This window comes from Lepidochelys olivacea (genome assembly GCF_965140295.1).
Source record: "Lepidochelys olivacea isolate rLepOli2 genome assembly, chromosome: 2".
Classification (NCBI taxonomy): Eukaryota; Metazoa; Chordata; order Testudines; family Cheloniidae; genus Lepidochelys; species Lepidochelys olivacea.
Genome location: NC_140412.1, coordinates 89933405 through 90035209, shown reverse-complemented (window position 1 = coordinate 90035209; position 101805 = coordinate 89933405). Strand labels below are relative to the sequence as shown.

The 101805-nt window shown below is 42.9% G+C and overlaps 1 protein-coding gene across 2 annotated transcripts; it reads right to left on the bottom strand.

The window, feature by feature from the left end:
- Positions 1–862: 862 nt before the first annotated feature.
- On the bottom strand, positions 863–100251 carry RAB31 (RAB31, member RAS oncogene family). Of its 2 annotated transcripts, none has more exons than XM_084618803.1 (7): positions 99917–100251; positions 48009–48088; positions 43605–43686; positions 19757–19828; positions 18378–18484; positions 14029–14138; positions 863–5040 (listed from the first exon to the last, which is right to left on the bottom strand). In XM_084618803.1, the coding sequence occupies exons 1-7, from the start codon at positions 99953–99955 to the stop codon at positions 4943–4945; spliced, it is 588 nt and encodes a 195-aa protein (XP_084474929.1). In that variant the 5' UTR covers positions 99956–100251; the 3' UTR covers positions 863–4942. The 2 variants fall into 2 exon arrangements, with proteins under 2 accessions (XP_084474929.1, XP_084474930.1); XM_084618804.1 differs by lacking the exon at positions 99917–100251 and adding an exon at positions 43995–44152.
- Between the last annotated feature and the right edge of the window lie 1554 nt (positions 100252–101805).

Sequence of the window (101805 nt, the reverse complement as noted above, 5' to 3'; positions counted from 1 at the left end):
GATCTTAGTAATGATCAAGAACACTGCTATGCACAAATATATCTATTATTAAAACTGAATCCTTAAGAACTCACCGTCATTAATTATTAGAGGCATTTATACAACTACTTTTAGCCATTTTACCCTTCCACTCATATTTTAATGCTTTTAAGAAGATTACATAGTCAAGGAGAAAACAATGCCTGATGCTGAGCTTAAGGTTTGCCTTTCAGGGGTATGCACATTTCACAACCTGGTAATAGCCTCAACACTTTAACAGATAAGAATGAGGGGGTGGAGGTCGGAAGTAAACACAAAGTATTTCATCAGACTTTTTGTCCTGATCTCTTACAAGGTCACAGCTATGAGCAGAATGACACTCCTTGCAAAAGGAGATTGAAGTTGGAGTACTTTTGAAGTATGAAATGTCAACAATTTGCTTCAAACACAGGGAATAAAATCTGTCGTGTTCATATGGAAATATGGGGTTTTTTTAAGTTAGTAAACTTCACAAACAAATGTAGGATCCCAGATCATAAAAAGTCCTAGAATACAGGACTGTAATAAAATGTAAAGGACTACTGATATATGCATCCAAACTGCCTAACTAGAATTAGCTAAAATATCCTGTCCAGAATGCAATGAGCCTTATGTAAAATCTATGATATATTTACGTATTGATTGATGGATGGATTGACTGTAGGGGTGTGCAGTGTTACTTCTGTTGCTCCAAAGTCCTGGTAAAGAACAGGGAGGGAGAGTTGAGCAGCGCATGGACTTTGTGATAGCCCTCTTCACAAATGCCACAAAAAGACATGAGAGCTTTATCATGTTGTTCTGGAGATCTGTGACTTTTTTGTTTGTTCTATTGAACCCAGAGATGTTTCAAAATCAGAAGTATTTAAAATATTTATTAGTATTAATCACTGTAGGTTAAATAAAAACAAAACTACATTTTAGGCAAAAATCTTATTAGATATTATACAATTAATGTGTAAACATAAGATAAAGTATTAACAGATTGCAGCATCCCATACATGCAGCGAGTGGGTCCAGCCCAGTCAAAGCCCTTACATAAACAAACAGAGTGATAGTACTTAGCACACAACTTTACACTGACATTTGGTCACTGGATCTGGTTTAAATAATTAAGGGTAGGATAGTAACATATATAATCAATGTAATCAAGGTCTGATAATGAATCAGAGTGCTTTCATGTACAAGCTATCTAGTCATGATAAATACCACGTACACTGAAGAGCAACATAAAATTGGGAAATAATGATAGGTAGTTTTTGTTATTAAATAATGTAGACGTATGTTACGATGCAGCACTTCAGACTGACCTGTTGTACCACAAATAAAAATAATCAGCTAATTAATCTCATTTTTGAGGGTATGACTTTTGCACCTACTGGTGCCAGCTAATGGATCATAATTGTTCTCCAGATTTCCTTGTCCTGCATGGCAAACTTATATTCAGTAATATGCCATTTAATGCTTTAAAATGGCAAGTCAACAATGTACCTACATATATCTCCCTCTTATTGCTACCTTCTATCTTCAACCTTAAATTCATAAAGGTGAAATGATCACTAATGATATACATAATTACAGAATACAATATGCCGTATATGTGAACCAGATATAGCAGTGAAAAAAGTACTGTGTGTCACTATAACAAAATATAAAACTATATTTATATATCTACACATACACACAGCATATATGGAAACTATTCCTTAATACAATTTTTCTAAAGTAACTTATTCATGACATACCAGAAAACATGCCACTTTGCAACTGGATGGTCACAGTCTTGAGCTATGGTGCATACAAAGACTCCATATAACATACTCAAATTGCAGCTTATGCTTTAGCCCCGCTACTGGCTGTCCTGCTGAAGCCAGTCTCTTGACAAGTCCAGTCTAGCTGGCTCACACAGAAGTGCTGCATTATTATTATTGAGGAGATTCGTTATAGATTCAGATCTTCTGTATAGTAGCTTTTTTAGTTTTTAAACTAGCCAGTTTTTTAAACTACGATCGGTTAGAATTATAGTTGCTGTTGAGACTTATGACTCTGAGTTAATTTTTGGTATTCTGTAATTTTTCCAAGTATTTAAAAAGAATGGCAACATTTCACAAACAAAAAGAGCAACCACAAAAAGCTAACATCATGATTTATCAAACATATACGCTCCTAAACCAAGCCATAACCTCATTCCAAAATACAGAATAAAACAACATTTCAAGACTGAAAAAACACTGGCTGTTAGGAATAACAGTTGGGGGCTACTCTTGCATCCAAAGAAAACCATAGGTACACTGTATATTACAGTGACCTGTTATTCTCTCATCTCTGCCTTCATACTGAAACTGACCACAGCCCAAATTCTGAAACAGTATTCAGCCAAAACTTGTATTGACTTAAGAGATCTGATTGAATAAAAACAGAATAAGGACTTCAGGATTTGGCCTCCTGAAATGTAAAAATATCTAATGTAAACCTGCTTTGGAAATGCTAGAATTTTGCAAGTCTGTATCAGCCAGAAAGTTCTCTCCACAATTTCTAACTTCAAACTATATAACATAAGAAGACTCAGATCTGTTTCTGATCCACATATAACTCAATGCTAGCTGTGAAAGCTGGTTATGCACTTTAATACAAAATCTATATCACACAGATTGCCATCATTTCCCAGTTCTTATTTAAATCTGAGATTACAAGGCAACTGTAGAATTGCCTGAAGAAGCTTACAGCCATCTCAAGCAGATTTTAATGGGTTTGAGATGTCATGTGAAAATGAAGTTGACCACATTTAGGTTTATGAAAACAAGTTAAAAATCAGTTTTATGCATGACTAATATAGCACAAAACCAATATACATTTTATTAAAAAATGAACACTTGTAAATAGCGTTGCCATCTTTCCCTAATACGTAGCTAGCTGTAGACTCTGCCTTTTTATGCTTAGTAAGCGGAGCTGCCTGTAGCAAGATGAACATTAGTCCCTTAAGTAACATTAATTTGTGTTGTTGATCAGTTCAGTATTTCTTTAGCCCAGTAAATAAGTTAGCACTACAATGACTACGGGCCTGATCCAAGTCCCACTGAAGTCAATGGAAAGATTCCCATGGACTTCAATCAGGTTTGGACCAAGCCCTAAATAATCAATACTATCTTACCACCACCTTCACTCAGTAGCAGAGCCAAGCTTTAAGGAGTGGTGGAGCTAGGGAGTCACTGGTGGTGCCACTTTCAATTATTCCCGTTGGCTTTAAAAGGTGGCACCCATACACCTATCAGCTACTACGGTGTAGCAGTCACCCTCCCTCCCCCAGACTACCTCTGCCACTGCATTGACTCACAACAAAACAATAAGAATCTGTTTTTCTTTATAAGTATGTAGTTCCAGCTACATCCTGCTGGTAAATGATATATATTCTCTCTCCTTAGTTGGACATAATTTTTCTCTTGTGTTTACTGTTCAATTAACTCCTCCACTGTTGTATAACAAATGTGCTAAAAGGTCAAATGTTTCTAACAAGCAAAAATGTATCATGTTGTACAATGAATTTGGCTTTTGATTCCATAATTTAAATTTCTTACTCTGCTTTAGCTCATCATTAAATTTAGTGGAGAAGAGAAAAAAATAATTTACTTACTCTATCAATCACAGAACCAAAACATTACAGATAGAACAGACCAACAGTTTTAGGTCACCTAGTCCATAACTCCAAATACTGGATTTTTCTCTGCACTGTGTTTTCTCGTGCTTTGTTCAATCTAGTTTTAAATGTCTCAAGCAAAGAGTGTTCCATACCACTTCCAAACCACCTGGGCAGACAATTCCACAATTGAACACACTGCACCTTTAGAAAAATCTACATAATTTCATCCCCATGAGATCAGACTATACCGTACTCTCTTATAACACTAACAGCAGGCGGCAGGATTAATCCATTGATGGAACCCTGGAGGGAAACAAGAATGGATTTCTGCTGACTCATTGTGGCAGGTGTGACTCCATCTTGGAGATGAAGGAGGTGGGATGCCTCTTTGGGCAGACGGCATGGTGGCCTAGGGGAGTGAAGTATCTGCAGGAAATCCTAGCAACAGACAGGCTTAGGTTGCTGTTTGCATTTTGTTGCAATTGTTATTAAAAAGACCTAAGCCCTGGAAAGTGAGTACATTTTGACTAAATGTAGTGGGTGGGGTGTAGATTATTTCTGGACCAGAACGGGAGCTCCATCTGCTTACAGCCATCCTAAACGATTCCTCTTCCTCCGTGGAAATTCCATCCTTCAGGTACATGCAGATTGCAGAAAGTGTGTCTCTCAGCTGACATTTTGCCAGGCTAGCCATCACCTGTTGGGCCAAATTCTGTCCTGATTCACAACCTGTAAAAACTGGGCTCTCTCTCATGTTGGATCCATTTTTCTAGTTCTCAACTTCAATCCATTTCTTGATGATGGTTGATCAAACCATCTGACAAAACTACAGCTCGAGAAAAGTCACAGAAAAGGAGCCTGGCTAAAAGCAAAGGCAGAGAAGTATGCAGCCCAAAGTTCAGGTTTTAAATCGTATACACTATATTCCTCTAAAGATGAATTTAAAACACATTGAGTCCACTCTCATGTAAGAGGAGAGATTTTACAGCAAATCTAACGTTTCTATGTAAAAAGCCATTTTATTTAAAAAAAATTAACAGTCATTGGTTTAAACAGAGAATTGGAGTAATTTGACTCAGGAATTTTGGCAGGATTCTAGGGAGGATTTTCCATTTTTGCAAAATCCTTTCTGCTTATGATCCTTGCATTTTTATTGGCACACAGTATTGAAACGATTGCTTTCAAGGCAAGGTGCCATGCTTCTGAGGTTGTGAAGCCCTTTGCTCAATGAATAAGCAAATGGCATTTTATTTTATTTTTTTCAAGTAAATCAAAACAAGCCATGTTGGGTCAGCAGCACCTTCTAGTTGTCTGTGTAGTCTGCTTTCCAAGTTTGATTGCTCCATTGTTGCCATTTTCATGAGAGTCCAAGGGTGGAATTTGTCGACCTAAAATATATAAAAAAAATACTGAATTAAATACTCTGCTGTAGAAAAACACACAGAGATATTAGTAAATAATTGCTTAGTTTGCAATTTAACTATTTAAGTCAGATTTGAATGTGAAACAACTGTTTTCCATGTAGTTTCTAGCTTATTTCTTTAGTTTATATCTTGATATGTAAAAGGAGGCTTTGTCCCATTTTAAAAAATATATACTGATTGTCAATTGGGGACATTTAGAACATAAGAACAGCCATACTGGGTCAGACCAAAGGTCCATCTAGCCCAGTATCTTGTCTTCTGACAGTGGCCAACGCCAGGTGCCCCTGAGGGAATGAAGAGAACAGGTAATCATCAAGTGAGCCATGCTGTCGCCCATTCCCAGCTTCTGGCAAACAGAGGCTAGGGACACCATCCCTACCCATCCTGGCTCATAGCCACTGATGGACCTATCCTCCATGAATTTATCTAGTTCTTATTTGAACCCTGTTATAGTCTTGGCCTTCGCAACATCCTCTGGCAACGAGTTCCACAGGTTGACTGTGGGTTGTGTGGAAAAAATACTTCCTTTTGTTTGTTTTAAACCTGCTGCCTATTAATTTCATTTGGTGGCCCCTAGTTCTTGTGTTATGAGGAGTAGTAAACAACACTTCCTTATTTACTTTCTCTACACCAGTCATGATTTCATAGACCTCTATCATATCCCCCCTTAGTCATCTCTTTTCCAAGCTGAAAAGTCCCAGTCTTTTAAATCTCTCCTCATATGACAGCCATTCCATACCCCTAATAATTTTTGTTGCCCTTTTCTGAACCTTTTCCAAGTCCAATATATCTTTTTTGAGATGGGGTGACTATATCTGCATGCAGTATTCAAGGTGTGGGCGTACCATGGATATATATAGAGGCAAGCACTTGTAACACTATAATTGTTACACATTTACTTCTATGAGGAAAGATATTTTATTAAGAACTTGTAAGACTATTAAAAGGCACAGGTTCTGTTATCTCTCCCACTTGAACAAAAATAGTTCTAGTTTAGCAAGAGTTTAAATCATCTACGTTTTCAATGCATACGTTTATTGTACCCCAGAGCTCTCCAAAGCACAAAAGCATTGTAAACAAGCAAACATGAACAATAAATGGAAAGGTGAAACAAAACCATTCTTTTAATAGAATCCCTCCCTCTGTTTCTTGGTCCCCTCAGCTCCCACAGCAGATGATTTTTCTTGTCTAATAAGCCCAGGTTCTTGATTCTTATTTAAACGTATTTGAATTTAACAACAACAACAAAAGTTTCAGTCCTAACTGGGGTTCTAATGCATGGCAAGGGCCTGCTGCTTTAAGTCTCTTCCTGTATGCCTCTTCAATTCTGCTGTGACTTCTGTTTCTCGGCGAGCTGCATACAGGTGACAGAATATGCCCATTAACTATGTTGCAACTAACAAGCCTGGTCATTCAATGCAGGCATATCAGGAGTGACTCGTGTGAAAACTAGGGTCTAGAATTAGGGAAAGTAAGAACCTGCTGGCTCTCATGGCAGCAGGTAAGAATGTTACATGAATGAGTTTGGCTAGTGTATGGTGGCACTGAGGATGGTATTCTAGGTGTTATAAAAAGAAGAGCTTAATATTTGAGAAAGGCTTCCCAAGAGGGCGATAATAACATTTTGGAAACATGGAGAAAAACAACTGCACTGAGCTCATGATGTTTCTAAAGTATTTGAACTTGGTTCCAGTTGACCCTGGAGCCCTGCCAGTTTTTCTGGGAGCCTAATACAGTTAAGAATGTTGGAATGTGTAAACTTAATTTCCATAATATACCATTAAGCAAATGTTTTCTCAAGGTTTGGATCTTTGAACAACAAGTTTGAAGAGGAGAGTGTAGAGGTGGAAGTTCATTTAGAGACAGTTTCAGAAATCCACTGTAAACACTTTACTATGTTGGTTCTATCTATTTTTCAGCCTGAGCTTCACAGTACTAGTGAGTTTAAACCTGTGAGTATCCTGAACTATCACACCCAATAAGAAGCCATTGGAGGAGAATGTTGCAGGCTGACCAAAGTTAGCAATTATTTTGTCCAGTTCAGAATAGGACACAATACTCCAAGCTGGAATTGCCTTTATTTTATTATTGGTTTTTCATATCAATATAAAATACAATAACAATTGGAAATAATACAAAAAATAAATACCTACACATGCTGCGATTGGTGCTGTCATAAATTAAAGTGCAACAAGTAGAGTAAGTTTATGGAGAATCTATGTTGTTGTTGTTGTTGTTGTTCTGTTAATTCAATAAAAGGCAACAAAGTTTCAAACTCCTTTTCAGTCTTGTGGTTTTGATATTTTTTTGGTATGCAAGTTTTCCCATCATCATTATTGCCAAGATTTTGTTAAATCCAGATGATACTGTGGAACTAAATATTTTTAATCTTATCAAGAAACTTGTCTCTGCTCAAGGGACTCCTAGGATCTGAGTGAGTTATCACGAGTAACAACGGTGAAGTCAATTGAGTTACACTAGTGTAAAATTCAATGTATTGAGATAGAATCAATCTCACAATGTGAGAAATAAACTGAGGTCAGTCTCTTCTAGTATTCAGAGTATGGAGCAAGGGTTAATCAGAGAAAACATCTCTCCATTACAAAGTAGATGAGCTGGAGAATATGATTAGAGCCTGAAATCTGTTTGGCAGACTTTAGAAAGAAAATAAGATACTTGGGCTCATAGCATTGTCTATTTCAGGACTCTTTAATTGGTAATCTCATAGCAGACGCAGTAACACATAATGAATGTTTTAGAGAGCTGACAAAAAGATCCAGATGATTAGTAGGGGAAAGATGAGCCCTAGCTGCAAATTCAAGTCAGTGGTGACCACAAGTTTTAACTATATGAAAGATATTTGGTGGTCTCCATTCATTTCTTAATAGACATAGTGTCCATATCACAAAACCCCAACTGGATCTAGTTTGGATACTAAGCAGGATCAGCAGAGAAATCAAGAACTGAATTGGTTTACAGAATAAATTACTCTCTTATCTGTTTAGGTTGCCCCTCCAGAACAGGGGTGAAGCACATTACATGTGTTGGGAAGCCTAAATTGATGCCATCTATGCTATAGATGTTCTGTAGATAATGTTAAGAGAGCTATATTCTGGACTAGCAATCTAGTAACACTAGTCTCATGGACAAATGCATTCACTGAAACAGTTTTTAAAAATGACTAATTACCATCAAACCAGAACTGCCCTGCTTGGTCATTTCTGTTCACAATATACCATCAGAAGAGATGGAACTGTTCTGTTCCTTAAACAGAAATATCAATCCAGACCACAGACCTCATCTCCTCTCCAAGTATTGTAGAGAAGAATATATATTACCATGATGTAACCAGTTGGCTGGACCAAATAGATATAATGCTTTAGAAGTCCAGATGAAACAAACAGGTTCACAGAGAAGAAGAAATATAAATGCATTTGTCCAAGAACTCTTGAATTGGAACTGGAGAAATCTGGAACTTTTGTATGCTTCTACTGGAGTGATCCAATCAACCTTAAGTTTTCTGTAGTTTGCATCACTGCTGTTTCTAAGTGCTCTGCTTTAAAAGTAGGTTTTGTCATTTTAATTACTGGAATATTTGATTAGCGTTTAGAGGATTTTTTATATGTGGAGAAGTAGTACACATAAAAAAGCCTTCAGACAAACAGCTTTATTTCATTTTTTATTTTATACACTCAGGCTGTTTTATAAACATGCACTTCTAGACACAGATGCCTGAGTCTTGAGATCCTCAAGTGGGCATGGCTTGGTGCATGAAAAACTGAGGCAACCAAAGATAGTTCAGGAGCAGGAATGTTAACATAGTTAAGCCTCTGTCATGTAACTCCTCAGTTTGGCAAAGGGGGAGCATCAAATCAACTCTATTCCGTTCTCAAGTGTGCTGGAATTGGGCTGGAGCTGCCCAGAATGACAGTCCAGGGTATACTCCAAAATCCGACAACATTCTGACTTCTACTCCTGAACTACAGACTAACAGGGTAAAGAGCCAGAATTCTGGGAGCTTAAGTTCAGAGGCTGTCAATGTGAGGGTGCAAGAGGCAAGAGATGGGGAAATTAGGGGCTGGGAGAGGGCAAAGTGAAATGGTGTAGAAAGGAAAGAAATACAGTAGAAGCTCAGAGTTATGAACACCTCGGGAATGGAGGTTGTTCGTAACTCCGAAATGTTCGTAACTCTGAACAAAATGTTATAGTAGTTATTTCAAAAGATTACATCAGAACACTGATGTAACACAGCTTTGAAACTGTACTATGCAGAAGAAAAATGCTGCTTTCTGTTTATTTTTGTAGTAGTTTACGTTTAACACAGTACCGTACTGTGTGTGCTTTTTTTTTTCGGCCTTTTTTTGTCTCTGCTGCTGCCTGATTGCGTACTTCCGCTTCCAAATGAGCTGTGCGGTTGACTGGCCTGTTCCTAACTCTGAGGTTCTAGTGTGTAGGGCAGGGAGCAAGAGGGAGAGAACAAGGACTGGGGGACAACAAAAGGGCCAGGAACACAGAGAAAGGGTCCCCTTTGGAGGGAGCAGCTGCATGAGTAAAATCAGTTCCCAAAGATGCCCTGTAGACCTAATAAAGCTCCCTTTTGAATCTGATACTCAGTTGTAAACAGTATTGCGCCAGTGTTACCAAAATAATAATACATGTACATTTTTAAAAATACTAAAACACAGAAATTTAAGAATGAGGCTGTCCAGAGAATTATCCAAGGTTCTGCTCTTGCAAAATAAGCCCAATAATTAGCTTCAAGTATAAACCCCTGGGTATTTGTAATAAGATTATAGATTGTAACATGGGACTGTGCAAGACTCTGTCTGTGGAAGGCTGAAAGTTCCTTACAGTTCAATTTAAGGAAAAAAAGTTTACATCCTTGCAAAGACACGAGTACAATAGCTATTACTTCACACAACCCATGTGTTAAACACAAGCCCTAAAATTATGGATTTTCATCACTGCCTTGGATATAAGCTGTTACAGTTCTTTTACATGGAACAAAATACTAAATATTTTTTTGTTCATACCTGTTTTAGTTCTTCTGTTGCGGTCTATTGAGTTTCCTGTTCCTACTGTATTTTTGGAAATTCATAGGGTTTGGGTTTTTATTACGTTACTGAGCATTCCTCACTCCTGATTTGTGCGGCCTCTACTCTAGTTTTGTGTCTTTGTACATAGCTGGTTTAATTAACATAAATGTGTGCATGTTTTTTTGTGGGAGTTTTTACAGCTCACCTCCCTTGTACCTTCTTTACAGAAACACTATGGTTTGAACGGTTTGTTCTGTTTAATAACGCTTTTTGGTGAGTAATTTCCCCAGCACATGGTGCAGGAAAATGGGTTGTGCACTGAAAATGTGCAGAGACAGACAGAATTATCCCAGCTAGGCTGCAGAATAGATATGAAACTGCTGTTGCAGGTTACGGCTACATGACTGCTGGGCAGGGCTCAAGTGGGGCCAGAATGCTTTGGAAGGCTGTTCCAGCACTTCTTAATGGCACTGCAATACTTCTGATTGCACTTCCAATACTTTCTGACACTCCTTCTTTTAGGACTGGAGCACGGGTGCTGTGGCCCACCTCAATGGGGAAGTTTAGAAATTGAACCTCTGCGGTAGCAGACATAATAACTAAAGTCATCACCTTAAATAGCAAGTCTGCACTGGAGCCAGGCACCAAGCACAGCTCCATGGGAGGGAGTAAGGACCCCATGCATAGGTTCATTGTATTCCCCCATTTAGCTGAAACACACAAGTTCAATAAGGACAACCATGGGAGGAAGAAATGGGCAAAAAGAGGGGTCATAAAACATGTGGGCAACGGCCAGGTTCTGGGGAGCCAGAACTAGTAGTCAGAGCCAGAGCCCACAGCCATGAGACAGGAATTGAAAAGGTAAGGATACCTAGAGGTCAGAGGCAGGAGACAAACTGGAGATCAGAACCACAAGTCTTGGAATAAAAGTCAGGGTAGGTTGGGATGCCAGACAGTCAGAGGCAGGAGCCACACTGGACACGAGGAACCACAAATCAGATGCCAGGAAATCAAGGCACAGGAGCAGGGTGGAGCCCGATTGTTCAAACAGCTTCCTGCTCCTGCTGCTGGCTTAAGTAGGGCCAGTGGACCAATCAGCCACTCTGGGCCACCACCAATTGGACCTCAGGGGCAGAACCTCACACTGGGGCTAGACTTCATGGGTCCCAGATAAGCCCTTAACAGCAGGCTGCCAGGTGGAGGGTTGGAGTGTAGTTGTTCCTATGAACCCTAGAGGCTGGGTTTGAGACCTGTACGCCATGACAATATTTGTTTTATCCAGCTGTTTTAGCATGTTATTTATGGCAATATACCATCTTTTGCTGTGTTCACATATATATGCGCTATCGATTCCACATTCATATACTAAACACCTACAAACTTTCTCCTTTCTCTCTTCTGAGTTCTGGTAAGGTCACAAGTATGCCCACTGAGACAATCTTTCCATGTATCCAAAAGATTATCTAGGATATTTAATGCATATGCTTGGAAACTAGTAGATGTTAATTTCAGTTTAACTGATTTTCTACATCAAATATAGCTGTTATTAGGGGGTTGTCATTGCTACCCATTGTAGCATTACCTATCAAAGGGATAAACTAATTATTAATGATTAAATTATGCAACAGGTGTGAGTTTTTGTATTAGCACATTCATACCTACTGATAACAGGTTATATTGGACATAGACAATCAAGCAAACTAAACTGGGTCAGGGACTGGTTCTCCAAACCAGATGAATTACAAACCTTCTGAAAGGTATAACAGGCAAAAATCATTGTACTGGGAATTTCAGTTCTCATCAGTTAACATTTTCAGACACATCCTGTTCAAGTGAAATAATTGGTCAATAGCTTCTCCAGCAATGTTTAGTGGATGGTGTGATTTGCGAGGAGCAAAGAAACATAGCACACATCTATTTATCCTATACTCAGATTGAGAGAAAAAAGGAAGCGGTCATAAGGCAACAGAGAGAGATGAGGTGGGGTGGAATATGTTTTATATCCTGTTTTTATTCAGGGGCTGATGACACTGGAATTCTTGGAATGAAAAATGAGTATGGGATGTTCTCCTTTCCTTTCTAGCAATATTAATTTCTTCCCCTTTAACAATCCTGGGGAGAAAACTTGTGCTGGATCCAATGAAAATGACTATTTCTATTTATCCTAGTCACCCAGAAATATGCCTCCACATAAAAACCCCAACAAAATGACAATTAGGTCTGGTCTAAACTGCGGGGGTAGGGATCAATCTAAGTTACACAACTTCAGCTACGTGAATAATGTAGCTGAAGTCGATGTACTCAGATGTACTCACCACGGTGTCTTCACTGCAGTGAGTCGATAGCTGACGCTCCCCCGTCGAGTCCACCTGTGCCTCTCACTCCGGTGGAGTACCGGAGTTGACCGGAGAGTGCTCGGCGGTCGATTTATCGCATCTAGCCTAGGTGTGATAAATTGACACCCCCCACTCCACCCGCTGGATCCATCGCTGCCTGTTGATCTAGCGGGTAACGTAGACAAGCCCTTAGATCAACAGTTACCTGCCCTACAGCAGTTTATGCATGGATACAGGTTAGGATTTAGATACACTGAAAGAGCTATGTGGGAGATGCTTATATAGCACCTACCCAAGTTATGTCCTATTCTAGTCTAGTCAAAGTTATTGTTAGTTGTGACACATGGCTAGAAAGGGCTAAACATCCTGCAGAATAAATTACTCAAATTCAACCCTTAAAGACATGTGGGGAGATAACGTTTGTGTTTTTGTGTATTTACATATATATGGGCAGTGGTCAACAATTTAATCAACAGTTCCTGTCTATGCTGTATTCTGATCATTCAAAGATCAAAAGAACATCCTAGCATTTAAATTAAGTGTAAGCATGGGATATTTCTGTATTCATCTCTCTTTGAAAAGGAAGCAAATCATCAGTGAATGGTGGAGGAACAGGCAATTGTCTTATGTTATTTCGTATAGCTACGTACTGGTGATAGACTGCCTGATGGATAAATTGCCTTATGTTAATCTTTGTGAATAACTAACAATGATGCTTAGGAAATAAGGGCCTATTTTTCCCCAAGGGACTCCAACTTGTCAAAGAAGACCAGAAATTGTATAGAAGATCCTTGGGTCCTGATCCTTTTAATCTCAGATCTGCTTAAGCTTCATCAGGGGAAGTTTGAGTCACAAGATGAGATTCCACTTAAGCTGGTACACCCTGGATATCATATTGGACATTGGACTATAACCTATGAACTAAATTCTAAAGGAACTCTTTGCAACTGCAAAGCTCACCATCTCTGCTATGTATCTAAACCTCAAGGACTGAACTCATGTCTGTATGTATATTGATCTTTTAACCATACTCTCTCCCTTTTCTTTTTTAATAAATGTTAGTTTACTTAATAAGAATTGGCTGTAGTCTGTATTTGGGTGGGATCTGGAATATTCATTAACCTGGGAGGTAATGTGTCTGATCCTTTGGGATTGGTAGAACCTTTTCTTTTATATGACGAAATAAATTTTTCAGAAATCATCATATTTGACTTGGGTACCTGAATGGAGGCCTGAGACTGGGTTACTTTAAGGGAACTGTGTTGTTGGTTTCTGGACAAACAGTGAGGTAATAAAGAAGCTGTTTTTATTCTGTCTTGATAAATTTAAGTATTGAAAACATCCACCATCTTTGGGGATTATCTGTGCCATTCTTTACAGTTCACCCTAACTAAGTGACTTCAGCTGGCCCCCACTGGGACCCCAGTCACATTAGTTCTATATTTTCATAAGCAGTGGACACACTACTGCCTCAGGTGTTTTCCTCTTCATGGAGAAAGACATTTTTGCATGAATATATGGACGATCATTTTCAAAAGGACTCCAAACAACATCAACAAGAAACTTGTAAATGTACTTACTGATGCCTTGAAAGAGTTCCTCAATGTTAATAGCATTCTTTGCACTGGTTTCAACAACAATTGCACCTATAGATTCTGCATATTCTTTGGCATCCTTCATAGGTACCTCCCTAAAAAAAGTTTTTGAAAGCAAACAAATTAGTGTCTATTTATTAAAAAAACAAACATAATTCTGAAAGACATCTTAATTCACATTGTTCCTAGTTTCAACTGCACAAGTTTGGATCTTCTCCTGGTGCTGACATTCCTTGCTTCTCAAATGATAAATATTTAAGAGTCTCAGTCCTGCTTCCACTGAAGTCCATGTGAATTTTGCCATGTAATTTAGTATAAGCAGATCCAAGATGTAAAAGCTCATTAAATCTTTTGCAAAATATTTCACAACATAGGGCTTGATTCCCTGAGATGTGGTGATGTAGTCTCAAAATCGTAATCCTTTGTTTCCTTCCACATTTTTGTATGAATTTTTGAATGCGACAGCATAACATTATTGATAGTCGTAACATTTATCACCTCCCTAGGCATGGCTACTGTCAGGGTTCCTCCCTCAGGACTGCGCAGCACACACCCTAATTCTTCTGTCTCTCAAAAAGCTACTTTTCTTATATTCAGGTGGGATTATGAGCCAGCTGCCTATGTCACAGAATAATCAATTTAACCTTTTCTCACCAAAACACTGCTAACAGGATGGGGGTGTTTCAGGCAAATAGTGCCAGCCTATTACAATAATATATATTGCAGAAATTTAAAACTTCTTCTCACAAAGCATAAAAAAAATCTTAAACACAGCCTAGATAGAAATGATTTAACATGTTTTGATTCTATAAAAAACATACTTTTGGTGGTGGTGGTGGTGGTTTCTATCTAGTTGTTCACATTCAAATATCAAGATATCAATCTGAATCGTTGATAAGGATTTTGGGGACTGGTGCCAAGACCAAGTTTTGAAGACTAATAGGCTTTAAGGTCAGAAGGGACCATCATGATCATCTAGTCTGACCTCCTGCACATGGCACGCCACCGAACCTCACCCACCCACAGAAAAGAAATGATCTTTAACTGCTGTCCATCTTTTTTTCCCTCCCAATTGACAAAAATGCATGAGAAGAGTTGCATAAAACATTAGAGAAAGCGCATCCAGCTCTGAAGATTCAGCCCACAAACAGGATTGTCCAAAGTGAACACACAAACAGGATGGTTTTTGGCTATTGTAAATGAAGTTGGATTGAAAGGATCACATGTTTAGCTGTTTATAAGTGGCAGCAGATTGTGGTTGATTTTAACAGAAGCATGCAAGCCACTTGTTTCCATACTGGAAACAAGAATCTTAGGGCCAGATTCTCCAGTCCACAAAGGTTAGTTTGTGCCACATAAATGGTGCAAAGAGGCTTTAAAATAGCTGGTGACAGCCAGTGGAGAATTCCCCTTGTGCAAGGAACTCTCCACTTGTGGAAAGCAGGTGGATACAGCTCTGCCTTCTCCTATGCCAGCTCCCCCAGCCATGGTGTAAGGGGAGAGGGCATGGAGGAGAGGATGCTCCACTATGCTTGATCCTACATCGACATAAGGTCTGTCAGTTGCTTCTTTCTACAATGATAATCTAGGTGTCAGTATTGCAATGACTTTACTTTGTCCAAAATATGAGAGTTTGTTCCTCAAGCAATTTATTCTAAGTGAAGAGGTGAGTAAACATAAACTAAGTGGGAGCAAGAGCCAAGAGATGAGCAGAGGATTAGAAGGGAGTTGAGAAGGTTTGGACTTAGGAGCCCTGGAGAGAGAATACCTGTTTTGAAAGATGTTGACTAAATTGTTTGCAGTTAAAAAAACCTCAGCATATACAGTTTAAAGCTTCTAAAAATATTTATTTAAATAGAAAATGTTTTCTATGGACAGCGTAAAGGGCCTGAATGTAAAGCTTGGGATTTCCTGACCTGGCATTTGGAGTACTCCAGAGAACCAAAATTTCAGAAGGTATCTCAATTTTTAGAGAGGAAAACCCAGTATCAGTGGAAGGTTATGGCATTTGGTATCTATATTACCCCAAAAATTTAACAGTGGTTTTGTCACTGGTGGGCAAAGTAGCTTATTTATTTAAATAACATTCTGATCTGAGCTCTTTCAACAGAGATTCTGTGATTGTGTCCAGGTTATTATCCATCAATCAGAGGGTAGAAATTCCAATATAAAATATTTTTAAAAAACAAATCCACTCTAAATTCTAAAGCCAATAACAAAATTGTAAAGATTTTAATAAAAATCTCCATTCTCAAAGACAATATTCCCTGGAAGTCAGAGGGAAGGAATTTATTTCAGCAAAGTGCCAAGAACTGTTGATGGCCACATAATAATAATACAAAGAATAACCACATGTCTTTTGGATGTCTTGATTCTAGGTTGGCAGCTAGCACCTATATATTAGAGATCTGTAAAAAAGAAATAAAACAAAACAAACCACCACCACAGAAGGGTAACGTGGTCATTGTTAGAAGTACCAGAGGAAACTATATTAGCCCTTTGCTAGTGGAAGTCAAATCTGTTCCTCTATTTTTCCCCAGTCATTTCTTCCCGTATTAGCGCCTGTGGTAATGGAGGCAGATGAATCAAGATGAGTGGAACTTTGTTCAGCCTGTCCTCTTTTGCCTCCATTCACATTTGCCATAACAATGGCTGATAGACTCTAGTGTCTGGCAGACCATTTCTGGCAAAGTAACTGGTAAAAATTCCATAAAGATAAACAGAGCTGCCAAAAGTCATGTAGAAATAGCAGGTTGCTCATGTGTGCCCTCATTAGTTACATTATATTTTTTAAATCCCCTTGCACACAAGTATTTGTATTTTCTATTCAGTGGAATTAATGCGATAGGTTGATACATATATTTTACCTTAAGCCATTTCTAATGAAGTAAACCTTAAGACTAAAACACGAAAGACTAAAACCCCACCCCCCACAGCATTTACCTAGAGCGGCTCCGGCCCGGCGCGCACCGGGGGCAGGGCAGGCTCCCTCCCTGCCCTGCCCCCACGCCGCACCAGGAAGCAGCTGGGACCTGGGGAGGGGAGGGGGGCACAGGGGTCTGTGTGTTGCCCTGGCTGCTCCTCTAGGTACCTCCCCCGAAGCTCCCATTGGCCGCAGTTCCCCATTCCCGGTCAATGGGAGCTTCAGGGGAGGTACCTGGAGGCGCGGCCAAGGCAACACACAGACCCCCGTGCCCCACCCCACCCCCAGGTCCCAGCTGCTTCCCGGAGCAGCGTGGGGGCAGGGCAGGCCCCCAAACTCCTCCTGCAGCTGAACCCCCTGCCCTGAGCCCCCTGCCGCACTCCACACCCCTCCTGCACCCCAAACCCCTTCCCTGAGCCCCCTGCCGCACCCCACACCCCTCCTGCACCCTGACCTCTGCCCTGAGCCCCCTGCTGCACCCGGCACCCTGACCCCCTGCCCTGTGCCCCCGGCTACACCCCACACCCCTCCTGCACCCCAACCCCCTGCCCTGAGTCCCCTGATGCACCCTGCACCCCTCCTACACCCCCTGGGGGCAGGGAGAGGGCAGAGTTGGGGTGGGGCCTCATGGAAGGGGTGGAGTTGGGGGCGAGGCAGCTGGTGGGGGGGTGGTCAGTGGTGTGGCCCTCGGGCCAATGTACTAGTCCTCACATGGCCCTCGTGGTCATTTGAGTTTGAGACCCCGCTCTAAGGAGAGTCCTTCTCCTCACACCTAGGACATAAGTCCGTTATTTGAGGATCGTAAGAGCCCTTATGTTCTTGCAAATGTATTTTCTGCAATAAGGCTATCATCCGGCACCTGGCACTAACCCTTCATTTGATTAAAACACAGAATTTCTCGCACTCCAGTGTTAATCAAGCACTTTTGAGCTATGCATGCGGTATACGCTGGAACTAGTTATAGTACAACAGAATGAAAAGTCCCGTATTGTATCCATCAGTGTAACGTGCCAGAGCCCGCGGCAGCCTGCACAGAAGCAACATCTGACATCCTGCAACTCTGGTCAAAGCAGCGGAAGTGCAGCAAAAAAGGGAGTTCAGAGTAAAATATTTTGGAGGATGTGATGCTGCTGTTCGTCGGGACCTGATCCTGAATAATTGAAATCAAAGATATTGATTTCAATGGGGGCCTCCACCATGAGTAGCAGTAGGGTTTTGGTTGGATGTATTCCTGGAGGTTTCATCACATGACATAATCTTTAATTAAAGATTAATCTCTTAATTCCTGGCGCCTCCAGGATAATCCTGGAGGGTTGGCAACCCTAACTACAGATGACGATACAAACATGGTTGATGAGGGAGGAAAGCAGTGCATACCAAACAGCATTCTAATACCAAATAGATACATTACCTGAGATCAGAAAGATCACATTTGTTTCCAGCGATGGCCATGACAATATTTTCAGGACCATGTTCTTTTAATTCTTTTACCCATTTCTTCAAAGTATGAAATGAATCCTAAACCGAATACATAAAGAAACATCTAGCAGGATCTCCTTGATTGACAGACACAGTCATTTTTTTGAAGTTACAGGAAGGGCACACAGAAAGCCCTCATGTGACAATGATTTCCAGGGCTCTCATTAAAAGGCATGATTGATGTTACTGAACCTCAGATTAGTTCTCAACTGCATTAATCCATCAAGCCAAATTTTCTCCTCAGAAATGCATGTGTAGCTTCTGCTGAAATCAATGGAAGTTGTGCATGAACCTCTGAGGGAAGAGTATGGCCTAGCATTTGGGAAATAAGGTACATCCCACAATACTATGCAATACTTGAATATTAACCTTACAGAGAATGAAAGTTGCTGCACATTCTGAATAAGGATGACTCAAGACTAAGTTCCACCTTCACAAGGTCTACAGACTTTCTGACCAACTATGAGTCATTTCAGTTAAAAATTACAACCTATGGTACTGCTATGCAGCCATGACCAGTGTCAGCTAGGGTTGCCAAATTTGGTTGGACATATTCCTGGAGGTCTTATCATATGACATAATCATTAATTAAAGATTAATCTTTAATTCCTGGAGACTCAAGGACAATCTTGGAGGGTTGGCAACCCTAATGCAGCAATGGGTCATTACACTAATGCACTGGTGAACAGAGCCAGGCCTTCAGTGCTGAAAGTAAATCATTCAATTGGCAGGAGAGAAGAAACAGATAAGTAAAATATTGCAACCATTCATCCACTAATGCTTATTCTATAACTCAGCTTCCATCACCTGGGATTTCTTTTAAAATCAAAATTTTATTCTTTGAATTTTAAGAGTAGCAATTTCTCATTAGGGCAGGGCAAGGATCTGCAGCTGGATGACATGTGAACAGGGCTACTTTATCAGCTGAAAATACACTTCCATTTCAATTAATAATGTTGAGCCAAAGATTATTTCATTGCTTTGTTTCAAAGTAAAGCAACCCTAGAAGAATTCAGCTCTCAGACTGCAAATGCAAGCTTGTAGCCACATTTTTAAAAGATTAATTTCCAGTTTATAAAATAGTTGATGTTTTTTAGTAGTAGAAATTAGATATGGGAAAAATCCAGTAGGTCATCTTGTCCATCTCAAAGAGGCAAATTCAGAATTTTCCCCTGCAGTATAATTTCCGGAGTTTTGTTTAGTCCATTTTTAAATGACTCAGGGAATGGCGCTTCCACCACAGCTTTGCCAATACATTAAGTCATTAACCAAACTATATATTATATAGGAATTGCAAACAGAAAGCTTTACCTGTTTTGTGATATCATATACTATAACAGCTGCTGCTGATCCTCGGTAGTACATTGGTGCCAAGGAATGAAACTGTTAAAAGACCAACAAAACATCATAAATCAATTAAAGTTTTGCATGGTGCCAGGTCACAAAGACATGCCATGATTGCATCATATTCTTTCATCAGAGAGAGAGTGAGCTTCTTGAACGTTTGCCCAGTTTTAGTTTCAATCAGACCTCTAAAAAGGGCTGTTCTTTATTCTGTTGGACTCATACAATTAGCACATTGAGTTCTACATATTTTTCTTGCCGTGTTTTGGGTTCTTTTGGTTTTTTTGTTTTTTGAAGCATAGTACATGATCGGTGTGAAAAAGGCTTTGGGGAGAAATTCAAGAACATAAGAACAGCCATACTGGGTCAGACCAATGGTCTGTCTAGTTCAGTATTCTCTCTTCCAACAGTGGCCAATGCCAGGTGCTCCAGAGAAAATGAACAGAACAGGCAATCATTGAGTGATCCATCCCTGTCGTCCACTTCCAGCCTCTGGCAATCAGAAGCTGGGGACACACAGAGCATGGGGTTGCATCCCTGACCATCTTAGCTAACAGCCACTGATGGACCTATTCTCCAGGAACTTATCTAGTCCTTTTTTAGACCCAGTTATACTTTTGGCCTTCTCAACATCCTCAGTAATGAGTTCTACAGGTTAATTGTTCATTGTGTGAAGTACTTCCTTTTGTTTGTTTTAAACCTGCTGCCTATTAATTTTATTTGGTGACCCTGGTTCTTGTGTTATGAGAAAGAGTAAACAAAACTCCCTTATTCACTTTCTCCACCCCATTCACAATTTCATAGACCTCTATCATATTACCTCGTAGTCATCTCTTTTCTAAAATGACAAATCCCAGTCTTTTTAATCTCTCCTCATATGGAAGCTATTCTATACCCCTAATCATTTTTGATGTCCTTCTCTGTACCTTTTCCAATTCCAATATATCTTTTTTGAGATGAGATGACCAGAACTGCAAGCAGTATTCCAGGTGTCAGTGTACCATTGTATTATGATATTTTCTGTCTTATTATCTATCCCTTTCCTAATGGTTCCTAACATTCTGTTAGATTTTTTGACTCTTGCTACACATACAGCAGATGTTTTCAGAGAACTGTTCACAACGACTCCAAGATCTTTCTTGTGTGGCGACTGCTAATTTAGATCCCATTATTTAGTATGTATAGTTGGGATTATGTTTTCCACTGTGCATTTATCAACATTTAATTTCATCTGCCATTTTGTTGGCCACTCACCCAGTTTTGTGAGACCCCTTTGTAACTCTTCGCAGTCTGCTTTGGACTTAACTATCTTGAGTAATTTTGTATTGTCTGCAAACTTTGCCACCTCACTCTTTACCCCCTTTTCCAAATCATTTATGAGTATGTTGAACAGCACTGGTCCCAGTACAGATACTGGGGGGACACCACTATTTGCCTCTCTCCATTGTGAAAACTGACCATTTCTTCCTACCCTTTGTTTTCTTTCTTTTAACCAGTTACTGATCCATGAGAGGATCTTCTCTCTTATCCCATGACTGTTTACTTTGTTTAAGAGCCTTTGGTGAGGGACTTTGTCAAAGACTTTCTGAAAGTCCAAGTATTCTATATCCACTGGATCACCCTTTTCCACAAGTTTGTTGACCCCCTCAAAGGGATGATTTCCCTTTACAAAAGCCATATTGACTCTTCCCACAACAAATTGTGTTCATTTATGTGTCATGATTACTCTGTTCTTTACCACAGTTTCAACCAATTTGCCTGGTGTTGAAGTTAGGCTTACAAGCCTGTAATTGCCAGGATCACCTTTGGAGCCTTTTTTTTTTTTAAATGGTGTCACATTAGCTATTATTCTCTAGTCATCTGGTACAGAAGCTGATTTAAATAATTGGTTACATACCACACTTAGTAGTTCTGCAAATTCATATTTGAGTTCCTTCAGAACTCTTGGGTGAATACCATCTGGTCTTGATGACTTATTACTGTTTAATTTACCAATTTATTCCAAAACTTCCTCTTGATACCTTAATCTGGGAAAGTTCCTGAGATTTGTCACCTAAAAAGAATGGTACAGGTGTGGAAATCTCCCTCAATCCTCTACAGCGAAGACTGAGGCAAATAATTCATTTAGCTTCTCTGCAATGGCCTTATCTTTGAGTGCTCCATTAGCACCTCGATCATCCAGTGGCCCCAGTGATTGTTTGGCAGGCTTCCTGCTTCTGCTGTACTTAAAACATTTGTGGCTTTGAACCTTTGTCTAATTACTTTTCAAATTCTTTTTTGGCCTTCCTAATTATACTTTTACACTTGACTAGTTTATGCTCCTTTCTATTTTCCTCAGTAGGATTTAACTTCCAATTTGTAAAGGACCTTTTTGCCTCTAACCCATCTTTTTTTGGTCCTCTTACTCTGTTTGTTAATTTGGGGCATACATTTAATTTGAGCCTCTATTGTAAATAGCTGACATACAGTCATCTTGCACTGCATCTATATTTAGAAGATACAAGTTCTTTTAAATTTAATTTCTTTTCACTACAGCTTTAATTTCAAGGAACAGCTTTTTTAAAAGAAAGGATAAAAATGATTACTATAAAATGGCTGTACAAAAACAGCTACACTTTTATTTGGTTACAAGAGTAAACACAACATAGCTGGTTTAGAATTTAAACTTATGCTAGTACAGAGAAAGGAAGCCTTTTTGCTTATTCACCTAAGACTGATTCTTATATATAACTAAAATAATCTTCCTTGAAAAATTTGTTCAGTCTTTTTAATCTCATTGTAGCCACAAAATAATGTATTATTTATTTATCCAGCATCATCTTGCAGATTACTGCTTGTTCACTCTCCCAGGTGAGTAATTTTTTTGACATACAAGTAAGACGCATCTTTATGATCAACATGCATCATGGTCAAGGGCAGACAAGCCAATTTTGTGCCTTGACTGGAAAATTTGCAAGGTTAATATAATACAAAGGTGTTGTTACGGGGCAAGACCAGATGGCTATAGAAAAGTAGTGGGAGATTGATATATTAGCTCCAAGCTAAACAAATCCCTGGTACGAGGATAAGTTAAATGGCAGCTGCTCCAGGTCAATTAAGACACCTGGGGCCAATTAAGCACTTTCCAGAAGGCAGGGAGAATGCTAGGGGACACCTGAAGCCAATCAGGTACTGTCTGAAACTAGTTAAAAGCCTCCCAGCCAGTCAGGTGGGGGTGGATGTTAGGAGCTGTGGGAGGAAGCTGTGCTGTTGGAGAGACTGAGCAGTACACACCATATCAGGCACAAGGAATGAGGCCCTGAGGTAAGGGTGAAGTGGAACTTGAGGAAGTAGGGGCTGCTGTGGGGAAGTAGCCCAGGGAATAGTACGTGTCATATTTCTAAAAGGTCAGAGCTACCATAGCTGATACTATTAGGGTCCCTGGGCTGGAGCCTGGAGTAGAGGGTGGGCCCAAGCTTCCCCCATTGCCCCCCAACCCGACTAATCACTGAGACTGGGAGACAACAGAGACTGTGCAAGGGAGGATAGCTTCTCCTCCACCTCCCTTGCGGGCTTATGATGAAAATGGCTCAGTAGACTGTGACCCTTGTCTCTAGCGAGAGAAGGGTTACGTGGAGGGTTACAGTGAGCCTCTGAGGCTAGCAAAATCTGCCAGGAAATGTGGGACCCACGGAGACAAGGACAGAGGTTTTGTTGCAGTGTATATAACACTTTAAAAACACACAAGAGGACAAGAAGGTCTGATCTTTCCAGTTTCCTATGTCTTGTATCATTTACACTTCTAAAAAACTGAGTAGAGAGGAAGTATTGTCCAGTGGTTCAGGCACAGGCCCAGACTGTGAAAGAGCTAGGTTCAATTCCCATGACTTCCAGTGTGGCTTTTGTTAACTCACTTTGTCTGTGCCTCAGCTTCCCATCTGTAAAATGGGGATAAGAACAGGGATAAGAGCACTTTCCTACCTCACAGGGGTGTTGTGAGGATAAATAAGTTAAAGATTGCAAAGCGGTTTGAGATCTATTGATGAAAAGCACTATATAAGAAAAAGGTACTATTAGTAGGATAGATCTGGTTGGGAATTTTTTGATGAAATGTTTTTTCAAACACCAATTTGTCCAAACCAAATCTTTTTGCAGGAACATATTGGTTTTCATACAAAGGTTTCTCAGGTTCAGCATAACCTTTCTTGGGGGTGGAAAGAGAGATGGAGAGAGAAATCCTAAAATAGTCAATAGTCCAGTGGCTTAGGCACTCTTCTGGTTTTCACACATTCCAGGGGAGTATCCTAACCACTGTGCTATTGGCTATTTTGGGGTTGGTGGGGCTTCGATTTTCTTTTTTTAAAAAAATTGGTGAAAAAAAGCCTCAAAAGGTCTCCATTTCATTTAGATGCAGAACAAAAACAAATTGTGAATTTTTTCACAAATGGAACTTGTTTTCCAGCCAGCCCTAGCTCAGAGTTGAAGTAAAATTTTGATTTGGTCAGATTTTATATTCTCTTTGCAAAGTTGTAACCAACTAAACCATGTTCAAGGCAGTGGAGGATCAGGCCCAAATTATGTGCCCAAAGATTTTCCAATCTGATACAACATACTCTCATCTTCCCTCCAGACACCTGTAACAGATGAGGGGGGCTGTCTGATCTTCTACAGATTGGATTTGTTTTCATGTTTAATTCAGTATCTCCCCTCCACAATTTTCATTTTCTTGACACTGCTGCAGAATTTCCAGTCTGTTTTTTCCCATGAAAAAACACTAGAGCATCTCAGAAACTAGGGGGGCCTTGTTGCAGAATGCAGGTCCAACCTGACAGAGAATACACAAGGCCTTGTTGGTCTGAACCCTTGTAGAAACTCTACATGTCTATATACATGCTGATTCATTTTTATCTAGATAACAAAATATGCCTAAGCTTGGAAACAGTTCTTGGCTAGTAATCAATACACTAATTCCAGAAGCCAGGTAGTTAATCTCAAATGCTTAGCATTCCAGAAAATTAGCCCAGGAGACACAGTGGGAACCCGGATCATCATCGTCTTTCGTAAGTGTCACAAGTCAGTATCTAGGTTGTTCCGCCATCTAACTGCTACATCATCAGAGGTAGCAAGGTGTTGCCGTCCACCCTCCTATCTTCTAATTGTGCACTCCTCCACCACATGTTTGACCGTCTGCATTGTTGCCTCATGGTCACATTGTGGGGAAAAAAAGGATGAGCTAAATTTCTGCATTGTAGCAGCTACTGTGGCCATGCCAGTCAGCAGCCCATTAAGCCTAATCCAGGAGGATATGTTTACTGTCTTTTCATGGCAATCCCTGGGTGAGCGGCATGAAGTGAAATAAAAGCAGATAAAATGCAGAACACAGGCTCAAGTTCCAAAAGACAATAAGCCCAAAGAGCTGTCCTCCAATGAGACCCCTTTCAATGCAGACGCTAGCACTGGGGCCAGTTCTCAAGATCCTGCATTTTAATATTGAGGGATATTGGTGATGAAAAGGGATATCCTCATCCATCTAGCTATAAACTTTGAAGCAAATGAAATCTTGCTTCAGGAGATACACTCCACCACCAACATGCATCTTTCAGTTCCTGGCTCATCCCCATCACAACCAGTATGGGATGGCATTTTATGTTAGAGAAGGGCTGGCCGCTCTCACCGTATTGACATCTGGTCCGAATGGCATTGTAGAATAGAATGCTATAAAAGGTGAATGAGCTTACACTGATTAATGGCCATAAGCCTCTGTCGGTTAACTGGTCAACCCACATGCTGCCCACCTTTCCAGGTCCTTTGACCTATTATGACAACTTTAATTCCTGCCATGTCAACTGGGGATACTCTGACAACAACTCAGATGGACAGAGTCTGATGGAGTGGGCATTGTCACTGACCTACAACTCCTCTGTGACCCAAAGCAAAGGCTAAGCTTTCACAGTAGCAGATGGCCAACAGGCTTTTCATCCAGCATCTCCTTTTCATCTCATGGGCAACCACCAGCAGTGATCATAGAGGAGAAGATGCTTAAAGTTTTTTCAAACGCTCACCATTGGCTGTCTTTGATCACCATGGGCCTGTGAATATCAATAACAAATAGTATACAGAAAGCCCTGTGGAATTTTCAGAAAGCTCGGTGGGAGGTCTTTCAAGCAGAACTAGAAATGTCTGTCAACAAACTGGTTGACCTGGACTTGACATGACCAGCCAATATAAATTATTCCTATCAAGTTTTCTGCAAATTAATTCAGGTAGCTGCTAAGAAATCAATCTGTAGAAGCTATCACTGACCGCATACACCTGGGTGATCATCAGAAGCAGTTAAGCTCTATCAGGAATTTAAATCTGCTGGTAATGAACAGGAGGCTGTTAGTAAGAATAACATTCATTCAATTGCTGGATCAAACCCAGTGCACTCGATGGAGAGAGAAAGAGTCACAAACGTGGTCTTTACTCATTCTAGCTGGAAAGCTTAGCAGACCATCAAAAGACTTTCCAGCCTCAGCAAAAAGGAGTTTCCAGTCACTGCAAATGTTATCACATCCCAACCAGTGGCTAATGGCCACACACAGAACTTGGATAAGTCTTTCAGTCATGCAATCAAAACTGAGGTTACAGAAAAGAGTTATGCTCTAGTGTGGATTCACACTTGATGCTCCTTTTTCAGACAAAAAGCTGGACACCGCCATAATGCTTTTGAAAATAGAAAGGCTCCACATCTGAATTATATCCATATAGAGGTCCTACTTCAGTGAGGCTCAAAAGCTGGCTGCTTTGGTTCTTCAACCAATGTTCCCAGGACAACTGCATCCTAAAATTCTGGCACAGAGCATAGGTTGTAGCCATTCTGAAACCAGGAAAACCTATGGCCTGGGAGAGTCTCCAGGATTGACCAGTTGATCGTGATCGACTGGTGATCACTTATTTACAGCATCAAAAGCACTCTTCGGCTTTCACCCTGACCCAAAAACTCCTCCTCAGGTTTCTTTCAGGTCAGCCACCATGCTTTCAGGGTATGTCAACACTGCAATTAGACAAGGGTGGCCATGCCAGCTGACTCAGGCTTGCGGGGCTCTGACTAGGGTGACCAGATGTCCTGATTTTAAAGGGACAGTCCCAATTTTGGGGGCTTTTTCTTATATAGGCACCTATTACCCCCCACACCCTCTGTCCCGATTTTTTTACACTTGCTATCTGGTCACCCTAGCTCTGAAAAAGGGGCTGTTTAATTCCAGTATAGATGTTCAGGCTTGGGCTGCAGCCCAAGCTCTGGGACCCTTCACCATGCAAGATCCTAGAGCCTGGGCTCCAGCCTAAGTCCAAACAGCTATATTACAATTAAACAACCCCTAAGCCCAAATCAGCTGGCATGGGCCAGCTCTAGGTTTTTAATTGCAGTGTAGACATAGCCTAAAGGAGCAGCTTAGGGTTTCTTGTCTCTCCTCAGTTTCTTTGTGTTCTGCCATCACAATCTCTCTCTCTCTCGCTCACACACACACACACATCCTACCCAAAACAATATTTGACAACCGCTCCTGGGTGGGTTCACACACACTTTGTCTAGGTAGGGCTTAGACTAACAGTTATGTTAATTGAAGGGTGAGTCTACACCTATCAGTTCACAATCCCATAACAAGGTGTCACCTAGCTCATAATATAAAGGAAGCCTCAAAGTTTGTTTGTTCTTTAAGAGGGGCCCCTGTGTTGTCATCTTTTACTTCAAAAATACCAAGAAAGTCAAGACTGGTCTCCCCTAGTTTCACTGGAGGACTTCTTGCAGAGGTCTTGTGTTTGTTGTGAACTGCCATACCTTCATCAAAAGAGTTGGATGTTTAACAAAGACATCTTTTGTTTCAAAAGCTCATTAGGCTTTTGGTTAATGAAAAATCCCTTCCGCATTCAATCCCTCAGTCTCGTGTGATGTCATCATTTCACTAGTTCTACAGTCACCACAGAGTCTTCAAGTGTAGACCAACACCTGAATTCATAAATGTAAAAACCAAGAACTCTTCTCCACCCCTTTTTTTTTGTTAGTTTGTTTTTGCAATAAACTGTTCCGGCCTTCTTTGTACGTCCAAACACAATAAAAAAGCACAAGTTCAAACTTTTTTCTCTGCAGGTCACACTGAAGAGTATTAATATCTCTCTCATCTGTTAGGTGCCACTTTTTATTAAAAAGTGGGTTTCAAATTAGAAGGTGAGTGCTCTAGTGTACATTTTAGCCATCAGCACTTAGGCTATCAATGGTGGACGTAAAACAATTCACCTATATCTGAATAAGAAATCCATTGAGACATTCAAACCTACTTATTCACTGGGCCGGTGTTAGGAAACTGACCATTCTATACCTTCACAATTATTTTAGTATACATCTCTGCTAGACAGATCTTCTTAATGTGAATCTGCAGTGATTTTTGCTACTGCCTTAACTACAGAAAAATTCACTTAATTAGACTCTGAGGAAGTTACAAAAATTGCCATTTTGAAAAGATTCCTGAAAAACGTTTTGAAAATACCATTCATATGAATTAGTCAACTGTATAATCATGACATTTTAATGATAAAGGTGGCTTGATAAAATATATTTTGCAACTGGAGAGACAGTTTATAGCAGGAAGTTTCCACTACTCTTTAAGGTAAATTCATTCATTTAATACTCCCATTTCTTGCAAGGCTGAGCGCTCCAAAAGTGCCAGAGAAGTGCACACTGCCTCTGAAATTCCCACCCTTATATTCCAGCTGTGACCTTCTATTCTTAAGAACTTCCAGGCTTGCCAGCTTTCTCAGCTCACAATATGGTTATTTCCTTCATTATTTTATACTAATATTTTTTAGACATAAAACAGTTAAAAAAAAAAAAAAAGAAACAGTGGCCCAGATTTAAAAAAACCACAAGCTTAAAGTTTAGGATCCTAAAGGCCTATTTAGGCACCTAAATAAGTGATCTAATGTTCTAGCATTTCTGAAAATAAGGTTATTTATTGGATTTAGAGGCCTAATTTTAAATTCCTATTTGAAAATCTTGCCTGGTGATTTTATCATGTTTCACATTAGCTCAAGTTATTAAAATAGCATACCTTATTATAGTTTCCCAAGATCGGTGAGAGAAAGCTACCTTTAAACCATTTCATTAAGAAACTGAAATGGGCTAGTAATCATACCATCATAATCACAGCACAGAATACTCTAACAGATGAAAAGAAAATTAACCTAAACTTATTTTGTCACTGCTTTCAGATCACCTTATAAAAGTGTTATAAAAACACTATGGCATAGTACCACTAATGAGACTCAGCTATTAGGAAACCAAGATTCCCTCTCTCCACAAATTAACAGAATGTGTTTTCTCCACTAGAAAACATGAAAAGACACCGTGTAACAATAAATAAATCAATAAGAGTTAAAAAATGGTTCTTTGGAAAAAATCTTCATTACTTTATGCAATAATGGACCTTTTAAAAAGTGTAAATATTTTATCAGAAGCACTGATTTTAAAAGCTTACACTATATAATTAATAATTATGCAAATAATTTTGTGTTTTCTAATACTAACCTTTCCAGAAATTACTTTAAAAAAGTCTTATTGGATCTTCTGCTAGCTTAATTACCCAAATGAAATACTCGTGCCAAACTAAGTATGAGAATACAAAATACTAATGTGCAACCTGCCAAGGACCAAATGTGGGACAGAGGCCCAAAATGAGTGACAAGAAAAATAGTAGCGTATGAAACTTTAAATCATGTGGGATTAACTATTGGAAATTAGCATTTTTATAACCAGGATTTTATGATTCTGCATTTCTGATTCTAATAATTTACCATAAAGTTGAAAACTACAAGGGGCCACATCCTGCAATGCATTAGGGTAATTTTATCTCTGCTCCTTTTGGTGGAAAGCTGCCCCAAAGACAACATGACCAGTAGAGGCCACTCTAGCTACAGGCAAGCCAGGGATCTGCCTAGGATGGGAGATTTGGCCATGATGGAGGGACGACTGGGCCAAACCTGAGTGGTGCTGTGACTCTGTGCACCAGGTCACAACACCACTCACTTAAATTCGGCCCCGCTGCCCTTCTGTTATGCTAGGGCTGCAGACTGCCTTAAGCAGTCTCTGTTAACCAGTCATCAGAAGCTCTCCTCCAGTGGCATAGAGCTGCTATCATGGTTCCTACACCACCACCCCTTCTCACATGGAGTGGTCAGGGAAAAGGGGAGTGGCCAGTGGTTTCCTACACTCTAGCTGCGGTTCTGGCCCCTGGGTGTTGCTGGCAATTTGTGTAATTTAGGGCAGCACGAAGGCGGCTCTAACTTGTGCAGTGCAGATCAGCCCAGAATAAGAGGGGAGCAAAGGTGGCTTTCCTAAATCCCATACAAGCTTTGCTGCATACCCTGAGCAGTGATTAAAAAAGCTCAGAAAGAGAGTACAACAGTAGCTTTGTAGAGCTCCTTCAGTCTCTGTTATCCCGCAGCTTCTTCCATGCTGAATGTCAGTGAGGTACTGACTCCACTAACAGCAATTCCAAGCATCCCTATGGACCATTTTTATATTTATTTATAGGCATTTCTATTGCAATCTTCACTGTAGTATCTGCACAGCAATGTGGTAGTTGGGGGACAGAAGCATAGGGCCAGATTCTCCAGTGTGACTAATTTATAGATTCATAGATTATAAAACCAGAAGAGGCCATTGTAATAATCTAGTCTAACCTCTTGTATAACACAGCCCATAGGACTTCCCTGAATTAATTCCTGTTTGAACTGCAATATATTACATATGAACTGCCGTACCTAGTGAGGTCTCACAAGGGTCAGTCCTGGGTCTGGCACTGTTCAATTTTTCCATTAATAACTTAGATAACGGAATGGAGAGTATACATATAAAATTTTCAGTTGACAGCAAGTTGGTAGAGGTGGCAAGCACTTTGGAGGACAGGATTAGAATTCAAAACAACCTTGACAAATTGGAGAATTGGTCTGAATTCAACAAGATGAAACTCAATAAAGACAAAAAGAAAAGGAGTATTTGTGGCACCTTAGAGACTAACAAATTTATTTGAGCATAAGCTTTCGTGAGCTATGCTCAGATAAATTTGTTAGTCTCTAAGGTGCCACAAGTACTCCTTTTCTTTTTGCGGATACAGACTAATACGGCTGCTACTCTGAAACCTGTCAAAGACGAGAGCAAAGTACTTCATTTAGGAAGGAAAGACCAAATGCACAACTACAAAATGGGGAATAACTGGCTAGGCTGTAGTATTGCTGAAAAGGATCTGAAGGTTATAGTGGATCACAAATTAAATGGGCCAACAATGTGATGCAGTTGCAAAAAAGACTAATATCATCATGGGGTGTATTGTATAACTGTCCCACTCTTCCAAGGGGCCAGAACTCTCAGCATTGGTAAGACCTCAGTTAGAATAATGTGTCCAGTTCTGGGAGCAACACTTTAGGAAAGAGGTGAATAAACTGGAGAGAGTTCAAAAGAGAGCAACAAAAATGATAAAAGGTTTAGAAATCCTGACCGAGGAGGAAAGGTTAAAAAAAACTGGGCATGTGTAGCCTTGAGAAAAGACAAGTGAGGTATGGGATCCGGTAACAGTCTTCAAAAATGTTAATGGTGGTTATTAAGGGTATGGTGATCAATTGTTCTTCGCTGAAGGTAGGAGGAAAAATAATGGGCTTAATCTGCAGCAGTGGAGATTTAGGTTAGCTATTAGGAAAAAAACTTTCCAACTGTAAAGACAATTAAGCTCTGGAATAGGCTTCCAAGGGAGGTTGTGGAATCCCTGTCATTGGAGGGCTTTAAGAACCAGTTGGACCTGTTCAGGATGGGCTAGGAGATTTACTTCATCTTGATTCAGTACAGGGGGATGGGCTGGATGACTTCTCAAGGTTCCTTCCAGCTCTACACTTCTATATCTTTTAGAAAAACATTCAATTTGATTTTACGATTTCCACTGATGGAGAATCTACCACAACCATTGGTAAACTGTTCCAATGGTTAATTGACCAAACTGTTAAAATGTTGCACTTTATTTCTAGTCTGAAATTGTCTAGAGTGGACTGAAGAGCCTTTTATCATCATCATCACCAGCATATTACTATGCCCCATATAGGTACTTAGACTGTGATCAAGTCACCCCTTAATATTCTCTTTGTTAAACTAAACAGATTGAGCTCCTTCAGTCTATCACTCAGATATGTTTTCACGTCCTTTAATCATTCTCTTTGCTCTTCTGGGAGCTCTCTTTAATTTATCAATGTCCTTGAATTGTGACACCAGACCTGGATACAGTATTCCAGTAGCAGTTGGATGAATGCCAGATACAGAGGTAATTCTGTCTATAGAGTTGGTGTATCCAGCCTGTGCCAGGGGAATCCTTCTGAAGCACACAGCCAAAGTAGAGACTCCTATGCCACCCCCTGCTGATGGGGACATGGCTAGAGCAAAAGAGATATTGCTGGAATGTCCCCTACTCTACACTAATCCTGCACTGCCGTTTCGGACTTTTACAACTGTTAACAATCGGTGTAGCATAGAACAGCACTCAGTTTTCTCTTACTGATAACAGTGTCAGTGGCAGGTGCAACTTGTGAATCACACCGTGGATAATATGGGAGATACGAGTGGCACTTTGGGCGGAGAGGCCCTGGAGGAAAACCCTTGCAACAGCCACATAATCAGCAGGAGCCAGTCAGCATTTCCACACAACTTCCAACTAGCAGGGGGCAGCATAAGACCTTGCCACCCCATTATAAACTGCATCAGGCAGTAGGTGATCACTTCTTTGATCTTTGTTGCATTTAAGACCAAACAGAGGAGCTTGAAGCAAACTAAACGAGGCTAAATTCAGCAGGTGCCCTTTTAAGCATCTGCAAATGTTTCTAGAATCAGAGGTGGAGTATCTCGGGCCTAGATTTTCCTTTTCATTCTTGTCAACTTATTCTCTGAATACTTATGTCTTACCCAAGGGGGCTAGGCCAGACGCCTTAGCTATACTTCAGACATTGCCCAGATCAGTTTTAGTGCAGTGTCTTATCTTCTCTGATGCTATGGCCTACCACAGAAATACTGTTTAAAATCTTAGGTGTTGGAGAGGAGTTATGGAAAAGAAATAGAAACAATAAGTAGATTATCCTGAAATGTAAGCTTCTCACACAGACAGTGGAGGGGTTGGTGAGATGGGAAATTCCTAACATTCCCAGCTGGCAAAGAGTGAATGGAAAATGTTATGCATGCATGCCATTCACAGATATGATTTAGCATTTTATAACCTTGAGTAGTTTTCCCTCCATACAACACAGGGCTGTAATTCTAGTACTAAGGAAACTTTTAAAAATAGTTGTATATATCAGTATTTTACAAAGATTTGAAAATCAGTAGATGTCACTCCCACAAGTATGTACAGATTACTCATCTTCTTCTGGACCCAAAGTTCAATAGGACAGAAAAATTTATTTAAGAAATCTTTATAGGTGATTGCTAGTCTATCAACCCAGTCCAGCGTTTTCTTCTTCATTTGTCAGAGTTGACTGAAAAAGCCTCTTATTCACTCATATACATTGCCTCCAAAAGATAAGAGTTCTTGCAGCAAAAGAAAAAAAAATATACCAGCATTTTAGGAGAGGATATTTAAAATAAGCAGAAAACAAAGCTTTGAAATACTGTAGAAATGACAGTGTTCAGCCCTTATCAAGATCAGTCATTAAGTGAAACATCTAGTGACATTAAATCTTTATTCTGAATTATTGTTCTTTCGTAGGCTGCATGTGAGGTTTTGGGTTGTTGTTTAATGAATATATATATATATACACACACACACAGAGACACACACACACTTCAAAGTAGTTACCTAGTTTTATGATCAGTCTTACAAGTGGAAATGCCATGTTGCCTTTATTTGCTTATTTATTCTGATGACATTCCCTCCCCACCCCAACAAAATAAAACAAAAACAAACAAACATGAAATTGTGACAGAACTCATCTGTTGTCCTACCTTAGCACCAGCTGTTAGCCTGCATAAATCTGTATATTTGTTATGGCAGATATGGCTTGTTAACAATTAACAACATGCAAGGTATATAGAAGGTGAGAGCTGCTTTCTAGAGAAAGGGTAGAAGAGGTCCTAGTCTGAAGCCCTAGGGACAGGGCTCAGGTTGTCTTCACTGAAGAGTTAACTTGAGTTATCTACATTTGAGTTAGGCCATCTTGAGTGAGAGTGGTCATGAAATAGCACTGAAGCTAAACAAATTGGCTTAACATCACAGATTGTGTTAGCAGCTGACAAGTGCTCTCTTGAGCTTTAGCCTTTACACCCAGACAACTTATGTTTAAAGGACGAGAGTACTCAAGCTAAGGGGTTTGCTTGAGAATGGAATTCAAGGTAGGGGCAACACTTCATTTATAACTTGAGTTAATTCTGCACTGAAGACAAGCCCTTAGATTATGCTACATTGTATTATTATGTTTGAGTTCCAATAAAGCTAAAGTCCAGGAATAGGACAAGTCTGAACTCTAACTCAAGGTCTGTGTATTCTGAGGATAAGTTATTAACTAGGGCCCACATCTTAAAAGGTATTTAAACACTGATTTCAATGAGTTAGATTTATACTTTCCAGGCTCTGACAGAGCAAGAACCCTGTGGCAAAAACCCTGTTGCTGTAAAGGAGGGCAAGAGACAATATCTCATTCTCTGTTCAGAAGAAACCCAGAAGTGTCTCAGCAAGTGGGAAAGAATTCAAATGAGCTAGGAAAAGTCTGTAGTTGTTTAGTGCATAGTGCTGCATTATTAGGAAGGAAACTGAGTGAAAGCAGGGTTCTAGCTTCTGATTCTCAAGCAGGGAAAAGGGAGGACTAGAAAGGTACAGTTTCTCTTGAGCACGTCCTGCTGGATGTCCATGAGCTGGCAGCGAAATCAGGGAATAGAATTTTGCTAAGTGACGGGAGCATCCAATGGCTGGAAGTTGAAGCTAGACAAATTCAAACTGGAAATAAGGTGTGCATTTTTAATGAGGTTAATTAACCCCTGGCACAATTTACCAAGGGTCTTGGTGGATTCTCCATCACTGGCAACTTTTAAATCAAGATTGGATGTTTTTCTAAAAGATCTGCTCTAGGAATTATTTGGGGGAAGTTTTTGTCTTAAGTTATATAGCAGGTCAGACTAGATAATCACAATGGTCCCTTCTTGCCTTGGAATCTATGCACAAAGCGTGGATAGCGACTTGTGGGTGTGGGAGAGACTGGAGAAGAAGTCCCTGTGAGTAAAAGCGTGAGTAAAAGCTACATCCATTTGGATTGGTCTTTTTAGCCACTTATGAAGTTATTGCATATGGAATTATGAAAAAACCCCTGCGCATGAGTTCTAGCTGGGCTCAAACACCTAGATGCCCTTTTACTAAAAAACAGTAGCAAAAAAGTGTATACATACATTTCCTTGTCTTGGAAACATAGCCTTCTGGCTGCCACAATATTAGTCAGGCTGGCAAAATGGAAAATTAGCAGCAGCCCAAGGCATACAGACAAAAGCATTGTAATTAGAAACTACTTATGGCATCACAAACTGAAATACACACTAATAAAAACATCCTTAGCTAACTTGAGATGAGATTGGTTGTAGGTTGTAATATTTGCTCACCATAACAAAACTGTCACGAATTTTAGCCATGCAGTTCAGGGCAGCACTGCAGATTTGAAGAAAAGCACTAAGGAAAAAAGGCAAGCTGGAGGAAAAGTGACACTCTGGAAAGTGGAATAAGTGGGATCATTTGACAGCATGTGATCACAGAAACTGGGACATCAGAGATTGATACTTAAACAGGGAGAAGCAAAGGGATGTTTTTAAATATGCTGCTGAGGTTTCAAATCCTCCTCACTAGAAAGGGAAGGATGGTGCAACAGCTCATTTTTTTTCTGACAAAACAACCTACACTCTCCTCAATAAGTGGTACTGGAAGTCATGCAGCGCTGCCAGAAGTCTCTCTGGAAGCTCAGCGCATCCACTGTACAACAAACTGAGCATTCACTCCTACCCCTGTCAAGGCAGGAAGTCTGCTTCTGAAGCCCATTTTCTAACACTCACATCATACTGCAAAAAATTGTTGTAGGCTTTTATTAAAACATTTTATATTAGAAATGCAGATTTAGGAACTGGAATTTTCCATCTAGCGTTACTTATGCAGGCTCTTTTTATTTTTTTTAAATCCACTTCATAAATTAGGGGCAGAACTGTGTTGCTAATACTCAGTCCAAGCTCAGGGGCAGATTGTTATAGGTTAGGCATGGACATTTCTCATTGTTTGTTTTTTCCATTTTTTTTCTAAGCTGCTTTGTTCTGACTACACCATTCTCTCCTCCCTCCACCCCTGAAGAAATGCAGAGATAAAACTTCTTTCCTCTTAGGCAGCTGCTTTGATTGGTCAGGGGTTCTGAAAAGGGAAACTACAGCAGCTTTTCACACTTTGTGCTTAAATGCTGCAGAAGTGGAATGTGAAGCAGTCACTTGGCACTCCTGTCAAATGAGGAGTTAATAGTAACTCAGGCTCCCACAGGCACTCCAGGGCAGGGCTACAAAAGTAATTGCTTCAGGAACAGGAAGAAAGATGTCTGGGGAAAGGCTGCAAGTACAGCTTGTTACAATTTTCCAACAGAAAATGCCCGTTTTGTCCAATTCAAACCTTGCCACAGGAATGTGTTTATTCTGATTAAATTTTTGTTTTGAAAAAAACTGAGTAAGCATTTTGATAAGGTTGGACCTTATTGGAATGGAGACTTTGTTTTGAAAATGTTTTATATTGTAATTTATATTCTAAAATATAAATTTTAAAAATTGAAATTGTAATGAAACATTTCCACTTTGAAAGGAAATGCTTCAATTGACCCAAAATGAAATTTTTCAAAAAATTTGCTTTGTGGGAAAGTTTGAAATTTGGCAATTTGTTCTGATTCGGAACTAAAATAAATTTTGAAATTGCAGGATTTCCTGCTAAAAGGAAATTCTGGTTCCCATATAGCTGTAGCTGTGAGTCTGAGTAAAACACCCTGTGGTTGAGGGAAATAGCTTTTGTTAAGTGTTGACTTTTGCGGTAATCTGGTTTTCTGTGACCAAGCTCTGGCTGGCCGGCCTGTGGGGTGACTGTGCTGAACTGCTTCTCCTGCTCCAGTTTTTCATACACACTGTGGCCAAAGTTTCCAAAAGTTTGAGCTGATACAAACAGCCATTTGGATGCCCATCTGAGTTTCCAGTGCTCAGTGGGATTTCCTAAAGCATCCATACAAGCATCCTGGCTTCTCAGAGGTGATTGGAAATTACAACCAGATGCTAAATGTTACTACACATGACAACATTGCATCTGCTAATGAGGTCTGGACACCTACTGGTAAGCAGTCTAAATGCAGGCTAGTTTTAGACATGATGGGAAGAAGATGGGCGAGGATGAGGAGGCAAGAGGACAGGGTGACCACATAGCAAGTGAGAAAAATCAGGATTGGGCAATTGGCGCCTATATACGACAAAGCCCCGAATAACGGGACTGTCCCTATAAAATTGGGACATCTGGTCACCCTACAAGAGGAAGCCCAAATATTGATTCAAATGCCACTGCAGGATCAAAGGCAGAGAAGGAAAGAAGTTGGGGGTGCAGAAGGACAAACACAGAACTGCTCCTGAAGATGTTATGGAGCAACAGGCCTGCTGTTTACTTCTTTAAGATGTGCTACATTTTCTGTAAACTCCTAAGGAAGAAAATTAATCTATGCTATATTTATACTTTTAGATTAAGCTTTTCAGTGGCCTGGTGTAGCCAGAACTAGTTGCTCAGACAACTTGGGCACAGCCAAATGCCAGCTCTAATTAGCCCAACAGACTTGAGCCCCAGCGGAGTGCTTGCATGACTATCTGAGTCTGCCCAAGTTTTGAATTTTTTTTTTACTTGAAGCTCTCTATCAGTTTCTCCACCTGTTAAATAGAGATATTACTTATGCCTCATTGTAAAGAACAGTGAGACGGATGGATGAGGAACTATTAAGTATGGTTGTTATTATTAGCTCCTGTCAGAACTATTGTCTGTAGGTCTTAACTGTCACTTTAGCTGAACCCCCCGGAAGGGCTTTGTTCTGCAGTCATATGCATTTCTGACTGCAGAGCCTGGAGGGGTGAGGGAGAAGGAACTCAATCCTTCTAGTTGATAGAGACTGGGGGCGTCCTCCCCTCTCCTGCCACTACTTACTCTGCTAGGGGGAGGAGAGTTAAGTGCAGCTGCTTCTATTCCTGCCTTGCCATGAAATCTTCAGGGGATGCATCGGTGCTGGAACTAGGGGTGCTTCCGCACCCCCTGGCTTGAAGTAGTTTCCATTGTATGCAGGGTTTACAGTCTGGTTCAATGGCTCTCAGCACCCCCACTATACAAATTGTTCCAGCACCCCTGGGGGATGTAGGGACAGTCCATCTTCTTGTATTTTCTCCTATTACACGTCCACATGTGAAAAGGCGTGGTGGCTTTGGGGGTTGTGTGGAGTAGAGTGAAAGGCAGGGTGAATAGACCTCTGATTAGAGTCAGAGTGAACCAAGTGGTGGTCAGCACATGACCATTCTGCTTTTTTTGAAACCAGGGTGAGTGGGAAAGCAGTAGAAGAGCTTTCTGTATCAGGGCGCAGATGTGGCACCAGTTTGGGCAGCTGTGGAAATGCAGAAGGCACCAGGCCCTGATTATAATGTACGCACACACGTGTTCCCACATTTGGACTTAAATTTAGAAGAATTAAGCCAAACCAAAACACTGAGAAAAATATGTAAGTAATTTTGTTCTTAAGAACAGGAAGTGAGCCTGAACAGTTAGAAAAAGTGCATGCGAGGTGCCTTATGATGCAATTTTTTAAAAAAAAAGTAAGATACCTGCGTGGAGGAGTTTACCATCTAGTTTCAGACATGCTACTACACAGGGGACAATAAAGAAGATGGAGGAGAAAAATCAGGAGTGACACCAGTAAAAGTATGCAGTTTCCCAGTTAGAGCAGGCATACATCATGATGGAACAATGGATTGTGTTGTTTGGGGGTTTATCAGCTGTGACAAAGTCAGACTTGACAGTTCTAAAAGAGTAGCTAAAGCAGGCATATTAATGTTAGAATGGTCAAAGCCCTTTTTCCTATGAACTGAAAGAGGTTACCTCAAGTTAATCATGGACACCTGAATCCAATTAAGGGCAGCCTCTGATCTTTGAAAACCTCTTCCAGTGAGAGAGAGAAGAGAAGCAAGCTGCAGAAGGGTTGTGTGCAGTAAGGGGAAAAAGGCTTCTAAACAGCTGTTTTCTCTATAAAGGAAATCTTGCATTTCTGTTTGGGAAGGGGGCCTTGGTTCCCACAATAACTGGGCCCAGAGTGGGCAACTGGTTACCAGTAAGGCTGCAAGTTTGTCACGGAAGTCACTGATTCTGTAATCTCTGTGACTTTTGCAGAGGCTGGTGCAACTTGCTCAGGGGCAGCTCAGGCAGCCCCCGTTCCAGGCACTGCTGCTGGGACAATCTTGGGCCCTTGCAGCAGAGTTTGGGTATGGGAGGGGGTTGGGGCACGAGAGAGTGAGGCAGGCTCTAATTGGCACTTACCTGGGGGGCTCCCCAGAAGTGGCAACATCCCCCTCGCTCAGCTGCTAGGCAGAGGCGTGGCCAGGCAGCTCTGCATGCTGCCTCTGCCCCAGGCACTGCCCCCACAGCTCCCATTGGTTGGGAGGCGGCCAATGGGAGCTGCAGGTGCAGTGCCGGCAGGCAGAGGCAGCATGCAGAGCTCCCTGGCCATGCCTCCACCTAGCAGCTGAGCGAGGAGGATGTTACTGCTTCCAGGGAGCCCCCCAGGTAAGCGCTGACCAGAGCCCACCTCATCTCATCCTGTGCCCCAACCCTCTGCCCCCTCCCACACCCAACCTCTGCTGCTGGGCTCCCAGGCCACATGCCACTGCCCTTGCCCGCCCCCCCAAGTTTTATTCACTGGTACTTTTGATAAGTCATGGACAGGTCACAGGCCGTGAATTTTTGTTTATTGCCCATGACCTGTCCGTGACTTTTACTAAAAATACCCGTGACAAACGTAGCCTTAGAACTATTGGAGGCACTACTCCAGGGGAGTTAGGAAACATTTTTTGTTTAAAGAAACTTCTAGGGCCTACCCTGTCAATAAACCAACCTTAAGAATCAAACCTCTGAAGCAGGTGTGATTTACTCCAGGCCCCTCCTCTGCCCTCAACGCCAGAGAGAGAAACACTGAGTTTTGACACTGTGAAAGGTGTGTTGCCACACATGGCATCAGAGGTGGGATTTGGCACAGCAGACTATCCCAGAAACCATTCCGGAGAATGGATGACACGGTGAAGCTGCTGGTGCAGGGCACTGCAGCACAACAGGATGTTACCAGAGTCCAGGTGGCTGCACAGCAGAAGTCTGTACAAATATAACAGACAAAACTAACTGCTCATAAACCAGGCAACACAGGACCAAGCCACCCTACAGGAAGTAGTGAGACCGCTAACGCCCTGACTACTACAGGAGGTGGTCATGATGGAACTCAATCCTTAAAGGCTAGCAGCTACCTACAGAAGATGACAGATGACATCAAGGCATATCACCTCATGTTTGGAAAAACAGCCTTGTGTGACTCCTGGCCTCACTCCTGTGTGGAGAGGACCAGAAGCCCTACTATGAGATGGTAATGGAAATATCCAAGGAGATTCTGATAGATTAAGAGATTCCCTTCGTATCAAAGTTGACGAAGGAGCTGTGTGTGATACATTGAATACAGGCCCTATGCACTTCAGTTTACTATCCGGACTGATGGCCTGGTCAAACGCTTCAGCGGAACACTGAAGAGCATGATACAGAAAGTAGCAAGTCAAGATGGAAAAAACTAGGATATCTTGCTACTCTACCCAATGTTTGCTATAAGGGAAGTAACCAGTAGGGTGACCAGATACAAAGTGTGAAATACCAGGACCGGAGGAGAGGGGTAATAGGTTGCCTAAATAAGACAATGCACCCCTAATATCAGGACATCTGGTCACCCTACTTACATCGTCATCGTGCCTGTGGCATATTGGACATTGCCAAGGAAGATTGGAAGGAACAGCCTAATCAAGGAACCAATGTCATTGAACAGGTCATGCAGATGCAGGACAGAATATCCCAAGTCATCCCAGTAGGGCAGGAACATATGGAAAAAGCCACGGAAGACCAACAAGTCTATTATAATTGACAAGCAAGGGTTTAGAAATTCCAGACTTCTAATCAGACAAAGGTGTTGGTGCCCACAGTGGAAAGCAAGCAACTGGCCAGATGGCAGAGGCCATACAAAGTAATAGAGGCCAAAGCAGGAGCAAACTATCACATTAACCTATTCAAGCCCTGGCAATGCATAGAAACTTATATGGTCACCCTAGAGACACTACTGCGGGAAGATAAGCCTCAGGAATGAGTCAAAATATCTCCAGAGTTATCCCTGTACAGCTTCTAGAAGTTGTCAAGATGATTGAATGAAACCAAGGTATGTTTTCAGAGAAGCCAGCCAGAACCACAGAAGCACATCACGAATCCAGGAGTGAATGTAAAGCTTAAACCATACCGGATCCCTGAGGATAAAAGGGAGGAAATAAGTACAGAAATTAAGATGTTGGAGCAGCGTTTCAAAGTTTTCCATAGTTAGTGGTCCAGCCCAATCATTCTGATAACTAAACCAGATGGTACCATAAGGTCCTACAATGACTTCTGAAAATTAAATGAGTTGTGCCAGTTTGTTTCCTACCCCGTACCTCAGATAGATGAGCTCAGACCAGTTGGGAAAAGCAAGATTCTTGTCTACCCTCAACCTGTTCAAAGGCTATTGGCAAATCCCTCTAGCAGAAGCTGCCAAGGAGAAGACTGCTTTTTCTACACCAGAAGGCCTAGACCAGTACAGGTTCCTCCCTTTTGGATTGCATGGGGCACCAGAAACCTTCCAATGCCTCATTGATAAGCTATTACGCCCACGTGCCAGGTATACACTTACTTGCACAATGTGATCATACACAGCCAAGACTAGGGGACACATCTGGAAGAGGCTGAAGCAGGATACCCTGAGGAAAATGGGTTTCACAGATAACCCATCCAAATGTGGAGCAGGGCTAGCTGAAGCCATATACCTTGAGTACATCACAGGGAGAAGCGTAGCAAAATCCCAGCTGAACAAGTCAGAGGTGATACAAAGTTGGCCTCAAACAGTAAGGAAGAAGTAGATCAGAGTGTTTGTAGGGATAGTGGGATTCTACAGATAATTTATTCCCCTCTTCATTTCCAGGGTGCAAGAAATTTTATACATAAAGGCAGCATGCAAAAGGGCAAAGAGACAATTTTAGGCAGACAAACAGGACATCAAGGCTTAAACTGGCATTATTAGCAGAGCAGAGAAGGCAATGGGATAGTGTGATAAGAAGCTAGGAGCTTGATCGCTTCTTACCAGTATAAATCCACTGGGCCAAATCCTGCTGCACAAAACCCTTCTTCAGCTTGCTTCCCATCCCTCTTATGTGTCATTCTGACAGTGCACAGAGGGCATTCAGTGAAGCCAGCTTAACTGATTACCTGGATTTTGGCCCAGTATAGGGGAATTCCCAGGAGTCATAGACCTGGCATACACAATATCCCCTTTTCACAACTCCCTAGGTAGTGGTCATATCAAGTATGACCAGATGCTCAATGGCATTTTTCTGATTGTGTTTGTACATAATGTGAAAACTTTGGAATGCTGCATCCCATCAAATTCCAAAACTTCAAGGGAAGTTATAAACATGAGAAGGCAGAATTCTACCGATTTTGGTGAAAACTAGAAAACAGGAAGGAGAAAATGGGGGACAGGTGGAGCCCTGGCATCTGGTTAGCAGAACCAACACAGCTTCAGCCACCATTGTCGTGGCTTATAAATCAAATAACTGGCTGATGACAGCCATTAATGCCATCCAGCATAACAATGCTCCTCATCTCAGCTCTGATCAAGGTCCCAGTACAGTTTTAAAATGCTGACACCCTGAATGATTTATCTCCCAGACAGAAAACAAACAATAGTGGCGGGAAATGGGGGTGCACAGAATGGGAGGGGAAAATGTGGGTTGCTGGTATGCATATGTGCTGGAACTATGGATGCTGCCACATCCCTTGGCTTGAAGTGGTTTCCATCATGTGCAGGGGTTACAGTTTGATTCAATATCTCTCAGCATCCCCACTATACAAATTGTTCCAGCATCCCTGCTGGCATGTGGGGAAGAGGAAATGGAGAGCACACACAACCCCTGCCATTTGGCAGAGGGGGAAAATGAGGGAAAACACACAAAGCCCCTGCCTTGAGGGAAATGGATAATGCAGGGGCATTCAAGAAAGGGGGAAATGGAGGACCACACAGAGCTCCAGACATGTGGTAGATGGGAGAACGGCGGGGATGAAGGGAGGTGTTGCAGGGAGTCGTGGCTGTGGTGTGTGCAAGTGCGGTCAAAGAATGTGACCCTCCAGAGTAAGATCAGAATCAGCCTGTAAATCAATATACAGGCAGAAGCAGAGTTCCACAGGGCTTTGTAGAAGAGGGCAGGAGTTTAAACTTGATCCAGTGGTCTCTGCTTTTAGGCAAGTCACTTAACCTGCTTGCTTCTGTTTTCCCATCTGTGAAATGGGAATAGTAATACTTTTAGTTTCTGAGACATACTTCACAAGGTAGTGTGAGAATTCATTGAACATGTTTGTTAAAGACCTGTGAAGATGAGAAGTGGCATACAAGTATTAAATATTTTAACAGAACATATCACAGTGATACTCACCCGCTCCTGACCAGCTGTATCCCAGATCAGAAATTTATGAAGCTCATTCCCACAAGGCACAGTTTTAGTCATGAAGGATGCACTGAAATGAGAAAGTACCAACTGTTTGTTGTTCAGATCCAAACTCACTGTGAGGTTAACAAATGAAATTCACTGGATCAATATTCCAAATATATATCAACTCTAGACTTTGGGCAGGTTTGTTTGGTTAGGCCATGCCACTAAGAGTGGGAAAAAGTCATTTTCTGGTAGAGCGTCCGTTCAGTAATATCCCCTGGATTTATTTATGCTTATGCAAATTAGGATTTTTCTGTTCCTCTGGTGAGGTTTAGAGGGATCCTTCTGGTTAGGCTCAAGAGCACCAGCACCAAACGTGCCTGGGGCCCATACCTCCTTTCTTCTCTGTGCACATGCCTGTCCATTGGGCAGCTGGCACTTCAGGTTCTTTTTGTTGTTGTTGCTGATCCTGGTGAACATCCTCTTGCAAGGAGTGGGATGAGTGTACATGTTATCACCCCACCAAGCAGTGAATGAGTGATTTCATCATGCTAGTGTAGGAGACAGGAAAAGTAAGTGACTAGCAACAAAACAGCTGAACAGACTATACACAAAGTGTTGCCAAAAGTACAAAGTAAACACACCAAAAAGTCCTAGCCCCAATCCCCTCCAATCTTGGGCACCGTAATGTTAGTTGTTACTTCTAACAATAATAGGTAGAATTTTTTCAGAGAGAAATGTGATGTTTTCAAAATTGTATCCCTTTAAGAAAGAAGGCTAGACATTTATAGGTTTGCTCTGTACAACAGTGTTTGAGCTGAAGGAGGCCTGAAAGAGATTGCCCAGGCTCTGGTAGAATTGTGTTTCTTTCTAGACACTGCTGAACCATTCCTGCAAAGATAACTTTTATCCCTGATGTATAAAGATGCATCTGATAGGATGTGTTTTGCATTAGAAATACACCAGATTACATCACATGGCATGTGTTTTCGAAACATTTTCTAGGAAAGATACACAAGAGGTTCCCTGGATGGCCATCTGTAAATTGCTCAATTCAAACAGTGTTCCATTGGATACAAAAAGATGAAGTAACACAGGAAGAACAGTATTTTCTTTGGTTATTTTGAGGTTGTATGTTTCCAACTATCACTCTTTTGCTCTCCATATTATGCAACACTTCACAGCTTTGAAAACAGGAAGTTCAGAACACCAGCAGCTACAGGAGGTTACTAGAATTGTGGATTTAGAACATTACTTCATTTGGCAAAAAAACACAAACCCTTACCTACGTAGTTGTCCTACTTAGAAAACATAAGGTAACAAAACACATTAGTAATATTTAACTCAGTACACTAATGGGCCAAAGTGGGTTTTGGTTTTTTTTTCCAAATATAAAATCTTTTTCCCCTAAACATGACAATTATGAAAAATTTGTCTTTTCTTCTCATATGGGTAGAATATCTTTACTTTGATAAAGGATTGATAGTGGTTTAGAACTAAAGGACCCATCAGGTTCCCATTAATTTAATCACTATGAGCAAATGTCTTCCTAATCAATACTGCTAGTGATGATGTTCTTCCTTGCCCCCTCCTCTCCGCCTACCTTCCTCCATTTGCTAAATTCAGTCATCCAAAACTGTATTGGAATCTGGTCATAAAATCCCCAGCTGAGATTCCAATTGTGCATCCCAAGGCAAAGGTCAGTGGGTTACAGCTGAAAGCTTTTAGCCACCTCAACATCACACACAAAAAAAGCTTACTTTTCATAATGATATTAAAGTAGATATGAAATAAATAAAATTGCAGAACAAGAGCAACTGTTCACACCCAAATAATTCCTTTACGGACAAGGTGTATTAGCTTCCTCAGCCGTAGGGAAGTCAAGTGTCTTCAAAGTTTTCCAATTGATGCAGGGCTGAGGATTTGGAGATAAGTGTTGGAAAGAGGAGAACTCTGAATTAAACCCAGTTAAATGACTGACAGGAGCTAGCTTGTGATGCTTTCGGTTTAGAAGTTCTGCAGTTTCTGTGAAAAATAGATGCAGATGAATTATATTTGGTCTGATTATGATGTATTGTCCGGTCTTATTAAAACCTGAGAATGTGATGCAATATAAACCTAGAAAAAATTCTACTCATGGGGGAATTTTGCACTACTGCGTGCATGCAGAATTCATGTGCCCAGCAGATTTCTTTTCTTCACAGAAAAAAAAGCTTTCTGATGGGGACACAAAGGGAAGCCACAAGATTGGTCACGTGCCCCTCCCCAGCAGCACGGGCGCATAATTTTGGGTGCCTGGAGCAGCTGGCGGAGTGGTACATTACTGCTGGGGGTAGGGCTGGGAACGCCCTTGCCAGTGGCTTCTATCCTGCACCGGACTCAGCTGCAAGTCTTAGCTCGCTGGGGGTGAGGGAGGTCAGAACTTGCTCTTCCCTGCAAGAAGTGGCCAGGGCCAGGTCAGACCCACCCCTAGAAACCTTCCCTGGCTTCAGGAAGCTCTGCACTGACCCCTCTTCCCCCACTGCTCCTCAACCACAGGGGGAAGGGTCACTGTATGGGGAGCTGCTCCCATATCCACTAAATGTGTATCCAGAACCCACCACCGAGCCTTATCCCCCCGCACCTTCCAACCAACCGAGCTTCACCTCCTGAATCCAGACCACCCCCTGCACTTGAACCCTCACTCTGATGAGCCCCACCCCCTTTCCACCTGGATCACCCCATGAGCCCCCCACACCCACACCCAGACCCCCATCCCACTGAGCCCCAACCAGCTACACCTGGACCCACCCTACTGATTCCCCCACACCCAGACCCCCCACTGCTGAGCCCTATCCTCCTACACCCATACCTCCCTGCTGAGCCCCAACCACCTGCACCTGGATCCCCCTGCAGCGTCCCATTGCCCCTGCAGCTGGAACCACTCAATGTGCCACTCTGCATCAAGATTCCTCCACACCTGGCCCCCGCACTGAGTTGCCTGCACCCAGATTGCCCCACACAGAACCCTCTGACCCCTCACCTGGATCCTCCCACACTGAGCCTCTCCACACTTAGATCCTGCCAGGCTGAGCCTGCCTGCTCATGCCTGGTGCAAAGGGACAGGACCAGCCCTTGTGCTGTGTAAGGATTGTTTCCCGAAGGGGGGGCAATTGCAGGGTGATCTCCCACCTTCGTGCAGCCAGCGGCCTTATGCTCCCCACTGCCATGCTGGAGCCTCCACGTTTATTTATTGACAAATAAAATTTGCAGAAAGTTTTAATTTTTTGGTGCAGAATTCTCAGGAATAGAAGAGAGCTTTGCTGCATGTGAAAGTAGGTACTTTTAATACTTATACCTTGTCTGACAGTACCTACACTTTAGAACTCTAAGGAATCCTTCAATAGTAAAATTCTTAATACCATTACTTTGTTGTAGGTGTGTTGGTGAACATCATTTAGAATAGGTCACGGTTTCTTAAATTCAAAAGTTCAGATTCAGCCCTGGAGTTAAGTGCAAATTCTATTGACTTCAATGGAAACTGAACACACTTATGTCAAGGCTGAATTTAGTCCTATATTTTGAGACCTACATCAGTGTTGTACAGTCCAAGACATCATTTGAAACTAGAAGCTCTTGACAAGTAAAAAGGAAACTTACACAGTGCAACAGCCGGAGCTAAGAGGCTGTTGGTGAGGGATTGGTGCTACCATGAAGAGGAGGATAACTTAAAAGGAGAGTGGTAACAAATTAATTTATCTGAATTTACTGGGTCCATGGCCCCTAGAATAGGAAACAACAACAACTCAGGTTCTGTTCATTTACATTGGTGCAAATCTAGAACAACTCCATATTTAGTTATAAGAGCATAATTTGGCCTCACGTCCTATTCTGCTTTCCGTGAGAACTGAACAATCTGGTCCTGAATTACTCAGGTTTCCTAGTCACTCTAGCACATTGAAAGGGGACATTTAGTGGCATATGTATCATCACCCACAGAGCAGACCCAAACCTAGCATTATTTATATTACTTCATAGTTGTACTCAGAGCTTAGAGGGTAAAAAGCTTCCAGTCATGAGTCTGTACAATACAAAACACAGTGGTGATGTGTGTTCATGACAGCTTCACAAATCAGGTGAGTGTTCAGGAGTTGTTGAGAAGGAAGAAAAACTTGGTCAATATTAATGGAGAGGCTATTCTAAATGTAACGAATAACATAAGCAGAGAGTGAGGCAAGACACACACACACACACACACACACACACACACAAAGGGAAGTTAGTGGAGTGCAGAACAGGGCATCAAAGAAGTGAGGGGGAAATGTAGGGAAGTTAACATGGGGAGGAGAAGACACTTGAGATAGAAGTATGACAACGATTTTGGCAGCAGTGAAACATTCCAAGGAAAAGATTATACAGGGTACTTACCCAATAGTAGGGCTAATATTGTGATCAAAATGATCCTGGACAAATCGACAAACTATACTTGATTTCCCAACCCCAGTATCCTGCAAATGAAAGGAAGAACAATAAATTCACAAGGTACAGATATCTGAACTTCAGTAGAAAAATTCACTGTTCAGGTGGTAATAGGAATTATTAATCAGCACTTTTTTTTTCCCTTCAACCAAAAAAACAAACTTACTCTACAGGCAAGTGGAGCAGGTTAAGCGTTTAAAAAGAAAATAGTTCATTAACTGTTTTTGTAAGTGTCATCATCATAACTGGAGTTATTCATTTAACTCTTCTGCATTTCTAAAATTCCATCCTTTTACAACCTCAACTCTTTTTTTGGTGGGGGGTGGGGGAGTTTACATTCATAAATTGTCACTGATTATAAAAGTTTACATTTAGCTATTTACTCATTCAAAATAAAATAAACACTGCATGTTAAAATCCATAGTTACTTTGCTGAGCAAAACCAACTTGCAGCAAATTAGTTGTGGGGCTGGAGGAAGGATGGCCCAAGTAAGTATACTTCCAAAATGAAAAGACTTTGTTAGCTATTTATTATGAGATAAATAAGTGCCTTTCTCAGCATTTACAGAATCTCTCAGGTGCTTTTAATAAGGTACGAAGCCAAGGACTGAGTGACTTTAACCACCCAAGATATGCAATAATCCCCTAGAAATGCACTTGTAGGATGCATTATGGAGTCTATGAAACTGAATGTATTAATAAAAACAGAAGGACAAGTGTCTCAGTGGTTGCTGTCTGCATTGCTATGTGGGAGAGCCTGTTTTCATTACTGGGTACCAGTCTCATCATTCTTCCCAGTCAGTAGGGATAAATATGAGGAGTACTGCATATGAAGCATATTCAGAACCTCTGGATAAAATAGGGAAGGAAAGAAGTTCCTTGCATTATACTGCAGCAAGACTTCCTGCCAAAAATGCATTTTCCAGTACTTCTTGACCACTCCATAGAACCTTAAGTAGTACAGGGAGATGTAAGTAAATAGGGGGATTCCTTAGGCTACAGTAGAAATGTACAGGGCTTTTTCTAGAGGTTGAAAAGGTATTAATCCAGACCCTTCCATTTACTGAATGGACATTAACAACGAGAGCCAAGGCCCAATCCAACTCATTAAAATGTCAGTGGGAAAGACTCCGACTGATTGCATTGAAATTGAATCAGTCCCATGATCAATAAGTTCAATTTGTGTCCAGATTTCTAAAACCATTTAATATATAATTGACAGGTTTCCAAATTGAGGCAGGGCAATGCTATTGGCACCATAGAAATAACACAGAAAACTTGGCTGTGTTTTTTCTGTAATCATTTTTGCAGACCTAGATCTTCTTTTTCGAAGATGGAAAAAAGAAATCCAAATATTTAGACTCCCTCTCACTTGTTTAAATAAAAGTATAAGAATCAAGGGTGGGAAAACCTTGCTTACTAGAAAAGCATCATTTAAACTCTCATCTCTAATCCAAGGCTGTCCTTACTTAGTCTGCTTCCAAGTCATAATAAATATTCACTAAGCACAGATTGTTGTTTATCTGCAATGTGCAATCGATATACAAAGTTCAAAAGAGAGCAACAGTATTTAAAACTAGCCTAGCAGATTCCAGTCAATAGCCACAAACATTGTTATTATCCCCAGAATTCACCTTCATTATCATTTCCATCTGATGTTGCTGCAGAGTCACCAAACCCAGGACAGCACAGCACACTGAAGTCCTCCGTGGCAACACTGAATAATATTTTCCACTGAATGCATCCGCTGAAGTGAGCTGTAGCTCACGAAAGCTTATGCTCAAATAAATTGGTTAGTCTCTGAGGTGCCACTAGTACTCCTTTTCTTTTTACTGAATAATATAATTATTCCAGATTTTAACCGTGCTTTAGAAAACCAAACGGAGCACAGCGGAATTGCATTTCCCTTTTGTGGCTAAGTTGTTTCCTCTCCAGAGTTTAAAATTAGACACTAGACCTGATGCCACCTCAGTGCCATACATATTTATTTCCAGCTGCCTTAATAGGCCAGTGGCAAGTCCAATTACAGCTCACAAAAGAGAGGGATTTGGTCTTTGGCAGGGCTGTGGCATCTACAAGCTGAATTTGGAGCTTGTCTCATTTTGTAAGAGGATGTTAATTAGTTCTTTGACCAATTTTAAAGTCTTAGATTTTCCCCACTTCTCATTTACATTAACCAAGCTTTAGTGGTTTCTATTTCTCTTACATCCTTCACAGCAATTGCAGCTAAACTTAGATATGTGTCCAGCCACCCAGCCTGCATTCAAGTAGCCTCCAGCCTAAAGGCACTTGCTCTCAGTCTGTACCCTTGTGACTGCTTTGACTAGCCCTCAGAATATATTTAGAGCAGCATTTGTGGGGGAGGGGAATAAAATGTTGACCATCATTCCATAGCTAGTTTTAAAATTATCTGGACAATTTTTAATATATTCTCATGCACCTGTCCAATGGGGCACCCTCCTGCTCCACCACACTTGGAAAGTGGATTGGGATGTGTGAACATTCCATACACCACTCTGGAAAACTAGTAGAAATAGTTTATTGCAAATCAGAGTCAATCAAGTTTACTAAACATAGAGTAACCATCGCCTTTCAGACAAACCTTGCAGAGGCTAAAGAAGGCAGGATTGTTGCAACGAAGCAGGTGGGAGAAGTCCCAGCTTGTGACGGCATCTGCTGCTTACTGGCAAGTAATATGCATTCCATTAAAATAGTGTCAAGACTAGAGCAGTAGAAAATACTTCTGCTACCATCTGCTTTAGGACTTTGCCCTGCTGTATTGCTCTTCTGTCCATAAACCTTGTTCCCTCAGATCTGAGGATGTTCCTTGTCTTGCCACCAGGGACAGACCCTAAACAGGATTTGTTCAAGCAGGTAACACCAACAACCTTATTCTTCAGTTCACTGAGCTCTGCACTTTGCCAATTTTCATAACTCATGTAATCTGGTTGTTTTAGACAGACTGTGTGGCTATACATATTAAAACATACTACGCACACCAGATGGCAAATCATCAGCTCGTGTAAGCTGCCACAGCTCTATTGACTTTGATGGAGTTAGGACAATTTACAGCAGCTGAGCATCTGCCCCCAGGAATCAAACTGCACCCTAAGGAATGGAGTCTGTACTTACTCAGAAGTCATCATCCTTGTAAAATAGGGGAGCTCTGATGAGGGGGGAAAAGGCAACTTGTTCTTTAAAATAATCACAAAAAAATACAACTCCATGTGACAAGGGATCCAGGACAAAGTTTGTTCTAGTTAAAGGGATATTTGACACATGCCTGGGGTGCATGCAGAATTTATTTACTCTCATTTTAACAAGTTATGCTTAAGGAAGGATATTAGGTGCATGGCTCATGGGATTAATGTCATGTTTTGCTTTTTACCTTGCTTCTTTTTCACAATACTTAGTCATCACTAGTCACCCCAGCATAAACACATCCATAATGTAAATATAAACTAAGATGTATGGACATAAGCAAACAGGAGAAAGGAGAGGTTCAATAGCATCAAGTGAACCTCTGACTGTTCAGTGGGAGAAGTACACAGAGTTCAGAATTTTATCCAAGTCTCCCTCTGCTCTGCAAAACTGATCTGGAAATCTCATGAGACAGGCCAGTTTTTATTCAAAATGTGGATAGCTCCTGGCTGCTACCCTCCCATACTGAACACACTTCAACTTGACTCACAGAATCCTGCTCTCTCAAAGTTGAAGGCGTGCTCCCAGCTGCTGAACAGACATACCCGGAAGCTTCTGTACCCTGATACTTAAACATACACAGAACACCACACAATCTGGCTCCTCTATGCTCACATCACTGTAAAGGAAAATGCTGGAAATATACAGCCTCAAGTAGGATTACTGGATTTTAGCAGCCAATTTACAAACTAACAGGAATTTACGCATAAATTGCTTATAATATATCACAAGTATAAGTGAAGATTAGAGAAAGTAAGAGTCCAATATATTTCTGAAGTCACATTCCAAGGACGGACAGCTGATTGGTGTAACCATCCGCTGTACTAAGTCTCCATACAGAGGCAAGGAAAGTTAAAAAAAACCTTGACTTCCTCTATTTCCTTAGTTTAAATTTGGAGGAGAGAGAGGTTTTTTTTTTAAACATAAATCTAGGCCTCAATCCTGCAAATGTTTAAGAATGTGAGTAGCCCAAGGAGTTCAACTGGACTAGGGAGTTACTCACTTGCATAAGTGGGGCCTTATTATTTAACCTTTATAATGCAGTAGCATCCAGAGACCTCAGCCAGGTGAAGGGCCTAGTGTGCTGGGCAATTTACAAACATATACTGAAGAGCCTAAAGAGTTTACCTTAATTATTCTTCCATCTGAAATGGTACAAGCACCAATCTCACAAAGAAACTACACATATGACTGCTCACTAAACAGCAGTCTCATAATTATATAAGATGCAGTAGCAATTGTTTTATTCTTGACTACCGTCTCTTTCCAAGCAATGGGTGGGTTTTTTATATAAGATGAATTAGGTAAGAATCCATCTATGACTATGGGGTTTTGCAAACACAAATACACAAGAATACTGCACAATATTTTACATAAAAGAACTTGCATAAGAACACACACATTGAAAAAACAGCTTGCTTTGGAACCACAGGAGATCCTGTGACTAACTTCCCATTTTGGTTAAAAAACGTGGATTGTTAAAAAAAGCTTTATATATGGGTGTGACTGGGATGCAACCTGGTCTGTAGTACCGCAGAGCCCTCCAAAACCGACCAACCTGGGATATCCCTCACACTGTGATGCTGATGGCAAGCTACAAACCTCTGGCAAGTACTGCACTTACACAGACATCCACAGGCAGGGACACATCCAACTGAGTTACATAAATGATCTCCTTGCCATTCATGAACCATCAATAGGGAGGCTCCAGCCAATCCCCCCCAGCTGCCCAGCCTTGCACTGGTCAGAAGAAGGGGCAGTGGATTTGTCCTAACAGGTGGGGGGTGGGGGGCAGGCCCTGCCCTTCTGTGGCCCTGCCCTGCCCCCCCCCCCAGCCAACCTGGAAACCAGAGTGGGGCTGGGGAGCCATGAATGCTCAACCTGCCCTGGGTGGTGGTGGGGGGCCCTGAGAGTGGCCCCCAGCCCATGTCTCTGCCCCTTGGGTGCCTCGCCCAGGGCAGGTGGAGGGTCTGCAGGTCTCCACAGCTGCCTGCACATCTCTTACCCCTACCCAACTCCTGCTTCTGGCCTGGCCTGTGGACAGGGCCTCAGGGGCCAAAGAGCCACACCCAGGCCATAGTAAGAGCCACCCAGGCAGCTATGGGGAGCCACAGACTCTCCATCTGCCTTGGGAGTAAAGGACACAGGCTGGGGGCTGCTTTCAGGACCCCACCCCCATCCCCAGCAGGTGGAGGGCCCGCAGCTCCCAACAGCTGCCTGGGTTCCCTTGGCCACACTTACCCAGGCCAGGCTCCGGCTTCCAGCCAGGCTGGTGGTCAGGGCCGCAGAGGAAAGAGAAGGAGCAGGAGGCTGGGCCCAAGGCAAAAAGTGGATGGACCAGGACAGTCCACTTTCAAAAGTGGGAAGGCCATGGCCCCTTGTCTCCCCCTATTCCGGCACCCCTTGGTCAGAAGCCTGACCAGCGTAAGTTCACTACCTAGTTTGCCACTCCAACAAAAGGGTAGTGGATGTGCAACAGCCCTTGTTAACCTGAGCTGAGATTTCCTAAGCCCTTCAACCAAAACTCACTGGTTTAGATAAAATATAAAACAGATTTATTAACTACAGAAAGACAGATTTTAAGTGATTATAAGTGGTCAGAGATAGTCAGGGGTGAAAGTAACTTAAGGGGTCCGGGGGGGGGGGAGGCTTACTTTCACCTCTGGAGATAGTTACCTTAAGAAAATAGAACGTAAACCCGCTTTCTAAATCTAAAACTTTTAGTCTAAGCAAGAGCCGAATCATACAGTTTCTCTCACCCAGACAGATGGTACAAGCAGGTTACAGTTCCTTAATACACAGGCTGGGATTATATTCCAGCCTGGGACCACCCTTCCCCATTTCAAAGTCTTTGTCCTCCAGATGTTCTTCCAGGTGTTGAGTTGCGGTAGGGGAGTAGATGTGACATCATTGCTGGGCCTTTCTCCTCTTATATTTTCTTCCAGCTTGCTAGAAAGATCTTTGTTGTGATGTAGGGAATCAGGCACTCCACATTGGTCAAGCTAGGGTTGCCAACTGTCTAATCGCACAAACCCAAACACCCTTGCCCCCTGCCCCACACCAACTTCTCCCCAAGGTCATGCCCCTGCCCATCCCCTTTTCTGAGGCTCCGCCCCCACTCCCTCCATTCCCCCTCCCTCCATTGCTCGCTTTCCCCCACCCTCTCTCACTTTCACCAGGCTGGGGCATGGGGTTGGAGTACAGGAAGGGATTTGGGGTGCCGGTTCTGGGAGGGTGTTTGGGTGTGGGATGGAGTTTGGGTGCAAGAGAGGGCTCAGGGCTGGGGCAGAAGGTTGGGGTGTGGGAGGGGGTGTGGGCTCTGCGAGGGAATTTGGGTGCAGGAGGGGGCTGAGGGATGGAGCAGGGAGTTGGATGCAGGAGGGGATGAGGGGTGCAGGCTCCGGCCGGGCAGCACTTACCTCGAGTGGCTCCCAGAAGCGGCCAGCAGATCCAGCTCCTAGGCTCAGGGGCAGCCAGGCAGCTCTGCGCGCTTCCCCTGCCTGCAGGTGCTGCCCCCACAGGTCCCATTGGCCACGAAGCTGCAGAGTTGGGGAAGGGACAGCACACAGAGACCCCCTGACCACCCCTGAGCCAGACATGCTGGCCGCTTCCGGGAGCTATGCGGAGCCAGGGCAGGTAGGGAGCCTGCCTTAGCCCTACTGCACCACTAACTGGACTTTTGGCCTATTAAAATCTCTTGGATTGCTTTCAATAGCAACTGGGAGATTGAGGCAGATTCTGGCAAACTCCTGGCAATCCCGGAGGGTTGGCAACCCTAGGTCAAACAGTCTCCATTGCGCATGTGTTCTCTCTGAGAAGTCTCTGGGATGGCTGTTGGGAGAGTGGATTCCCTTTAATGGGCCATCAGCACATGTCTGGCGGGTCCTTTGTTGCAACTGAAAGCTTGGCTGTCCAACATATTTTGGCAACACATATAATGCTCTATAACTTCACATATAAAGATAGCACATACAATCCAACAGAATAATGTTCAACAGATCAAAACAAGTACTCAAAAGGCATACTTTGTACAAAACATATCATAATTACGTGACAGTGGTGAATACGGGGGCTCCAGGGTGCTACTTTGAGGTACAGGGTGCCACAAGATTTGTAGAGACAAATTCTGCACTGGGTAAATGACCCGTGCCTCCTGACAGTGGGAGGGCACAACCCCAGTACAGCTCAAGTCATGCCCCTCCTTGTAGCAACCCTCCCCTTCCAGAAAGCAGCCCCGCCCCACCCCACCCCTCTGGGAAAGCAGCAGCCCCTCTGTGCAACTCCAAGCAGTTCCTCTGCTCCTGCCTCTGCCTTTCCCTGCACAACACAGCTCGCTGACTCAGCTGCTCTGAAGGGAGGGGGCCCTGCAGCATGATGTGATGAGCAATCTGGGGGCGAAGGCATGAGATCCTGCATCCCTCCCCCCCCACACACCACCTCTGTTTTAACTTGGGGCAGAATTTGGCCCTACAAATTAAATCTAGCAAATTTCAGTTTGAAAAAGCTGAAGTACCAAACCCTGAAAAATCAGAGGATGTTAATGCCTAGTAATAGTTACTAATAGCAGCTAGAGTACATATACAGCATCTATTTTTCAACATTAGTAATACTTTGAAATGAGAGAGCACTTCAAAGCTCTTTACAAACACTGAGCCAAATTCAGTGCCGGACCCAACTTGCATTGAAGTTAATAGGATTCTCTCTATGGATTTCTACAGTTGGATTATACTCTCAAGGAGAGTCTATGATGGTGTTCCCTGGACGAGGCACCTCAGTGGATTAAAGTCCAGCCAACTCAGCGGATTAAAGTCCGGCCAATGACACAGTTGCAAGGGCACAAGGAGCTTTTGTACTCCCCTCCATCAGGAGGCTTGCAGCCAACCAGCTTAGCCCTACAAGCAGGAGGCACTGGCTATCAGCAGCTGGGATGGGCGATGATCATTCCTAGTGGTCCAAGCTGGAGCAGTCAGACCTAGTGGTCAGAGCCAGAATCAGGAGTCCAGGGCAAGGGTGGAGCAAGGCTGGAGCAGGGCTGGAACAGGACTGGGAGCAGAGCCCAGCAAGAGCAGGGCTGAGAGCAGGCTAATGCCTGGGGAGTCTGTTGCCATCATCAGACAGGAGAGAGTTCCAAGCCCTGGAGTAGCCTTGAGCAGACTGAGCTGCTGGTCCTCCTGTGGTGCTCATATACCCATTCTGGGAGTCACTTGACCAGTTCCTGGCTTGTGGATTGGCTGGGAGCCTACTACACGAGTGACACATTACCTTACACTGGCCAAGGAAAGAGTGTGGCTAATGTACGCAGGTGATGAGCTGATTCATTGCAACTCTTAGGCAGACTCTATTGGCGTAGCTCCCATCGCACCCAAAGTAGAAATTAGCATTGCCCACCCCAGTCAAAACCTTGAGGTAGTACAGCCATCTGCCCTCCTACTTTGGGGGTTAATGGACCAGGCTGGCAGAGACAAGTGCAAAATATACCTATCTGCACCAGCAGTGGTTGTGGCAAATGTGTTAATGAATCTTCATGACAAACCCTGGAGTCAAGTAAGTATTGTTACCGTATTCAGACATGAAGAGATTGAGTGACTTGTCCAACATCAGAGTGAGGACACGATTCTGCTCCCACTGACAGCATTCTCATTGATTTCAATGGGAGCCAGATTGGGCCCACACCTCAGCGTGGAAGCTGGCATTAGAATTCAAGAGTTCCTGGTTTTCAGTCTCATGTTCATGCCATCTTGGCAGTTTCAATACAGATTGACAAATAACAGAGCCACTAGTCTATTCTGTAGACTGTTTAAACCAAATTCTCTTCTTTGTCACACCACTGGAGCTTCATTCACCAATGTGATAAAGGGAGTGGTGGCCCTCTTTTTAAGTGGTAAAATTTCATCTATTTAGGTAAAATTTTTCTTACATAAAGCAAATATTAAAAAGTTGAAATTGTCAGAAGAAAAAAAAACAAACCCTTTTTTGCTGTAGTAAGAGGAGGCCCTGAAACAAATTCTTGTATCAGAGGCCCAGTCTGAGGCCTGAAGCCTGAACCAAAGTACCTCCAGGCAGTGATAAGCAAAGCTGGGCTGTGAGCCAGAGGCAGGTCCCCCTCACAGAAGTTGGCAAGAAAAGGTTGTTAGAGGCACACACACACACGTGCTAATGAGAGGAACTTGTGCCAAGACGGTGGCAAGACACTCCATAGACATAACAAGGAACAGGCAGGTTCATCTTAAAGACAGGGTCAAAAGGACAACATGATGGATAGATTCGTTTGAACTATGATGAGTAACCAGTCCTGCAACGGTATAAAAGTAGGTCCCGGAGTGCATATCTTTGACCAGCCTAGGGGGCAGTGGAGTGTCCCGCCACTGACTGAGCTATGTCTATTACCAGGGAGCAAAAATTCGTAGTATGCCCTGTAGAGTCTATAGGGAACTATTACCGTGCTTCGTATGACAATAAACCTGGCTCAGGTTCCTTTGTACCTTACTAGAGTTTGTGGTTTTTGGGGGTTCTCTCGGGGTCTGCTGTGTTAGTTATCTGCGCAGAGTTGGGACAGCACACAGAGGGAACACGCACACAGCCGACTGTTATCATCGAACAAGAGCGGAGCACCACACCGGTAGCTATCGACAACATTTGCCACCCATAATTTCAAGACAATTTACCGGTACATCATTTTTAAATTGAAACAAAATCTGCCTCTGGACAGGCAACCTGTATGCCAAGTTTACAATATGGAAGGACAGCATTTAACCTTGTGGAGGAAGGGGGGGAAATCAATGAGTTTCTTCAAAAATGGAAATGTTGAGAGACCTTTCATTCTAGCTGCTCTACCAGATGCTGTTATATAATACAGCTAGACCAGACTTGGCAGTTGAGCTTTTGCACATCAAAATATCTGCTCTTTCCACTGTGGAATTTGGCTGTACTTTAGCCTATGATTTATAGCTTCTATTGCAACCCCTAAGCCATTCCCATTAGCTCATGGCAACATTTTAATGGTCTCTGGCATATAAAAATTCACAGTAGTTGTAACTATGTAGAGTGCAATCACACTGTAATATTGGTGGCTGATTAGCAGCTTATTAGCTACAAGCAAGCAAATTGCCATGCCACATCAGAAAGCATTAGTAGACTTTTCCAGAAACCCATCTTAAGCTCTGATCAAGGCTGATTTCCATATTGAACACAGCTTCCTATCCAGTTTCTGGCACTCAATATTCTTGAGTCACTCATTCTGCATCCTGTTTGCAAAGATGCCCATCCATCACCACACAGCAGCTGAGAGGAGTGTCAGGAACATGGCTACCTTTTCTCTCATGGAGCTGCTATACCTTCTAACTCCCACTCCAAATGATAATAAAATAAAGCTTTTCCATTTGCTGCCTGCCCTAGTACTCTATGCCTGACATTAGCAGTAATGTTTAATGGTTACCCAGATGAGCAGAAACAGGCAGCATTGCAATTTTTTACTAATACACTTGTGCTCCTGGAGAAACTTTGAAAGGCTCTAGTAGGCAACTTGAAGAGCATTTGAACCTGACTGGATATTTATCGGTTGTGTAAAAATACATGAGTTATGCACTATAGACTCCTGACCACAATTTTTTAATCAAAGAACCATTCTGCCCAGTAAACTTGCACTAGTCTTAAACACAAAAAGAAAAGGAGTACTTGTGGCACCTTAGAGACTAACCAATTTATTAGAGCATAAGCTTTCATGAGCTACAGCTCACTTCATCAGATGCATATCGTGGAAACTGCAGCAGACTTTATATATACACAGAGAATATGAACCAATGCTATTACCAGCAGGACAGTGGGGTGGGAGGAGGTATTGGTTCATATTCTCTGTGTATATATAAAGTCTGCTGCAGTTTCCACGATATGCATCTGATGAAGTGAGCTGTAGCTCACGAAAGCTTATGCTCTAATAAATTGGTTAGTCTCTAAGGTGCCACAAGTACTCCTTTTCTTTTTGCGAATACAGACTAACACGGCTGTTACTCTGAAACCAGTCTTAAACACAGCCTCTCTGTTCACAAAAAATTTTGTTTTACTGGTTGGTCTGAAGGCTCTACTGGAGGCGTAACTTACCACCCTCCAGGAGACCAGGGGATTCAACAGGTGTGTTCTGGAACTGTCCCAGAGAGAATGCGGTCGTTAGCAGTAGTGCTTAGTGAGAATTAGAAATAGCTTCTGCTGCATTCAAAGTGCTTCCATCTGTAGATGTGTCAAATCAGCAAATACCACTACAGATTAAATGGACAGGTGAAAATCCAAGAGCAACCTTTAGACTGACCTGCTCTCTTTCACCTCTGACTCATGAAGGTAAAAGGAGTCTATGCCCTTAAACTGAGTCTGCCATCATGAGGAGAACCTATGCTCAGGTGCCCTAACTCTTTGCTTCCACAGTCAAAAGAACATATATTTCAAAGTGAGGGTTATTTTTATTTATTTTTTAAAAGTTCATTTTTCCATCTGGCCCAGTGTGGATGCAAAGGACATTTAAGAGTATGTCGTGCTCTTCTCAGAGAAGATTTATTTTATTTATTTATTTTTGAGTGGCTTGTGTGAAACAGACAAGAATCTACTCACTGAGCAGCACCTCCTGCTCCGACTCTGGGAGTGGGGCAATCTCTGCATTCCCCAGTGGAGGATGATCTTTTATCTCTATAGCCATCTCTCACATAGAACTTTAATTACTCAGCATGTCCTTACCTCTTTATAAAAAAGAACCATCTTTATACTTTGACAGAATTTCTTCCAAATAAGAGTCCTATTTTCTGGAATTGGCACTTTATTCATTATCCCTGGCACTCTGCAGAACTTGTACATGTCTGGCATTGTATTCTTGGTATGTAGAGTGCCACACCAGATTAGGCACGGTCTTACACCACCAATGCTGTGCAAGAGTTGCTGCATAGTTCTCTAATTGCTGCCTGTGGTTAAGGGTGGGGAGGAGATGTGGATGCCTACCTCACTGCCTTTGAGCAGGCTGGAGATTTGGTCGGGGTTCCCTGTGGAACTGGCACCCCAGGGTCTATCCCCCCTCACCCCTGGGAAGTCCCCTATGCCTCTCCACTCCACCACCGCCAGTTCATGCTGCTGCTTCTGCAGCTTTTTCTTGGGCTCTCGCTGTCTCTCACAGTTCTCTTGCTCTCTCGGACTCCGCTCCAATCCCGGGACAGTTGGCTGCAAGTGTGGCAGTGGAAACAGTGCCTGCTTAATGGCCTGTTAAATGCACAGTTGTTTACTCTCCTATGTAAGAGGGATTTACCCAAAGCCATTTGATGCATCAAAAATGATGAAAAATTTGGCACATGCCTTCTCTCCCAGAATTTCATGTCTAGCTGGTATGTGATAATGCTCCCTTCTAATGCTGGCATTCAATCCCTTGGGCGGGGGTCAAAGTACAAGCACAGCGATCCAGATTTGATTCTGTGTCAATGAGGATGTTCTTATTCTGTAGGTTCCTCCACTTATTCAATTACATCTCCTGACAAGAAACACTGTAATTCTTTCAGTAGTCTGTCCATCAGCACCACATGTACATTCCTGGCTGCATGTATGATATGTTGTATATCTTTGTTTACAGTAATTTAGTATATAATATCACTTTTCCTGTCCTTCAACTAAGTCTGTATATTTCTTCAGTAAAGTTTTGAGTCAAAACCACGTATTTATTATTTTCAATTGCTGGCCTGATTCCAGGCCTGAAATAGGTGTTCTATGCCCTGTAATAGTTACAAAGCCAAGCTTACTTCTCTCTCATGTTGCAGAGTGAAGTGATATTTTTTCCCTGTAGAAATAGGAACTGCAATTCTTGCTTTCAAGCACATTTGTCTGCCTCGTCATCTGTCCAGCTGTACCCTAGGGAGGAATGATGGTCTTGTGGTTAAGTCAGTGGCTTGAGACTTGAAAAAACTGGGTTCAATTCCTGACTCAGCTACAGAGTTTCTGTACGACCCTGCTCTTAACCTCCTGTGTCTCAGTTCTGTGTGTTAAATGAGGATTATAAATCTACCTGTCAGGAGTGTTGTGAGACTAAAATCCATTAATAATAGTAAAGTACTCCACTTCTACAGTGATGAGGACCATATATGGGTCTAAATACACAGCTGTGGAGTCAGCATCCAAGGCCATTTTGTAAGCCATTGGTGTTCATTTGATATAGACCAGCCTTTGTCTACTGGTGCAGTTGCTATATGGATTCAATGCACATTGGTTTCCTTTGCTGTGTTTTTCTTTTACAGTATTTGCACTGGTTAGCAAAATGGTTACACTTAGAGCAAATCGGGCATTTTTGCCTGAGTGCTGGATAGTGTCTATATGCATGTCCATATCTCTAGATCTCACACAGCCCTCTAGGCTGGACATCTGTTGCAAAGTTTTGGCACCCTTTCTTGTGTGTGATTATTCAACATGTAGTTTTCTTTCACATACAATCTGTACATCCCACTATGTGAGTAAACTCATGCATGTATAGTTTCTTGACTATCTTCTTTACTTAGAAGTAGTATGGATAATTTTGTCTGTTCTGCCATGTTGCAGGTTTGTGTGGCTTATTTTGTAATTTTAACAATCTCTCAGGAAATGCTTACATATCTTCCCATCACTATATCCCTCTCATTAGTCAGGGAATCTCTTGAGGGACAATAACTTCACTTATGACATTCCTTAATACTTGTGTGTCTTTTGCTCTCCCATAGAGAAAAATAATCTTTCCTTCTTCCTGGGAATATGGCAATGTTATTTATCATCATCTCATTGTTATATATTAAAGTAATGCCCAGAGACCTCAAGCATGATTGGGGCCCCATTGTACTAGGAATTGTATAAGCAAATATGAAGACAGACCCTGACACTAAGAACTTAAAAACTAGTGACATACAAAAGGTGGGAGGAAACGGATATAATCTAGTATCTGTGCATTTTATATCCATATATACATTTGCAATCTTTTCTGAAAATTATAAATATAAAAAAATAAATACCAACGGTGCCCATCTGCTTCTCAGGCCACTAAGCCTTAAACTGTTCTGACATCCTATTGCAACCTGTAATGTCCATGGGAGAGAGATGGAAACTATTGAAGATGTCTGGCTCAACAGCTAATATTAAAAATAAATTCACTTTCCTAGCAGCGTTCATTGCAGGGTATACAGAGATGGACACATAATGCAAAAATTTCTGTTCAAAATGCTTCTAAGGTTACCTAACATTGTCCTAAAATCTTAACTGAGGCATCAGTTTCAAGATGTCCATGCTTGCTAGCTGTATTACATGTATGGCAGACATCTGGAGTTGCACTGGGAGACTGAAAATAGTTAGGTGGACTAACAGGCTTCTGGAAGCAGTCACTCTTTTTTACAAGCAGTTCTCCATGCAGTGTTCTCTGATCCATCTGGTCCTGCTAGCTTATGGCATTCTGATTAAATAAACTAGGAGTCCTCAGATTTGTTTTAATTTTAAGATGCACACATTAAAAACAGAGAAACCAAAACTAACAGTTGAGATGCAGACTCCTACTCCCTGATGGTCAGGAATTTTTTGATTAAATGGTTTTTCATTGGAAAACATCAATTCGTCAAAACTGAAATTTTTCACAGGAACATGCCAGTTTTGATGAGAAAGGTTTCTCGGGTCCAGGGAGGAATTTCTGGTCAAAAAGAGAGACCCACCCCAGAATATCCAATAGCTTGGTGGTTCGGATACTCACCTGAGATATGTAGCTTCAAGTCCCTGGTCCAAATGAGGCAGACTAAAGACTTAAACTTGGATCTCCAATATGCCACCAGAGGGCCCTGACAACCTGGCTATTCTAGGGAGGGGCACATGGTGTCTCATTTTTCACAAAAAAATGACTTCAAAAGGTTTTGGTTTCCTCCTGAGATGGAAAAGGAGAAATTATGAAATCTCAAAAAGTGTTTCCAGCCCAGCTCTACTCCCTGACCCAAGGAGATTGTCACTGTGTCTTAACTCCAAAGTGAAGGGTTACTTTGATTTACATGCTTACATAGAAATGGAAGCTACTCACCAACGGCCAGATCCTCAGCTGGCAACAACTGGCAGAGGTCTATTGCAATGGACCTATGACATTCTTAAAATGTCTTAAAAGCCAAGGGATTCACAAAATTCTCATTACCAAAACAAAGTGTGCTTCCCAATCTCCAGCAGCTGCTCACTGAAATGATTCACTGGAAACTGCTGGGCTGGAGCCATAAACTGAGAGCCATAACTTGAGATGGTACTTCTCGGGCTTCCAGCTACAGAGCCAGAAGCCAAACCCGAGTTAGAGCCAGAGGTGTCATGCTCCCTGCTCTGCTGCAAGAGCCTGGAAGCCCTGGAGTTCCCAACCCATGGCAATCTGCACGGTGGGACTGCTCCAGAGCCTCAGATCTTCAAAGCGCTAGGTTCCTAGCCCCAGAACAGACCACACGTTGGGGCTGCCCCAGAGTCCGCCAAGTTAACGGACAGGGAACCAGTCAGGTTTCTGTGGTTCATCAAACACTACTTGCTTTTGTGAGAAATTCTGGGCTTGAAAGACCTGTATTTTCCAATGAACCTTGTTTCATTGCAACATTTCTGACCAGCGTTACCTGTAAGGCCATTTTAAAGCCTTCCAAGTGTAAAATAAAGACCAGTCAAAACAGAAGCGTGATAGATGGAGGTGACGTGGCCTATGGACTGATGCCCGGGCTACTTCAACAAACTTCTTCAAAAATCTCTCAAAAACAGCAACAATGTAAAATACAGATATTAAAATTTTTTTTCACAACTTAGCACTGCAGATTGTCTGTGGATGTAACATCTTTGGAATGCCCCAAGTAAGCAATTTATAAAACTCACGCATTACAGCCAAAAACCTATTTTTTTCAATTTTATATTTCTTTGAGCACTGCAACGCACTGTAGAAAATGCCAGTTTACCGAATTGTTTTGCTAAGCTGTGTGTGGACCCGAGAGACAGTCTGCAATCAATATTCATTAACAAGCTATTGCATATTCATTATTTACAAGCTATTGCATATTTCCAGCTAATTTGCTGGAACTTTTTCTTACACATTTCCCTTCCCACCCACCCACACATACTGCAAATTCAGTGCAATAACCATCCCTGCAAGAGAGTTTTAAGTTGAAAATAAAGAGCAGAATCTTGCTACCCATTCAATATCAGATGTCCAGTGCCTTGCAGGTCAGCTTTCCATCAGAAGTAGTGACATGAAATCTGGGTATATTCTTAGCTCAACTTGTTTATTTTGCACTATATACACCAGTCCTTGAACAGAGGTGGTCACAAACAGCACACAAGCAATCCTCTGTTTCAGACAAAACACCAACATCTGATTCCCAGTGAGCAACTCTGCCTCAAGAATTGATTCTAGTTAGAGATGAAGGCACAGAGCTAACTCCTGCTGCTTGCCACAGCTGCCTACAAAAGAAACTCCATCACAAAGCTAACAATGCAGCACTTCTGCAAAGACTGGACAGTGCCCCCAGCTAAAACAGCTAAAAACTGTTAACTGTGTATTAGCACTCCCTCATGACACCTGCCATAACAGCACAAAGAATGGAGGAAATTAGACAGCTAGACAGTACATCCAGGATAGCAAGGTGAGTAAAGGGACCAGCAACATACAGTGTATTCAGGAGAAAAAGAAACCAAGTGTCAGGGAAGCATGTACATAGAGATAGCAGGAAAAGGGGACAAAGAGTAAGGAAGCATGAACAGGGGGTAAAGGAAGAGAGAGGATCGGGCCACATGTAAGGTAGAGATGAAAATAAAAGTACAAGGAGAGCGTGCAATTAACTTTTTCCAGAAAGGACAAATCACTTATTGTCTACAAGACAGCTAAAAACTCTGACTTTCCTAACTATTTTTCCATGTGAGCAATTGTTGTAATTGCCATGGGGACCTTGTGATTGTGAATAGCACCTGGTGGTTGTGGAGGGATGTCACACATCCTCAAACATAAGTTTGCTGACTGGAGGGTTACTCTGCGTGTCAACACAATCAGAGGGAAACAAAATCAAAATGTAACAATGTTGTACACTTGCTGCACTTTGTGGAATCACGTTCACAAAAGAATCAGATCTTTTTGGTTCATCATCTGAGCTTCTCTACAAAGCAGGTCCCTGTTGACATACAGAGATGTACCAATCAAGAGAGTGAACATGAAAAATTTTAGTTATCTAGGGTCTGATAAACAAGTGGAAACTTTATACAAACCAAGTTACCATCTGAACCCTAGCCTCTTGTCTTCTCAAACTCACCTCCTCATTTAACCTGCAACCCTGGATCAGCTCTCCCACTGGCTCTGCACTGTTGAATTCCCCATCTGACCACCACCTTGTGTCTTCCAACATTTCTCACCTGCCTCCTCCTTTTCCCCAATCCATTACTTCTAATCCATCAACATTCACTGCTCTAAGTCCCCTCTTCTCTATCTCTCCACTCCACATACTCCATCACCCTGGAGTCCTTTAACTCTTTTGCTCATTGCAAGGTCTGCCCAGCAAAACCTCAGCCAAAGCTCGCCCATTCTCCTGTGCTCTTGCTCTCTTGCAACTATGTGTCTTTGATGGATGTCTCAATGAAAATAACTATATTGGTCTTAATTAAAAGGTGATGAGCCTTCCCTCGCAATGATGTAATATGATGGCAGACCCCAGGCTCCTAGTGTTTCTCAAATGCGGCCACCATGGCAGCAGGTGGTCACCAGGGCTTATATCATCCAGAGGATGTTGTGAAGGCCAGGACCATAACAGGGTTCAAAAAAGAACTAGATAAATTCATGGAGGATAGGTCCATCAATGGCTATTAGCCAGGATGGGCAGGAATGGTGTCCCTAGCCTCTGTTTGCCAGAAGCTGGGAATGAGCGACCGGGGATGGATCACTTGATGATTACCTGTTCTGTTCATTCCCTCTGGGGCACCTGGCACTGGCCACTGTTGGCCGACAGGATACTGGGCTAGATGGACCCTTGGTCTGACCCAGTAAGGCCATTCTTATGTCTTCTGCCTGGTTTTGCCAAATGTGACTTCCAGACCATTAAGGAGATCAAAGTTCTGCTCTTTGTTTTTAGTTTAAAACCTCCAAGTCTTATAGTTGTCCTTAGTACACTGAGGGCCAAATCCTGATATCCTTAATAAGTAGCTATTCAGTCTCTTACTAGTGCTCAGAAACAGTCAGTACATGCCCATACATCACACCAAGACCTCTCTGAAGCTACTATCTTCTTCTCCAGACACTCAGCTTTCATGAAAAAAAGGAAGTTGCTAGTTGTTACCGTTGCAAAGAAAACACGAAAACTAACATGTAGCCATTGCACATTCTGTCTATGTGAATTGGCAGAAAGCCTAAAATACTAGCCCTAAGAGGTGTGAAAATCTGAGGGGTTAACTCTGATGTCCAATGATGATTTAAATGTCCACATTAAATAGTTAATTTCTCATATAAGAAAGGAGAGGGAGGGTTACAGATCTGCACAATTCACTGTGGGTGGTTTCTCATTTTGGTGCCACAAATGGGTGGTGTTTGGATGAGCTCCATCATTTATTTTTCCTCCCCAAAAAATTAGGAGCAAGCCCCAGGAGCTAAGCAGAGCTTGAAGAGGATTGCAAGGGAGAACAGGAATCGAGAGAACTTGCAGTCAGAGGGAACAGGGGATAGACTGGAGAATCGCACCATCACCAGGAAAAGGCAGGTCTACGTGATTGGGGACTCCTTATTGAGAAGGACAGACCGGCCTGTAACCAGAGCTGATCCAGAGAACAGAAGGGTGTGCTGTCTGCCAGGTGCTAAGATACAGATGTGGACCTGAGGCTGAAGAGGATCCTAACGGGAGCAGGAAAGAATCCATTGATTGTCCTTCATGTGGGAACAAATGATACAGCTAGATTCTTGCTGGAACGTACCAAGGGAGACTATGCCAGGCTGGGGAAGATGCTTAAGGAAATAGAGGCTCAGGTGACCTTCAGTGGGATTCTGCCTGTTCCTAGAGAAGGGCAACAAAGGTGGGACAAGATTATGATGATCAACAGATGGCTCAGGCAGAGGTGCTATAAGGAGAGCTTTGGGATGTATGGCCCCTGGGAGGCATTCATGGACAGAGGACTGTTCCCTCGGGATGGACTTCACCTGAGTAGGGAGGGAAATAGACTTCTAGGATGGAGCCTGGCACAACTGATTCAGAGAGCTTTAAACAAGAAATTTGGGGGAGATGGTTGGGAGATGTCCAGGTAATCTCCACACCAGATTTTAACATTGAGAGGGAAGAAAACGAAGTAAGAAAGGATACAGCTGGGGGTAGGAGAATGGACATAAGGAGGAAGGGTAGTGTACATACCAGTCTAATAGGTGATACTGGCAGTAGAATGTCTGTGCCTAATTGGGTGAAGAATGTGAGCGAGGCCAAACAGCAAAAATTAAGATGTTTTTACACCAATGCGAGGAGCCTAGGTAACAAAATGGAGGAACTAGAGCTACTGGTGCAGGAAGTGAAACCAGGTATTATAGGGATAACAGAAACATGGTGGAATAGTAGTCATGACTGGGCTACAGGTATTGAAGGGCATGTGCTATTTAGGAAAGACAGAAATAAAGGCAAAGGTGGTGGAGTAGCATTGTATATCAATGATGAGGTAGACTATAAAGACAGATGGAATGGATAAGACAGAGTCTGTCTGGGCAAAAATCACATCGGGGAAGAAAGCTACTAGAGCCTCCCCTGGGATAGTGATTGGGGTGTGCTGTAGACCGCCGGGATCTGATTTGGATATGGATAGAGACCTCTTTAATGTTTTTAATTGAGTAAATACTAATGGGAATTGTGTGATCATAGGAGACTAACTTCTCAGATATAGACTGGAGGACAAGTGCTAGTAATAATAATAGGGCTCAGATTTTCCTAGATGCGATAGCCGATGGATTCCTTCATCAAGTAGTTGCTGAACTGACTAGAGGGGATGCCATTTTAGATTTGGTTTTGGTGAGTGGTGAGGACTGCAGAAGAAATGGTTGTAGGGGACAACCTTGGTTTGAACAATCTTGAGCTAATTCAGTTCAAACTAAATGGCAGGATAAACAAAAATAGATCTGTGACTCGGGTTTTATTTCAAAATGGCTAACTTTAAAAAATTAGGGAAATTAGTTAGGGAAGTGGATTGGACTGAAGAACTTGTGGATCTAAAGGCAGAGGAGGCCTGGCATTACTTCAAGTCAAAGTTGAAGAAACTATGAGAAGCCTGCATCCCAAGAAAGGGGGAAAAAATCATAGGCAGGAGTTGTAGACTAAGCATCTCAGAGATGCTAATGAGGAGCTTAGGGATAATGGCAGGATGACAAATGGGAATGAGGATATGGAGGTAGATATTATCACATCCAAGGTAGAAGCCAAACTCAAATAGTTTAATGGGACTAAATCAGGGGGCCCAGATAATCTTCATCCAAGAATATTAAAGGAACTGGCACATGAAATTGCAAGCCCATTAGCAAGAATTTTTAATGAATCTGTAAACTCAGGGGTTGTACCATATGACTGGAGAATTGCTAACATATTTCCTATTTTTAAGAAAGGAAAAAGTGATCTGGGTAACTACAGGCCTGTTAGTTTCACATGTGTAGTATGCAAGGTCTTGGAAAAAATTTTGAAGAAGAAAGTGATTAAGGACATTGGTCAATGGTAATTGGGACAAAATGCAAGATGGTTTTACAAAAGGTAGATCGTGCCAAACCAACCTGATCTTCTTTGAGAAGGTAACAGACTTTTTAGACAAAGGAAATGCAGTGGATCTAATTTACCTCGATTTCAGTAAGGCATTTGATACGGTTCCACATAGGGAATTATTAGTTAAATTGGAAAAGATGGGAATCTATATGAAAATAGAAAGGTGGATAAGGAACTGGTAGAAGGGGAAACTACAATGGGTCATAATGAAAAGTGAACTGTCAGGCTGGAGGGAGGTTACTAGTTGAGTTCCTCAGGGATCGGTTTTGGGACCTACCTTATTTAATCTTTTTATTACTGACCTTGGCACAAAAAGTGGGTGTGAGCTAATAAAGTTTGCAGATCACACAAAGCTGGGAGGTCTTGCCAATATAGAGAAGGACTGGGATATCATACAGGAAGATCTGGATGACATTGTAAACTGGAGTAATAGTAATAGGATGAAATTTAATAGTGAAAAGTGCAAGGTCATGCATTTAGGGATTAATAACAAGAATTTTTGTTATAAGATGGGGACGTATCACTTGGAAGTAACAGAGGAGGAGAAGGATCTTGGAGTATCGGTTGATCACAGGATGACTATGAGCTGCCAATGAGATACGGCCGTGAAAAAAGCTAATGCAGTCTTGGGATGCATCAGGAGAGGTATTTCCAGTAGAGATAAGGAGGTGTTAGTACCATTATACAAGGCACTTGTGAGACCTCATCTGGAATACTGTGTGCAGTTCTTGTCTTCCATGTTTAAGAAGGATGAATTCAAACTGGAACAGGTTCAGAGAAGGGCTACTAGGATGATCCGAGGAATGGAAAACCTGTCTTATGAAAGGAGACTCAAAGAGCTTGGCTTGTTTAGCCTAACCAAAAGAAGGCTATGGGGAGATACGATTGCTCTCTATAAATACATCAGAGGGATAAATACCAGGGAGGGAGAGGAATTTTCTAAGCTTAGTACCAATGTGGACACAAGAACAAATCGATATAAATTGGCCATCAGGAAGTTTAGACTTGAAATTAGACCAAGGTTTTTAATCATCAGAGGAGTGAAGTTCTGGAACAGCCTTCCAAGGGGAACAGTGGGGGCCAAAATACATACCTGGCTTCAAGAATAAGCTTGATAAGTTTATGGAGGGGATAGTATGATGGGATAGCCTAATTTTGGCAGTTACCGGTAATGGATCTTTGACTATTAGCGGTAAATATGCCCAGTGGCCTGTGATGGGATGTTAGATGGGGTGGGATCCGAGTTACTAAAGATAATTCTTTCCTGGGTGTTTGGTTGGTGAGTCTTGCCCACATGTTCAGGGTTTAGCTCAGTGGTTCTCAAACTTCAGTATTGGTGACCCCTTTCACACAGCAAGCCTCTTTGTGCGACCCCCCCTTATAAATGAAAAATACTTTTTTGCATATTTAACCCCATTATACATGCTGGAGGCAAAGCGAGGATTTGGGTGGAGGCTGACCACTCGTAACCCCCCCATGTAATAACCTCATGAGCCCCTGAGGGGTCCTAACCCCCAGTTTGAGAACCCCTGGTTTAGCTGATTGCCATATTTAGGGTTGGGAAGGAATTTTCCTTGAGGGCAGATTGGCAGAGGCTCTTGGGGTTTTTTGCTTCCTCTGCAGCGTGGAGCACGGGTCACTTGCTGGAGAATTCTCTGCACCTTGAAGGTGGACTTCAATTTGAGGACTTCAATAGCTCAGACATAGGTTAGGGGTTTATTACAGGAGTGGGTGGGTGAGATTCTGTGGCCTGTGTTGTGCAGGAGGTCAGACTAGACGATCATAATGGTCCCTTCTGACCTTACAGTCTATGAGTCTGTAGGTATATTCAAACCCCCACAAGGGGAAGCCACCCTTAAGGAGCCCAGTGGAGCTTGGAGAGCACATATAATCATATTCTGAACATCTCTACAATCTACTGCAACTCACCTGGGGAGAGTTATTTGCATGGGCAGAGCTTGGAAAAAAAAAATCACAGAATATCAGGGTTGGAAGGGACCTCAGGAGGTCATCTAGTCAAACCCCCTGCTCAAAGCAGGACCAATCCCCAATTAAATCATCCCAGCCAGGGCTTTGTCAAGCCTGACCTTACAAACTTCTAAGGAAGGAGATTCTACCAACTCCCTAGGTAATGCATTCCAGTGTTTCACCACCCTCCTAGTGAAAAAGATTTTCCTAATATCCAACCTAAACCTCCCCCACTGCAACTTGAGACCATTACTCCTTGTCCTGTCCTCTACCACCACTGAGAATAGTCTAGAACCATCCTCTCTGGAACCACCTCTCAGGTAGTTGAAAGCAGCTATCAAATCCCCCCTCATTTTTCTCTTCTGCAGACTAAACAATCCCCTCAGCCTCTCCTCATAAGTCATGTGTTCCAGACCCCTAATCATTTTTGTTGTCCTTCGCTGGACTCTCTCCAATTTATCCACATCCTTCTTGTAGTGCGGGGCCCAAAACTGGACACAGTACTCCAGATGAGGCCTCACCAATGTCAAATAGAGGGGAACGATCATGTCCCTCGATCTGCTGGCTATGCCCCTATTTATAATCCCAAAATGCCATTGGCCTTCTTGGCAACAAGGGCACACTCATATCCAGCTTCTTGTCCACTGTCACCCCTAGGTCCTTTTCTGCAGAACTGCTGCCTAGCCATTTGGTCCCTAGTCTGTAGCGGTGCATTGAGTTCTTCCGTCCTAAGTGCAGGACCCTGCACTTATCCTTATTGAACCTCATCAGATTTCTTTTGGCTCAATCCTCCAATTTGTCTAGGTCCCTCTGTATCCTATCCCTGCCCTCCAGCGTATCTACCACTCCTCCTAGTTTAGTATCATCTGCAAATTTGCTGAGTGCAATCCACACCATCCTCCAGATCATTAATGAAGATATTGAACAAAACCGGCCCCAGGACCAACCCTTGGGGCACTCCACTTGATATCGGCTGCCAACTAGACATGAAGCCATTGATCACTACCTGTTGTGAAAAGTACCACCATCTTTATTCCCCAAAAACTCACCCTCGGGATCTTATTCAGGCCAACTCCCATTAAATTCTATGAGAATTCATGTGAGTAACCACTGAGTAAAACTGCTGAAGAACGTCTGTATTTGGTCCTGAATTTGAAAACTGTAAGGAAGGAAAATGTGCTGTGAAGCAACTTGCAAGCTACCTCACATTTCCAATGTTAATTAATATTGATTGTAGTTTATTATCTCTCCAGTGTGCGCGCACACAAGCATAACTATTTAGTTAATTGGCATTTGTTACAGTGATCATAGAAACTAAATTAAGGTTTTGGCCTAAGTACATACACAACCTGAGTCTTTCAAGTTAGCAAAGCCATTAACACACATTAAGGAACACCACCATCCTGACAAATGTTTAACTTTTGTTCTGACTTGCAGCCTGACAAGAGTTTTCTCTAAAGTGCACCACTTTACCTCCTTCATTGTCAAATCTCATAATCATGGGCCAAATTTTTAAGACATAGGCTCCTAAGTTTCACCTGCTGAATAAAAATTGAGTAAACACCTGCTCTGTACACAAAACAGCTTTAGTGCATGAAAACTGATATGAAAAATTGAGGGCTTTTGCATGCAATTACTTAATCAATATGTATACATTATTATATTATTATTAAACATTTATATCAGGTAGTCCCCAGAGGCCTCTGTTAGGATCAAAGCCCCACTGGGTAGGCTCTGCACAGACACATATGAAGACATTGTCCCTGCTTCGAAGAGCAAAGTGGGTTTTTCACAGTAAACTCCATGCACATTTTGTAAGTGCAACATTTGAAAACTGGACACTATGTCCAATGAACTTTAAATAATTCAGTATAAAAACTGCAGTCGAGCACTTGCCATCAATTTGATTAACTGATATTTCAATATTGAACAAAAGGGAAAAATTCATATCATTAGAAGTTATTCAAGTGCTATCTGAAAATGAAAGACCAGATTCTCTTCTGCACCAAGGTATGCAGGTGGGGGCGAGGGGCATCACCGTGAGGTTATTTAAAGGCATTCCCCTTAAAAACAGAACTGGTTATGGCACCCTGATTCTCAAGCTACTCAAGCCCCAGCCCTGACATGAGTTAGTGGAGCCCTTAGGATACGTCTACCCTTGGAGCTAGGGATGTGTTTCTCAAGTGACTTCTCGTTTTGGTGCCACAAATGGGTGGTGTTTGACATACTCCCAAAGACATACTTGTACTAGTCCTTACTGAACCAGCACACGAAAAATAGAGTAGCTGCGGTAGCACCGGCAGTGGCAATCAGAAGCACAGGCTCACTGCCCCAAGTACAATCCCAGCCAGAACCCCCAAGCATGTACTCGGGTGGCTAGCCTAAGCCACGGCCTGGGCTTGGGCTAGCCACCCAAGTACATACACATACACTTGGCTCCACCGTTATTAGTACACTAGCTCAATGAGAGCAAGCGCATGTACGTCCACTCAAGCTGGGAGTCACACCTCTATCTCCAAGTGCAGACCTACCCCTATCCCTAAGGGACCATGTACCAGCTCAGAACTGCCCGAGGGAAATGGTCTTTTCCCACTCCCATCAGACTCCCTCCCTTCCTGACTTTCTCTTTGCTAAGCAGGTGGTGAGGTTGGCTCCTCCAGCTTTACACTAGAGGAGTATTTCCCTGTACTGGAGGAATTCTCTTCCGGCCAAATGCAGCCAGACTCCAGCCCCCTTGTGCTGCTCCGGAAGCACCTAGAGGACAAACAGGGGCTGAGAATTTGGTCCATGGTTTTATGCCAAAGCTCCTATCCTAATTTACATATGTGAATCATAAAAAGCAAACTGTATGCAGTGGCAATATGGATAATTTTGTTCATATTTTCCGAAGACAAATTAGCTCTTGGGCTAAGACTTGGATGGTTAGTGTAAAACCCAAAGTGATTTCTTTTTAGCTGATCTATCAAGCCCTGAAATCCGGAGTCCACAATGGAAAAAAACCAACAGATACAATCAATGGAGGTGCCTGAGCTAGAATCTTCTTGCTACCGCTGTAAATGGGATGGAGCTGCTGGTAGGACGTACTCTGTGAAGGTTCCATGACCTTGGTAATCGCTCCCCCTCACTTGCCAGAACCTGGATTTATCATCCTTCCAGACACACTGCTAAGCCTGCCTTTTTCTTCGGCTCTAGGGGAGGGAGTCGGCTCAGTCTTAGAGGGCGTTGGATTTATTTCATTATCCACCTATTAGTTGGTGGATATTTATCTGTGTCAAGGTGAGAGGAGCAGTCCTTGATATTGTGTATTTTAATTTACAGAATGGATACCCAGAGCAGGCAATGGACACTTAGAGGTTACACTGAATCTAAATAAATGTTAGGAATTAAGGTTAATCAAGTGGAATGGTTTTGTGCAGTAATTATAACAAAGTTCATTTATAACTTTGTGCTCTCAACTTCTTACTGACTTCAACAGGAATGGAGAGAGTTCAAGACCTTGCAGAATGGGTCCCATCATAAAAACAGAATTAGGTTTTTAAGGGGAATACCTTTAAATAAAGAGAGAGACACACACACACACACACAGAGAGAGGTACCTTCCAAACTGCTACACCTAGCACAAAAATAATCAGATGTTAGACAACTGAATATTTGACTCACAGAGCAAAGATTGAATATTCCCAGCCAGTATTTCTCTTTTGAGCTCTGAAACAAGAGACAAGACCAACCAAAGATCAAAAGTAAAAAGACTTTACAGATCTCATCTTAAATACACTGGGCTGTAATTTCAAATGGCAATGCTAAGACATTTAATTTAGTACAATTAGGAATCTCGGCTCAAAAGACACATTTGCCCAAGCCATAACAAAAAGTGGATTGGCTCTCACTCCAAAGCAGAATAGACTCAATCCTGCAAATTGCTGAGCAGTCTGGCCTGATCCAGCACAGCAGTAAAGCCAATGGGGACTACTCATACACCTGAAGTGCTTTCTTGGAGTGGGGCAAGAGTGCTGAGCACCTTGCAGGATCAAGTCCAAAGTTATTGCTGTCCACAAGCAAGAGGAGGGAGGTGACTGACAGGCACAAGTATCCTGGACAGTATCTCGAGGGGCCCATGACTTTCTACAGTAACTCCTCACTTAAAGTCTTCCCAGTTAACATTGTTTTGTTACAGTTGCTGATCAATTAGGGAACAAGATCATTTAAAGTTGTGCAATGCTCCCTTATAACGTTGTTTGGCAGCCGCCTGCTTTGTCCACTGCTTGCAGAAAGAGCAGCCTATTGGAGCTAGCTGGTGGGGGCTTGGACCCAGGGTGGACCGGCAACCCCCCAATCAGCTCCCCTAAATTCCCTGTGCAGCAGCTGCCCAGCAGGCTATCAATTGCTGGCAGTTCAGCTGTCCCTCCCACCACTGCCATGTGCTGCTCCTGCCTCTGCCTAGGAGCTGCTCCCTGCTTGCTGTGCAGGGGAGGGGGGAAGAAGGGGACTAATGTCAGGGTGTCGCCCTACCCCTGCCCACCCCTTCTCCATATAGAGCAGGGTAGAGACACAACAGGGCTCAGGATGGAGAGAGCTGGGGAGAAAGCTGGCCGCAGCTGCTGTCTCAACTTCCTGATCTTTTTAAAGGCAATGTAGTTAGAGTGTGGTGTCAGCATACTTAAAGGGGCAATGCACATCTGTCACACACACACAGTGTGTGTGTCTGTCTGCCATGCTGTCTCCCCTCCGTCCATTCGCACCGCCTTCTAGAGCGTGAGGCAACATTAACAACGTGTTAACCCTTGAGGGCTCAGCCGAGCGCTAGTTCATCATTTAGCAGTAAAGCATTCCCTGGGAAATATCCCACCCTCTAACTTCACCACTTCAACCAAGCTTCACAATCATCATTGCTGTGTACAGTATTAAATTGTTTGTTTAAAACTTATACTGTGTATATATATTAGTTTTTTATCTGGTGAAAAAGATTTCCCTGGAACCTAACCCCCGCATTTACATTAATTCTTATGGGGAAATTGGATTCACTTAACATAGTTTCGCTTAAAGTCGCATTTTTCAGCAACATAACTACACCGTTAAGCGAGGAGTTACTGTACCAGAATTCCTCTTTCTGTACCAAATCTGTGTGTTCTGCAGAGTCCTACGACAAAATGTTCTCAGCTACTCAAAAGATACAGCTTGATTTTAATGCAATATAAACATCATGTCTGAATGTTTAATTACTGCAAATAATCTCCCTTGATGTCATTTTTCCTTTCCCTTTGTCCTGTTACACTTGTTTTCTTCTTTCCTTCTAATGTATATCTTGATGTGTCTTTGTTTATTCAGTGTCTCAGTCTTATTTTTCCTTAATATTCCTCCCTCTGTTCTACTGTTCTGATATTTGGCTCTGTGATGTTTTTCCTCTCCTTTCCCTCTATTCTCTCACACTTTCTCTCCAGGCACTCAGTCTTTATGTACATCTCTATTCCCCATTCCCCTCAATCTCTTGCTCCTTCTCTTCCTCACTCAATCCCACAGTTCCCCCACACCTCCCCTCCACATTCTGTCTCCAATAATGTTTCTCCCTTTCCCATCATTCTTTCTCACTTTGCCTCTATAAATATCCTCATTTTCTGCTTATGTTACCATCACACCCCATTTCTCAACTCAAACCATGTGGCAAGGCAGGGTCAGTCACTCAGACCAGTTCTACACTACAGAGGAAGGCAGCTTACGTCAACTTAATTCTGTAAGGGTCTACACAACAGTGTTGCTCCCGCAGTTGTAAGTCCCCCACTAATAACTCCAGCTCCACAAGAGGCATAGAGCTTAGGTTGATGTAGTTAGGGTGATACACTGTCTGTGCAGACATTGCGGTACTTACATCACCAGCCAGCATCACATGGAACTCCCAGCTGGGAGCCCGGCTGCCAGCTCCGTGCCAAGCTCCCAGATAGGAGCACAGCTGCCTGGCACTCAGAGCCTGGGCTGTGAGCTCCACGCTGAGCTCCCAGCTGGGAGCCCGGCTGCCCAGCACTGAGAGGCTCTCAGTCCCCCACACTGCCCCACTTAAGTCAGTGCAAGTGCCCCTGGTGAGGATGCGCACCACCAGCAGAAGGATAGTAGTGTGGACATGAAAAAACACAGTAATTACTGCGGTGGCTGTACGTCGATCAAATATAGGTCAATTTAATTGTGCACTGTAGATCAGGCCTCAGGTTCCTTCCCCTTCCCCCTGGCCTACAGAAGGAGGGAAACGTGGTCACACAATTCTCACAGGGGCTAGGGGAAGAAGCTTTCCTGTATAGGCGGCTCTGAGGACAAAGCAATGGAGAGAGAACCCAGATTTCACCTCACTTTACCAGACCAGGTAAAGCAAGCATCTCAGATGGCCCTGCAGCCCAAACAGAGGACTGGCCCGCTGAGCAAACAGACCACAGAGTCAATTCTGCAACTTTTAGAATACTCTCAACTTCATTTTGAGGGTGTTAAGGGCACTCAGCACCTTATCAAGAACCAAAGTCCAAGATAATATTTCTTTTCACTTACACAGAAACTTTCATCTGAGGATGTCAAACATTTAATAATAATAATAATGTCAAGCAACAAATGTGGGCAAATATTATAGCCAGTTAACAGATGGAGAAAATGAAGCAGATTAAGACCAAAATATTCTACAGTATCCTCTAACTTTGAGAGGCTCGGTTCTGGGGGCCCAACATGAGACACTTAGGGCCTGATTTTAAGAGGTGAGGTGCACCACTCATTTGACACAATTTTGGCCTAAGTGACTTGCCTGAAGTAACAGCAAATCAATGGCACATCAGAAACAAAACCCAGGAGTCTTATCTCCCAGTCCTGTTCTTTAATGTTTAGAATGTTCCCTCTACGTACAGGAGCAGAATTTCACACCAAGAAGCATCAAAGAATTTAAGACTACATTGTTCCACTCCCTTCCAAGATACAAATGTTACTTTAAAAATTAAAGGGACACAGACAAGATTGTTAGGTCTTCAAATTATCATACCATATTATTTGTCAGGTACTGGAACTCAGATCTTTACAGACACCTATAATTTGTACTTCTCAAAGATCTTTGTTGTTGCCTTAAAAATACCTTGATATTATGTGTATCTATTCTCAGCGAACTGGAGTTCTTGTTATCTCCTATCCTAAAGCCCACGTACAATGGGATACACAATATATTGGGTAATTGGAGGTCGTTGCGGATATTTTAATTTAGCTCTGCAACAAAGATCAGTTTAACAAGATGTCTCAGAAGATTCAACCAATATAAGGCCCACAATACGTAGCATCTATCAAAATTAGTTTTAAAGCCCAACAACCTGGACACTGTCTTAAAAAGGAAAGTATACACTACCAACCAGAAATGTTAATCTTGAGCTCTGAATATATGTTTTAAATCTACTACCTATATGTAGTAAACACTGTCCCATTCAGTTACTGTGCTGCTCTTACTATGAAATGCAAAGGCTGTGTTCTCAAATGCTTAATTTATATGTTGTGCTCAAGTGTTTTGCTGAGCAGGGATTACTCATGTGTTTAAAGTTAAGCACATGCTTAAGTACTTTGCTCAGTCGGGGCTTTAATGTTCATAGGATCATAAAATATCAGGGTTGGAAGGGATCTCAGGAGGTCATCTAGTCCAACCCGCTGCTCAAAGCGGGACCAATCCCCAACTAAATCATCCCAGCCAGGGCTTTGTCAAACCCAACCTTAAAAACCTCTAAGGGAGGAGATTCCACCACCTCCCTAGGTAACACATTCCAGTGCTTCACCATCCTCCTAGTGAGGAAGTTTTTCCTAATATCCAACCTAAACCTCCCCCATTGCAACTTGAGACCATTACTCCTTGTTCTGTCATCTGGTACCACTGAGAACAGTCTAGAACCATCCTCTTTGGAACTGCCTTTCAGATAGTTGAAAGCAGTTATCAAATCTCCCCTCATTCTTCTCTTCCGCAGACTAAATAATCCCAGTTCCCTCAGCCTCTTCTCATAAATCATGTGCTCCAGCCCCCTAATCATTTTCATTGCCATCCACTGGACTCTTTTCAATTTTTCCACATCCTTCTTGTAGTGTGGGGCCCAAAACTGGGCACAGTACTCCGGATGAGGCCTCACCAATGCCGAATAGAGGGGAATGGTCACAACCCTCAATGTGCTGGCAATGCTCCTACTTATACAGCCCAAAATGCCATTAGCTTTCTTGGCAACAAGGGCACACTGTTGACTCTCATCCAGCTTCTCATCCACTGTAACCCCTAGGTCCTTTTCTGCAGAACTGCTGCCTAGACACTCGGTCCTAATCTGTAGCAGTGCATGGGATTCTTCCGTCCTAAGTGCAGGACTCTGCCGTTGTCGAACCTCAGATTTCTTTTGGTCAATCCTCTAAATTGTCTGCGTCCCTCTGTATCTTATCCCTACCACTCCTCCCAGTTTAGTATCATCTACAAACTTGCTGAGGGTGCAATCCACACCATCTTCCAGATCATTAATGAAGATACTGAACAAAACCAGCCCCAGGACTGACCCTTGGGGCACTCCGCTTGGTACTGGCTGCCAACTAGACACGGATCCATTGATGGTTCCACTCCTATACTAGCATTTAGCAAAAACCTTTCTTCATCAACACTAGTGAAAATAAATGGCTAGTTTCTAACACAGGGTTTTATAGAATATCTATTTTTGTGCCTAAAAGTGAGCCACTCGCTCTCTTTCTAGTGCCCATGTATGCTGTTATGCAATGGGACACAGCACACTCCTGCAGAAAAAACAAGTTCCGTGCTCAGTAGACAGAACAATTGTTAGAGAAAGTCCTTAAACATCACACATTACTCTGTGTTGCTTGAGTCATGAAGGTTAAAGAGGTTAAGTGTGGAACACAAACCTGAAGTCCCTCCTGTTGATGGACTAATAACAGAAACAGAGTACGATTTTCCTTGTAGTGGTCACAATAACTATGTCGTGGGGGGGGGGGGGGTAGCGGCAGAGCAGAGAACAGAGAAAATGACCTATGTGTACCGTATGGGAGAATTATTGTTTGTGGTATGTTGAAGAACTGTTTAAATGAAGATTATCAGCATAATGTTGCAAAGGGGATTATATGCCACCTAAGGGCTGATTGCCTGCCCTAAATTAAAGCTGTGCAGTGGGAGGCTTCATGTGCACGTCATACTTACTGAAATATATTCCAAATATTGTTTTTATGACTCTTACAAAAGATCACCTTGGACTCCATGTACTTTTAAAAAACAGACTTGTTTAATAAGGGAAATCAGTTCTTTCTGGGCAGATTCTCCCTTTCTTTCCTCATTCCTAGATTCCCTGCAGTTGTAAGCAGCATCCCACCTCTACCAAGCCACAGTCTGGAACTGTGCCCTGGTGTATTGTAAGTGGTTCACATCAACAGACAAGATTTCATGCAAAGATTTCCAGAACATTTACTTCTCTGGATGGCAGAGGGCCCTCACCTGGTATGCATAAACACATCCCATATTCCTACTTTAAAACAGTGCTAGACCATTGTAAAAGTGTAGGACTCACCCCTGCGTTACCTCCTGCTGGTCAGTGGGAATTAGCTCTTTTCCCGCATGGAACACCCTCTGCCAGGCCGGTGATCCGCACAGCTCTGGCCCCCGTGTCCCTCACAGACCCCGATGCCCCTTTCTCTGGGGTTCTCTCCCCAGCAGTATCCCCACACTCTGCCTCTGGGTCGCCCCATCCTGGGGAACCCCCAACCCACTATCCCCACCTTGCCTCAGTCTGGGCTACTGCCAGTCATCACCAAGCTCCCGCTCCCTGTGGCAGACTGCCTTGTAAAGACCACTCATCATAGACAAGGGGGTTCAGACATGCTGCCTTCCTCCCAGTACCTCTATGGGCGATGGACCAGGCCCTACAGCCTGGGGAGTTGCCACCCTGGAGTGCCCCCCGCTCCTCTCCCAACATTGCACCACCCTCAGTACCCTGTCAGACAGGCAGGCCCTGCTCTCTCCCAGCCTGGAGAGAAACTCCTTGGGCCTCTGGCTCACAGCCTTTTTATACCAGTGGGGGCCTGACTGGGGCGTTGCCCAGCTGCGGCTGCTTCTCCAATCAGCCATCCCCAGCCACAGCCCTCTCCAGGGCTGCTTTTAACCCCTTCTATTTTAGGAGTGGGGTAGCTACCCAGCTACAACCACAAACCACTTTCCTTCAACAATGGGGATAGAAAGGACAGCTTCTTCACTGACGAACAGTAGACCTCAAGGCCAGCATGAGAGTCAACAAATCTATACTGAAAACAGCGCAGAGAACATTTTTCTAAATCAAATACTTACGACATATTGAAATGCCAAAAGCGAATCTCATCCTTGGTACAACTCCACTTACTTCAAAGGAGATACATCAAGGATGAATTTGGCCCCACTCTTGGGTATGATCCTGCACCAGGGCAATGGCTGATTTTTATTGCTCTGATGGCACATAGCAGCTATAAAGCCCGCATATCCAGTTATCTGAGGATTCCGGTTGTATAAGGGAATGCTCAGGTAACACAGCCCCAGGAGCAGGGAGTAGGCATGTCCAGGGAATCTATGCCAGGCAATCCTTAGTGGCTGCAATGGTCCCTTCCAGGCCAGTATAACACAGAGAAGTCTTAAAGCTGCTCTGCTCTATGCCAGGGACTGACCTGGTACACAACAGGTCTCAGTATTGGAGAGGTGCAGTAGGAGGACATATTGGTGGTTTAAGGCTACATTCAAACCCCCACCTCCCACCAAGTTGGGCTGACTATAGCTGGAACACAGCCTGGTATCTAAGCCATGGTGTCTGAATTATACCTGTTTAACCCTGTAGCAAACATAAATTCATGGGGCAAAAAAGTGCAATATACAACACCTACTTTAAGGCTCTTTTACATCAATATGACAGTATACTGGGGCCTTAGCGTGAATGAGAATCCAGCCCAGAGTGTTTTTAGTTATATGTGCAATCATACTAGATGTTTTATCATAAGAGCCATTTTCTGCAAAAGAATTTGACAGTTGGCTTAGTTCTGGATGGCAAAGAATGTCAAGGCCTACTGAGACACTCAATGACATCAGCAACATTTTATCACTCTGCTGACAAAGAAAAAAAAACATTAACTTTGGAACATAACTTGTTTGACAGCCGGAATTCACGTACATTTAATATTTACTTTTATGTGCTGCACTGCTAAGTAGTTTTGCAGCCCAAAGAGAAGCAATAAAATCCTACACAGTATACTACACCATCTAAGAAATAAAAAACCACAGTCTAGCACTTACATTTAAAAATAGCTACAACAAAATCAGAGTAATTTGTTCAGCTGATCAATGTGCAGCTTTTGTGTGACTACTACTGGTGGCTCCAGCCTTCCCTTGAGCCTTGCGATTGTAGATTTAGACAATTTTCTTTGCTTACATCAGGCTGTGTGATGAATCAGCCTCTTGTCCAATTTTACCAACTGCATCCTTAAACTCAATCGATATTTTTTTCTTCTGATGTTCAAAATTGTTTAAAGCACAATGGGGAGAGCTTATAAAATGTTTCAGCAGTATAGGGCTTAGAAATCTCTCTCTACTGTTATAAGTTAAGAAGTTGAGGGGAAAGGAGGAAAAACAGCACTGATTGGTTCTGCTTCTTTATTACCCTGTACCTTGTGCAGTTATTTATACCATGCAAAGTGGGTGTAAAATGTTACTATATCAGAATGGTAGGGTCTTAGTCTCATTTACATGGCTAAAGCAGTGTAAAAGAACTTTAAAGGGAGAGAAAGTATATTTACACCCACTATATGCTGCCTTTACACTGTGTGTAAAGTGGCCATAGTGAACATGAGAAATCCAGCCCTGACAATGTGCTGGGCACTGGAGAATCAGGCCCACAGTGTCCAAAAACCAGGCAGAGATGAGGAAAAGATGTCCAATCTGCGTGATTAGCAGCGGACAGGGGAAGTTCTTTCTTTCTCTCTCACCACCCTTCTTTGGCTATTCAATGATGTTATAAAATTTGAGCAGATGTTTTAAATCTGCTCTAAAGTTTAGTAAGCAACCAAATGGCAGTTATACAGATTAGGACGTGCAATCTGCATGTTAAGAGCTAGACAGAGCACTGTTTTACAGTGGCTTCCGCAAATGTAAATCCTGGTGTAGGCCTTCAGTGGTGGAAAGTCCATTAGAAGGAGAATGCCATGAAGGAAAACTGGCTGCAATTTCTCTTCTCTTGGAGGGCAGGGTCACAGAGTCCAAATGCCAAGGGATGAGCTGTTTCAACTTTCAGTGCATAGCCTTGGCAGCCTCTGTCAGCAGCCCTTAAGGAAAATTTAAGATGGCTTCTGCTACCCTGTGCCAGCTTCAGTGGACATGCTCACTGGACTATTTGTTAAAACATGACACTGTTTTAGGAGGCCTGTTCATAGGACAATCATTTTATTCGGGTCATGTAAAGTAATTTACCTCTCATGGTGATTGCCACAACATTTTATTCTCTGGGTAGTGTACCTTTAAATGTAAGAACTGCCTCATATTTTGCTAGCGCAATGGTCCCCAAACTGTGGGGCAAAGGTTCAGGGGGCATGCGGCATGGGCCCAGGCCAGGTGGGAGCACCACCCAGCTCCGCCCCCCCAGCCCAGCTCCAGCCCCAGTCACAGCTCCACTCTGCCCTCAGTCCAGCTGTGCCTTCATTCCCTCTCCACCCCCAGGCCAGCTCTGCCTCTAGCCCAGCTCTGCAGCCAGCCCAAGCTCCTCTGCTGAGCCAACTGTGCTGTAATGGAGCGGGGTGGTGGGGGCACGGGCAGATTCCTTTACTGTAAGTAGGGTTGCCAACTTTGTAATATTTAAAAAACGGACACTCCGGCAGAAGTACTGGAACCTCCCCTTCCCCCCGGGTTGCCAACCCTTCCAGTTTCGCCAGGAGTCCACTGGAATCACACTCTTATCTCCCAGAGGCTACTTCAGCCAAACCGGGAGATTTTGGGCACTAACAGTCCAGTGCGGCAGCGGGACTAAGGCAGACTCCCTTACCTGCCTTGGCTTCATGCCCCTTCCGGAAGCGGCTGGCACCGTCTCTGCGGCTCCTGGGGGGGGGTGGGGGGGAGGGTCTCTGCACGCTGCCCCCGCCTGCCCAAGTGCCAACTCCACAGCTCCCATTGGCTGGGAACTGCAGCCAATGGGAGCTGCGGGGGCGGTACCCATGGGTAGCAGCACGTGGAGACCCCCCCTGACCCCCCTGCCTAGAAGCCACTGCCAGAGGGATGTGCCAGTCACTTTCAGGAGCTGCCCGAGATAAGCGCTGACCCCCTCCTGGACCCCAACTCCCTGCCCCAGCCTAGAGCCCACACCCAAACTCCCTCCCAGAGTCCGACCCCTTACCCCGTCCTGCACCCAAACTCCCTCCCAGAGCTCACACCCTGCACCCCCTCCCACACCCTAAGACCCTGCCCCAGCCTAGAGCTCACACCCCGCACGCAAACTCCCTCCCAGAGCCTGCACCCCGCACCTCCTCCCGCATCCCAACCCCCTGCCCCACCCTCGTGAAAGTGAATGAGGGTGGGGGAGAGCGAGCGATGAAGGGAGAGGGGATGGACTGAGTGGGGGGACGTGACCTCAGAGAAGGGGCAGGACACGGGCGTGGCCTCAAGGAGAGAGCAGGGCAGGGGGCAGGGCAAGGGTCTTTGGGTTTGTGTCGTTGTCTTTGGGTAGGCAATCCTACCGAGGACCTGCCCCCTCCCTGCCCTGCCCCTTCCCGTCCCAGGACCTGGCCCGCTTTTCACTCCTCTTTCCCCCTCCCTCCGTCGCTCACTGCTTTTCTGTCTCCCCCACTCCCTGCCCCGATCAGGTGGGACTCGCCTGCAGAGCCGGGGCTGGGAGCTGCAGCCACCCAATGCAGGTAGGAGGTGGCCACGGCTAAGTAGGGGCTGGCACAGGTGATGACCGGCACCTCCCCCAACCACAGTAACCATACTTTTGGTGTCCAGTCAGTAGATCTGACCAGACACCATCAGGCTTTCTTTTCAACTGGACTTTCCGGTTGAAAACCAGACACCTGGCCACCCTACTAGTAAGGGGGGGCATAACAGGAAATGTTTTGGCACCACTGTGTTTGGGTAGTGCTGTTAGAAGATTTGAGATGGAGGAGCTTGTTGAGTGAATATTGTTGAGAATACGTACTATTCTCCTTTCTCTGTCATGGATATTTTATATTGGTTATTTGTCTGTTGTTTTACTAAATCTAAAATAAGTCATCTAGGCCGACAGTGAAAACCTGGCCCCACTGAATGTCCTGAAAGTGCATGTTTTGCATATTGAGTATAGCACACATAATTGCATTAAATCTTTCTCATCTTAAAAATTAGACTTTTTTCTGTCAAAGCATGAAATCGATCCTCTCCTTTCATCCACAACACTGAATTTCAAATACAAAACTAAATCAGGTTCTTCTTCAGTAAACAGAAACATAAATCTAGTTATTACACATCTCAGCCACATCCATGCAGAGTGGACTTCACCTGCATTATAATGGGCTTGAGGTGCTACCAAGTTTAACAAAAATTGTTAAATTCAGTTTTCATAGCCTAGAAGGTGCCTTAGGGCCTATCTTCATGAAAATGTAATTTGTAGCAAGTTCGGGTGTAAATCTGCTCTGCATTAGCCTGCCACACACTCAGGGTATGTCTACACTAGCCGCCGGATCGGCAAACAGCGATTGATCCAGTGAGGTTCGATTTATCGCGTCTAGCCTAGACGCGATAAATCGATCCCCGAGCGATCTCCCGTCAACTCCTGTACTCCACCACTGCGAGAGGTATAGGCAGAGTCGATGGGGGAGCGGCAGCAGTCAACTCACCGCGGTGAAGACACCACAGTAAGTCGATCTAAGTACATCGACTTCAGCTACGTTATTCATGTAGCTGAAATTGCATAACTTAGATCGCTCCTCCCCTACAGTGTAGACCAGGGCTTAGTGTCCATGTGATATACTACTGACGTGAACTAACAGTCCCTTCGTGCACTTTGATTTATCCCTCTCTGAAAAGTGACTACATCAAAGCACACTAAAGTACTGTAAGTGTGGGTCAGCAGGGTCCATACGGACATGGCAGACTACATCCCCTTTTGCCATGAACATAATGTTTGTGTAGACAAGCTCTTAGAGAAGAAAGCAAAATCAAGCTTTCTGGAACACTTAATCATATTTGTTTAGCAAAATTATGTCAGTTGACAAGACTCCTTGGACATATTTTAAAGGAAGTTTAGAAGGAATTCCCATTGCATTTATAATTCAGATCCTACAGTGTGTATGCATTTTGTATAAAAAATATTTTGCACTCTCATAGCACTTTTCACCCACAGATAAAAAGCTGTTGAATACTTCGGGGGTGAGAAGACGACAAAAAATGGAAAAGGGAGACCAGTCGATGCTAAATTATTCAAATACAAAGAAGTAATTCCAAAGAGTGGGATTTTACTAACATATCTTAGAATATTAATTGCAAATCTCCTTGGATTTATATTGATGGAATTAAATCATTGCCTTTAAAGGTCAGCCAGACAGGGAAGAACATTATTCCTATGAGCCCAACGGTAAGGTTAAGTGTGCTTTATATCCTCTCTATCATAGAGTTATTTGGGAAAAGTAAAAGACACAGATCCTATGGCATGATTGGACAAACCCCCACATCAGACTAGAGCAAACAGGGGTATCCTAAGAGCACCCAATGCCAGATGGTAAGGGGCTCCCTGGTATGTAACAGTAAGTTTTAGCTGGCCTGACTAGCTCAATATACCTCACACACTGTTGTGATTTATTTAAAAGGTGTTTTGTAATATATCATTTGAAAACTAATAACACACTAGTCATTAATATCACTATGAAATGTATGTAAAAACACTGTATGCAAAATTATGGACACTCTTTGACACAGGCGCTGACTTTCTAAAGTGCCGGGGGGTGCTGCTCGACCCTTCTGAACACAAGGGGAACTGTGGGAAGGCACTGGAAGACTATCAGCATTCAGGTGACTTAGCCTGTGTTGTCACTGCAAAATGGTTGGGTTACCACCTGAGTGAAAGTGGAACCTAGGCTCTAACCCCAGACAGGCCAGCTAATCCAGGCTGAAAGCACTGCTTAACTCAGGGGAAAGGTTTTTCTGTGCAGATAAAAGCGTGGCTAGTGGCAACACCCAAGTAAGAGTCCAGGCTACTGCAACCATGATTAGCCTATATAATTTATTTGTGGGTGTGTTTTGAGAGGTTGACAGAGAATACTTGATTAGGAAAGGTGGGAAGTGGGGAGCAAGATTTTCTATGCTTTAGACTGTAACAGAACTCAGAACTCACTAACTCATGACCCCCAGGGCTGTTGCAATCCCATCTACTAAGAAACACTGGGTTAAACAATAAAAAAATCGAGTATTTATAGTATACTCTTAGGAACTTGATTTGTTTTTTGCTTTGGTGGATTGGGTCAAACAGGGGAAAAAAGGATGCAGCATCTGTGGCTTCAGCAACATGTAACACTGAGAATCACAGGGCATCATGTAGCAAGGAGTTAAATATTAAACTTTATTAAGGAGACAGTTAAGCCATTATTTACAAAAGTTCAGCAGCAAAAAATGGATTTCTAAGGTATTTTTCATGCCTGGCTCTATTTTTGTATTATTTCACCTGCGAATTAGCACATAACATGTTATAAAACAACAAATTGCTATTCAAAGGCCTACAAGTGTTACCAATCAATTTGTTTCTACCTCTGTTTTCATCCTAGCTTAGTAGCAATTTGGGATTTATTTACTATAATACCTGACACCTTCCTACTACAGGAATTATAAAACAAGTTTCCAGAAGCCACTAAGGTTCTACATATAAAAAGGACACACAGGGTTTTCTAGATTTCCATTCTAACAGCACAGAGTTGCTAATTTTAGACCTATTCAGTCCGCAGCCTTTCTTCTGAAATTGTCTTATAATACCTTGTACCTTTGAGTCATTTGTTCCTCCTCCTGCACATCACTCACTGAGACCTTTGGGCCCATCTGAGGCACTGTTCCAGATAGAAGTCTGCACTGCCTTCTCCAGACCCTTAAACCATGCAGATGCTGTCACACACATTGTCTCAAGAGGGCACTTCATTTTCTTTTGAGTACCAAGCTTCCACAGACAAAACCCAAATCATCTTAAATAATGTATTTACTGGTATGTCACAGAATAGAGAGAACAATGAAAATTTAAATTAGTGAAATATTAAACTCATGGGAACGGACACAACGAAGTTACCAAAAGAAGCCCTAGTTGTTTTTTTTTTCATTCCCATGTGATTAAAGCACTCAAGGTTATCCTAGTCTAGTGCCTCCTTTGTGACCTCTTTCTGTCCATTTACCTAGGTACTTATATGGCCATTGTCACTGTAGAACCCAAGCTGTCAGAACAACGCTGAAGTGTAACATCCTCCCAGAATAAATATGTAGTATTCTTTGTAACAGTTACAGCATCTCTTTCAATTAGGGTGACCAGATGTCCCGATTTTACAGTCCCAATATTCAGGGCTTTTTCTTATATAGGCACCTACTTACACACACACACACACACTCTCTCTCTCTCTCTCTCTCTCTCTCTCTGTCCCGATTTTTCATACTTGCTGTCTCGTCACCCTCTTTAGATAATTCTCTTAATAAAGAGCCAGTTTAGTTTTAGAAACTTATGAGTCCTCTTGCGTTAGTACCCAGCATGTGGTACCTGAAGCCCATCTAGTAACCAAATCGTTTGTAATTCCCCTCATCTTCTATGTAAAGGAGTCAGAAATCATAAGATAGTTAGCCATCTTGTCTGTCAAAATCATATAGTAGGCAGTCAATCAGTAGATGTTAGTTCATTAATACTGTCAAAGTATGTATTGAGAACCAGACTGTGGGCTCAAATGTATGAGAGAGAGAAGAGAAGCACATAAGAAGCCTTGCCTTTGCATCCCAGCTCACGAGCCAGTCACAATGTGGCTGAAGCATGGGGCCACTACTCCCTGCAAGGGCTGCCAGGAGCCTATCAGAAAAGGGTCCGTGTCTACTCACCCCCATAACACTGACCAGGGAGACAGGAGCGCACAATGCATCTGTTTTAATTATGGCAGAGCTGCCAGTGCCACTGAAGCATTAACTGTCGGGATGTCCTAAGGGGAATTCTGGGCGGTCAGATAAATTCCTCCTGGGAATCCCATAGCAGCATGCTCCCTTCACACTGTTCAGCTAGTAAAGGTCTTTGCCGTAAAGCCCTAATCCAGTTATGATTAAACAGACCCTTCTCTACAGTTAAAAATGAACAAAATTTTAACTTCTTTCTTCCCATTATTGGTTTAGCATTAACATGACTAATTCCAGTGGGTTGTGCCCTTGTCGCAGGCTAACTGGGCAAACACATTAATTGCATACATTGCAATTATCTGGCCGCTTGATCACTAATAAGAATAGGCAACAACTTCTTGGAAGAAATTTTCATTAACATATAAATCATTTTTCACTCCTTTGTGTAGTGAATGCAGAAGTTTGAATAGGAAAATACACCCTTAAATGTACACCTATTAATTGATAAAATTTTAAAGGAGGAAAAAAATGTATCTAAACATTATGGCCATAAAGGTCCTGATTTCAACCAATCATGTGCACCTCAGGGCTTGCAAGCATGCAAACTTAAATGTAGTATAAAGAATCCTAATCTGTGCTTGAATGTGTATGTGTAAAGCAAGGGTTGCACACCGTATGCATGTATGTGTGCATGTCCAAGTTGCCCATTGGCAAGGTCCAAAGCACACACGCAACCCTTGCTTTGCACATGCACATACTGATACATTTGCACAAATTGGGTTTTACCTGCACATATCTGAGTTTGCACATATTCAAGCCCTGAGGTGTGCATGAACGTTTGAAAAGCTCGAGAGCACTGCTTAGATTCCATTTTAAGGAGAAAAACAACACAAAACACCCTATCAGTGAGGGTAGTTCTGCTTAATGTTAATGTTATGTCTTTTAATGTTATGTCTTTTTAGAGATCTGCTCTCTCTCTGTAAGCTGCCTTTTGGAGGTTTTTCTTTTTTTCTCCCTCCTCCCCAGCCCCAAACATGTAACTATGTTTTAAAGAAAAGAATTAAACCAGAACTGAATGATTGACAGGTCTTTCTACAATTATAAAGATATGTCCTTAGGAAAAAAATATTTTCCTTTCTGGTTGCCCTTAAAGGAAAAAGTATTATTGAATGATAAGGATAAATCACACAAATCAAAAGCTCTTGATCTGTAAATGTGAAGAGTGGCTTTGGTTTTTCAGGTTTCAGAGTAACAGCCGTGTTAGTCTGTATTCGCAAAAAGAAAAGGAGTACTTGTGGCACCTTAGAGGCTAACCAATTTATTTGAGCATGAGCTTTCGTGAGCTACAGCTCACTTCATCGGATGCATACCGTGGAAACTGCAGCAGACTTTATATACACACAGAGATCATGAAACAATACCTCCTCCCACCCCACTGTCCTGCTGGTAATAGCTTATCTAAAGTGATCATCAAGTTGGGCCATTTCCAGCACAAATCCAGGTTTTCTCACCCTCCACCCCCCCACCAGGAGAGTGAGTTTGTGTGTGGGGGGGTGGAGGGTGAGAAAACCTGGATTTGTGCTGGAAATGGCCCAACTTGATGATCACTTTAGATAAGCTATTACCAGCAGGACAGTGGGGTGGGAGGAGGTATTGTTTCATGATCTCTGTGTGTATATAAAGTCTGCTGCAGTTTCCACGGTATGCATCCGATGAAGTGAGCTGTAGCTCACGAAAGCTCATGCTCAAATAAATTGGTTAGCCTCTAAGGTGCCACAAGTACTCCTTTTCTTTTTGGTTTTTCAGTCAGTCATCTGGTGACCATCTTGACATAATGGTCAAGAGAATTTACAGGATAATTTCTTACAGGGAATGCTTCAGTTTGCTCCATTAAATTTTCCTGAGCATGAGTTTCCTTAGCAAAGCCATAGGTGACATGCAAGTGGTGTCTAGAAACTGGAGTTTACTATTTATTCCAATTCCTCCTTTTGGTGGAAAGATGGAATTTAATTGTTTCTAAATTACTAAGAAAGAAAAACAACAAACCCTGAGAAGATGGAAAGGTACAACAGCAAAAACACACAAGCACTTTGCAATAATCTGGAAACCAAAATGTAGTAATATGATTTAACATGCAGAATAACCACAACTTGCATACAATTTATTCATTATAACCCCATCACATGGCAGGCCCTCAGCTAGTAAACTAGTAAAATCAAGAGCTCAGAAATGCATGTTATGCACTGAGCATCACACAGTTCTGTGAACAACAAACTGCTGTACAAAGGAATCCCTTTTCTAGTCTGGTTACTGGTAAGTAGTGAAAAATCTTGTGGGCCCACTTCTGCCTTCTGTTATGATGGTGCAAACCTACAGCTTGTCCACACTTACAGAACTACACGTGCAGCTGTACCACTGTAAAGCTTAGTGAGGACGTTATCTACACCAAACGGAGAGCTTCTCCCATCGGCGTAGGTACTCCACCTCCCCGAGAGGCTCTGTCTACACCAGGAGTTAGGTCAGTATAAATAACTGCACACTCAGGGGGGTGGATTTTCCACATCCGTGTGTGACGTAGTTATAATCGACATAAGTCTGTAGTTGTAGACCAGGGCCTAGTGTGTTCAGTCAGGTTGCACAGGTGTAACTGAGAGCAGAATGTGGCCTCTGTTTATTTTTTCCTTGAAGGATGTTTCAGGTCATAATGTAATTGAGTCATTTTACTAAATAATTCCTCCCAAAACTTTGGGAAGAAATGAATAATAATAAGAAGTGTTGGAACCTGTTCAGAAAAGCATTTAAGACAGAAAATTCTGGATTCTGAAGCATTCTGGGTTTATCATATTCATTGTTCAATGTCCAACACTACACTGACATGAAAATTTGAATCTGACCCTTTATAAAAATGTTTCATCAGGCTTATTAAAAAGGAGCCGGGGCCACGGCACAGGGGAACTGGGAAAAGTGGCCAGAGCAGGAAGTAGGAGGGAGCCTGGGGCGGAGTATGGACGGGGCTACACCTGGCTGGTGGTAAGGCACAGGCTTCCCCAGCCTATGATACCCACCACCCATGGATGAGTGAACAAAAGGTAGTGATGAATCACTGACTGGAAAATAGCCTATCGGTGATTCAGTCTCTCTTGTTCACTCATCTTGCTATTCAGTAAATAAATAAAAAACCTAATGAAATCTATATTTAGCTAATAGACATAATCTTGGAATCCTTTCACTTCCACTCTTGTCTTCTGCACCCATCCGTTACATTTTGTTCCTCTTTATGCCACAAACCTACAATTGATTATGTGTGGATGGACCCCTGCACCCATCTGGAGCCCCATTGACTTCGTTGGGATCCCATGTCAGCATAAAGATCCGCCTCCATAGAGCCAATTGCAGGACTGGGTCCTCAGATTGTAAACTCTTTCCGGCAAGGACTCTTTTATTTAATGTTTGTACAGTGCCTAGCACAATGGGGCCCCAATCCTGACAAAGACCTCTGGGCTACCGTTGTACAACCTAGGGTTGCCAGGTGTCTGGTTTTCAAGTGGAACATCCAGTTGAAAAGGCAAACTGACAGCGTCCGGTCAGCTGTGTCTGACTAAAAGCATCTGGGAAAAGCAGCAGCTGCTGCTGGAGCCTGGAGGAGCGGCTCTGCTCTTCCCACCCCCAGCCTGACAGAGAGAACTGGCTGACTCCCAGACCGGGCTCCAAAGTAGATACTGGCGCTGTCCGGGGGGGGGGGGGGGGAGGACCAGGTAACCTGTCTGCCCCCCACTGCCCTTCTGTGCCCCAATTTCCCAACCCTGGCCCCTTGCTTCAGGGATGGGCTCCCCCACCCCACTGTGCCCCGATTTCCCCAGCCCCTCACTCCAGGAACCAACCTCCCTGTCCCGCTGTGTCTCGATTTCCCAAGCCCTTCACTCCAGGAACCAACCTCCCTGCCGCGCTGTGTCTCAATTTCCCCAGCCCCTCACTCCAGGAACCAACCTCCCTGTCCCGCTGTGTCTCGATTTCCCAAGCCCCTCACTCCAGGAACCAATCTCCCTATCATGCTGTGCTCCGATTTCCCCAGCCCCTCACTCCAGGAACGAACCTGCCTGCCCCGCTGTGTCTCGATTTCCCAAGCCCCTCACTCCAGAAACCAACCTCCCTGCCCCGCTGTGCTCTGATTTCCCCTCCCCAACCTCCCCACCCTGTTGTGCCCTGATTTCCCCACACTGGCCTCTTGCTCCAGGGATGGACCCCCCCCCCCCCCGTGCCCCATTTCCCCACCCCGGCCCCTCACTCCACGGATGGCAACTCTATAACATAACAGTTTTTGGAGGCAGATCAGAGTTAATATGTTCAGTTGTTTTTTAAACACTAGTATAATTTAAAGATATTCAGAGAGACACTTTCAATGTAATGGCTAAATTAAAAGGTACATTAATTGTTTCAAGTTTTTACAGAAAGATTTTGCTACAGAAAAACGGCTCCACATTCGATTGCAGCCCAGGCCCTATTTTTTCCCTTAGTTTATCATGTCATCGCGTTTGGAATGCCAGAGAGATTTTATCCTTACTAAAATTAACAACGTGTTCCAGATTACCTAAATTATCAAAGAATTCTGACCACTTTTTTATAGTCTGCATATGTGTACACTGGAAGTTGATACACCTGTACAGTACTGTACATGCAACACATGCCCAAACATAACAACGTAAAAACTTGGTAAATAAAGAAAGCAGAGGAGCAGGTAGGTTACAGCAGATGAAAACTAATAAGCAACCTCCTGAAGCCCCACCAGGGCAAGCTAACAGTTTCCCTAAAATGCAACAAAAGTCAAGGAGCACAGCCTCAGTCCAAAGGCTAGAAATCTTGTTAGTAGTTGCCACACAGCAGTTACGTCAGAACTTGGCAAGAAGCTATACCTCAATCCTACAGGCTGCAGAAAGAAGAGTAGAGATCCAAAGTACAAGCATTCACGATTTACTCAGCACCTGTGCAGAACGGCCTCTATATTGTTTAGATTTCTCTGCACAGAACTAGGTAACTCAAGCAAATCTCTGAGGACTGGTGTATAGGAGGAAGTGAACATGAAGTGCTTATAGGGGCAAAGACAGGGCATGACCATGGCATACATGCTTAAGTGCAACCTAGTATTTGCAAAATATGTGTGCCAAGGCTATTTTATATTATTCATACTGCTATCCAGGAGTAATAGCATACTCAGCTGTAACACCTCTACTTAGAAGAAAGCAAGAGAAGAGGCGGGCATGGGGCCACGCACATTGAAATGTCCCCAAGAGTTCTAAGAAAACAGGATAATTCACAGCTAGCTGCTCAATACCTTGCAACATTAGTGAGGTGCAATGTCCTTGACAGCCCACCAGCAAGCACAACCTGCTTCCCCTCAAATTATTTCTTCTCACTGAATCATGAGGAACAAAGCACCACTCCATGGCTGGAAGTTGAGGCTAGACAAATTCAGATTGGAAATCAGGCATACATTTTTTAACCATGAGGGTAATTAACCACTGGAACAATTACCAAGCATCATGGTGGATTCTCCATCACTGGCAATTTTTAAATCGAGATTGGATGTTTCTCTAAAAGATCTGCTCCAGGAACTATTTTGGGAAGTTCTATGGCCTGTGCTGCACAGCAGGTCAGACTAGATAATCATAATGGCCCCTTCGGGACAGGAATCTATGAATCTATGCTCAACAAGGAAGGATACCAGCAGCTCAGAGCCTAATCCTAAAATTAACCTATGTATAAAATTAACCTATATACAAATTTGGGGGGAGGGATAGCTCAGTGGTTTGAGCATTGGCCTGCTAAACCCAGGGTTGTGAGTTCAATCCTTGAGGGGGCCATTTAGGGATCTGGGGCAAAAATTGGGGATTTGGTCCTGTTTTGAGCAGGGGGTTGGACAAGATGACCTCCTGAGGTCCCTTCCAACCCTGATATTCTATGATTCTATGAAATTTGGGTTAGATTAGGACAGCTTTGCCCTGTGGTTCCCTTTCATCACTCTTCTGTTCATTTCTCATGTTTCTCACTCCATTAGACACCACATGGGGGCCCATCCTCCAGTAGCATGTAGTCTTAAAACGTTGTCTAAAGCAGTGGTTTTCAATCTTTTTGGGCTCAGGACCAATTTGTAAATGTTTATGGCCTGTTGCAACCCAGTAAATTGTGTGGGGTGGATGCCCTGCCTGGGGTGGTTTCATTTGGGTCCTGCCTCCGGGCTGGGTGGGGGAGGTAGGATGAGTCCTCTCTGGCACTCACCCCACAGTGGCAGCTCCTGCAGCTACTATGCAGGAGGGCTGGCTGGGCTTGGCTCTCAGCTCTGGGTGTTGCAACCTTTGGGATTGCAGCGCTGCTCATGTTTGGCCCTTGCCCCTTGCTGGACCAAAGTTATGAGAATGGAGTTGTGACCTGGTTCATGGAGTTGCAGTGCCACTCACTCAAATTTGGCCCACCTGGATTCCTGTTACCATGTTGGCTGGGCCAAACCTGAGTGGCACTGGGATCCCAGAGGTTGCTGTGCCTGGAGCAGGGAGGTGAGCCCAGCCAGCTCTGTGGGACAGAAGCTGCTACGTGACCCTTTGAAACATTCTGGCAACCCAGTTTTGGGTACCACCCACAGGTTGAGAAACCCTGGTCTAAAGGTTTCTCATAAAAGGAGGGAGATTTCTCCTGTCACCTTACAGTACTGCACTGCACACGTTCCTGAGCATCATGGGGTGGAGACTGCAAGAAATCAAGCCTTTTCCTTCTACCCAGGTGTTTTAAAAACAATGAGCTACTCACTTTTGATGAGTAAATGGTGAAACATAGCCTGGATCCCCAAATCTGAGTTTCAGTACATTCACATCAAGAACGTTGGGCCAGATTCTCTCCTGTGCCAAGATGCGCTCAGTGCAGGAGGACTGGGACATCAAGGAACCAGTTACGGGTCTCCATTTCTCGTACAGTGGCTCCAGCCCCAGCTATGGAATGCTGCTGTAGTTCACAATAGCTGGCTGTTGTCCCTAAAAGATCTATCTGGCTTTAAGATTAAACTTGATAAGTTTATGGAGGAGATGGTATGATGGGATAACATGGTTTTGGTAATTAAATATTCATGGTAAATAGGCCCAATGGCCTGTGATGGGATATTAGATGGGGTGCAATCTGAGTTACCCAGGAAAGAATTTTCTGTAGTATCTGGCTGATGAATCTTGCCCATATGCTCAGGGTTTAGCTGATCGCCATATTTGGGGTTGGGAAGGAATTTTCCTCCAGGGCAGATTGGAAGAGGCCCTGGAGGTTTTTCGCCGTCCTCTGTAGCATGGGGCACGGGTCACTTGCTGGAAGATTCTCTGCTCCTTGAAGTCTTTAAACCACAGTTTGAGGACTTCAGTAGCACAGACATAGGTGAGAGGTTTTTTGCAGGAGTGGTGGGTGAAATTCTGTGGCCTGCGTTGTGCAGGAGATCAGACTAGATGATCATAATGGTCCTTTCTGACCTAAATATCTATGAATCTAATGGTCAGCTGAGGCTGGTGGATGGCTCTGGTCTCTCCCACAACACACACCTTCTACACTGGGGTGGAAAGTTTGCAAATTGTGCAGGAGCTGGTTTTGCTCTATGCCAGCTGAAAGTTCCCAAAAGGGAATTGTCAGCTGGACAGCTACAGACAGATTTCAGATGCGTTGCGCTATCTAGGTTTGTACGCTGTAATGGTTTGGGATAGGACAAGAGAGGTCTTCCTCTGTAGTCTGATTGAGAAATGTAATCTAGAGCTATTTTCACAAATGGAGGAGGAAGATGGGTTCAAAATCTGACTTGAAGCTCCCAGGATCTCAGTTTCTTGCAATTCCTTGCTTAAGGATTTGCCTGTTTTATAGGATTTAGGCGCCTCAGATTGTATTGATTACCAGATTTTATTATGGCCTACTGGATACATTGCTGCTGGACCCTCCCATTTCATAACGCATATGAAACCAGATCCTAGGAACTATTAAAAAGATAACTCTGAGGTTCCTTTTGTCAGGCTCTATTTTGGAATGGCATCCTTCAGAGAGCTCTTTTAAGTAGACCAAAAGATTAATGGATGAACTTGTTCTCACTGGCAGGCACTCAACTGGCCAATTCTGGAAATCTGTCTCTGCAGTTAGCCAGTGGATCTGTCAGATGAAGCCTTTTGAAGTCTTGGAAAAATTGACTGCCAGCTTCCATGGTAAGTGAGATGACTATGATCAGCAGTGAATGGTTTTGTAGAACTAAAATGTACTAAGACTCAGGAGGGAACCTCCTCTCAGTAACTACAAGGCTGATGTAACTGTAGTTCTTCATGTTTTCTTAAATGTTTCCTCTGCTACCCTAAGTTTTTTGTGAATGTATTGAATAGTTTTGAATTCACAGCACATGTAGTTGTTCTGTATGATCTTCTCCTTGCTTTAGAACAAACAAAACAACAACAAAAATCCTACAGAACTCTTACATTTAATGTTACAAAATAGCAATAAATTTACTGCAAGAGGAATGTCATTTCGTAAGACTGCTTCTGCCTCTATAAACACCAAGATTACAGGATTTGCTGTTTGTGGGGGGAAAGAAGCATCTGCTTGTTCTAACACAGACTTCTCAAGTTTGAGTAAACTGCGTTTACTTTTGCATCTATACAATTTTAAAGATGAATGCGGAGATTTTCATTGGGGACGGAAGAATGTTTATTGGCAACTACTTTGGGCAAAACTCTTCAGTACCTACTTTCTACTGGTGTGAATGCCAACACCAAGGCACTAAAGAATTTGGCCAGCGAGTGTTTTTTAAAGTGGCAACTGATTTATATTGCATTAAAATAGTTCACTGTACATATCTAAGTTTATAAAGCTATTCTTGGTTTCATGGGGATATGATATAAAATCTTTGTATCCATACATATGACATGTTCTGTTTTTAAAACTTACATGAAACGCTATTACAGAGACTCTCAAAAGCTCTGAATTTTTGCATGCTGTGCTTATCTAACATTCATAGAGTAATTTCATCAGCACATTTTAATGCAAAGTTATTTTTGTGAATGGCAGAGAGTAGATCAAAATCACAAACCTAAGCACATTATTGTTTCAAATGCAGAAAGAGAAGAAGCAAAAAGAAATTACTATTATACAGAATGAAACTTCTGTTATGAGTTCATTAGACCAAGTTTTAGTAACTCCACTGAAGTCATGCACACATCAAACACCACGAAAAATCTTGTTTAGGGGTATCTGAAACGAGTGATGACATGGGGTAACAATAATGCCTTCTCTACACTACAATGATTTTGAAAAATCTTGTTAACCCTTGTTAACATTGGTTCAGTTAGACAAATGGTAATAATTACAGGCCATTTGTCAAAAGTTTCTAACTTAAGTCTTGCTTACACTAGAGTAGAGACATTCTTCTGTAAGAATTCTTTATCTATCCTAGTTTGTTGCAAGCTCTAAGAGCAACCCAGGAGTGTGTTGTGAAAGTAAATCAGATGTTGTTAGGTGCCCCGTGTCCCACAAGAATCGTTTAGATTAGGTAGACAGTATCTGGCAAGTATTAAGGACTGGGTAATCAAGAGGTTCAAAGGAACACTGTCAAAAGTAACAGATTCCAGCAAAATTTTAAGTTTTGCTTTTATATATGAGATTCACTTTTAAAATTTAAATGGAAATAATAGTTTGGATTTAAAACTTCTCCTTCACTGTTTCCTGCCCAAACATTGCAGCCTTGGCTAGTAGTTAAGAATCAGAAAGTGAAAATCACTAGAAACAAAAATTAACGTGGACTAATGATCATTTTCCTCGTTAAAGGGAAGTGAAAGACAAAAGGTAAACAAAAAGCAGTTAAATTCTTTCACTTCAAATGATCTATGAAAATTTATGATGACAGAGAGAGAGAGAGAGAGAGGTTAACCTTCATGGCTCTATAAACAGCATCTCATTTCAACAGCCAAGTTTATCTCCTTTTGGAAAGAAAAATCCCACCCAGGAACCTGGTATGTTGTATACCAAGTTTCAGTCCGAAGGAATTTACCACAGCCAGGTAATAAAACCCTCAAAAAGGGAGAGACAAGCACTTTTTCAGATGAGTGGGATCTATTATTTAGCTGGTATGATCTCTGTGTATGATCCGATGAAGTGAGCTGTAGCTCACGAAAGCTCATGCTCAAATAAATTGGTTAGTCTCTAAGGTGCCCCAAGTCCTCCTTTTCTTTTTGTCTACCACAAAGCTTCCTTCCACTTAATCCACTAGCACCCTGGAGCTGTGCATTGAACTCTGGAGCATTAAAAGTCCGATAATTAACACACCCACACCCCAACCCATGTCTGGAGAGACACTTAGCGCGGGGCAGTGGCTGGCAAAGGTCCATACAGCGGTCCGTGGGTTTGGGGGTGTGCGGCAGGCCCTTGTCCCAGCTGGAAATGGTGTCTTCCAGGAAACAGAACATTCAGTGCCCCACCTGGCGCAGAAGGGAACTGAAGGGGGTGAGGGAGCCGTGGAGCGAGACCACAGACAATCGGGAGGAAAAAATGCCCAGCTGCCCACATCCTTAGCACAACAACCTCCCCGCAAATGCCTTTCCCCGGGGCACAGCCCAAGAGCGGAAGCGGGCGGGCCCAAGCAGCTCCCTCTATCGCGGGCTCAGCCAAGCCAGGCACAAAGAAGAGCCAGGGACAAAGAAAGTCCGTTTGCAAGGAACTCGGCGCAAACTTCCCGGGGAGCCTCCCAGGGCGGCGGGCAGCCTGGTCTCTCTCTCGTGAGCCTGTACTGCGGGGAGCCCCCGCCCCCGGCGGCGTCTGCCCTTGGGCAAGCGGGCTCTGCCCCAGCCGAGCCCCTCCACCCGCCCGGCGCACGCCGCGGCGCTGCTACTCACTCCGAGCAGACACACTTTCAGTTCTCGTATCGCCATCATCTGCTCGGGGAGAAGCCGCTTCGCATTGTCCGGCGGGGTCACGCCCCGGCCGGCTCTCCCGAGCAGGGAACGGAAAAGCAGCTGCAGCACTTTCTGGGCAGCCCCCACAGCCTGAGCCGCCGCCGGTCACATGGGCAGCTCCTCCCAACTCCTCCTCGTCCTTTTTGGTGCTTCCCCCCAGCCCAAGCCAACGCACGCTCACAGATCTCTCCACTTCGGCAGACTGGAGGAGCGCCGGTTTCTCTCTTGGGGACTCTGCTGCTGTGCTCCCTGCGGGCACCAGGACACCGCCCCCCCGGCAATGGCAGCTCGCATTTGCGGGGCCAGGCGTGCCCTCGCCTGGTCCCCAACCATTGTGCACCGCGCGGGTTCGACCAGCCAGGGGGCTGTCACAAAATGCGAGGGTGAAGTTAGGGGGAGAGGTGCAAAACTGATGGGGGAGAGCCTACAAATGCATGCAGCAAAACCGTCCTGGAGTTAGAAGCTATAAAAAGTGCTCGAGTAATAAGAAAAGGAGGACTTGTGGCACCTTAGAGACTAACCCATTTATTTGAGCATGAGCTCTCCTGAGCTACAGCTCACTTCACCGTGAACTGAGCTGTAGCTCACGAAAGCTCATGCTCAAATAAATGGGTTAGTCTCTAAGGTGCCACAAGTTCTCCTTTTCTTTTTGCGGATACAGACTAACACGGCTGCTACTCTGAAACCTGCTTGAGTAGTAAATCCCAAATACAGGAGTCTCCCTCGACAGTCACTGAGACTTGGCTGGCAGATCTGCAAATGACAAGGCATTCAGATTAGGGACAACAGGAGTGGGCGAGATGTAAGAATAGAATAAAATATGTTTTATATCACTGGGAGGGGAAAGCTTTTTGTGTGTTTGTTTTTTGCACAAGGAAACTTTTGTAGAGGAGAGATTTTTGTTCTGTTACCTTCTCCTCTCCTGTCTCTTGTTTCACCAAGGGTTCTCAACCAGTAATGCCCCATAGGTTCCAGCACAGCAAACAGTTAGATGGATGGTTCATTTTAAGATAACTTTTGCATTTTGCAAAAGGAATGACAATGTAATTAATATAATCTACGTTTTGGCCCCATTCCTTCTTGGGATTCCCTTAAGAACATAAGAATGGCCATACTGGGTCAGACCAAAGGTGCATCTAGCCCAGTATCTTGTCTTCTGACAGTGGCCAATGCCAGATGCTTCAGAGAGAAGGAACAGAACAGGCAATCATCCAGTGATCCATCCCCTGTCGCCCATTTCCAGCTTCTGGCAAAGAGAGGCTAGGGACACCATTCCTGCCCATCCTGTCTAATAACCATTGATGGACCTATCCTCCATGAACTTATCTAGTTCTTTCTTGAACCCTGTTATAGTCTTGGCCTTCACAATGTCCTCTGGCAAAGAGTTCCACGTTATGCATTGTATGAAGAAATATTCCTTTTGTTTGTTTTAAACCTGCTGCCTATTAATTTCATTTGGTGATTCCTAGTTCTTGTGTTATGAGAAGGAATAAATAACACTTCCTTCTTTACTTTCTCCACATAAGTCATGATTTTATAGACCTCTGTCATATCCTCTCCTTTTCTAAAAGTGGCTCTTTTAGCATAAACTGTTCCTCAGAAACAGTAATCTACTGTTACTAAAACAATCAGTAGGAATAACCTTAGGGGTATTGTATAAATATTTACTGCCATGAGAATAATAATCAGTAAGAATTACTGCAAAGAATTACAAATGTGCTTAACTGTACACATTCTGGGCTGGTCTACCTGCAGAAGCTGCACCATTTAGCTTAAATTGCTTTTTTTAATGGGTTTAGTTAAATCTGTGCAAACTCCTGAGTGGACAC

Coding starts and splice junctions, on each gene's coding strand:
- RAB31 (XM_084618803.1), bottom strand. CDS start 99,955: ATGATGGCGATACGAGAACTGAAAGTGTGTCTGCTCGGA. Junction 14,139..18,377: donor TGTGATCTTTCTGATCTCAG/GTAATGTATCTA, acceptor AACTTTTTTTAG/GGAGGTACCTATGAAGGATG. Junction 5,041..14,028: donor GGAACTCTTTCAAGGCATCA/GTAAGTACATTT, acceptor TATATATTTTAG/GTCGACAAATTCCACCCTTG.